The sequence below is a fragment of the Lemur catta genome, chromosome X (genome assembly GCF_020740605.2).
Source record: "Lemur catta isolate mLemCat1 chromosome X, mLemCat1.pri, whole genome shotgun sequence".
Taxonomy (NCBI): domain Eukaryota; kingdom Metazoa; phylum Chordata; class Mammalia; order Primates; family Lemuridae; genus Lemur; species Lemur catta.
The window spans coordinates 7990758-8134936 of NC_059155.1; the positions used below are offsets into that span (position 1 = coordinate 7990758).

Below are 144179 nucleotides of genomic sequence, written 5' to 3' on the forward strand. Positions count from 1 at the left end.
GAGTTTAGGACTGACTGTTTGGCAGGACTTGGTGACTGCTTTGTTTAGTCGTATTTTTATACTATTCATCTTACTCTTTGTTCATTCTGAAGACAATCAGTGAATGCTTACTCTGTGCCAGGATGCTGATCCACTGACTGAGACTGGCAGCATGGGAGGACAGGAAGTTTGGGAGGACATCAGGAATTCAACTTCAAGCCCACTCAGTCTGATGCATCCTCACCTTTCTGTCACTCTCTATATCTAATGAGTGCAAATCTTGTCACTTCTATATCCTGACTATTTTAAGAATTCATCGACTTCTCCTTGCCTCCACTGCTACTCCAAATTGCAAGCCAGCAACATTCTTTTTTAATTGATTTTAAAATTTTTATTTTAAAAGACCAAATCGTTGCTTGACCCTCAGGTCTCGTGGGAAAACCACTATCCTTACCATCACCACCACCACCACACCACCACTGCAACAACCAAAAAGGGCCTAATAATAGCCTATGTATTTTTCATTGATCTGTCTTTCCTTGTGCTGGTACCAGACTGGATAACTGCTTTATAGTTAAGTTTTGAAATCAGGAAGTGAAAATCCTCCCACTTTTTTAAACAATATTTTTTAGTTTTTATTGCATGTTTTGTACTTCTTTTGATAATTTTATTCCTACATGTTTTATTTTTTGATGCTACTATGAATAAAAATGTTTTCCTAACCTCATTTTTGGATTGGTCATGTCAGCATACAGAAATAAAATTGATTTTTACTTTTTATTTTTCTAAAAAAAGAAATTTTTATTTTGGAATAATTTCAGATTTACAGAAAAGTTGCAAAGATAGTACAGAGAGTCCTTGCTGCCTCCTTACCCAGTTTTTCTTATCATTAATAATACCTAATGGGTGCAGTGCACACCGTCTGGGGGATGGGGATGCTTGCAGCTCTTACTCTGGCGGGGCAAAGGCAATATATGTAACCTAAACCTTTGTACCCCTGTAATATTCTGAAATAATAAAAAAATAAAAAATAAATATCTTACATTACTATGGTACAGTTATTAGATCTAAGAGACTCACATTGTTACATTACTATTAACTAAATTTTGGACTTTATTTAGAATTCACCAGTTTTCTACTAATATCCCTTTTATATTCCAAACTCCCTTCCAAGAAATCACATCACATTTAGTTACCATTTCTGTATAGTCTTCTCTCATCTGTGAAAGTTCTTATTCTTTCCTTGTTTCTCATGACATTGGCAGTTTTGATACTGCCAAGTTTAAAATACTTAGCCAAGTATTTTGTAGAATCCCTCTATTTGGGTTCATCTGATATTTTTCTCATGGTTAAACTAGGGGTTATTGATTTAAAGAATACTACTACAATGGTGAAGTTCCTTTCTTATGACATCATATTAAAGGGTACATGCTGTCAACATGACATCACTGGTGATGGAAACCTTCATTATTTGCCCAAGGTGGTGTTAGCTGGGTTTCTCTACATAAAATTACTACTTGCTCCATCCCTTTCCACACTCCATTCTTAGGAAGCAAGTAACTAAGTCTAGCTCACACTTAATATTGGGGAGGGAGATTAAGATTTGCCTTCTGGAGTGGTTTATATGTACAAAAATTATTTGGAATTCTTCTCTAAAATTTGTCTCTGATGGCCCATTTTATTATGTATTAAATTATTTATATTAGTATGGAATCATGTATACATATTTTATACTTTGGGTTGTAATCCACTACTACATTTTTTTATTGCTCAAATTGTTCCAGCTTCTGCCATTGCAAGACATTTCAGTTTGTCTCCTGTATCCCTTAGACATACCCTATCCCTTTACTTATTTCTTTAGCATTTCCTTACTTTCTTGCACTGCAAGATGCTCCTAGTTTATCTTGTATTTTCCTTGTCCCAGGTCATTTCTCCAAAGAGCCCTGGTTACTTTTATAGAGAATGGAATTTAGAAAACAGTATCTGGGTGCTGGGTATGCTCATCACTAAAGGGATGTCACCATTTCTAGGTGTTCCCAGTGGATAGAGTTAGGAAATGTATATACGTGCACTAACCCATATATATATATATACTCATCTACAACTGTTTCTGTATCTATTAATCTGTATAAATATTAAGCTAAACCTAAGTTTATACTAACATTTCCAACTCTAAGCATCACATGATTTATATATCATTTTTGGTTGAGTGTCTGTTCAGATCTTTTGCTAATTATTTTATTGATTTTTTTCTCATTGTTGGGTTTTAAAAGTTTGAAGATACACCTTATATTTATGTATGAGGCCTTTATCAGACATATGATTTGAAAACATTTTCTTCCAATCTGTAGTTTGTCTTTCCATTCCCTGAACAGCATATTTCATAGGACAAAAGTTTTAAATTTTGATACAGTCCAATTTATTAATTTTTGCTTTTATAGATTATAATGTCATGTCTAAGAACTCTAATTCAAGGTAATGAATATTTTTCCTGTATTTTCATTTAGGAGTTTTATAGTTTTATATTTTACATAAAGACCTATGATTCATTTTTAGTTAATTTTGGTGGAAGATGTGAGGTAAATGTTGAGGTTCATTTTTTCGGCATATGAATCTCCAATTGTTATAGCACCATTTGTTGAAATGATGATTCTTTCATCATTGACTTGCCTTTACATCTTTGTCAAAAATATTTAACTATATTTACATAGGTCCATTTTGGGTTCTCTATTCTAATACATTGAGGTATTTGTTTATACTTTACTTTCTTCAATACTATATACTGTCTTGATTATTGTAGCTTTATAGTACATCTGGAAATTGAGTAATTTGAGTCTTCTGACTTTGTTTTTCCTTTTCAGAGTTGTTTTAGCTATTTTAGTACCTTTGCCTTTACATACAAATTTTAAAATCAGCTTGTGAATATCTGAAAAATGATGAATTTTGATTGGGATTTTATTGAATCTGTAGGTCAAATTGGGGAGAATGGACATCTTAAGAATATTGAGTCTTCCAATCCACAAACATTACATATCTCTCAATTTAATTAGACTTCATTTGACCTCTTACATTGGTGTTTTGTAGCTTGTCACATACATACCGTGCACATATTTTGTTATAATTTTACCTAAGTACTTCATTTTTGGGGTGCTATCACAAATTCTGTTTTCTTATTTGAAATTCCAATAATTTATTCCTAGTATGCAGAAGTGAAATTTTTGTGTATATTGACCTTGTATCTTGTGACCTTGCTAAACTTACTTATTATTAATAGTTCCAGGAACTTTATTGTAGATTATTTGGGATTTTCTAAATAAAGAAATTGTTTTCCCTTTCTAATATGTATGCCTTTTATTTATTGTCTTATTGCACTAGCTAGGACTTTCAGTACAATGTTTCATAGTAGTGGTGAGAAAAGATATTTGCCTTGTTCCCAATCTTAGTGGAAAATCACTCAGTTGTTCACTGTAAGTTTTACATATAGATAGCCTTTATTAGGTTAAGGCTAATATTGTATTCCTAAGTTGTTGAGAGTTATCACTAATAAATATTTAATTTTGTTGAATGTTTTTTAGCATTGATTTATATCGTCATTTGGTGGTTCTTATTTAGTCTGACAATATGAGAATTACATTTATTGATTTTTGAATGTTGAACCAGCTTTAAATTCCTGGGATAAACCCCACTTGATCTTGATGTATTATCTTTTTTATATATTGCTAGATTTAATTGGCTAATATCTTACTAAGAATGTTTGTATTTATGTTCATGAGTGATATTGGCCATTAGTGGTTTTTTTTTTTTTTTGGTAACATCTTTTTCTGATTTAGACCTTAGCATGATACTGGCTTCATAAAATGAGTAGGTAGGGTAGTTTCCTCTCTTTTGTTTTCTGAAAGAGACTGAAATTGGTATGTCTTACTTAAATGTTTGGTAAAATTGATGAGTGAAGCCATCTTGCCTGGAGTTTTTTTTTTTGAAAAATTTTTAACTACAAATTTTGTTTCTTAAATGGATGTCAGGCTATTCAAATTATCTGTTTTTCCTTGAGGTAAATTTTTAGCTTGTGTGTTTAAGGAATTGATTCACATAATCTAAGTGTACACGCAACATTGATTACAGTATTTCCCCTACTATTCTTTCAATGTCTGGAGGATCAGCAGTGATGTATTATTCTGTTGTATTCCTCATATTGGTACTTCTCTCTTCCATGTTTTTTCTTTATTAGCCTAGCTACAGGTTTTTCTTTCAATTTTATTGATCTATTCAAATAACCAGAGTTCAGTTTCATTGATTTTCTCTATTGTTTTTCTGTTTTCAATTTTATTGATTTTTGCCCTAATTTAAGATTTTCTCTTCTTTCTCCAGTTTCCTAAGGTAGTAGCTTAGGTTGTTGATTTTATGTCTTTCTTCTTTTCTGATATAGCATTAACTTCTCTAAATTTTACTCTCAGTACTGCTCTTGCTGCACACTCAAATTTTGATATATTGTATTTTCATTTTCACACAGTTCAAAATATCTTTACATTTCCATTAAGATTTACTCTTTGACCCATAGGTTATTTAGAAGTGTATTGTTTTGTTTCTTAATATTTGAGTATTTAAAAATACCTCTATATTATTTATTTCTAGTTTAACCCTGTTATGGTCTGAAAGTATACTTTGCATGATCTCTATTATTTTAAATGTGCTCATGTTTCTTTTATGGCCAAGAATATGGTCTATTTTAGTGAATGTTCCAGGTGCATTTGATGAGAAAGTGTATTGTGCTATTGTTAGGATAGCGTATTTTAAAAATTCAGATCAAGCTGTTTGATTACACTGTTCAAGTTGTCTATATCCTTGCTGATTTTCTTTCTGTGTATTGCATTATTTACTTAGAGAGAGGTGTTGAAGTTTACAGCTATAATTGTGGATTTGTCTATTTCTCTTTTTATTTCTATCAGTTTTTGCATTATATATTTTGAAGCTTTGTTTTTAGGTACATACCTGCATAGGATTGTTTATGTCTTCTTGTAAAATTGATTCTTTTATCATTAAGTATTGTCTCTTTATCCCTTGTAATATTCCTTTTTCTGAAGTCTACTTTGTCTGAAATTAACATAGTTCAACTAGGTTTCTTTTGGTTAATGTTTGATGCTATGTCTTTCTCCAATTCCTTACTTATAAGTCTTTATATTTAAAGTGGGTTTGTTGTAGACACCATATAGTTTGGCCTTACTTTTTTATGCAACCTATCTATTTTTTCTACTGGTGTGTTTAGATTATTTGCTTTAAAATTATTACTAATATTGTTGAATTAAAATTTATCATCTTGCTAGTTGTTTTCTATTTATTACAGGTCTTGTGAATTATTTTCCCTCTTTTTATGGATTCTCTGTTTTTAATTGGGCAATTTATATGATTCTATTTTATCTCCTCTACTGAGGTCACTTAGATCTCTTAAACTATTTCAGTGGTTGCTTTAGAGTTTACAGTATAAATTTTAAAATAATCTGAGGTCACCTTCAAGTAATGTTATACCAGTTTTTGTGTAAACTCTGTATCCATGCCTTGTGCCATTGTTGTCATATATTATTTTTACATATGTTATAAACATCCTATACATTGTTACCATTAATGCTTTAAACTATTATCTTTTATTGCATTTTGAGTACATTTATTCTGTATCCAGAGTTCTTAATCTCTTTTTGTAAATTCATGTTTCTAACCCTTGTTGCATTCCTTCTGCCTTCAGAACTTCCTTTAACATATCTTGCAGGGTAGGTGTGCTGGAAATTCTCTCAGTTTTTGTTCATCTAAAAATCTTTATTTCTTCTTTGCTTTTATGGGATATTTTCAATTGGTATAGAATTCTGGGTTGAATCTTTCAACATTTTAAAGATGTGACTCTGATAACATCAGCAAGGTAGAGGTACCAACACTCATCTCTTCCACAAAAACAACAAATAAACAATTGCATACCAATGAAAATAGCTCTGAGAGAGCTCCAGACTACAACAAAGCAGCAGAAACCTTTTGGAGTGCAAGAACTGAGGATGGTGACATAGGAAAGGGTAAAATGTATTTTACTTACATCACCCCATCCCCTACTCCTGAGCAGCTCAGAACCAAGAGGGATCCCTTTGCCATGGGGAAAAGCAGAGCAGAGAGATCCCAGCAATCTTCCTAACTATCATGGACACCTTCAGCTGCTGAGGACTCTTTCAGTCTTCATCAACGATGAGCCTAGCTGACAGACTTGCCCAGAATGCCCGCTTCAGTGCTTCCCTAGAGAAGGAGCTGTCACTGTGTCCCCTCCCTGGGGCTGAAGCTACTGTTGCACTGAGCCCAGGGAACCAAGTTGCTGTTGCTGTTGTGCCCCACCCTCCAGGATCAAAACACCAAACTCACTTGCCAGCTATGGGACTAGAGCTGTGCTGTCCTGTGCCCTACCACCTGGGGCCTAAATCTCAGCTGTGACATACCATCACCAGAGCTGTGCTACAACTTCTCTGCACCCCACTCTCTGGGTTCTGAGTCATGGCTTAATTTTGGCATCATGGGGGCTGCACTGCCACTGCTCTGCCCCATCCACTGGGCCCTGAGTCACAGCTTTGAACCAATCGCCAGGGCTGCACTGTCACTGCTCTGCATCCCACATCTGGAATTCTGAGTCACAGTTTCATTTTCCCATCACTAGGGCCACACTGCTGCTGTTCTGTGCTCTGCCTCTGGGATCCTAAGTTGTAGGTTTGATCCACCATCATGAGGGCCATGGTGCTCCTGCTTTGCACACCACAATCCCTTAGGGCCTATGTCACATTTATGACCTACAGCACCTACATTTATGATCTCCAGGGACATGCTGCTGTGAAGCCCAGCCCAGGGCTCAGGCCACTGCTGCATCCTGTTATCCATGGGCCTCTGACCCTACTGCATCCTGCTATACCCAGGGACAACTCACTGCAGTGTACCCCAGAGACCCAGACCCTGGCTCTATGGGCAATCTGCACACAGTTGCACCTCAGATACCTGTGACATTGCTGTAGCAAGTGTGCTTATGGCTGAAGTTCCAGGCATCATGGTAGTACCAGGCACCCCTAGGCAGAATCGCAGTTCCACTGCTGCTTTGAGTGCCTGGGCTCCAAACATCAGAGCCACTACTGCAACAGGCACACCTGCTCTCTGGTTTCCAGGCACAGCTGTGTTCATGCCAGCGTGACAGACACAGCACCAAGAAAGGAGTGCGATGCGCACTGTCTGGGGGATGGACACGCTTGAAGCTCTGACTCGGGGACGGGGCAAGGGCAAAACACGTAACCTAAACTTATGTACAGCCATAATATGATGAAATGATAAAAAAGAAAGGATCCCCTCAGCTAGAACTTCCCTCCATGGGACAAGAGGAAAGCAAGAAGACCCCAGCAGCCTTCACCACTGAGGAACCTAAAAGCACTAGCAGTCACCATAGCTGCTGACAACCACAGCTTTTGTTGCTGAGGACCCCCTCAGTCTTCACTGACATTGACCTCAGCTGACAGAATTTCACAGAGACTATGCCACTGTACCTTTCCTGGAACTGTAAATGCTTCACCTGACACAGTATAAATCCTTGTAGCCACCCATCTGTAAATTTATATCTTTCACCAAATTTTGGTCATTATTTCTTCAGATTTCTTTTCTGCCTTATTTTCTCTCTTCTCCTTCTGGGACTCCAATTACACATGGGTCAGAACTTTTGATACTGTCCCACAGGTCCTTGAGGTTCTGTTCATTTTCTTTTCTAAAATTTTTCTCTCTGTTCTTCAGATAGATCAAACAAAATCATCCAGTTTTCAAATTCACGGACTGTTTTATCTGTTGACGTCATTCTGTTGTTAAGCTCACCCAGTACATATTTTTTTAAATCTGTTTTTCTTTGCTGAGGTTTTCTATCCTTTCATTGAAAGCATAGTTTTGTTTACCTCATTGCATGTAGGTATAATAGCTTGTTTAAAATCCTTGTCTGATATTTCCAACACCTGGGACATCTCAGGGTTGGCCTTGATCAATTGACTTTTCCCTTAGTAATCAGTCACATTTTCCTGGTTCTTGTTATATTGAATAATTTTGGATGGCATCATGGACAATGTGAATATTATGTCATTGAGATTTTAGATTCTCTTATGTTTCTCCAAAGGTGTTACTGTTTTTGCTTTTGTTTTAATGGGCAATTAACTTAGCTGTACTCAAAATTCAAACTCTGTTCTTTGGTAGCTCAAAGTTCGGTTCAGTTATTTTATCTTTAGATGGAATTCTGGGAGTCTGCCTTGTATATGGAAAATTCAGGGATCATCTAGATATTTGGGCACAGCTTATACACAGAGTTTAGTTCTCTACTTTTCTGAATCTCTTTATTTCCAGGATTTCCTCTTCATTTTCTGGTTGCAGTGGTTACCCAAACTCTGTCCTCTAGTTCTTCATACCAGAAAGACTGAGGGTTTTCTTTTGGAGTTTTAACTTCCCTATATGGTGCAGGTACAGGCTGTGGCATGCCCTCGGGCTATATGCCATGGAACTGGGAAACTCACTCAATGCAGTTTGTTTCTTCCATGTGTCAACTCTCCTCCAGAATCTGCCTCTACACTACCTTCAGGTAGTTATTATTTATATTTTGCCTAGAGCTATTTAATTGTCACCTGTGAGATGATGGGGTGGATCAAATAGGAGTTTACCCAGCCATTACCAGAGCAGAACCCAGTGCTCAATATTTTTAATAGCATAAAAATATAGCATGCTTTGTATTATATATAAGTGAGGTTTTTCTACAAATGGGATACTGTAACAGTTAAGCATGATGACTATTCACAAACGCATTTTAAAACTTATTAAACATTTTAGAGCAAGGGGTTTTAAAATCTAACTATTTAGATATAATTACTTGCCCATTCTTCAGCCACTATTATTCCAAGCTTAGTCTAACCTTGTCCTCCAACTCTGAGTATAACTAACTCACTGTGAAGATGTTCATGGTTTCTAGGGCTTGTTTTTATGGCTTGAGATAGCTAATCAGTTTTTATTTTAGCTAACATTATTTACCTCCTTTATGTCAAGCACAGTGTCAGTGTGTAATATATAATGCTTTATATAATCCTCATAACAACTGTATAAGGTATTTATTATGAATATCAGTTTTCAGGTGGGGAAACTGAGGCTCAGGAGATAAAATAGCTCCTCCAAGGTCACACATCTGAACTGAGATTGTAATGGTGGTCTACTTGACTTCAGTGCCCATCATCTTTCACTTACTCCACAATCCACTCAATCACTGAGCTCTCTTTACTTGGAAATCTTTCATTGTCTGTCAGTCAACTAATAAGAGGAATAGTTTTGTTAAACTTTCCTAGGTTTTCTTATCAGATAAATGCCTATTTTATTTGGTTTTCCCTACTTCTAGGTCTCTCTTGCTTCGTATCAAAGCCGAGAAAAAAAAAAAAAAAGAAAAATTACACAATAATATGATGACAACACTTTGTGCAAGAGTCCAGAAATAATCTTATTCTAATCAAAAGAACACTGTACAACCATTTTGCTAATTTGTAATAGACTTTTCCTTCTGCTTCCTGCTATTAGCTTTAGAAAACAACATCATCTAATATAAGCAGTGAATACTAGATCCTATGTAACCCTGGGCAAATCACAAGGCCTTGTCGTTATTTTCCTTATCTATAAAGTAAGATAATAATAGCTGTACTACTTACGTCACAGAGTTATCAGATAGAGGGTCAATGAGGTAGTGTGTATGAAAACACTTGCAAACTATAAATCTCTATTTGAGGTCAAGAGATTACAATTAAAATCTGTAAAATGTTGGTTTTATGAACAAGCATACACAGGAATTAAGATCATTTTTCTGCTCTGTAGTATAAACAATGAGTTAAAGTATTAGGGAGACCTGATTTCAAAACCTCTCTGCTACTTATAAACTCTATAGCAGGTTCAACCTATCTAAGTTTCAGGCGCCTTACATGTAAAAGGAGGCTAATAACACCTTCCCTTCAGGGATGATGAAAGTAGTGAATGAAATAATATGTGTGCAAGTGCCTAATATAGCACTGGAGGTTTCTGGAAGCGACAATGGGTGTCGAGACCTTGGTGAAGACTATGCTTCCTCACTCTGTTCTCCCTCCAGGCATGGCTCCTCGAGGAAGGACTACTGCATTCTTTCATTTGATTCTCACAGTAGCCTTGTGAGATCAGCTATGCGGGTGTTTATTATGCTCATGTTATATATGAGAAAAGTAGGAATATTGGCTCTTATTGTGCCATGTACTACCTAACACTAATGAATACCGTCTGATGTCCAAAAAAGGCACCATTGGATATTTGTTTCTCTTTTTAAAAAATTTTAATATTATATTTCATTTAACCCCATATATCCAAAATATTATCATTTCTGTATATATCCAATTTAAGCATTACTGGACTATTTTACAATCTTTTCTTATTCCAAGCCTTCAAAATCCAATGTGAGTTTTACACTTATAGCACATTCCAAATGGAAATGTGCTATAAGTGTATTTCTCTTTGAAAAGAGATATTTCTCTTTGGAAAGAGTATCTTTGGCAGTATTTATTGAAGCTGAGCATACACATACCTTATGACCCAGAAATTCCATGCTTAAGTTTATATCAAACAGAAATGAATATATATGTTCATCAAAGGCATGTAATAGGATGTTCATAGCAGCATTATTTGTAACAGTTCCAAACTGGAAACTACTCAAATGTCCATCAACAGTAGAATAGATAAATAAATTGCAGTGTGGTCACACAATCAAATCCTATATAGCACCAAGGATGAATAAATTACTGCTAGACAATGATGAATCTCCTAAACATAATATTTAATATATATATATATATATTTTTTGAGACAGAGTCTCGCTCTTTTGCCCTGGCTAGAGTGCCGTGGCATCAGCCTAGCTCACAACAACCTCAAACTCTTGGGCTCAAGTGATCCTCCTGCCTCAGCCTCCTGAGTATCTGGGACTACAGGCATGCACCACCATGTCCGGCTAATTTTTTCTTTTCTTTTTTTTTTTGAGACAGAGTCTCACTCTGTTGCCTGGGCTAGAGTGAGTGCCTAGAAAAATTACAATCATAGTTGGAGATTTTAACATTACTCTATTGAAAAACTGAATATATGTTCAACATCTTTAGTCATTAGGTAATTGCAAATTAAAACCACAATGAGATATCACTATACACCCACTAGAAAGGCTATAACTAACAAGATGACACCACCAAATGTTGGCAAGGATATGGAACAACTAGAACCCTCACACATAGTTAGTAGGAGTTTAAAATGGTACAACCACTTTGAAAAATAATTTAGCAGCTTCTTATAAAACTAGAAATACATCTAACCTACTACCTAACACTTCTACTTTTAGGAATTACCCAAGAGAAATGAAAACATATGTGCACACAAAAACTTGCATATGAATGTTTTTCATACTAACAAAAAACTGGAAACAGGCCTGATGTCTATAAACGTGTGTATAAACAAAATATGGTTTATCAATACAGCTAAAACACACTGAGTAATAAAAATGAATGGACCATTGATACATACAACATGGATGAATCTCAAAAACATTATGTTGATTGAAGGAGGCTTCACTGAAAGTATTTACATCTATAATTACATTTATTTGAAGTTTGAGAGCAGGCAAAACGAGTATGTGGTGAAAAAAATAAAAACAGTGGTTGTTTCTGGGAGATGAGGATGAGGCTAATTAGGAAGGGGCATGAGGGAAGTTTTCAAATGATTCAGAAGCCCAACTCCTGGGTATTACTCTAGATAAATGAAAACTTATGGCCATACAAAAACCTATCCATGAATGTTTATATTAATAGTAGCTTCATTCAAAATTGCCAAAACTTGGAATAAACCAAAATGTCCTACAATAAGTGAATGGTTAAACAAACTATACATACAGCGGAATAATACTTGGCAATAAAACAGAATGAAATATTGATAACAATCTAAATAAACCTCAAAGGCAATACGTTAAGTGGTAGAAGCCAGTGTCAAAAGGTGATGTACTGTATGATTCCACTTTCAAGACATTCTGAGAAAGGTAGCACTACAGAGATGAAGACGAGTGGTTGTCAAGATCTGAGACAAAGGGACTATAAAGGGGCAGCAGCATGAGAGAATTTTCTGAGTTGATAGAGCCATTTTGCATCTTGAGTGTGCTGCTGATTTAACACACCTACACGTGTTAATAGAAATGGACACCAAAAGGGGTCAATTTTATCATATAATATAAAAATAAACAATAAAAAGTAATAACACTGTGTGTACTACATCCAGTACTACTCCTAGTATTAAGTTCTTAATATAGAGATATTTTTATAAATTTGAAAATATATGATCTATATTTATATAGTTTAATATATTTTATATATTTATATATAACTTTATATATTTATCTTTAACTCTTCACAATTCTCCAAAGTGCAAGGACAGCGGCTATGCCCTCATTATAATAAAAACAAAAAATTAACATTTGGTAACAGATTAATACCCTGGAAGAGAAGCAGTAGGCATAAAATTTCTTTCTAATCAAATTGAAACTACACAAGACATAGACATACTTTAAAAACCAAATGCCCATCAATCCATGAATGGATTAGTAAACTGTGGTATATGTATACCATGGAGTATTACTCAGCTATAAGAAATAACGGTGATACGACATCTCTTTGGTTCTCCTGGAGAGAGTTGGAACCCATTATATTAAGTGAAGTATCCCAAGAAAGGAAAAACAAGCATCACATGTACTCACCAGAAAATTGGTTTCCCTGATCAGCACCTAAATGCACATTGGGGAATGATACCAACTGGATATCAGACTGAGGCGGGGGTAGGGGGAGGGGATGGGTGTATGCCTGCATGATGAGTGCGTTGCGCACCATCTGGGGAATGGCCATGCTTGAAGGTGCTGACTCAGGGAGGTGGGGGGGTGGGGGGAGGGGATGGAGGTATGACTGCATGGTGAGTGCCAGGCGCACTGTCTGGAGAATGGACACGCTTGAGGCTCTGACTCAGGGGGATGGGCGGGACACGGACAATGTATATAACCTGAGCTTTTGTACCCCCATGAAGAGCTGAAATAAAAAACAAAAACAAAAACAAAAAAAAACTTGGGTCTCACAAACAAGTACAACAATGGCTTTCCAACCTTAGGTGCTGTTTCCCTGGAGATACTGACAAAGATTCTCTGCTTGGCAAACTTTTGTCAGGTTTCTGAACCTTCCCCTACACCCATCTGTACACTTCCTTATAAATCCAATTTTAGAAAAGAACCCTGCTAAGTCAGTTTAGCCAGAACTATCCATTCTCCATATTTGATCAGGATATTCATCCTTCACCATCTCCCAGGTAGTGTTTATCATGGCCTGTATTCAGCAAGAATCCTGTTGGGTCACTTTAGCCACAATGCCCCTCAGCCCTAATGATGTCTCATAGTAACGCTCCAACAACAGACCCCTACCCTGTTCCTTGGCTATAAGTTTCCCTTACACATGCTGTATTCAAGATTGAGCACCATTTCTCTAACCAAATACAAAGTCCCATTGCAGGGGTCCCTGTAACTATAGCTACAATCCTGAATAAAGTGCTTCTTACCCTGTTTTAACAAGTATCTTTTAATAATTTCTTCTTTGACGATATGCAAAGCAAGGGTTCTGAAGAAAAACAAGCCAAGGGACCAAATTCTTCTGCATATGTTGTGAAGAGAAGCCTTGCAGGTAAGTTGCATATGCAAATCAAAGATCCTGGACAGGCAGACTGGAATTGGCTAGGAAAAAGCAGCAGCTAGGTAACAGATTACTTAAGTAACAGATATTTGACTGCCTTTTCCAATCCTTTTATGGTTATTGGTACTCTCATTTGTGTCATGCTCCATAACACCTCGACATTATTGGGCCATAAGAGAATAAGGCAGCTGTAAGGCAGCTGGCCAGGCCTGCAGCCTGGGTTGAGAGGAGTGTACCAGGAAAGGAAAAAAAAAAAAAAAGCCAAAGACTAAAGGAGCATATGCCCTTACCACTTTTGCAGTAAGTTGGCCTAGGCTTTTAGGACTCCGTAGGACCCTTCCTGGCAGCCAAGTGGGAGCAGATGAATGGTGGCTGGATCTGTCACAAATGGGCCGCTCCTGTATTTCCCATCACTTCCACCTCATTGCAGTAGAACTAGAAGCAGAAAAGAATACCCTAAAAGTCCCACCCATTTTGAGGCACTTAACTCACAGTGACCACCCTCCACACCTCTCCCCCACCCTCCAAACAACACCAACAAAAACACAAGACAAAAACATCACCTCCCCCGCCCCCGTGTCCTCAGTAGCCCCAAAGATTACTTATTGTGTACAATTTCAGTCTAAAGGATGCACTTTCCCAAAGTTGAATGTTTGAGAAAGACTTTATTTTCAGAAGGTTCATATCATCACTGTCTAAAGTATAAAAATAACTCAATCGATAAGAAAACACCTAAGTCGGTTTGCATGTAACATTTGGACCAAAAAGCCTTGGAAACTTAGTGTTTTAAAATAGAACGGCCTCCTGCTGTTGGGGAACAAGGAGGACACTGCCTTGCATTCGGGGGATCACACAATACCAAAGAGCCATGCTCTGATTTAAATATTTGAGTTAAATAAAAGCCGCAATGTAGATTCCAGATACCTCCTGGAATAGAGTCAGAACTGTGAATTCCAATGCAAACAGATACACTGGCACTGGCGCTGTTGCACTGGACACACTTGCATTGCAGGGATCTGAGTAAGGACTGCCTCACAGATGGCCGCTGTAGATTCATTGCTCCCCACACTAGGCCCACGTACTAGGCCTACTGTAAATTTCAAATGAACGAAGACATCCTGGACCTGAAAGAGAACTATCTGGTGCTGCCTTTTGCCCCCTGACAAGTAGATGAGATAGTCACATTGTACAGATGGAGTCCATCTAAACCACAGGTGAAGGGTACTAGAAGAGCGTTATCCTGGATTTAGGGCTGCAGCAACAACAAAGTTGGAGGGAATAAAATGACTCCCGCGCGTCGGGATAGTGCGGGTGAGTCAAGGGAGCGATCTGGTGATCACAAAGACACAGAGATGCTAGTGTCTAAGCAGTGAGGGTCACGATGAAATCACATAGCTCAGGAAATTAGACGGAGCCCTGCAAAATGAAATCGTCACTATGAAACAAAGATGGGGGTGGGAGGCGGCGCTGGGTGGGGGAAGAGGAGGAAGGAGATTAAAGGGATTCTCATTTTTACGTTGCAGTTTTTTGGAAGAGAGCCATATCCTCTACTCTGATTCTATCGAAATGTGTTTTTCTCCCACTATTATGAAAATAAGCGTTTGGGATACAGGTAACTTTCAGTCCACTACATTCCTACGGTGGCAACAGGGGTAACATAAAACGTAGAACCAGGAACGATGTCTCTTCTTTCTCCCCAAATGCAAAGGCGGATGTGTGAGGTTTGATAGCAGCAGGCACAAAGTCATTTGGTTACCGTGATTTATCATCAGATCCCCTGTCCCGAGGGGGAGATGGCTTCTTGCAGAACGAGGTGAAGCAGGTGGTTCTGCTCAGCAGTCAACAGTGGCCACATGTCCACCTGCAGCGACTTGATGGCTTCCGTGTCCTTTTCGTGGGTGGCCATGACCAGGGACTGCAGCAGCAGAAAGAGCTCCTCGGGAAGCTGGCCACCGCTTTCCTGCCCGTGGCTGTCAAAAGCCTCCCAGGAGTACTTCTCCAGGGTCTGGGCGTGCTCCGGCAGCAGCTTGCCGGGCGGTGGTTGCAGGAGCAGCAGCAGGAGCACGCGAGACACCTCGCAGCGGACCAGCACGTCGGAGAAGGCGCCCAGGGCTGCGGGAGGAGGAGCCGTGGAGCCGGCGTTCGGAGGGAGCAGCGCGGCCGGCAGGGCGGGTGTCGCGCCGGGGCCCGGCTGGGGCCCCGGCGGCGGCGGCGGCGGCGGCAGTGGCTGCACGGGATGGCCGCCGTGCTCCCGCGCCAGGCGCTGCATGCGCGTGAAGACCGCCAAGGCGCCGTCGTGGTCGCGCGCCAGCAGCTGGCAGGAGGCAGCCTCGCCGAGCGCCTGCAGCGCGGCCAGCGGCAGCTGGGGCAGCTGGAGCTGGGCGGCGCGCTGGAAGTGGCCCGCGGCGGCGGCCGGCTGGCCCAGGTCGCGCAGGGCGGCGGCCAGCTCGAGGCAGAGGGCGGCGGCGGCGGCCGGCTGGCCCAGCTCGAGGTGCAGGCGCACGGCGGCGCCCAGGGCGCTGGCGGCGGCCTGCAGCGGCTCCCCGTAGGCGGCGGGGCAGACCAGGCGCTGGCGCGCGTCGCGCTCCTGCCGCAGGAAGAGGCGCGCGGCCTCGGTGAGGGCCAGCGCCTCCCCGGGCCCGTGGAAAAGCGCCTGCTGGCAGCGCGCCACCGCCAGCTGGCACCAGGCCGCGTACGGCAGGCACTCCTGGGCGCGCAGCTCGCGGCCCAGCTGCCCGAACTGCTCGCCGGCCTCCGCCACGTTTGGCTTCCGCAGGAACCGCTTCTTCAGCTTGTTCGACACCAGCCGGTACCGGGCCAGGAAGTCCCCGGCATCCTGGCCGTGCCCCGTGCCGCCGCCCAGGCCGGCCGCCGCCGCCGCCATGGTCGCCGTCCCAAGGGCTTCTGGGCGCGCTGACGCAGCCAGCGGACGCGGCGGCACCACCGGTTGCGGGGCCGCAACGTGCCCTGCGTCTCCCAGAGGCTGGCCGGCGAAACCGCGCCCGCTCGGGAGCCCGAGCCCGCTCGGGAGCCCGAGCCCGCTCGGGAGCCCGAGCCCGCTCGGGAGCCCGAGCCCGCTCGGGAGCCCGAGCCCGCTCGGGAGCCCGAGCCCGCTCGGGAGCCCGAGCCCGCTCGGGAGGCCTAGGCAGAGCCGTTGCCCTGGTGATATGCAAAGAGCGGGATCGGAGGCGGGGCCTGGCCCAGGTGCCAGCGGCATATGGAAATCAAGGGATTTGGGGCGGAGGCTGCCCGGACGCCTGCTCTGTACGCAAATCAAATCCAGGATCCTGAGCGGCAGGCGGGGCCAGGCCTGGCGCCAAACGTTGCTAGGTTCCGCTCGTCTCTCTGTTGCTAAGGGCGTCCCATAGCGTCTCCATTTGGACACCAACAAAGCTACACTCGTGACCCTGCGTGACCCTCATTCCGTGTTTCTGTATTTCTGGGCTGTTCCCCTCATCACTCCTCTGTTCCCGCCCAAAGTCCCTGCCCCATTGGAGCCCATGCGGACCGCTTCTTTCACCTCTGCACCCCAACACTGGCTGCCTTTAGAAGACACCGCAGTCATGATCTTGAGCTACACCCCAGCGAACCCCATGACTGGGGAATTCACCAGGCAGGCCTTGACTTGCTGAGGGCCTATGGGGGAGTCTCTGTGCCCCCACCCTAGCCAGCACTTCCCACCCAGGGCCAACCTCTGCACTGTCCCAGGGAGAGACTGCTCCTCTGTGCCGTCCCTGACTCCCACCCCACCACAACACCCTGAGACCCCCACCGCCTGCCCTTCCCTCACTGCACTATGCATGTCTCTGCCCCTCTGTGCCATCCTTGACTCCCACCCTACCCCACTCCACCCCGAGACCCCCACCGCCTGTCTTTCCCTCCCTGCATTATGGATATCTGTGCTCCACCTTGTCATCCCTGTTTCCCTCTCCACACGGTCGCATCCTGATACCCCCAAACCTTGCCCTTCCCTCCCTCCGGTTATAGATGTCTCTGCTCCTCAGTCGCATCCCTGACTCCCGCCCAACCCCAGGGCACCCCGAGACCCCCACCCCATGCCCTTCCCTCCCTCCCTCTATGGATGTCTCTGCTCCTATGTGCCATCCCTGACTCCCACCCCACCCCACCTTACCCCGAGACCCCCACGTCCTGCCCTTCCGTCACTGCGCTGTGGATGTCTCTGCTCTTATGTGCCATCCCTGAATCCCACCCCACCACACCCCACTCCACCCCGAGACCCAAACCCCCTGCCTTTGCCTCCTTTCCACTATGGATGTCCCTGCTCCACTGTGCCATCCCCAACTGCCACCCCACCTCACCCTGGGACCCCCCACCCCCTGCCCTTCCCTCCCTCCAGTTATAGATGTCTCTGTTCCTCCGTGGCATCCGTGACTCCCTCCACACCCCAGACCCCGAGTCCCCCAGCGCCTGCCCTTCCCTCCCTCCGGCTATGGATGTCTCACCACCCCCTCCGACGCCAAGTGACTCAAGCAGGCCCCTCGGTTTCTTTAAAGGCTTTATTGACAGAACTTGCTCAATGCGCAGGGCAAGCGGGGTTGCCCTGGCTGGCCAGAGAGAGGGGCGAGTTTGGCTCCTGGTGGGCAGATAAACGGTTGGGGGGAAGGACGGCCGAGGCCCGGGAGCCAGGTGTCAGCAGCTACTCCTGGCCCGGGGCCACCCGGGACACGATGGTCGTCCTGAAGAGGCCACTTAGCAGCGGGTTGTTGTGGATGACCATGTCCACCATCTCCGGGGTGATGCGCCTCCTGTCGCTGTCCTGGGCCTCGTTGCCTGCCAGCTCCAGGACCTTGGCCGTCAGGTACTGGATGACGGCCGCGAGGAAAACGGGGGCACTGCCGCTCAGCCGCGGGCCATAGCGGCCCTCCCGCAGAAGGCGCTCCATGTGGCTCACCGAGAACACCAGCTCAGCTCTGGCTGTGCGACGGCAGGTCCGGCTCTGACGATGGGACGACCCTCCACGGCTCTGCCTGCCCGACATGCTGGACAATGCGTGAGATATCTCCGCCCGGCCTAGCTCGACGCGATGCCTCTCAAGGTGCCAGTCCTCAGTCCAGTACTCTGTACCCTAACGACCTCAGTCCAGTGCTCTGTTCCCTAACGACCTCAGTCCAGTGCTCTGTACCCTAACGACGACGGACCGGTCCCTCATTGGTCGGGGAGCCGGCTGCGTGACACGCACGTCCGGTGACGTCATTGCCTCCCAGGTGGCCCGCGTGCAGCAGGCCTGGGCTTAGAACTGGCAGGCCGTGGGGTGGGAGGATGCTGCTCACCCTCGCCCCTGGACCCTCTCCTTGCGGGAACTGCGGCTTCCTACTGGATGGGAACATGGTGCCAAAGATGGAGGGGTGGGGAAGGGTGGGTGCGACTCAGTGCCATTAAGTACATTCACAGTGTTGTGCAGCCATCACGACCATCTAGCTGCAAAACATTATCACCACCCCTAGAAGAAACCCCTGTACCCATCAAGCAGTCACTCCCCATACCCCGCACCACGTCCCAGGTACACACGCACCCGCACACATGCCACCGCCACCCCACCCCCACTAGCCCCACACTCCCCATAGTCCCTGGCAACTGATAACCTGCTTTCCGTCTGTGGAGGTTTGCATATTGTGGAGATTTCTTGTAGATGGAACCATACAATAAACGCATGGCCTTTTGTGTCTGGCTGCTTTCACTTAGCATAATGTTTTCATTATGTGCGTTCATTATGTCCATTCCGTTGTGTGAACAGACCACATTTTGTTTATCCACTCATCAGCTGATGGGCAGTTAGGTAATTTCCACCTTTTGGCCACTGTGACTAGTGCTGCCATGAACATTCCTGTACGACTTTTTGTTTGAACACCTGTTTTCAATTATTTTGAGTCTACATCTAGGAGTCAAACTGCTGGGCCATATTGTAATTCCATGTTCAACTTATCGAGGAACCAGCAAACTGATTTCCACAGCAGCTGTACCCCTTTGCATTCCCAAGAGCAGTGTATGAGGGTCCAGATTTCTCCACATCCTCCACAAAACTTGTTTTCTGTTTACTTCACTTTCTTTTGTTTATAATAGCCATCCTAGTGGGTGTGAAGTGCTATCTCATGGTGGTTTTGATTTGCATTTCCCAAATGGATAATGGTGTCGGTATGGTTTGAATGTACCCCCCAAATTTTATGTGTTGGAAACTTAATCCCAAAATTCGGATGTTCATTGGAGGTGCGGCCTTTGGGAGACAACTAGGATTAGATAAAGTCATCACGGTGAGACCTCCACAATGGGGCTGGTGGCTTTAGGAAAAGAGGAAGAGAGACCTGAACTGATACACATGCTCTTGCCCTCTCACCATGTGATGCCCTCTGCCACGATATGACACAGCAATAAGGCCCCCCCCAGATGCCAGTGCCCTCCTCTTGGACTTCCTAGCCTCCAGGACTGCAGGAAATAAATTGCTTTTCTTTATAAATTACCCAGTCTCAGGTATTCAGTTACAGTGACAGAAAGTGGGCTAAGACATCTTTTCATGTGCTTCTTGGCCCTTTGTACGTGTGCTTTGGAGGAACATCTATTCAAGTCCTTGGCCCATTGTTTAATTTGGATTGATTGTCTTTTTGCTGTGGACTTCTTTATATATTCTGGAAAATAGACCCTTACCAGATATGTGATTTGCAAATGTTTCTCCCATTCTGTGGCTTGTCCTTTCACTTTCTGGATAGAGGCCTTTGTTGCACAAAAGATTTTAATTTGGATGTAGTCCAATTTGTCAAAAGAAAAATCTTTTTTAGCTGTGTTTTTGGTGTCGTATTGAAGGAACTGCTGCCTAACCCAAGGTCATGGAGATTTACATCTATCTTTTCTTCTGAGAGTTTTATAGTTTCAGCCCTTACATTTAGATCTGTGATCTATTTTGAGATTATTTTTTATAACATGATGTTAGATAGAGATCCAGGTTCATTCTTTTGCATGTGGCTATCCAGTTGTCCCAGCACCATTCGTTGAAGGGATTATTCCTTTCCCCATTGAATGGTATTGGCACCCTTATTGAAAATCAACTATACATAAATATATGAGTTTATTTCTGACTCTGAGTTGTATAACATTGCCCTACTATATCTATCATGATGCCAGTACCATACTTTATGGATTACCGTAGCTTTGTAGTAAGTTTTGAAATTGGGAAGTGTGCGTCCTCCAACTTTGTTCTTATTTCTTTGAGATTGTTTTGGCTATCTGGGTCCCTTGCACTTCCATATGAATTTTAGGATCAGGTTGCAATTCTAACAGGCATTGCCCTGAATCTGTATATTGTCTTAGAAGTTACAGCCATCTTAACAATATTAAGTGTTCCAATCCATTAACACGGAATGCCTTCCCATTTATTTGGTTCTTCTTTGATTTATTCCAGCAATGTCTTGTCATTTTCAGAGCACACGTCTTGCACACCTTTTGTTAAATTTATTCCTCAGTATTTTATTCTTTTTGATGCTATTGTAAAAGCAATCATTTCTTAATCTTATATTCAGGCTGTTAGTGTATTTTCATCGCTAGTGTATAGAAATACAACTGATTGTTGCACATTGATCTTGGATCCTACATCTCTGCTGAGCTCTTTTACTGCATATTCAAATAGGGATGCGTTGGGTATCTAAGAACATGCCATTTATGAATAGCAATGGTTTTACTTGTTCCTTTCCAATCTGGATGCCTTTTCTTTCTTTTCCTTGACTAATTGCCATGAATAGAAATTTGAGTACAATATTGAATTAGAAGCAGCAAAAGAAGACATCCTTGTCTTGTCCCTGATCCTAGAGGGAAATCACCCAGTCTTTCACCATTAAGTGTGATGTTATCTCTGGGTTTTTCACAGATGCTCTTTATCAGGTTGAGGAAGTTCCCTTTCTCTTCCTAGTTTGTTGAATTTATTTTCATGAAAGGATGTTGGGTTTCGTCAAATGCTGCTTTTCTCTGTGCAATTAACATGATCATGAGTGACCCCCCCACATTCTGTTAATATGGTATGTTACATAAATTCATTTTCACACGTTGAACCAACCTCACATTTGTGGGATAAATCCCACTCGTTTATGGTATATAATGAGAGGTCAATAAACATTTTGTCAAAAGAATAGGAGTGAATCAGGCAAGTCTTCTTGGGGGCAATGTGTGTGTGAAGGAATCTGTAGCATGATGAGAAGCCAAGGCATTGGGGAGGGCAATTAGTTCATTAAGGCTGGAGAGTAAGGTGCCGGTGGGGTAGTGGTGGTTGATGTGGCTGGGTAAGAGGTGGGCAGAAGTCAAGACATGGAGGTTCTATTATGCTATGCTCAGGGTTTAGAATACCATGTAGACTAGAGTGAACCCACTGTGATCTTTCAGCTCAAGAGTGACATGACCTGATTTGCTTCTAGAAAGATCATACTGGCAGCTGTGTGGAGAATAGAGCAGAGAGGACTGATGTTGAAGTCAGAAAGCTGCTGCAGTATACCACTCAGGAAATGATAGATATCTCAACTAAGACAATGGCATTGGTAGGTAAGACATGGAGACAGATTCAATGAAAGGTTTAGGTAGTAAAATGGCACATAATAGGCACTAACTATATATTTCTCATAGTGGTGAGCCTACCTAGTGACGCGATAATTCGTTTGCTCATTCCTTCAACAAATATTTATTGAGTGCCTACTATATGCCAGGCCCTGTGTTAGGCATTGAGGCAATACCAGTGATCAATATAGATCAGGTCCCTTCATACAGTCTGGTGGAAGATACAGACAAGGAACCAGACAATTACAACACTATACTTTGATAAGTGCTATGAGAGGTGAAGTTCAAGGTGCTTGCTTTAGTTTGGTTTGTTTGACCCTTCCGAATCTCATGTTGAAATTTGATCCACAGTGTTGGAGGTGGGGCCTATTGGGAGGTGTCTGGGTCATGAGGGTGCATCCACCATGAATGGCTTGGTGCCCTCCTGATGGTGATGAATGAGTTCTCACTCTTAGTTCCTGGGAAGGCTGGTTGTTAAAAAGAGTGTGGCACCCTTCCCCCTTCTCTCTCTTGCTTCCTCTCTCGCCATATGATCTCTGCACATGCCAGCTCCCCTTCGCCTTCCACCATGAGTGGAAGCAGTCTGAGGCCCTCACCAGAAGCTGAGCAGATGCCAGTGCCACGTTTCTTGTACAGCCTGCAGAACCGTGAGCCAAATAGGCCGCTTTTCTTTATAAATTGCCCAGCCTCAGGTATTCCTTTATTGCAACACAAATGGTCCAAGACAGTGCTGTAGGAACACATAGGAGGAGTACCTTACACAGACTTTTGGGGTTGGGAAAACGTTCCTGGACAAATGGTGTCCAAGCTGAAACTTGAAGAATGAGTAGAAGTTAGCCAAGTGGAAAAGTAGAGTGTTGGTTGGCAGGGGAGGAGGTGTTGAGCGGGGAGATAAAGGGCTCTGGCATGACTCCATAAGGGTAGAGTGAGGTGACTACAGACTTTGGAGCCATTACTGGACATATGGGATGAAGGAGACAGTCTAGGTATTGGCAGGAAGATGAGTTCAGTGTGGAGTATGTGAAATTTTAGATGCCTCTGGGATATCCAGATGGAGATGAAGGATATGTGGCTTGGGAGTTCAAGAGCAAAGTCAGTACTGAAACTACAGATTTGGGGGTCACAGCATAGTTCTTGAGGCCATGGATGCAGCTGAGACCATGCAGGGAGAGTACATATAAAGAACATATAAGGGGACCAAGGACAACTTCTTTTAAGGAGCAGGCAAAAGAAAAACATTCTCACAAAGAGACTGGAGGAGGGTCTGCATAGGAAAAAGGAAGATGGGGGTTGTGGGGGGCTGCACTGGGAGAGAATCAAACCAGAAGGAGAAGAGAGCAAAGGTTCAGAAGGAAGCCAGCAGGAGAACTGAACAAGGAGTGACAAACTCAGAAACACTTGCTGAGTTCCAGAATGATAAGCATTAAAGCGTATTAAGCGAATTAGGCAATGCAAGTGTTGCTGGGGGCCTTGGCAAGAGCAATTTCAGTGGAGAGGTTGGAGGCAGAAACCACACCAGACGTGTACTAGGCACTCATGGAGGATTCTGAGACATATCTTCCCAATGTCAGGCAGCATGATAAATGTCCACATCAGAGGAAATTGGTGAGCACGTCATACTCTGCCAAGGTTTTCCATATGCCTAGTGGGTTCTCATATAGAAAACTTCTCTAAGGGTACAGATAAGGGTAGGACTGATGGGCACGAATTCTCTTACTTTTCCTTCAGCTGAGTGTGTTTTGATTTCCCCTGCATTCCTGAAGGATAATTTCACTTTGTAGAGAGGATTCTGGTTCTTTTCTCTCACCACTTAATAAATGCTGTGCCACTTCCTCTGGCCCACAGGGTTTCTAATGAGAAATATACTGTCATTCTAATTGATTTTCCCATATAGGTAAGGTGTCCCTTCTCTCTCCCTGCTTTTTTCTAGGGCTTTAGTTTTCAGAAGTGTGGCTGTGATGTATCTTGGTATAAATTTGGTTACCTGTGGCAGCTTTTAAAGATTCTTGGGGGTGGGAGGTAAATCAAGTTGGTTTTTTGCTTTTACCACTAAGGTCTCAGGATCCTAGTTTGTGGCCTTCTTGGAGCCAATAAGTCAAGTGCTACTCATCCATCAGTTTTTCAGCATCCAAAATTTAGTTGTTGCCTCCTTTCCCATTTTTCTACTCTTTCTTTTTTCCAATTATGTTCTTTCAAAAATCATTTTGTAGTCATTTCAGTGGGGTTTGGGTAGGTGGTGAAGTTAGATGTGGAAGTTTGTGTTCCACCTTAGCTATACATCAAGGACATGGGTGTCTGCTTGCTTGTCTCATTTACCCTTCAAACCTTTGTTACCAAGCCACTCTCCCTAAAACTCTGCTGACTCAGCTTGTCTCATCAGGCTCTCTCACCTGTTCTCTGACAATTTTGCCATTTCAGCTCTCAACCCCTCAACCCAAACCACCAAAATCCAAACCGAACTTCCTATCCATAAACCCTCAGGCCTAGAAGTTCAGACGCCTTGCCAACATATCTGTGCTTCATGACCTGTCTACTCTCTCTGACCTCCAGCATTTTCACATATTTTCCCAATTCTGACAGTCATGACTTTGGTGCTTCTCTCTAAATAGAATGTTGGTTTCTGTTAAAGACACAGGCTAGCCCTTTTTCCCCTTCTTCTCTCAAATAATGATATTGGCAACAATGATAAACAGCTACTATGTACTGAGTGTTTATTATGTGCTGTTCACTATGACAGACACTTTATACACATGACCTCAGTACATTCTTCATCATAGCTTTTTCAGGTAGATGGCATTTATTAGCCACACTTTGCATATGATGAAACAGAGCCCCAAGAAAGGAAAGAGGCTTCCTAAAATTCACCAGGCTAGTAAAAGTCAGAGATGGAATCCACGCCCAGGTCAGTCCAAATTCATGCTCTTCCTATGACACTATGGTGCTTCAGTCAAGGCGTCAGAGAGGGAGCTAGAAAGGAGAAGGTGAGAGGATACGGAGTACCTGAGTTGTAGGGAATGGCTGCCATCAATGGGTAGACCATGGACAAAGATGGGGCTAACAGAAAATCCTTCACTGACTTCACAGGTTTGCACAGCATCAACCCTTGTGATTCTCAGTTGTGCACTGCTCATCTGTCCACACAGAAAGTAAGTTAGAACACTACTATTAATCTATATGATACACACCAACATGGCTTAAAGCAATTGTAAAAGATGCCTGATTTTTTTTTTCCCAAAAAGGGAGCTTGGGATACATTAATCAAGCTAAGGGTTTTATACAGCTTTACAACCTGGCACAAAAACAGACAGTCACAATGATAAGCCTGAATCATCAAGAAACTGTGCAGTCATATTTTGTAAACCCAATTTGGGGAATTATGGAAGAGTAAAATCCACACGGGAAAGATTTCCATTGACTTTCCATTCACGATGGTACAGTGAGCTCATGCTATGGAAAGCCCACTGCTCCAAGCACGTGGCAATGATGGACAGACTATAAAAAGGCAAACTCCAAAAGGCATGAACAAAGCAAAAAAACACAACTGCCTCCATGTTGAACTGGCAGGCTTGCCAGTCTGGAAGCAAACCATAGTAGCCAAAAGAGCCAGAAGCTAAGCTCCTGTGAGGTATAGTGGTCCAAAAGTACCCTGAACAAGATGGAGGGCAAAATCCAGGCTCACTGCTTAAAAGTCAAGGACTAGGATGGAGCTACCCACAAACCCATCACCCCCTGGCTGTAAGTCTGACAAAAAAAGAAGTACCACCAAACTCTGCCAGGGTCTTTGGCTCTGATGAGCTGCAGGCTTAGGGAGGTGAGGACACAGACACAGGCCGGCCTCACAACTAGCAGCTGAGCTCTGGCTCTGTGAGCTGGCTCTGTGAGTGGATCTTCAATATGCCCAAGAGCACCCTGGGGCCAGTGATATGGACATGTCCTATAAAATGGTTTTGATCCTAACAACTGACAGGTATTTTGCAAGAGTCTGGTAAGGGGGAAAAATGCTGAATAGGTTAATTTCCTTCTATCATCAGGCTTCCATCTTTGGAAGAGGCAAAATTAGAAAACATGAAAAAAAAATTTATGCTTGCAAACTATTTGCAAAACTAACCTAGATATTGCCTTGATTCTTTTAAGATCTTGTTGGATGGACTGTGAAAGTGGGAATGATAATTATTGTCTATGGACGGTCAGCGGGACTGTCTAAGTGTTTTCAACAGTGAGGGAATTAACATTTATTGAGCAATGTGGCATACTAGGTAAAAGCATTGTCTCTGAGGACATATTTTCGGGGTCCTAGTCCAAACTCTTGGTTTTTTTTTGTTTTTTTTTTTTTTTAATTTCAGCATATTATGGGTGTACACATGTTTAGGTTACATATATTGCCTTTGCCCCACCTGAGTCAGAGCTTCAAGTGTATCCATCCACCAGATGGTGTGCACCACACCCATTAGGTATGAATATACCCATTCCCTCCTTCCCCCTCCCACCTGTCCAACACCCGATGAATGTTATTACTATATGTGCACATAAGTGTTGAGTGGTTAGTACCAATTTGATGGTGAGTACATGTGGTGCTTGTTTGTGCATTCTTGTGATACTTCACTTAGTAGAAGGGGTTCCAGCTCTATCCAGGAAAACACAAGAGGTGCTATATCACCACTGTTTCTTATAGCTGAATAGAACTCCATGGTATACATATACCACATTTTATTAATCCACTCATGTATTGGTGGGCACTTGGGTTCTTTCCATATCTTTGCAATTGTGAATTGTGCTGCTATAAACATTTGAGTGCAGATGTCTTTTTTATAGAATGTCTTTTGTTCTTTTGGGTAGATGCCCAGTAATGGGATTGCTGGATCACATGGTCATTCTACTTGTATCTCTTTGAGGTATCTCCATATTGCAGAAAGCATTTCTGAAGCTTGAGTAGAAACAGTGAACTTGGTGAGGAGCTTCACTGTAGATAGGCACTTGGGTTGTTTCCACATGTTTGCAATTGTGGCTTGTGGTACTATAAACATTTGAGTGCAGATGTCTTTTCTATAGAATGTCTTTTTTTCCTTTGGGTAGATGCCCAGTAATGGAATTGCTGGGTCCAATGGTAGTTCTACTTGTATCTCTTTGAGGTATCTCCATATTGCTTTCCACAGAGGTTGTACTAGTTTGTATTCCCACCAGCACTGTATGAGTATTCGTGTCTCTCCACATCCATGCCAGCATTCGTTGTTTTGGGACTTTTTGATGAAGGCCATTCTCACTGGAGTTAAGTGATATCTCATTTTGTGTGTGTGTGTGTGTGTGTGTGTGTGTGTGTGTGTGTTTTCCTGTGTGTGTTCATTATCTTTTATTTTTTTTATTTCAGCATATTATGGGGGTACAAATGTTTAGGTTATGTATAATGCCCTTGCCCCCCTGCTTTCCCCCCAAGTCAGAGCTTCAAATGTGTCCATCCTCGAGATGGTGCTCATTGCACTCATTATGTATGTATATACCCATTCCCTCCTCTCCTCTCCTTTTTGCCCATTGCCCAATGAATGTTATTCCTATATGTGCACTTAGGTGTTGATCAGTTAAAACCAATTTGATGGTGAGTACATGTGGTGCTTATTTTTCCATTCTTGGGATACTTCACTTAGTAGAATGGGTTCCAGCTCTATCCAGGAAAATACAGGAGGTGCTATATCACCATTGTTTCTTATAGCTGAATAGTACTCCATGGTATACATATACCATATTTTATTAATCCACTCATGTATTGATGGGCACTTGGGTTGTTTACGCATCTTTGCAATTGTGAATTGTGCTGCTATAAACATTCGAGTGCAGATGTCTTTTTTATACAATGTCTTTTGCTCTTTTGGGTAGATGCCCAGTAATGGGATTGCTGGATCAAATGGTAGATCTACTTGTATCTCTTTGAGGTATCTCCATATTGCTTTCCACAGAGGTTGCACTAGTTTGCAGTCCCACCAGCAGTGTATGAGTGTTCCTATCTCTCCGCATCCGTGCCAAAGTTTATTGTTTTGGGACTTTTTGATAATGGCCATTCTCACTGCAGATAAGTGATATCTCATTGTGGTTTTGATTTGCATTTCCCTGATGATTAGAGATGTTGAGCATTTCTTCATGTGTTTGTTGGCCATTAGTCTGTCTTCTCTTGAAGAGTTTCTGTTCATGTCCTTTGCCCACTTTTTAATGCTGTTGTTTGATTTTTTTATGGCTGATTTTCCTGAGTTCTATATAGATTCTAGTTATCAGCCCTTTATCCAATGTGCAACATGTGAATATTTTCTCCCATTCTGTAGGTTGTCTATTTGCTCTAGTGATAGTTTCCTTGTCATGCAGAAGCTTTTTAATTTGATCAGGTCCCATGTATTTATTTTTGTTGCTGCTGTGATTGCCTTTGGGGTCTTTTTCATAAATTCTTCCCCTAGGTCAATGTCTGTAAGAGTTTTTCCAACATTTTCTTCTAGAATTCTTATAGTTTCATGCCTTAGGTTTAAGTATGTTATTCACCATGAGTTGATTTTTCTGAGAGGTGAGAGGTGCAGATCCTGTTTCAGTCTTCTACATGTGGCTATCCAATTTTTCTCAGCACCATTTATTGAATGGGGATTCTTTTCCGCAGTGTATGTTTTTGTCTGCTTTGTCAAAGATCAGATAGCAATATGAGGATGGTTTTATATCTCAGTTCTGTTCTCAGTTGTGTTCCATTGGTCTATGTCTCTGTTCTTTTGCCACTACTATGCTGTTTTGGTGACTATAACCTTGTCGTATAGCTTGAAGTCTGGTAAATTAATGCCTCCCAATTGGTTCTTTTTGCTTAAGATTGCTTTGGCTATACGGGGTCTTCTCTGGTTCCATACAAATCATATAATTATTTGTTCTAGATCTGCGAAAAATGATGTTGGTATTTTAATAGGGATTGCATTGAATCTGTAGATCACTTTGGGTAGTATAGACACTTTAACAATGTTGATTCTCCTGACCCATGAGCATGATATGGTTTTCCACCTGTTTATGTCCTCTGATTTTTCCTTCCTCAGTGTTTTGTAGTTCTCCCTGTAGAGGTCTTTCACCTCCTTAGTTAAATGTATTCCTAGGTATTTTTTTTCTTTGTTGCTATCGTGAAGGGTGTGGAGTCTTTGATTTGGTTCTCAGGTTGACTGTTGTTGGCGTATGTGGATGGTACTGATTTGTGTACATTGATTTTGTAACCTGAGATTTTGCTGAATTCGTTTATCAATTCCAACAGTCCATGGTAGAATCTTTGGGGTTTTCTAGATATACAATCATATCATCAGCCAAGAGTGAAAGTTTGACCTCTTCTGCCCCCATTTGGATGTCCTTGTTTTGCTTCTCTTGCCTGATTGCTCTGATTAGGACTTCCAGCACTATGTTGAGTACAAGTGGTGATAGAGGGCAACATTGTCTAGTTCCAGTTTTAAGTGGGAATTCTTTCAATTTTTCCCCATTCAGTATGATGTTGGGTGTGGGTTTGTCAAATATGGCTTTTATCATTTTGAAGTCAAGTCCCATCTATGCCTCTTTTGTTAAGTGTTCTTATCATAAAAGGGGGCTGAATTTTTTTCAAAGGCTTTTTCTGCATCTATTGAGAGGATCATATGGTCTTTGTTTTTACTTCTATTTGTGTGGTGGATTACATTTATAGATTTGTGTGTGTTGAACCATCCTTGCATCTCTGGGATGAAGCCAAACTCTGACACTTATTTAGCAGTGTGACCTTGGGCAAGCCACTTAGTCTTTCCTTGCCTCTATTTTTTTTTTAGTTTGCAAAATGGGGATAGGATTGTTGTGGGAATAAAAAGCACTTAGAACAATGTCGAGCACATATAAAGCACTATTTAAGAGTTAGCTATTATTGTTAGTCATCAATATGTGCTGCAAACATCTTATTTAACAATCAGGAAGTTGCTTGAAAACCCTGTGAGGTAGGTATTTCCTTTGCCATACCCGTATGAAGAAACTTAAGCAATGAAAACTCAAACAAAATGACCAAAGTCACACAACTACAGAGTGGCAGAGCCTTTAGATGCTTTCATTTCACAGAAGAGCAAGCTGAAGCTCAAAATAGGAGCAGAAGATGCCTCAAGTCATTTAGTGAGTCAGTGGGCCTAGAAATGGGCCTAGAACTCAGCAACAGGGCTCTTCCTGTCAGTGGTTCTCCAACTTTGGAGTGCATTAGAATCCCCTGGAGCCTTGATGAAGCAAACTGCTGGTTCCCACACCCAGAGTTTCTGATTTAGTAGGTGTGGGATAGGACTTGAAATTTTGGATTTCTGAGAAACTCTCAAATGATGCTGGTCTGGGGACCCTACTGTGGGAACCACCACAGCACACCATGGTTCGTACATCTTTTTTTCCTCTTCTTCATGGACTACACAGTCTGTGATCTACAAACGCTTCGAAAGAAATGGGAACCAGTGATGGCAGCTAAAGAAAAAGACATAGCTAGCAGCAAGATGGCAGGGTGACCAACAAACAGTCCTTGTTTGTGTGGGACTGTCCTAGTTTTAAAATGGAGAGTTCTCCAGCCCTGAAAACCCCTCAGTCCCAGGCACACAGGGATGGTTGTTCACTCTAGATGAAGGTGAACAAAATTCAGTGTCAGTGAACTGCCAAACACAAAAGGACATACTTACAGAGAATGTGGTAATTTCTGGTGAGTTTGTTTGAAAAGGACTCATTCATTTATTCTTCTTCCAACAAATCTCTGTCATGGACTATTTGTAAGACACTGTGTCAGGTGCTGTGGCCTGACCCTATTGATCCCATCCCACCATAGCAAAAGGTAAAAGTGACTCTATAGTGAGCTTGGTAGACACAGACCCATGCTTATATGATCAGGGACACCTGGAAGAGATGTGAAAAAAGAAGCATCTCACATAGAAAATTTTCAATGTACCATAGTCCGCACTAATTCCCTTTTCTCTTTCTTCAATGTACTGAAGGGAGTACACTGTTGAGAAGGATTGATGGAAAATTTAGGAAAAGGAGGGTGAAATAAGTAATGAATCAAGGTTCCAGGAGAGGCAGAAGGTAAAGGGGGAAAGGGGGATGGGGGAAAATTGATTTTATTTATTTATTTATTTATTTTTTGTCCTCATCTTTCCAGGGCCATGAGGATGCCCTTTACTTGTCATAAATAAGTGTTGACCTCAGTTATGGTATAATTTTCAAGGCTAATTTACACAAAATTTCAAGAAAGGTAAATGTCCTCATAAAAACTAATTGTGCATATCATGAGGAGTGCATAATAGTAGAGAGAAAATATTGCATGGTAAAATGTTGTTACTTCTGTTATGATTGCTAAAGGTTATATGCTTTGATAATAAATTTAATTCTCAATCCTTTGACCTAAGAGGAAAACAAATTTCATGGAAGATCCCCCCAAATTCCTATATAGTGCAGATAAAATACAGAAATATTTTGAGAACACATTTTGGAGCACTGGATGGGTCAATAAAATACTGCATAGACTACCAAACGTGACCTAGGGACTCCCTGAAAACGTCAGATTAGGCTCTATTCTCTGTCAGAATACTGAATTTGCTTTGTTTGGTGACTCCTATCATCACTAATAATGCTTTGTTTTTTTTCTATTGTGTGCATCCTAGCCTAGATTCTCTTTCATCATTCTACAGTGGTCAATGTGGTTATTGTACAGCTTCACTTCCAATGAAAGCTGTGGGAAAAGAAGCCTCATACCACCCCTCCCCCATACATAAAAGAAGCCAGTTAAAAAATAAAAAAAGCACGATATTCAATTTGATCCAGTCAATTCTTGGCAAATATCATGTATAATATTTTAAGAGAGAGAGAAAAAAAGACCAGCAGAAGTGGAAGAAAACAGATTACATCCTAAATGCCAGCGAATTGCCAAAATACAAACTTGGATGGTAATTTCCAGTTCTCTGGAGGCACATCATCTACCATGCTGAATTCCCTGAACAATCTTACAAAACAACCCTGTTTACTCTCTCTTGGTGTGTGTGTGTGTGTGTGTGTGTGTGTGTGTGTGTGTACATGCGCACACGCATGCGCACGTGTGTGTGTGTATGTGTACACGGAAACATGGAAACTCACAAGTCTCTAAAAACTTTCTGCAATTATCTCTCACAGAATTACCAAACTGATGAGTCTGTTCAACAGGAGCTGTTGTGACTTCCTAATTTAACTCTTTGAGGGATGATTTGGATGGAGATAACACTTCTCAGAAAATAAAGCACTGTATTTGAACTCAGATCCCACCTTATCGCTGAGCTTGTGCTGCCAAGCAATTCCTACAATGTCTGGAGCTCTATTAGACTATAGAGAAAAATCTAGGGTTTCAAGCTAAACCCTTCAATCCACAGGCCTATGTAAAGGACTGTACTGTTCCGAGGTATCCTCTAGCCCATGGGTTTTTCAAAGTATGGTCTGTAGACATCTGGAGGGGTCCCTGAGGCCCTTTTAGTGGGTCTGTGGGTTAAAAATTATTTTTTATAACACTAAGATGATATTTACTTTTTCATTCTCATTATCTCATGAGTATACAGAGGACTTTTCCAGAGGCTACATGATATGTGATGTTGTCATCTCTCTGGTGGCTGAGGAATGTGTGATTCTGTGTTCTTGAGTTTTAAGCATTTCTCAGTCTTAATATCTGATATAATTAGTATCAATAGAAAGATCCCACACTCAAGAACTCCTTAGGGAACCTCAGTAACTTTTAAGAGTGTTCAGGTGTCCTAAGATCAGAAATTTTGCAAATTGCTGCTTTATCAAGATTTTGTTATTTCTACACTGCATTTCTTTCTAACTGATCTAGTTGAAAAAAATTTTTACCTTGTGACTATTATTGCTTTCCTATTTATATGGAGATTATAATTCTAAAGTAGATTGACCAAAATTATATCAAAAGCTTTAAAAAACATGTGGGCCCATGTTATCACTTGGGGAAGAGAGCTACCACACTTAGATGGGCTGACATCAGATAACTCAGAGCCCCACTCTTTAACAAGTTTCCCCTACTAAAGAAAGAGGTAGCTTCTGTTTTGCGGGATGGGGTAAGGAGACAATCTGAAGTAGGTTTTGACACAATATTATCCTACTGATACGAAATTCTGGTAGCGACGGTGCCAGGTGTATTCATAATCCTGATGCTGTCAGTTTTAAGCCTGAAGCCCCAAGAGACGAGCAGTGTTTAATACATCATCTCTTGTTAAATAGCAGCCACAGAGTTGGCGGTAGCCAGTGAAGCATTCCCTGCCGTGTAGGACACGCCAGTTGTCAATAAATAGGACCTGTGAATGGGCAAAGAGAGAGACAAAAAACATCATCAGAAGAAGGGCAGACCAAAGGAACCTAAATCAGAAGAGATCATTTAAAAGAAAAGCTTTAGGTTGTTCTCTGGTTACATTGAATGAGGCATTTTTCTTTTGAAATTAAACGGACTTTTGGAAACTAAGACGTGTATAGCCCTGTAGTAGGCTAAATGGAAGTTACAAAGGCAATAGTAGGTAATAGGCCCTGCACTCAAGGTGCTTCTGTCTCCTGAGTAAATGTTCTCTTAGCAAAGCAAATCAGGTAGTTGGTTTCTTTCTTTTTCTTTTCTTTCTCTTTACTTCTTATTCTATACTTTCTCAAAGGGTAAACCATTTCATTATGTTTTATGCTAAGCTGAAAATGTTCTTCATCCAGTGGAAATATCAAGATTTAAGAAAATGGATTCCTTAAGCTGGAAGGACCCTTAGGAATCATCTAGTTAAACCCCCTCATCATATAAATAGAGTCACTGATGCCTAGAGATGGGGTGGGGCCTGCTTCCAGGTCATTCAGCGAGTGAGTGGCAGGACCAGGGCCAACACCCAGGACTCTTTTCTCTTTTTCCTGTCCAACATATTGATACTGTGACTCACATATTAAATGAGTACCCGTTCTTCAACTGATTCAGTATAACGAGCTTACTTGACATCTTTAGAGTTTAGGACCCACCCTGCCAGGCTTTAGTTTGACCCAAAACTCATTCTCAGGTCTCCTCAACTCTACTGTTAGAGTCCGATGTGCTATATACCAACGATGGACGACATCATAAGGTACGGTATTGATGATAGCCCGGTCATAGTTGTTGTACCTAACATGGAAAAATGAGAAGAAAGATCTCAAACACAGGTTAAAGACATCTGTTGTTTATTGAACAATTTTATATAAGGCTTTCCCTATATTCACTACTGTTCCCAGAGATGAAGCAACAATAAGTCAATGTTCTCTCAGGAATATAAGATTGGAGAGAGGAACTCCACTGGCTGTTAACCATATTTTGTTTTTCTTTGGAGAATCTGGGGGTCGGGGACAGAAGTTAAGTTCCACTTGGTTTCTCCAAATCTAGGGTGAGATGTTTTATCTAAAGCACTTTGCATAGAGTAAATCCTTATTGGCCAAAGTTCATGGGACCACTGGGGAAAGCTCTGAGCTTTCTCCTCAGCAAGCTGAAGTGGACAAGAGAAGAGAGGTTGTACTAACAAAGCTTTCTTTTTAACAGGATGGCTGATACTTTCTCAAGTGTCTTTCTTTGTGGGAGATATCCCAGCTATAACCTAGAAGGCACCTCGCCCAGGGATCTTCATTCATTCATTCAACCCTAACATTTATATGAGCACCGGCTACGTGCTAGGCAGCGTGTCAGGCATTAAATATAAAATGATGAATAAATATAGCAGACATGATCTCAGTCTTAGTGGAGTTTACATTCTATTGAGGAATATAGACAATGAACAAGTAAAAAATGCATAAAATAAACAAAATAATTTCAGCTAGTTACAGATGCTATGAAAAATAATACTGCTATATGATAAAGAGTCACTGGGAAATCTACTTCAGATGGAGTGTTGAGTGAAGGACTTTTTGAAGAAGCGACATTTGAGCTGGTTCCTACATGATAAGAAACTAACAATGTGACAAGCTGAGGGAAGAGTGTTCCAGGCAGAGGGAACAGCAAGTACAAAGTCTTGGGGTGGAATGGAGTTTTACTGTGTTTGCATAACAGCAAGAAGGCCATGTGGTTGGAGCTGAGTAAGCAAGGGGAATAATGGTGGAAGAAATGATGTAGAGGAGGTATCCGGGGGCCATATCATGTGTGTATAGTCATGCAGGCCATGGTAAAGACTTTGGATTTTATTCTGAGTACTACGGGAAGCCACTGAAAAGCCTTGGCTAAGATAACAGATTTCTGTTTTGCCTGCGGCAAATTAACTTTTTACTGAAGTTAATTTCTCAGATGTGTAGAAAGCAAATATTTTCTCCCATTCTGAAGGTTGTCTATTCGCTCTAATGATAGTTTCCTTGGCTGTGCAGAAGCTTTTTAATTTGTGGTATACGTATACCATGGAATACTACTCAACTACAAAAAACAATCGTGAACTAGCACCTCTTATATTACTCTGGATAGAGATTGAGCTCATCCTTCGAAGTGAGGTATCACAAGGATGGAAAAACATGCACTACATGTACTCACCATCAAATTGGTACTAACTGACCAACACTAAGGTGTTGGTTGACACGGTAGTAATACTCTTGCAGTGCCGGTCAGGTGGGGGCCGTAAACCCACAAGTAACGGAAGTGGAGCACACTGTATGAGGGAAGGACACCCTTGTAGCCCTGCCTTGGGCAAGGCAGATGCATTACATGTAACCAAAATGTTTGTACCCCATAATATCCTGAATTTTAAAAAATTCTATTAATTTACTGAAGGTAATTTTCTGTATGTATAAAGCAAATCATAAGCTTGAAGAATTTTTGTGATGTGATCACATCCATATCGCCAGCACCAGAACCCCAGAACCTGCCCTTGGGCCCCTTTCTAGTCACGCTCTTTCCCCCAAGCTGAGGGTAAATACCATCTTGACTTCTATCACCAAAGATTGGTTTTGCCTGTTTATATAAAACTTTAAATAAATGGAATTACACAGTATGTACTCATTTGTGGCTGGCTTCTTTCATTTAATAATAAATACTATGGGCCAGGCGCGGTGGCTCATGCCTGTAATCCTAGCACTCTGGGAGGCCGAGGCGGGCAGATTGTTTGAGCTCAGGAGTTCGAGACCAGCCTGAGCAAGAGCAAGACCCCGTCTCTACTAAAAATAGAAAAAGAAATTATATGGACAGCTAAAAACATATATATATCTAGAAAAAATTAGCTGGGCATGGTGGCACATGCCTGTAGTCCCAGCTACTCGGGAGGCTGAGGCAGGAGGATCATTCGAGCCCAGGAGTTTGAGGTTGCTGTGAGCTAGGCTGATGCCACGGCACTCACTCTAGCCCGGGCAACAGAGTGAGACTCTGTCTCAAAAAAAAAAAAAAAAGAAAAGAAAAAATTAGCCGGACATGGTGGTGCATGCCTGTAGTTCCAGATACTCAGGAGACTGAGGCAGGAGGATCACTTGAACCCAGGAGTGTGAGGTTGTTGTGAGCTAGGCTGATGCCACAGCACTTTGGCCAGGGCAAAAGAGCGAGACTCTGTCTCAAAAAAAAATATATATATATATAAAATATTATGTTTAGGAGATTCATCATTGTCTAGCAGTAATTTATTCATCCTTGGTGCTATATAGAATTTGATTGTGTGACCACACTGCAATTTATTTATCCATTCTACTGTTGATGGACATTTGAGTAGTTTCCAGTTTGGAACTGTTACAAATAATGCTGCTATGAACATCCTATTACGTGCCTTTGATCAACATATATATTCATTTCTGTTTGATATAAACTTAAGTATGGAATTTCTGGGTCATAAGGTATGTGTATGCTCAGCTTCAATAAATACTGCCAAAGATACTCTTTCCAAGAGAAATATCTCTTTTCCAAGAGAAATATCTCTTTTCAAAGAGAAATACACTTATAGCACATTTCCATTTGGAATGTGCTATAAGTGTAAAACTCACATTGGATTTTGAAGGCTTGGAATAAGAAAAGATTGTAAAATAGTCCAGTAATGCTTAAATTGGATATATACAGAAATGATAATATTTTGGATATATGGGGTTAAATGAAATATAATATTAAAAATTTTTAAAAAGAGAAACAAATATCCAATGGTGCCCTTTTTGGACATCAGACGGTATTCATTAGTGCTAGATAGTACATGGCACAATAAGAACCAATATTCCTACTTTTCTCATATATAACATGAGCATAATAAACACCCGCTTAGCTGATCTCACAAGGCTACTGTGAGAATCAAATGAAAGAATGCAATAGTCCTTCCTCGAGGAGCCATGCCTGGAGGGAGAACAGAGTGAGGAAGCATAGTCTTCACCAAGGTCTCGACACCCATTGTCGCTTCCAGAAACCTCCAGTGCTATATTAGGCACTTGCACACATATTATTTCATTCACTACTTTCATCATCCCTGAAGGGAAGGTGTTATTAGCCTCCTTTTACATGTAAGGCGCCTGAAACTTAGATAGGTTGAACCTGCTATAGAGTTTATAAGTAGCAGAGAGGTTTTGAAATCAGGTCTCCCTAATACTTTAACTCATTGTTTATAACACAGAGCAGAAAAATGATCTTAATTCCTGTGTATGCTTGTTCATAAAACCAACTTTTTACAGAGTAAGAATGAATCAGATCATGCAGAACCTTGTAAGTCATGAAAGGCACTGAGGAGACTTAGAAGGATCTTAACAGAAGAGCAACAAGATAAAACTTGGATTTTAGAAAGATGCTCTAGCTGCACATGGAAAATGAATAGAAGGGGGCTCATGGTGGAAACAAGGACATGAATTAAAGGTTTAGCAATGGTACAGAAGAGAGTGGTCTCACTGAAAGAAGTGGCACTGCAGATAGAAATCCGGGGATGGTTTGAGAAAAATTTAGGAGGTACAGTTGATAGGATTGGTTGTGTAGTGTGAGGGAGAGGGAAAATCGAAAAATGACTTTTGGTTTATGGCTTGGGAAACTTGATGGAAGGTGGTGCCATTCAGTGAAATTAGGGAAACAAGTGGAAGAGCAGGCTTAAAATGAGTGGAGACAATGAGTTTCATGGTATCCAGTAGGCAATTGAATGCACTGGTCAAGAGTTTTGCATAAATCTGAGCTACAGACATAAATGTTGCTGTTATCATGCCTTTGGGTACCCTAGCTGTTTGTTCACTGAGGATAATTTAATAACTGTTTTTCATTTTAATGGTGTTTTCATTTTAAAAATACTACCTCTAATATCTGCCCCCTCCAAAATATAGTATCCTTTGGCTGTTGGCCTATTATTCCATGAGAATTATAAGAAGAATATAAATTATTCTATAATAGAAAACTATACAGTAGCAAGATTAAAATGTGGCATATCTAAGGATCTTAGAGATTTTCATTACATTAGAAGGCTAATATTTGGTAAATACATTACAATGGAGGATAGTTCTTTGGTACTCACCTGATCAAATACAGCTCTTTATTCCATGGGTAGATATTTAAGACTGGGCCAACCCCAATCATGTGGTTGTGACAATCTCCAACATTTTCAATATATTCATGCTTCAAAGGCACTTTGCTAAGGAGTTCAAATTCCTCAGGTGCCTTTTGAAGTACCTGTTCTGCTGCATAGAATCCATCTACTAGCAGTGTCCTGCCACCTGTTCCTTCATGCTTAAGACAGTGAAACACCTGAACACTAAGGAAGGAAAAGAAAACTCTGTTCAGTGGAGAAATTCTAGAAAATTATATATAAAATGATTACTGAATCTACTTGTGTCATTTTCTTTGCATGATGAAATAAATCTTATTTCCTAATTGCTTTTCCCTCATATCCACTTGTACTTTTTTTGTATTGAAATATTAATGTCACTAAAGAATTCTTCTAAACATATCAAACACATATTGAAGCCTGTACATGCTGGGCCCTGGGAATACAGGAATGAATAAGATACAGTCTCTGTTTTAAAGAACCTTATAGTCTAGTAAGAGGAGATGAAACAAATAAGTACTAATAAAATATATAATAGGTACTATAAAGTTGTATATGAGATATAGTGGGGCCACAAATAAAGGAATAATCTGTTCTAGCAGAGTGTTGTATAAAGAAATGTTTTGGAGAATGGAAATGGCTTTGCTAGTCTTAAAGAATCAGCAAGAATTAGACTGGAATGAGATTGAGGTGAGGAAAAGGCATTCCAGGCAGAGAAAAAGCATAACCAAAGATACCAATGTGAAACAACAAAGTATATTTAAGGAAGAGAAGAAGAAGTTCCTACTGGCATAGCACCGAGAAGCACAGAATGATTTTAAACTGTGAAACTCTATGGTCATATTAACATTTTAAAGAGTTGATTATGGTGCTAGTGTGGAAGATGGACTGGTGGGAAGCGAGATGAAAAAAAACACCATGGAGTCCCACTCAGCCACAAAAAACAATGGTGATCTAGCACCTCCTGTATTATCCTGGATAGAGCTGAAACCCATTCTAATAAGTGAAGTATCACAAGAATGGAAAAACAAGCACCACATGTACTCACCATCAAATTGGTATTAACTGATCAACACTTATGTGCATATATAGTAATAACATACATCGGGTATCGGGCAGGTGGGAGGGGGGAGGCGGGGATGGGTATGTTCACACCTAATGGGTGCTGTGCACCTGTCTGGGGGATGGACACATTTGAAGCTCTGACTCAGGTGGGGCAAAGGCAATATACCTAACCTAAACATTTGTACCCCCGTAATATGCTGAAATAAAAGAAAAATGAAAAAAAAAACTTGGAAAACAACTTGGATAACTGTAATAGTAAAAAAACATGTTGAGGGCTTGAGCTTAGAGAAGACCTTTGTAGAAAAGAAAACACACCTGAGAGATACTAGGGAGGTAGAACTGGAAGGATTTTATAACTTATTAAATATAAAGGATGAAGACAGGCAAGAAATTAGAATGACTACAGGTTTCTCACTTGGGCAACCTGAAAGATGATAATGCTGTTTACTAAGACAGAGAATGCAAGCAGATGTTCAATTGGATGATAATGAAGGAGTATCAGGGGATGAGAGGAAGAAGTTCGGGTTAGGGGCATGTTGAAATAGGTGAATTGTATGCATCTGAATAGGTTAACAGGGAAAGGGAAGGTTACAATTAATGGACTGGAAAACTACAGTAGAATATTCAAATTAATGAAGGGAAATAAAATCAGTAGTAATTTAATCAAATAAGCAAAAATAAGGAAAAGTAAACAATGAGTTAAACATAAAGAAAGATGGAAAAGATGAAAGGAATAGAATCAAAGATAACCTAACAAATACAATTAAAATGAGAAATGTCAGTTCTGGCCATGTTGAAATTTTTGTGAAACTTCTAGGTCAGGATTATTTAGTAGCCAGTTAAAGATGTTTAACTCAGAGGAGAGGTAGATTTTATGATTTATAGATGATAGCTAAAGCCAGGAGCATGGAAGAAGTCATTTGGAGAGATCATTTCAAGTAAGAAAAGAGAGACAAGGAGAAAACCTTGAGGAACAGTAATATTTAGGACATGGAGAGGGGAAAATTATCCAGTGAAGGAGGCTGAGAAAAATGGTCAAAGATATAGGAGGAAAATTAGGAAAGAAGGGATATTTAAGAAAAGGTAGTGGTTAATTATATGCCCCAGGGGTCAAGTAAGATGAAGGTACACACTGGATATGGCAATAAGTTAGTTGCTGGTGACGTTGGAGAGAATAATTTTAATTGGGGGGGAGCAGGGTTGGGAAAACTAGCTGCCCTATGGGTTTGGGGAGTGAATGGGAAGTGAGAATGGAAAGATATTGAATGTAGATAATTCTTTTAATAAGATTAGCCATGAAGCGGAGGAGAAAGACATGGCTGTAGCTGGAGGGAGATAGAGTCCAGGGAAGTATAAAACTAGAGAATTAAGATATGAGAAGTTGATAAGAAGGAGTCACTAGGTATGGAAAGGCTGAAGATAGAGGAGACAGAAATCCACAAGGAGGCTGGAAAGGATGAGATCCAGAACAATGATAGATTTAGACAGGGTAAAGCATATAGTAGTGAAGATGATGAGGATGATCATGACAATGAATAAAATGATAACAATAATAGCTAATATTTATTGAACACTTAATATATGTCAGGCAGTATTCCAAGTGCTTTAAACATATCATATAATTTAATCCTTAGAAACACCAATGGGTAGGCTTTATTACTAGTCCCATTTTACACATGAAGAACCTGAGGCACAGAGAAGTTAAGTTACTTGTGTAAGATCACAAATTTATTACATGTTCAGGTTGGGATGCAAATCCAGGTCTGGTTGATGCCATAGCTGGAACTCTTATTCACTATTACTATACTGCTAATCTACTTGGTCCTTGCTATTGATTAGAAAGGGTTAAATTAAAGGCACAGACAATTGTTTTATCTCCTGTATTGGTCATGAAGGGAAGAGCTAATCAGTATTTGAATCTCAGTCCTTGTCCAGCTGCTTCTCATCCCATTTCCTCTTTCTTCCTTTTGCATCCCCTAGAGTGAGGATGCAGGGTTATTGATCTCTTCATATATTGACAACATGGAGCAGGATCTCTAAAAGCTGTTTTGTTCTTCCTCCATTGAACCAAACATTCTTAAATTCTAAACTCTTAAAGGAAATCAATGTAACTATAATCAATTATATATTATCATCTTCTCATACAGTCTTCATAAATCCATATGTGCACTTACTTTACTACTATCTTTGTGTCTCAGGATCATCATGCATATGCAGAAGCAAGATCAACAACAATGACATAACCATGGAGGTGCCTCTAATAAGTAGCAAATATTAATAGTAGGAAAGTTAAGTATGGTATAGATCATCTTTGGCTCAAGAGCTTCTGATTCCATGTGAAAAACGTTATGTTTCAGTCATTCCTCCTCTCCAACTTCTTAAAAATCAGATTCCAATTCCTCTTAGTATCATACCCAAAGTATCTGTGTTTGCATGACTAACCCCTTTGCAACATGTTAATAGCTATATGCAAGAAAACTGTACACATTCCAAAACTAATGATTAGCCAATACATTTTTGGGGGTAATTTAAAATTACTTTAAGAAAAAATATAAATTTAAGAAAGTTAAGACTCCATTTATGTAGTAAGGAGGGTTTTCAATCACTTAAATGTTTTTCATTGTTAGAAAAGTTTATTGAAGGGTGTTATGGTTCATTCTTAATAACAACAAAAAAACCCATATACTCCAAGTAAGAGGGAGGGAAGCAGTAATGAAGATAAAATTTGTTAAGTATCACCTATGCAACCTTTACTCTGCTAGGTGACCTTTGAGTTAGGTTTTATCACCCCATTTTACATATGAAGCAGGTCTCAGAGAAATATTGGTCACCTCATTAAAATTTTTTTATTCCCACAAGTCTAAAAAAGACTAAACTAGGGTATTTCAAAATGATCATGTTTCTAGGGGAAGAGAAGGGAACAGTCATACAAATTTGCAGCAGCAGATATGATCTTGGTTCAAATACAATGAAAAGTGATTAAGAAACTACTCAAGACTATCACATATAAAGATACTACTCTGAAAAAGTCTAGTCCACCTACCCACAGGGCTCTTGAAAATAAGTAGTGTCAGTATGCCGATCCAGAGCTAGCTTGGTGTACGCCGTGTCACCTCTGGAGAAGTCTGAAGTGAAATACCACATCCTCCCATAGATGGTTTCCCTGCCAAATGAAATAAAGGAAGACTTATTAGCTATTTGAAATCTTCATTCTTGTCTTTTGAAACTCTTTCCAATATTTTCTTTAGTTACTCACAAATAACAATAGATTTTTTGGTTATAGATTTTCATCCGCAAGGTGAAAATGACAGTGGAACACACCAGTCTTGAAAATTCTGTCACTGATTAACATTCTAGGAAATCGAGAGGAAAACTGTGGAAATATAATGTATTCTGAAAGTTTAGAGAATCATCCCTCTCTGTTAATGTGCCTGCTTTTCATACGCTTCACATTCAAGGTGCTTTTCTATGCTCACCTTCCTTTCATAGAAAAAGATGATATGACTACTTCTAGAAGTGATTTTTAACTGTATGTAAAAATTTTTATAACTGTTGTCTTTATTAATATTCTTACTTTTTCCAATAATAGTGTTAATTTCCTAATATCTTGGATAATCCAATTTGCAAGAGTGACTGAAGAGTTTCATATTCTTCATGTGACATAGAAGTGATTAATGTAGATCCTCACTTATCTTTTGGATGTGGAGGAATAAGGAAAAGAGAAAAAGATAGTATTTAGTGAGACTTGCTGTACCATTGTTGTTGCATCTCTCTTTCAGGTATACATCATAGATTTTGATTTTGTAATCATTTTCCTTGTGGGTTCAAATCTGACTAAGGCCCATTTTATTTTTTTTAGCTTTCAGAGTTCATCTTATTCTCTGAACCCTTCAAGTCCAAACAGGAAATAGTCTTCCTTTGAAACTATAATCTCTAAGGCCCTCTCAATTTCACTTGAAAGTTTTCAAAGTGTGTTTCAAACTGACTGGCTCACAGATGCTATTGATTATGCTCTTCTAGTACAGGGCAAATGACCCAGCATGATACTTGCTGCACAATGAGCTATATCTCTGGACCTTATTAAGTAAAAGGAAAAGTACTAATTATAGTAAAGTAGGTTTATATCACATTTAACACTATAGAAGATCAATTTATATACCACTTAGAAAAGCAGAATGGTAATAAAAAGAACACTGTGTTTAGGATCAGGAAACCTGGACTATTTGAATTCCAATTCTACTGCTTACTAGCAAAGCAATTCTGGGCAAACCACTTTGTATATCTGAGCGTCAGGTGCCTCATCAGTAGAACAGGAGACAAAACACGCACTGATCAGGATTATTATAATGACCAAAGGAAAATAGTGGGTATGAATGTGCTGGTTAAACGCTATATAACCATATAAATGCTAAGGCAATATTATTAAAAACCAGTCTCTGAATCAAGCCTTAGGAATCATACAAAGTCAAAACTGAGTGATCTTTACATACCACCTTATTCAATCCTCTTTTGAACAGATGGGGAAAATAGAGGACAGTGGGGGGTCAGGGCTGTGTGTATGTGTGTGTGTGTGTGTGTGTGTGTGTGTGTGTGTGTGTGTGTGTAATGGACTTGCCTATTATCACATAAGTGCTTGATGGTAGAGCTCAGACTACTGCCCGGTTCTCTTACTAACAGTCAGCGCTCTTTCTAGTGTACAATAAATTTTCACTTCAAGGATCACTGGGCCAGAAAAATATACCTGTGGGGAGTTAGCTACACTCCCCGCAAAGAGGTTTTTCCTTCCAGTTGGGTCTCTCAGGCAGGGGTAGTTGCAAAGGATGAAAAAATAGTAGGAAACAGAAATAAAAGAATAATAATAATAATACACAGAGCCAAAGATATAGTTTATAAAGTAAAAGTTTATGAAGTTAGACAAAGGAGGAGTCTGGAAGGTATATATTTCTCCCGCGGAAAATAACAAAGACTGAAACTCCACACAGGTACTTTATAGGGTAGATACAGGCTCCCCGTTGCCAAGGGCAACGGGATTTACATACTAACAGGCAGTTTGGTTTAGGGTCAAAGTCTTTTAAAAGGCTACTACAGATCCTTTAACTAACTCTATCTAGGTGAACAATGAGTTACAAAATCTTCTTAGGGCAAACTTCTAAGTTTTATGATAAGGCTATTATTTTAGCAAAAAACAGAGACATCTTGGCTCCGGTAATTGTGTTCTTGGAGACAGAGAGGATCTCAGAAGTCAACATGAGCTGTGCCTTGTGCTAATTACTTGAACCACATGGTTCTGTCTGGGCTGGGCTTGGGCATTAGCATATCTATTTGATCAGCTCTCATCTCCGGTGGTGGCCTTTGATCAGCTCTGGCAACCTATGGCCCTAGGTGAAGCCTGTCTTGTCTTTCAAAACAGGTGAGAACCATAGGCCCAGCTTACAGCTGTCTCTTTGAAATGCAGCTGTTACTGACCAATGAGACACCCTTCTGAGGCCAGGCAGCTTTTGAACTAACACATTTATTTTTTCTTTAAGGCAAAGCCTTATTTGACTTCTGAAATCAGAACTTGTCTTCAAAAACACAGGGGGCATTTCTATAACTCAGTATTCTTAGGCTCAACATACACCAATGACTTTGAAGGCATCATTATATTTATCACATAAGTGTCTTTAGAGATTATAAGTCCAGGCCTTAAGTAAAGCACTGCATGTGGGAGTCCCCTTCCTTATTCAAGCCACAAATATTCTGGATTAAAAACAAGGGTGACCATATCTGTTACATTTATTTATTGTTGCTCATGCTCAAGAAATTATAGTACTGTGGATTTAAGGAAACTAATGGGTTACCTGATCAAGCTGATCCTTTTTGCCAACTTCTCTGTATGGTCTTGAGTGGGAGGGACATTTTCTACAAATGCAATTCCATAAAGCAGAAAGTTTTGCAGAAACTTCTTCAGTCCCTCCTTGGTTTCTAAGAAGCTCTGAAAATCTACAGATGGAACTTGAGCTTGCTGGTAGATTTTAGCATTCCATAATATTCTAGGCTGGATGACCTTTTGTTTCTGCCCTTCATAGCTGTTTTTCACCAGCCAATCCAAATCATATCTAGTCACATGACCATCTGGCCCTTTTAAGGGGAAAAATAAAAGACATTAAAATAATAATTAAAAATATTGCCAATAATTTATGACTAAGTCTTCAAAAGTAAATGTAACAAAACCAAAAACAAACAAATGGAACTTAATTAAACTAAAAAGCTTCTGCACAGCAAAAGAAATAATCAACACAGTAAATAGACAACCTACAGATTGGGAGAAAATATTCATAGACTATGCATCTGACAAAGCACTAATATCCAGAATCTACAAGGACCTCAAACAACTTAGCAAGAAAAAAAACCAAATAACCTCATTTCAAAAGTGGGCAAAAGACATGAACAGACATTTTTTCTAAAGAAGAGATACAAATAGCCAACAAGCATATGAAAAAATGCTCAATATCACTAATCATCAGGGAAATGTAAATTAAAAGCACAATGAGATACTTCCTTACCCCTGTCAGAATGACCATAATTAAAAAGTTAAAAAACTATAGAAGTTGGCACTGATGCAGTGAAAAGGGAATGCTTATACACTGTTGGTGGGAATGGAAATTAGCACAACCTCCATGGAAAACAGTATGGAGATTCCTAAAAGAACTAAAAGTAGACCTACCATTTGATCCAGCAATCCCACTACTGGGTATATACCAAAAGGAAGACATCCCATCAAAAAGATATCTGCACTTTTATTTTTATTGAAGCACAATTCACAATTGCAAAGACATGGAATCAACCTAAGTGCCCATCAGTTAATGAGTGGATAAAGAAAATGTGGCTTATATTATACCATGGTATATATATGATATATGTATATACACCATGGAATGCTACTCAGTCATAAAAAAGAATGAAATAATGACTTTTGCAGCAACTTGGATGGAACTGGAAGCCATTATCCTAAGTGAAATATCTCAGGAATGGAAACACAAATACCACATGTTCTCATATATAAGTCGGAGATAAACAGTGGGTATACATCATTATACAGAGTGGTATCATAGACTTGAGAAACTCAGAATATGGGAAGGTGGGAGGGAGGATGAGGGATCAAAAATTATCTGTCGGGTACAATATACACTCTGCATGACAGGTACACTAAAAGCCCTGACTTCACCACCACACAGTTCATCCATGTAAAAAAAAACTACTTATATTGTCTAAATCTATTCAAATAAAAAAAAAAAGGAAAAAAGAAAAAGAAATTCTGGACCTGAAGTATTCATCAAATGAAATATAAAATACATTTGAATGCTTTGACAACAGACTAGATCAAGCAAAAGAAAGAATTTCAGAACTTGAAGACAGGTCTTTTGAAATAATGTAGTCAGACAAAAATAAAGAAAAAAGAATAAAAAAGAATGAGAAAATTATTTGTGATATATAGGACACCACAGAGTCATAAAATACAGGAATTTTTGGTGTCCTAGAAGTTAAAGAGAAAACAAAAGTGATGGAACACCTTTTTAAGGGAAATACAGATTTTTTAATGTTGAGTTTTATTTTTTATTTTATTTTATTTTATTTTAGCATATTATGTACCGTATGTTGAGTTTTGAAAGTTATTTAGTCCTATTCCTAGTCAGGACCTGAAAATGTTCACCAATGTTCTTTTCTAGAAGTTTTATAGTTTTATGTTTTACATTTAAGTCCACAGTGTATTTTGAGCTAATTTTTGTATAAGGTGTGAGACTTTAGTCGAGGGTCTTTTATTTTTTTGCTATGGATGTCCAATTGCTCCAACACTAATTGTTGAATAGACTATCTATCCTCCATTGAATGGCTGGCACTTTTGCCAAAGCTCAGTTGTCTATATTTCTGTGGAACCGCTTCTGGGTTCTCTATTCTGTTTCATTGATCTATGTGTCTATCCCTCCACCAATATCACTGTCTTAATTACTGAAGTCTTAACATCAGGAAGTCATTCTTCCAACTTCATTCTTTTTCAAAATTGTGTTGGCTATTCTAGGGCCTATGCATTTCCATTTATATTTGAGAACAAGCTTTTTTATGACTATAAAGGAATCTTGCTGAGATTTTGACAGGAATTACATTAAAACTATAGATAGATTTGAAGAAAATTGACATCTTTAGTATGTCAAGTCTTCCAATTCATGAACATGGTTTGTCTCTCCAAGTACTTATGTCTTCTTTCACTTCTTTCAGCAGCATTTTATAATTTTTATCATATAGATCTTTTACATATTTTGTTAGATTTATACCTAAGTACTTAAATTTCTTTGAAGCAATTAAAATGGTCATTTTTCACTGCAGTTGCTGCATATTCATTGTACCTTCATAAAAATGCAATTGATTTTTGTGTATTCATTTTGTATTCTGTGACCTTATTGAATTCACTTATTAGTTGTAGCAGTTTTGTGATAGATTACCTAAAGTAGACTATGTAATCAGTGAGGTATCTGCAAATAAAGAGATATTTCCTTTCTAATATGCATGCATTTTATTTATTTTTCTTGCTTTATTGTGATGACTAGAACTTTCAGTATATTATTTTAAATAAGAGTTGGGAGAACAGACACTCTTGCCATGTTTCTATCTTAGAGGGAAAGCATTTAGTTTCATCATTAAGTATAATGTTAGCTGTGGATTACAATTTTATTTGAAGAGAAAAATAAAAGGTTCCAAAAATGCTTCCAAAACAAGGAAAAAAGAAAAAAGTAGCTAAAAGAATACCCAGTTTTGGAAAGGGGCAAATCATTTTTCACAAAATAATTGTTCTTTAGAAGAATACCCCAAAGAAGACCAAGTCTTCTGTCCACTCACAAGTAAAAAAGAGTGTGGTCTCATCCAGACGAATGGTCTTTGGCTTGATACATAAATCCACACTTGCAGTGTCCAGGTTGCGCTGGTGAGTCTTAGAGTTGTAGCAAGATGCTGAGCGGCAGTGGTCTCGAAGCCAGACATAATCAAAGCGCATCACAGTGTTAGCATATTGCAGTTCTAGGGAAAAGATCACATTCATCAAAAATATTTATTAAGAAACCTTAAAAAAATCAGTAGCCAGAAAATTTTCTTCAAAAAGTCTTCTACCAAGAAAGAAGCAAGAGCACTTGCTCCTTATCAGATATTAGAATGTGCTATAGAGCTGCAGTCCCCAACCCCCAGGCCGTGGACCAGTCAGTACCAGTTTGCAGTCTGTTAGGAACCTGGGTGGCACAGCAGGAGGTGAGCGGCAGATGAGCGAGCAATGCTTCATGTGAATTTACAGCTGCTCCCCATCACTCGCATCACCGCCTGAGCTCTGCCTCCTGTCAGATCAACAGCAGCATTAGATTCTCATAGGAGCACGAGCCCTACTGTAAACCGCACATGCAAGGGATATAGACTGTGTGCTCCTTATGAGACTCTAATGCCCAATGATCTGAGGTGGAGCTGAGGCTGTGATGCTAGAGCTGGGGAGCAGCTGCAAATGCAGATTATCATTAGCAGAGAGGTTTGACTGCACAATAAATGTAATACAATTGAATCATCCCCAAACCATCCCCATCCCTGATCTGTGGACAAACTGTCTTCCATGAAACTGGTCCCTGGTGCCAAAAAGCTTAGGGACTGCTGCTATAGAAATTCTATAATTAAAATGGTGTGATGTTGGTATGGGAATAGACATATAAAACAATGGAAGAGTATAAATGCCCCGAAATATACTTAAATGCATATGGAAATCTGGTATGTAATAAAGTGACAGTGAAAATCACTGAGGAAAAGAATTTTTAAATAAATGGTGTTAGGACAACTAGATAGCTATTTGGAAAAAGATAAATTTGTGTCCATATCTCATGTTTTCACCAGGTCACCAAGATAAACTCAAAATATGTAAGAGTTCTAAATTTGGAACATGAAACTATTCAAGTATTTTTTAAAAAAGGAAATATGGGTGGGGTACAGTATATACAGGAGGTCCTTGTACTATTCTGGCAAATTTTCTGTTAGTTTGAGGTTATACCATAATGAAAAGTTACAAAAAACATCAAAGACTAGGTTAATCATTTAGAAAAGGTAAATAAAACAAGATAGAATTTACCAAAGAAAAGAAAAATAAATTCTGGCTTAATACCATTCAGAAAAGTAAATTTCTGATACAATGAAATATAAAAATTAAAACAATATGTTGACAACCTTGAGGTAGCAAATGCTGTTTTATATGACACAAAAGCATAAAAGATGAATTTATCTACGTGAAAATGAAAACCTTCTGTTTTGTAAACAATATAAAAACAAACTTAAAAGACAAGTAATAGGAAAAATATTCATAACATAAAAGGATTAATACCCAGCATATAGAATAAATCCTTGTCATTAAATATAAAATCCTAACAGAAAAATGGGTGAGTGATGTCAATAGAAAGTTACCTAAAGTGACCAGTAAACACATGAACTGCCCTGCCCCCAGGCTTAGTAGTAATCAAAGGAATGGGTGTTGAAACCAAAATGAGATGCCATTTTATAACAATCAGAACAGGAACATTTTTTTTTATTTCAGCTTATTATGGGGGTACAAAAGTGGGGGGAGGGGATGGGTGTATACCTACTTGATGAGTGCGATGTGCACTGTCTGGGGAATCGACACACTTGAAGGGGAACACTTTTAAAATTTGATTAAAATGAGTGTTTTTAAGGATGTGGGGAAATACATATTCTCAAACATTTAGCAGTAGGAGTATAAATTGTTAAAGCCACACTAGATGGCAATCTGGAAGTTTCTATAAAAATAATAAAAACTGTGTGTATTTATTGTTTGACCAAGAAATTCACCTCTCAGTATTTATTTTATGGAAATTGTTACACACATGGAGGAGCACACAAAGATATTCATAATAGTGTTGTTTATAATAGCAAAAATATTAGAAAATAAGACTATATGTCTATCATTTGGGGAAGTGGAGGAATAGCTGAATAAATTGTGGTTTATCCCATTATAAGATATTAAGCAACAGTTTCCTAAAAATGGTGTACCTATACTCTTCCCATTGACTCCCACTGTCATAATCATTCTAAGGACAAGAAAACTAAGGTTCAGAGATGTTAAGTAACTTTGTAAGATAAAATAATCATTAGGTGGTAGAGCTAGTATATGAACACAAGTTGTACAACCTAATAGCTTACTATACTAATGTTTCCAAAAATGTAGCCTTGGGAATCTGGAGGTGAGACTTCTGGAAAAGCACAGTGAGGATCTTGGCAAATTCTCTCCCCCAAAAGCAATGATAAAACTGAACAAAACTTAAAAATGACCATTGTAGCACTCAGGAAATTTTCTAAAGACATATAATAAATTAAGAAGTATTCATTCTATTTTTAATTTCTTTAGGAACTTCCATACTGTTTTCCATAATGGCTGCATTAATCTACATTCCCACTATCAGTGTACAAGAGTTCCTTTTTCTCCACATCGTTTCTAACACTTGTTATCTCTTGTCTTTTTGATAGTAGGTATCCTAATGGGTGTTAGGTGGTATTTCATAGTTTTGATTTGCAACTGATTATTGGCGATGTTGATATATTTTCATATATCTGTTGGCTATTTTTATGTTCTTTGGAGAAATGTATAATCAGATATATTGCCCATTTTTAATTGGGTTATATGTTTCCTTGCTACTGAGTTTGAGTTCCTTATATATTTTGGATATTAGCTCTTGGTTTGCAAATATTTTCTCCCATTATGTAGGTTCTCTCTTCATTCTGTTGATTGTTTCCTTTGCTATGCAGAAGCTTTTTAGATTGATGTAATCTCATTTGTCTATTTGTGCTTTTGAGGTTATATCCAAAAAATCTTTGTGCAGAACAATGTTATGGGGCTTTCCCCTTAAGTTTTTTTCTAGTAGTTTTAGAAGGTCTTATGTTTCGGGTCTTATGTTTAAGTCTTATCAGAATTGAATTGATTTTTGTATATGGTGTGAGATGAGAGTCTAATTTCATTCTTTTGCCTTCTAGGTATGTATCCAAAGGAACTGAAATCACCACCTTGTAAAGACATCTGCACTCCCATGTTCATTGCAGCATTATTCATAATAGCCAAGATATGAAAACAACCTAGGTATCTGTCAGTGGATGAATATAAGAAACTGTGGTATATGTGTGTACACATATACACACCACAGGGGAATATTATTCATCTTTTAAAAAGGAGGAAATTTTGCCATTTGCCACAATATGGATGAAGCTAGAGGACATTATGCTAAGTGAAATAAGCCAGGCACAGAAAAACAAATACTGCATGATCTCAGTTACATGTGGAATCTAAAAACAAAGAGTCAAATATACACAGACAGAGAATAAAACAGTGGTTATCAGAGGTGTGAGGGGAGAGGAGAAAATGGGAGATGTAGGTCAAAGGATACAAAGTAGTAGATTTGTAGGATGAACAAATCTAGAGATTTAATGGACAATATGATGACTATAGTTAATAAAAGTGCATTGTATTTGGGATTTTTGCTAAATGAGTAGATTGTAGTTGTTCTTGCCACAAAAAATGGGTAACTATATGAGATGATGGATATGTTAATTTGCTTCACTATAGTAACCATTTTAGAATATATATGTATCTCATAACATCATGTTATATACTTTAAACATATATAATAAAATTTATTTTCAAAAAAAAGCTTTTATTCAGGAAAAACTACTGAACTTTGGGTAAGAACAATGGGCATCTGTGATGTGTTTTAGCCTGAGGTGCTCCCACTCACTACCCTCCACCACCCCCACCCCCATCAGCAATAGTTTCATAAGGGTCAGCAAATCAAGAAAACCAGTAGCATTCCTGCTAATGTGAACTAACTTGATTTGTAGCAGAGCATGCATAAAAACTCCACGTCCCTGGGTGTTGTTGAAAACCATCAGGGAAGGCATACTGGTTGGGGCAAGCAACAGATGAGAAGAATAGTCAGAAATCTAACAAGGGGATAAAGGGAATGAGGCAGCTATAATGGGCTTTGAAAAGCTTCCATACATCCCGAATGTTCGGAAGGGTGTGCACATATGCAAGGCTGTGTGCACACTGAAGAGAGACTGGAAATGGCCCTATTATCTACACATCCATAGAAGAAAATGAGGCTTTGTGATGGCACTAAGGAGACAAGAATGACAGAAAGTAAAAACCATGGCAAACTTTTAAATAGCCTGAACTTTGAATGTTTGCCTCAAACCACACAGAGATCTATTGCCAAAGGGAAGAAGCTTTACTGGCTTAGGATTTTAATCATAACCTCTGACCAATAGCTTGCTGGCCAATAAACTATACCAGGGTTTCTCAACCTGATGCCTCAACTAGTTACTATGGATACTGGGGTCAGATAATATTTTGTTGTAGGACACTGTCCTACGCATTATAGGATGCTTAATAGCATCCCCAATCTCTACTCACCAGATGTCAGTAGCATCTTCCTCTCCAGTTGTGTCAAACAAAAATGTCTCCAGACAATGCCAAATGTTCCCTGAGGGTCAAAACAGACCCCCTCTGAGAGCCACTGGGCTATGGTGACCACAGTGCAATGCCTAGGAAGCCATAGATAAAAATAAAAACAAGAAGTAAAAATAAAACCTCAGCAGAGAAATCAGTGGCAACACACAGCAGGAGACACAGACTCCACAGAATTACTCCAGGCAAGTCAGTAAACAAATACGTCAAAAAAAAAATAAAAATAAAAATAAAAATAATGTCCCTGGGGAGGTCAGCCTCAGTTTTTAAAACATATTATCTAAAATGTACAGATTTCAACAAAAAAATGAAGTATGTATAGAAACAGAAGAGGTGACTTATGTATAGAAAAAAAGCAGGCAACAAACTCTCTGAGAATTATATTACACAAAAGCATATTGTCTAAGTCACACATGCAGATAGAAGGCAACCTACTGCCTATAAAAATGTCTTTTCCTTCTAATAGTCAGGCTTTACAGGAGAGAAGCAGAGTGGACCACTGGTTTTCTTTGAGTCACTTTGTCTGTGAGCAACTGTGCCTTCAAGGTATACCCCAATTAGATATTTTGAAATTCAAATATTGTTTTATTAATCTTCCATATAGTTTTTTTGTTATCAAATTCATTTAGTTCTACTCTGATCTTTGTTATTTACTTTCTTCTGCTGGGTTTGGTGTTTGTTTGCTCATCCTTTTCCAGTTCTTTGAGATGATTCATTAGATTGTTTATTTGTGATCTTTCTGTCTTTTGGATGTAGGCATTTTGGATATAAATTTTCCTCTCAGGACTGCTTTAGCTGTGTCCCACAGATTTTGATAACTTGTGTCTCTTTTATCATTTAGTTCAAAGAATCTTTTGATTTCCCTCTTAATTTTTTCCTTAATGCAATAATTGTTTAGCAGAAGGTTGTTTAGTTTCCATGACTTTGCGTAGATATGAGAGTTTCTGTTGGAGTTGATTTCTAATTTTATTCCACTGTGTACTAAGAAGATGCATTGTGTAAGTTCTATTTTTAAAAATTTTCTGAGACATGCTTCGTAGCCTAGGATATGGTCAACCTTAGAGAATGGCCCATGAGCTGATGAGAAAAATGTATATTCAGTGGTTTGGGGGTAGAATGTTCTGTAAATGTCAGTCAGGCCCATTTTTTCTAGAGATCTGTTTAAGTCCATTGTTGTTTTTGTTTATTTTCTCTTTGGAGGATCTATCCTGTTCTGTCAGAGGGGTGTTGAAGTCCCTGGCTATTACAGTGTTGCTGTTTACCATTTTGTTTAGGTCAAATAGGATTTGCTTTATGAATCTGGGTGTAACTGAGTTAGGTGCATAAATATTTAGAATTGTTATGTCTTTTGGGTGAATTGTACCCTTCACCATTATATAGTGATCACCTTTGTCTTTCATTACTTTTGTTGATCTGAAGACTAAGTTATCTGAAATCAGAACTGCCATGCCAGCTTGCTTTTGGCTTCTGTTTTCCTGAAATATTATTTTCCATCCCTTCACCTTGAGTCTGAATGAATCCTTGTGGGTTAGATGTGTTTCCTGAAATCAGAAGATGCTTGGCTTGTGCATATTTATCCATTTGGCTAGCCTATGTCTCTTTAGTGTGCAGTTCAAGCCATTCACATTTATTGAGAGAATTGATAAGTGGGGCTGATTTCTGTTCATCCTGTTGAGTTGAACTTTGTTGCTTTGCTTTCTCTCCTGAGCCACTGTGGTATGTGGCCATTGACCCTTAGTTTTTGAATGATTTTACATTTGTGAGTGTTTATTATGCTGATCCGTGTGTAACACTGTTTTCAGTACTTTCTAGAGGGCAGATCTTGTCTTTATGAATTCCCTCAGTCTTTGCTTGCCTGAGAAGGTCTTTATTTCTCCTTCATATAGGAAACTTAGTTTTTCAGGGTACAAGATTCTAGGCTGAGCATTATTCAGTTTGAGAAGAGTAAGAATGGACCCCCTGTCTCTTCTGGTTTATAAGGCCTCAGTTGAGAAGTCTTCCATTATTCTGATGGGTTTCCTTTGTAGGTTACCTGTTTCTTTTGCCTTACAGCTTGTAGGAAGGCCTCATTCATGGTCATTTTGGCCAGTCTGATGACTATGTGTCATGGTGACTTCCTGTTTGCAATGAATCTCCCAGGAGCCCTTTGAGCTTCTTGTACCTGGATATCTAGGTTTTTAGCAAGGCCTGGGAAATTTTCCTCCATTATATCCTCAAATAGTTTATCCAACCCTTGTGTATTTTCCTCTTCACTCTCAGGGATGCCTATAATTCTAATGTTAGGCCTCTTCACATAATCCCACATTTCTTCTAGGCTTTGCTGTTTTCTCTTATTTCTCTGCTTGGTTCTTTGAAAAAATAAACAAAATTGACATGTGTCTTGCTAGATTAATGAGAAGCAGAAAAGAAAGGACTCTACTAAGCTCCATCAGAAATGAAAAAGGAGAAATTACAACTGATACTATGGAAATACAAAATATTATCTATGAATACTATAAAAACCTCTATGCACATAAATTTGAAAACGTGGAGGAAATGGAAAAATTCTTAGAAATACACAGCCTCTCTAGCCTCAATCAGGAAGAAATAGAAATCCTAAAAAGAAAAGTCCTGGACCAGGTGGTTTCACATCCGAATTTTACCAGACCTACAAAGAAAAACTGGTGCCTATCCTGTAGAAGTAACACCACAACATCAAGTAGGAAGGAATCCTCCCTAACACATTTGTTGAAGGCAACATCACTCTGACACCAAAACCAAGAAAGGATGCAACAAAAAAAGAAAACTACAGACTAATATCCCTTATGAAATAGATGCAAAAAATTCTCAAAAAAAATCCTAGCAAACTGAATTCAGGTGCTTATCAAAAAGTAATTTATCATGACCAAGTGGGCTTCATCCCAGCGATGGAGGGATGGTTCAATATATGTAAATCCATAAATGTAATCCAACACATAAAGAGAAGCAAAAACAAAGACCATATGATCCTCTCAATAGATGCAGAAAAAGCCTTTGAAAAAATTCAGAACCCTTTTATGATAAGAACACTTAACAAAATAGGCATAGACAGGACTTACCTCAAAATAATAAAAGCCATATATGAACAAACCCACAGCCAATATCATACTGAATGGGGAAAAAAATGAAAGTATTCCCACTTAGAACTGGAATCAGACTAGGTTGCCCGCTGTCACCACTACTATTCAACATAGTGCTGGAAGTCCTATCCAGAGCAATCAGACAAGAGATGGAAATCAAAGGCATCCAAATGGAGGCAGAAGAGGTCAAACTATCACTATTTCCTGAAGATATGATCTTATATTTAGAAAACCCCAAAGATTCTGCCATGAGACTATTGGAATTGATAAACAAATTTAGCAAAGTCTCAAGTTACAAAATCAATGTACACAAATCAGTACCATCCACGTACACCAACAACAGTCAAACTGATATCCAAATCAAAGACTCCACACCCTTCACCATAGCAACAAACAAGATAAAATACCTAGGAATATATTTAACTAAGGAGGTGAAAGACCTCTACAGGGAGAATTATGAAAGACTGAGGAAGAAAACAGCAGAGGACATAAACAGGTGGAAAACCATACCATGCTCATGGGTCAGCAGAATCAACATTGTTAAAATTGTTAAACTATTTGTTAAAATACTACCCAAAGTGATCTAGAGATTCAATGCAATCCCTATTAAATACCAACATCATTTTTCTCAGATCTAGAAAAAAAATAATTCTATGCTTCATATGAAACCAGAGAAGACTCCGTATAGCAAAAGTAATCTTAGGCAAAAAGAACAAATTGGGAGGCATCAATTTACCAGACTTCAAACTATACTACAAGGCTATAGTAACTAAAACAGCATGGTAATGGCACAAGAACAAAGACATAGACCAATGGAACAGAACTGAGAACCCAAATATAAAGCCATCCTCATATACCCATCTAATCTTTGACAAAGCAGACAAAAACATACACTGGGGGAAAGAATCCTTATTCAATAAATGGTGCTGGGAAAATTGGATAGTCACATGTAGAAGACTGAAACAGGATCTGCATCTTTCCCCTCTTACAAAAATCAACTCATGGTGGATAACAGACTTAAACCTAAGGCATGAAACTATAAGAATTCTATAAGAAAATGTTGAAAAAACTCTTATGGACATTGGCCTAGGCAAAGAATTTATGAAGAAGACCCCAAAGACAATCACAGCAACAACAAAAGTATATAAGTAGGACCTGATCAAATTAAAAAGCTTCTGCACAGCCAAGAAGACTACCACCAGAGCAAACAGACAACCTACAGAATAGAAGAAAATATTCACATTCTACACATAAAATAAATGGCTAATAACTAGCATCTATATAGAATTCAGGAAAATCAGCAAGAAAAAATCAAACAACACTATTAAAATGTTGTCAAAGACATGAACAGAAACTTTTCAGAAGAAGATAATGGCCAAGAAATCTATGAAAAAATGTCCAACATCTCTAATCATCAGGGAAATGCAAATCGAAGCCATAATGAGATGTCACTTATGTCCAGTGCGAATGGCCTTTATCAAAAAGTCCCAAAACAATAAATGTTGGCATGGATGTGGAGAGATAGGGACACTCATACAACTGCTGGTGTGACTGTAAATTAGTACAACCTCTATGGCATGTAATATGGAGATATCTCAAAGAGCTACAAGTAGAACTACAGTTTTATCCAGTAATCCCATTACTGGGCATCTACCCCTCAAAAACACATTCTGTAATAAAGACATCTGTGCTTGAATATTTAGAGCAGCACAGTTCACAATTGTAAAGATGTGGAAACAACCCAAGCGCCCAGGGTAGAGCCCTCATGATGTTATTAGTTCCCTTATAAGAAGGGACAGGAGATGAAGCTCCCTATCTTTAAGAAGGCAGCCATCTGCAATCCAGGAAGAGGGCTATCACCAGAACCTGATGATGCTGGCACCCTGATTTCAAACTTTCTAGTCTCCATACCTATGAGAAATAAACGTCTATCATTTAAGCCACCCAGTCTATGGTATTTTCTTAAAGCAACCTGAGTTGACTAAGACAACCATGCAATAAAGATTGTATGTGGCTCAAAAAAGCCTAAAATATTTACTATCTGGCTGCTTTAGTCAGTTCAGGCTGCTGTAACAAAAATACCATAGACTGGGTGGCTTAAACAGATATTTATTTCTCACAGTGTGGAGGCTAGGAAGTCCAAGATCAAGGTTCTGGCCAATTTGGTTCCTGGTGAGGGCCCTCATCTTGTTTTGCAGATGGCTGCATCCTTGTTATATCCTTACTTGGTGAAGACAGAGAGAGAGAGATCCCTGTTATTAAGGCACTAATCCCATCATGAGGACTCTACTCTTATGACCTAATTACCTCCCAAATGCCTTATCTCCGAATACCATCACACTGGGGATTAGAGCTACAACATATGCATTTGGGGGAAGCATAAACATTCAGTCCATAGAACTAACTGGCCCTTCGTGAATGGAAGTTTGCTGACCCCTGAGATAATCCATAGCAGAAACTCCCTTTTCACCTTCTTATCCACTTCTAGGGAGTTAGAAACAGTAGCTACTACTAGCACCTTAATGGCATTTAAAACATCCTAACTGCTCTTTCTGCCTCCACCTAAGCTCCACGCATCTGCCAGAATAATCCTTCCAATGAAATTTAGCTTAAAAAACACTTAAGTAGTTCCCCATTCCAACAGGGTAAAGACAAATCAACTTGAAATTGCCTACGAGGCTCTGTACAATGTGGCCTCTGCCAATCTGTCCAGCTTCTTTTATCAACCCTTCTTTGCATTCCATGTAGTAGTCCACATAGGCCAATATGCCATCTTCTCTGTAGCCTTCAAATTCTTGTACGTGCAGTTCTCTCTGACTAGAACATTCCTCCTCACCTCCTCTCTCCTCTTTTACTGCCTAATTCACACTCAGTCAGTATTCATGACTCAGCTCAGTAGTTGTAATCTGTAAGCAGTCATTCATAAATCTCCAATTTGGATTAAGTAACTTTCCCCTGTGTTCTTATGGCACCCCATACATTGTCTGAACACATTTATCACAGTCTTATAATCGTCTGTATTTGTCACAAGAATGTGAGCACCTTGAAGATAGTGAATGTATCTTTTTCATCACTGCATGCTTACCACTTACCACAATGTCTAGCTCTTGGTCAGTGCTCATTAAATGTTGGTTGAGTAAATCAATGGTAAATCAATAGTAAATCAAGCAATGGCCTAGTTACCTTATTGGTAACTCCAACGTAGGCCGTATATCAGAAGTGAAAAGAATTCTCTCATTGAAACTACAAATAATCTTCTCCTGCCCTACTAGAGACCTAGTAATCCTGACTATCTGCTACATCCCATTTTTAGGTTGAGTTGGTAGGTACCTAAGCAGTACAGAAGTGAAATAATCTGTATTATGTGGCTGAACTCACCTTTTAGCAAGCTCCTATATATCCCCTTCATTTTAGTTAAGTTGGTACGCTTACTGTCCTTTCATTGACTGGAGCTTATTCTTATCATTTCATTGGTCATTTTTCTCTAAAGACAGGTTCCTCTAAAGACTATCTTCTTCAAAATCTAGACAAAAATTCATTCATTCAATGCACCTTCCTTGAATAACCTATGTCCTCTTTGACATTAAGTATTTGGTAGGTATCAACTGAATCTGCATTTGTGTATAGCATAACCTATTTATGCTTCTTATATTTATTTATTTATTTTCTTTTGTTTCATGGACTTCTTACACCAAGAAAGGGACTCTGCTTCCATTTTCAGTTCTTTAGTTCTCAGCTCTCTATAAAATCAGCACTCAACAAATGTTTATTAATTAGACCACATCAAAGTTTCAACACAGAAAAGAAACTTGGAACTCAACTTGACTCATCTCTTTCATAACCCACATTGAGTCAATCACCAAAGTCTGTTGATTCTACCTCCTAAATATCTTTGAAATCCATATGATCTCTCCATTCCTATTCCTTTCTTATACACATTCAGGTTTTCACCATCTATAGACAGGGGACTCCATAAAAGATTTTATAAATCAGAGTAGTAAAATCAGATTGTATTTTAGAAAGAGCACTCTAGTTTCTGAGTGGGGAATGGATCATCAGGGGAAAAAGACAAGGGTCTAGTAATGTTGGTAAGATAGCTACCTCCTTGCTCCTCAATGCTGCTTTTGGATCACTTTTTCTTCCTCTTTCCTGTAAAACCAAAGCTCCTTTGAAGCTTATGCCATCCTAAACGATTTTGGACTCCTCTTCATTACCCTAATCAAGTACCTCCTATGTCACTTTCCATTTTTAATGATGACCAATTTACTGTTGTCCACTTTACCACTTTCCTTGTCATCATTCTTGGCAACTTCATCATCATTAATTGCAGCACATTCAAAATTTTCATTTTAAACACCCCATACTCTGACCACTACTTGTCACCATTCCAGTTCAATTATTCTAGCACTCCTCACTCCAATAATCCTTCAACCCCATAGAGAGCTCCAATCCATTTATTCCAAGCTCCTTTCACTATCCAACATCTTGTTTCCTTTAATGTTTTCACTTTCCTCCTTACAGAGCTCAGATTCCATGGTCTATCATTTTAATCAATTCCCTACAAACAGCTTTAACCTCTTTGCCCCTTTTCTCTGTGTGCCATACTTTCCTGACAAAGACACAACCATGGTAAACTCAAGCTCCTACCTCCTCTGTGCCTGCAGCCAAAAAAGTGAACATTGATTTAGAAAATTTTTTTCTTTTTGTTTTCTTTTATATTTTATTTTAATTGATAGATAAGATTACATTTTTATTGTGTACAACACGATGTTTTGAAGTATAAATATACTGTGGAATGGCTAAATCTAGCCAATTAACAAATGCATTACCTCGTATAGTTATTTTTTGTGGTGATAGCACATAACATCAACTCTCTTTATATTTTTCAAGAATACAATATATAGTCACTTCACTGTATAATAGATCTATTGAAATTTATTCCTCCTATCTAACTGTAATTACGTATCCTCTGGTCAACATTTTTCCATCCTTCCCTCCCCACTTAATCACCACCACCTCTGATAACCACAAATATTTTAGATTTCACATATGAGTGATAATCTGTGGCATTTGTCTTTCAGTGATTAATTCACTTAACATAATATTCCAGGTTCATCCATGTTATCACATAACAGGATTTCATTTTCTGTGTGGCTGAGTAATAGTCCCTTGTGTACATATACTATATTTTCTTTATCTATTCATCCACTGATTGACAGTTAGGTTGGAGAAAATTTTAAAAACTGTACTGGCTAAAATGTTAAACTCATCATCAAAAATCTCAAATGATTCCATGACCTATTTGAAGTATAAAAAAATCTCAAATGAGTGCTCAACATTGCCAAACAATCCTTGTATAATTTCCTAGTAAAATTACTTGCTCTCCAAGAAGAGTATTTTTCATATCATCTCCTCTCACCTCAAACTGCCAACACCTCCTCTCACTTCCCACTTTCAACTGATTACCTTGCTTCCTCCTTCAAAAAGAATATGGAAGCAATCAGGAGATAATCTCCACAAACTTATGCCCTATATCCAACCACTTACCTGCATCTGTGCCTATATATTATGCATTAATTAGTTATAATTTTTGAAGTATCTGTGCACTTAATCAAGGCCAATACTTCCATTTATGAATTAGATTCCATCTCTTCTCTCCTACTCAGGGACTACAGTCCTGAGGTTATTCCATCCCTCTCTTTTGCATCATCAAATTTTCCCACCCTACTGGATCATTCTCATCAGGAATTACATGTCGTAATATCTCCCATCTTAAAACTATATTCCAGGAGTGATGTCAGCAAGATAGCAAAACAGAAAACACAAGACCCTCCTTCCCTCATGGAAACAAGGATTTAAGAATTTATGGAACAATTGCATTTATGAGAAATCCAGAAACCAGTTAAGAGGTTCCCACACCCCAGGTGAGCACAAAGCCAACCTCAACAAAACCCAGTAGGACAATTCATGGCATTCATTCACCAGAGCCCCTCCCACCTGGCTTGGTACAGGGCAACAGAAAGGAAACTCCCAACTCCTGACTTCTCCCTGGTGATGAAAAGGAGTGGGATATCCAACATTCGGACATTTCAGGGTGCTACCCAAGAGAATGGTTTCTGTCTTACCTGAATCTAAGCACTGTCAGCAATAAGGTAACCAGTTGGGGGCCCTTTGAAGACAAAGGCAATCAACATGGTTTGGTCTAGCACCAGAGTCTACAGACCACAGGCCGACACTATGTAGAGCTCTAGTATTCCAGCTTACTACAACACCAGGGAAGTGGCAGTATCATAGACAGATTTCAAGGGGAGCTTCTAAGGTCAGGGATTGATCTTTGGGGATCTGAGGAAAGGCCATATCCTGTACCCTCAGGACTCGATTGTGTTGCTTGGGGGCATAGAGGGGAGATTTGTGAGCTAATCTTGGGAGGCTACGGAGCCCACAGGGGCAGAAGAAAAAGATAGTGCAGTGTGAGTCCCAGCCACAGCACACTCACAGAGCATGCCTCACCCCACAGGAAGGCCACTCTCTCAGCCCATGCCAGGATCCTGGACAAGGAAGCTCCTAGCCCACAGTGGCATCATGGGGAAACTCAGCTAGTTTGAGTTATTGCCTGCCAGCAGACACTGGAGGGACACTGTGGAGCAGGGGAGGAAAGAGAAGAGTGAAATGTCCTCCTGACAGCCAGATTGTGTATCTCAGATGGCTCCCACCTCCATAAGCAGTCTTTCTGGCTGGGTGGGGCCACTGCAGCCACTCCATGGTGGCTTTTCCCAGAAGTCTGGGAGCAGACTTTTGATACCTGCCAAAATAGTTACCTTACCAGCTTTCATGGAGCCTGAAGGCAAGATAACCCAACTCAGGCATGACCATCCTCACTCCCCAACCTGCCTTTGCTGTGGTGAAGAATAAGGACTCACCTAGATGTTCCAAGGTCCCACCCAACACCTAGGGCATTGAAGTGCTTCTCCTGAGGGGCTACAGTAGGCCACAGATCCCCCAAACGACATTGCAGCTTGTTTCTTCTGGCAAGCATAACCTACTGACAGGGAGGTCAACTTGCAAAGCCCTTTACAGTATTCACTGACTCAATCATATAGGGTGTGGTTTATTCTTACCCACAAGTATCACCTACAATCTCACAGGTTAAACTGGGCATGCCAGTACAACTCACACTGTTAAGAAGACCACAGGGGTGGGAAGAGAGAAAGGATTTCAAAGACCTTAATCCTCCCTCATCAATGAGAGACAGGGAATCTGCCCATGCAAATAGCTCACCACTACTATGGCCTACAAACAACTAACAACTGAGAAAACCACCACACTAAGGATAACCAAGGCATCCATCCAGAAACTAGACGCCCATCAAAGCACCCACAAACAAAGTCAAACATTCTTACCCAACATATGCAACAACACACTCATAAGAATGAGGCAGGAAGGAAAGAGAGCCCCGTCTAAACAAAAGATAATCTAAAAATAAGAAGTGACAGGTTCCCCACATGAGAAGGAATCAATAAAAGAACTCTCAAAGTATGAAAATTCAGAGAGAAAGGATACACCCAAATGGGAACACCAGCTCTCTAGCAATGGATACCAACAAAAATGAAAATATTGAAATGACAGATAAATAATTCCAAATATGGATTATAAGGAAGCTTAATGAAATCCAAAAGAAAATGGAAAACCAACTCAAACAAACCAGAGAAACAATTCAGAAAATGAATAAAAATTCACTACAGAGATCAATATATTAAAAAAACAAAACAAAACAGAACCTCTGGAAATGAAAAATTCATTTAAGGAAATACAAAGCACAGTGGAAAGTTTTAAGAATAGAATACACCAGGTAGAAGAATGAGTCTCAGAGCTTAAAGACAATTTTTTCAAATTAACTCAATCAAAAATAAAGAAGAGAGAATTAAGAGGAATGAACAAAGCCTACAAGAAATATGGCATTATTTAAAACAGCCAAATAAAAGAATGGTAGGCATCCCTCAGAGTGAAGAAGAAAATGCACAAGGGCTGGAAACCCTATTTAAGAGAATAATTGAAGAAAATGTTCCTGTTTTTGCTGGAGATTTAGACATCCTGGTACAAGAAGCTCAATGAACACCTGGCAGATTCATTGCACAGGGATAATCACCAAGACACAAACTCATCAGGCTGGCCAAAGTCAACATGAAGGAGGAACTCCTGCAAGCTGGGAGGCAACAACATCAAGTAACTTACAAAAGAAAACCCATTAGACTAACTGCATATTTCCCAACTGAGACCTTGCAAGCCAGAAGGGAGTAGGGCCCCATCATCAGTCTTCTTAAACAGAACAGCTGCCAGCCTAGAATTTTTATCCTGTGAAACTAATTTTCATATCTGAAGGAGAAATAAAGACTTATCCTGAGAAGCAAACACTGAGGAAATTTGTCAAGACCAGACCTGCCCTGCAGGAAATACTCAGAACTATATTATACATGGATCAGCACAAGAGTCCACCCATCAGTGTAAAACCACCCAAAAGCTAAAGTTAATAGCTCATATGAAACAATAGCACAAGAGGTAAAACAAAGCAATACTGTACTACTGAACAGCATGAACAGAACTACATCCCACATATCAATTCTATCAATCAAAGTGAATGGTCTGAATGCTCCACTAAAGAGACACAGGCTGGCTGAATGGATGAAAAAATACAACCCAGGTATCTTGTGTCTTCAGGAAACACATCTAACCCATAAGGACTCATACAGACTCAAGTTGAAAGGATGGAAAAAAAATATTTCATGCAAATGGAAATCATAAGAAATCGGGTACAGCCATTCTCATATCAGATAAAATTGACTTTAAATCAATAATAGTAAGGAAATTCAAAGATGGTCATCATAAAATGGTAAAGAAGCAATTCAACAAGAAAGCACAACAATCCTAAATATTTGTGCACCTAATAAGGAGCACCCATATTCATAAAGCAAACCCTACTAGATAGATGTAAACCAAGAGATAAACAGCAGCATCATAATTGCCGGGGACTTCAACAGCCCACTGACAGATCTGGGCAGATCATCCAAGCAGAAAATAAAGAAATACTGGACTTAAAGGGGACTCTAGAACAAATTGGTCTAACAGACATTTACAGAACATTTTACCCCAAAACTACTTGATATACATTCTTCTCATCAGCATATGGAACATTCTCCAAGGTTGATGATATCTTAGACCACAAAAGATGTCTCAACATATTAAAAAAACCCAGAAATCATACCATGTGTCTCCTCCGACCACAGTGGAATAAAACTAGAAATCAACTCCAAGAGAAACACTGAATTCTACATAAAGTCATGGAAATTAAATAACCTGCTGCTGAATGATTGTTAGGTCAATAATGAAATTAAGATGGAAATCAAAAAAATTCCCTGAACTGAACGATAAAGGGTACACAAGCTATCAAAATCTATGGGATTCAGCAAAAACAGTCCTAAGGGAAAGTTGATAGTCTAAAATGTCTACATAAAAAAACCAGAAATATCACAAGTTAACAATCTAATGATACTTCTCAAGGAACTAGATAAGGAAGAGCAAACCAATCTGAAAATCAGCAGAAGAAAAGAAATAACTAAGGTCAGAGCAGAACTAAATGAAATTGGAAATAAGAAAATAATAAAGATCGACGAAACAAAAACTTAGTTCTTTGAAAAGATAAACAACATTGATAGACCTCTTGCTAGACTAAGCAGGAACAGAAGAGAAAGGACCCAAATAAGCTCAATCAAAAATGGAAAAGAAGATATTACAACTACCACAGAAATACAAAATATCATCTGTGAATATTATGAAAATCTCTATACACATAAAATCAGAAATGTCGAGGAAATGGACAAATTTCTGGAAATTCATGACACCCCAAGACTCATTCAGGAAGAAACAGAACTTATGAACAGATCAATAACAAGCAATGAGATGGAATTTTTTTCCATCCTTTCACCTTGAGTCTGCATGTATAATGTAGTTCTGAGTATTTCCTGCAGGGCAGGTCTGGACTGGACAGATTTCCTCAGTGTTTGCTTCTCTGGAAAAGCCTTTATTTCTCCTTCCTGTATGAAACTTAGTTTTTCAGAATACAAAATTCTAGGCTGGCAGTTTTTCTTTTTAAGAAGACTGAAGATGTGGCCACACTCCCTTCTGGCTTGTAAGGTCTCAGTTGAGAAGTCTGTACTTAGCCTGATGGGTTTTCCTTTGTAAGTTACTTGATGTTTTCACCTCCCAGCTTGCAGGAGTTCCTCCTTCATGTTGACTTTGGCCAGTCTGATGACTCTATGTCTTGGAGATTGCCTCTTTTCAATGAATCTGCCAGGTATTCATTGAGCTTCTTGTACCTGGATGTCTAAATCTCTAGCAAAAACAGGGAAGTTTTCCTCAATTATTCCCTCAAATAGGGTTTGAAGCCCTGTGCATTTTCTTCTTCACCCTCAGGAATGTCTATGATTCTTATATTAGGCCATATTACATAATGCTATATTTCCTGTAGGCTTTGTTCATTCCTTTTAATTCTATTTTTGACTGAGTTAATTCAAAAGAGTTATCTTCATGTTCTGAGATTCTTTCTTCTGCCTAGTGTATTCTATTCTTAAAACTTTCCACTGTGTTTTGTATTTCCTTAAATGAATTTTTCATTTCCAGGGGTTCCATTTTGTTTTTAATATGTTGATCTCTTTAGTGAATTTTTCATTCATTTCCTGAATTGTTTTTTCTGGTTTGTTTCAGTTGGTTTTCCATTTTCTCTTGGATTTCATTGAGCTTCCTTACAATCCATATTTGGAATTATTTATCTGTCATTTCAATATTTTCATTTTTGTTGGTATCCATTGCTAGAGAGTTAGTGTTCCCTTTGGGAGGGGGGTGTTCTTTTGCTCTGATTTTTCATACTTCTGGAGTTCTTTTGCTGAATCCTTCTCATTTGGAGCAGGTGTTGCTTCTTATTTTTGGATTACCTTTCGTTTAAATGAGGCTTCTCTCCTTCCTAACTCATTTGAGTATGTTTTTAGCATATGTTTGGGTAAGAACATTTGGCTTTGCTTGTGGGTGCTTTAATGGTGCTCTAGTTTCTGGATGGATGCCTTGGTTGTAGATAACCTTAATGTGGTGGTTTTCTCAGTTGCTAGTTGTTTGTGGGCTGTACCTGTGGTGAGCTGTGTGTGTGGGTAGATTCCCTTTCTGTGATGGGGAGGATGGAGGTCTTTGAACTCCTTTCTCTTTCCCCAGCCCTATGGTCTACTTAACAGTGTGAGTTGTATTCTCATGCCCAGTTTAGTCTCTGAGACAGTAGGTGGTGCTTGTGGGTAAGAATTAACCACACCCTGTATGATTGAGTCAATAGATGCTGTAAAGTGCTGTGCAGACTGACCTCCATGTCAGTAGGTGGCACTTGCCAGAAGGCACAAGCTGAAGTGTTGTTTTTGGGACCTGTAACCACCTGTATTCCCTCAGGAGTGCCCCAGGTGGTGAGTGGGGCCCTGGAACTTCAAGATGAGTCCCTATTCTCTGCCACAGCAGAGGTAGGTTGGGGAGTGGGACTAGGTGGGGCTGGGTAGGACCACTCTGCCTTCAGGCTCCACAAAAGCCAGCAATGTAGCTATTTTGACAGGGGTCATAGGTCAGTTCCCAGCTTCCGGGAAACCCTGCTAGGGAGGGTCTGAAGTGGCCCCACCCAACGTGGAAGCCTCCTTGCAGATACAGGGCCATCTGCGATTCACAATCTGACTGTCAAGAGTGGGTTTCACTCTTCTCCTCACTCCTCTGCTCTGTGTTCTCCTTTGAATGTCTACTGGCAAGCAAGAGCTCAAATTAGCTGAGCTGCTCCATGATTACACTGCAGGCTAAGGATCTTCCCTGCCCAGGATCCTGGTCTGGGCTGAGAGCTCGACCTTCCTGCGGGGGAAGGGGTGCTCCATGAGTATGCCACAGCTGGGACCCACACTGCACTCTCCTCTCAGTTCTACCAATGCAGGCTCCCTCACCTTCTGAGATCAGTTCACAAATTTCCACTCCATGCCACTGAGAAACACAATCAAATCCTGGGGGTATGGGATCTGGCCTGCCACAGGGTCCCCAAAGATAAATCCCTGACCATGGCAGGGAGAAGTGTGCTGGTCCCAAGTTGCCTATGGGGTACTCCAGCAGGTTTGATGTCCCTGCTTCAGTTTTGATGGAGCCACTGTTCATGCAGCACCAGGCAGTGCTAGTGAGCAGGGAGCTCACAGTCTGAGAAATGTCTGCGGTAGGACTTTAAGAGAAAATGATTCGAGTACCACTCTCTGTAGAAGCCTTGGTGTGGTGGCTCAAGTATCTCTCTTGGCAGCCATGGGTGGGGGAGTGGAGTAGGATGAAAAGTGTCTTGGAGGGAGGAAAGCTACCACTCTGGTCATTTTTGTCTCCCTCCCTGCAGGGCAGCCTGCCTGGAATGTACTTGTTCCAGGACCCACTGGATCCCTGTGCCTCCCCTAGCCTGAGCCAAAGTTGGGAAATGTTTGCATGGGAACGAGCAAGCCAAAAACTGAGAGGCTGAAGTCCCCTGGGGAGGATAAAAGCTCACAGTGGGTAGAGAAGCAATATGGTGCCTGCCATTTCAGTTCAGGTCTGTGGTGACTGGAAGTGCCCCAGGGGGGCTAGAAGCCTGGTCATTTGTTCACAAGAAGCTCCCAGTTTTCTTGCAGCAGCAGCTTTTGGGCTTGTGGGAGCAGAAAGTCACTCCAGCAGCTCAGAAGCCCACTGTCAGAGATGTGAAGGTGGGAGAAACAAACTGATCCATCTACCCTTTCTGCTGGACTCCAAGCCTCTTGGGCACTGATCTCTGCCAATATCATCCTCCACCTTGTTCTGCTCTGCAACTTCTTCCCATGGAGCTCCTCCACAACTTCTGGCACCGTTCCCTCAGAATTACTCCTGATCTATGCTTATCTGTTTTTTCTCTTTCATCTAAAACCTTTCCTTTCTACCAAGACACTTTGACAGCTGATGTCTCTACTCAGCCATCTTCCAGGGTCTCCCAGTTGGGGTAATTTCTACTGATCTATCTTTACATTAACCAATTATATCCTTGGATATGTCAATGCTACTGATGAGCCCGTCAAAACCATTCATTTCTGGTAATGTGATTTTGATTTTCAGAATTTCCATTTGATTATTTCTTATATTTTCCATCTTTCTGCTGACATTATCAAACTGGTCTTTTGTCTACGTTTTCCATTAGATTCATTAACATATTAATAATAGTGATTTTAAATTTCCTGCCTATTTCTTTTTAATAGTTTTAATTGGCAAATAATTATTTATATTTATGGGATATAATGTAACATTTTAATGTATGTATGCACTGTGCTATAATTAAGCCAGTGAATTATTAAAATATTCATCACCTTGCATTACTTATTTTTTGTGGTGAGAACATTCGAAATCTACTCTCTTAGCATTTTTGAAATATACAATATATTATTGTTAACTATAGTCATCATGTTGAAAAATAGATCTCTTGCACTTATTCTTCTGGTCTAACTAAAACTTGTATCATTTCATCAACACCTCTCCATGCCCTAGTCCCTAGCCACTGGTAACCACCATTCTACTTTATAGTATGAGTTTGGTTTTTTTTCAGATTCCACATGTAAGTGAGATCATGTAATATTTGTCTTTTTGTGCCCAGCTTATTTCACTTAACATAATGTCTTCTGGGTTCACCCATGTTGTCTAAAATGACAGGATTTCTGTCTTTTTAAAAGCTGAATAGTATTCCACTGTGTGTATATATGTGTGTGTGTATATATATATATATACCACATTTTATGTATTCATTCATGCATTGATGGGCACTAATATAGTTTGGATGTTTGTCCCCTCCAAATGTTATGTTGAAATTTGATCCCCAATATTGAAAGTTTGAAGTGTTTGGGTCATTGGAACAGATCCCTCATGAATGGCTTGGTGACCTCCCTGAGCTGATGAGTGAGTTCTCACTCTATTAGTTCACATGAGACATGACTGTTTAAAACAGCCTGGCTCTTCCTCCTCTCTCTCTTCGGATATAACCCACTGGCTCCTCCTTCACCTTCTGCATTCATTGGAAGCTCCCTGAAGCCCTCACCAGAAGCAGAAGCTGGTGCCATGCTTCTTGTACAGCCTGCAGAAACATGAGCCAAATAAATGTCTTTTCTTTGTAAATTAACTAGCCTCAGGTATTCCTTTAAGCAATGTAAAATGGACTAAGACAGTCACCTAAGTGGATTTCATATCTTGGCTATTATGAATAATGTGCTGTAATAAACATGGGAGTAAAGATATCTCTTCAATTACTGATTTCATCTCCTTTGGATATATATGTGTGTGTGTGTGTGTATATATATGTATACACATATTAAAAATAGAACTACCATACGATCCAGAAATCCCACTACTGTGTGTGTGTGTGTGTGTGTATACATATATATACACACACACACACACACACAGTAGTGGGATTTCTGGATCGTATGGTAGTTCTAGTTTTAATTTTTTGAGGAACCTCCATACTGTTTTCCATAATGCCTCTACTAATTTCCATTTTCACTAATAGTGTACAAAGGTTCCCCCTTCTCCACATCCTTGCCAACACTTGCTATCTTTTGCCTTTTTTGATAATAATTTCCCTGATGATTAGTGATGTTGAGCATTTTGAATATACCTGTTGGCCATTTATATGTGTTCTTTTGAGAAATGTCTGTTCATATCCTTTGCCCATCTTTTAAACATGTTGGTTTCTTGCTATTGTATTGAGTTACTTATATATATTGGGTATTAACCCCTGATCAGATATATGGTTTACAAATATTTTTTCCCAATATGTGGGCTGTCTCTTCATTCTGTTTTTTCCTTTTCTGTGCAGAAGCTTTTTAGTTTGATATACTCCCATTTGTCTATTTTTGCATTCGTTGCCTGTGCTTTTGGGGTTATATAAAAAAATCATTGTCCAGACCAATGTCATGTAGCTTTTCCTCTAAGTTCTCTTCTAGAGTTTTACAGTTTCTTGTCTTAAATTAAGTCTTTAATCCACTTTGAGTTGATTTTTGTACATGGTGTGAGATAAGAGTCCAATTTCATTCTTCTGTATGTGTATATCCACTTGTCCCAACATTATTTACTGAAGAGACTCCTTTCCCCATTGTGTGTTCATAATTGACAAAAATTTTGACCTTTGTCAAAAATCAATTGACCATAAATGCATGATTTATTTCTGGGCTTGTTATTCTGTTCCATTGGTTGATGTGTCTGTATTTATTCTAGTACCATGCTTTTTTATTACTATAGCTTTGTAATATATTTTGAAATCAGGTAGCATGATGCCTCCACCTTTGTTCTTTTTCCTCAAAATTGCTTTTGCTATCAGGATCTTAAGTTGAAAGCTTTCTCTCTAAGATCAGAATAAGACAAGAAAGCCCAGTCTTGCCATTTCTATTCAACATAGTACTAGCCAGAGTGATTAGGCAAGAGAAAGAAATAAAAGGCATCCAAATAGAAAAGGAAGAGATGAATTATCTCTGTTTGCTGATGACATGACCTCATATCTAGAAAATCCTAAAGATATTACCAAAAAACTTGTAGAGCTAATAAACAAATTCAGTAAAATCAACACACAAAAAATCAGTAGCATTTCTATACACTAATATGAGCTATTCGAAAAGGAAATCAAGAAAAAAATTTCATTTACAATAGCGGCAATAAAAATACTTAGGAATAAATTTAATCAAAGAGGTAAAAAATCTCTACATTCAAAACTATAAAACATTGAGGAAAGAAATTGAAGAAAATACAATAAATGGAATGATATTTCATGCTCATGGAGTGGCAAAACTAATGTGAAAATTTCCATACTACTCAAAGTGATCTATAGATTCAATGCATTTTTCATAGAAATAGAAAAAACAATCCTAAAATTCTGACTGATAAATTCAACACCTGTGTCATATGTAAGTCTAGTCCAGATCTTGCTTTATCTCTTCCAATTGTGTTATTTCTTGCTCTAACATGTTTTGTAATATTGTTATTGTTGAAAGACACACATGTTGTATAGAGCGGCAGTTATTGAGGTAAATAGGACTTTACCATGAGTATTTTTATTAATCTGGTCAGGAGTTAGGCTGGGTTTGACATTTGTCATCTCTATGGGTACCAGAGGCTTTAAATCCCTCTAGTGATTATGGTTTTGTCTCCCCTTTTGGCTTTGGTCTTTCCCTTTGTGCTATACCTCAGAGACCCTGTCTCTTGCAGCTCTCCCAGGTATAATCCATTGTTATTTTAACTGGAGGTTTATTAGCTTGTTGTAGTATGTGGGGAAGGAGAGCATTCTATAATCTTCTGATTAAGTCTCAGTCCATAGAGTGCACAGTGGACCTGTGTCTTGGGAGTGTGGCCTTCACAATTGTTTTTGTCTCTTTTCCAGGGTGTAGTGGATTAAAATGTATCCCCCTAAAAGATACATTGAGGTCCTAACACCTGGTACCTGTGAATGTAACCTTATTTGGAGAGTCTGCAGATATAATCAATTTAAAATGAGTTCACAATGGATTAGGGTGGGCCCTAAATCCAATGAATGGTATCCTTATAAGAGAGAGATTTGAAGCCACAGAGATTTGAAGACACAATGAAGAAGGCCATGTGAAGATGGAGGCACAGATTGGAGTGATGCTGTCACAAGCAAAATAATGTCAATGGTTGCAGGCAACCATGAGAAACTAGAAGAGGCAAGGGAAGATTATCTCCTAGAGTCTTGGGAGGGAGTGTGGCCCTGTCAAGACCTGGATCTCAGACGTCTAGCCTCTGGAACTATCAAAGAATAAATTTATGTTGTTTTAAGCCATCTAGTTTGTGTAATTTGTTATGGAAGCCCTAGAAAACTCATACACAGGGGTAAAGTTTCTCCTCCATTAGCCACCTAATATTTTCTATGATTGTAATATTCCTAGTCTATGTCTTTAAAACCCTTTCTCTTGAATATTGAGTCTTTATTTCTTTTTTTTCCTTAGGTAAGGCAGGGAGATGAGTGAGTTGGGCTGGAGCAGGGCAGAGTTGCCTTTCCCTAGTTGGGATGGGATTTCACTGGTGCCCTCCCTATATTTTGTCTTTCTCCCAACTTCTAGAATAATCTAGGAAATAAATGGCTAGAGATCCTCTCAACTTCATAAAAAGTATTTTCAAACCATACAAAACATATTTGTTATTGCATAACCATGTTAATATACTTAACATTACTAAATTGTATACTTAAAATGGTTAAGATGGTAAGTTTTGTGTTTTCTTAACACAATTTTATCATTCTTAACACTTTTTTTTGTATAATTTTTAAAAAGTATCTGTCCCCACACATCTCTTACCAAAATGATCTTCATGTTGCTGCCAAGCACAATTCTGAGCCTTGGAGGTTGTATGGTGCCAACGGATGGCTAAAGGAAATAATCTTCTGAAGCTAGGCTGTTGAATGGCCCAACATATGACTCCTCCCTTCAGCAAGTCCTGAAGCTTGCTTTGTAGGTAGGACAACCTGTGGCACCACATCCTAGAAGACTGGACGATGACAAAAGAAAGTTAGCAACAACATAAAACAACTTTTATGAGGCTATATGAATACTATAGATATAACTATGTAAAATAATAGATTTAATGATCTCCACTGCAGAGGATTAAACAAAGGATAAATTCTGGAAAGCTAAGCATACATGGTCTATAACCATTACTTCCATTTTCTCACCAGCCACTCTTATTTTATGCCTTGCAATCCTGCTTCTGCCCCACTACTTAATTGAGTAGTTCTTTAAAAAATTCACTAATCTTAACCTTGCAAACACATACACTCATACATTGCATAATGATGTCACAATGGATCACATATATGAGGTGGTCTTGTAAGATTATAATGGACCTGAAAAATTCCTAACACCTATTGACATTGTAGTGCTGTAACACAACACAATACATTTTCTATGTTTAGATGTGTTTAGATACACAAATACTTAGCACTATATTACAATTGTCTACAGGATTCAGCACAGTCACATGCTATACAGGTTTGCAGCCCAGGAGCAGTAGGATGTACCATGTAGCCTAGGAGTGTAGTAGGCTATACCACCTAGGTTTGTGTAAGTACACTCTGTGATAGTAACACAGTGATGAAATCGCCTAACAATGCATTTCTCAGAAAGTATTCCTTGTCATTAAGCAATTCATGACTGTACAAGGATCACTCTTCAGGTATCATTCTTCTGGACCTCTCTGCTGGATCATCCTTATCCTGACTACTTGAAACCTTCTTCTATACTGAATATGTGTGACTATGGACAAGCTACTTAAATCCTCAGTAATTCCATTTCCTTTTTTGGAAAAAGAGGTTGATATTTATCTCATGGGTTTATTGTGAGGACTAAACTACTCAGAATTGAGTCTGTCCCATAGTAAGCCCTATACATGTGTCAGCTGCTACTGTTATCACTATAATTATTATGGCTATTGTTAGTAATAAACTCTATCTGTTGGAGAAAGTGCCTTGAAAAATCTGCTTGGAATTGGTGACTCTGAGTGGTATGGTTTTAGAAAAATTAATAAGACAACTCCATTGGCATAAGATCATAAAAGGCATTAATCTGTCTTGTGGGAAAGGAGGGAGAAAGCCATGTAACTGCAGATAGGCTGTGTGGTTCTTGATGTGAACCTTCTCAATTATCCCCCAAATATTCAGTAAAGTAACTAAATCCACAAAATGCTTATTTTGAGGGGGATTGTGTGTGTGTATGTCTGTGCACACACATGTGTATGTATGTGAGGTGTAAGCTGATGAAAGGACTGAAGTTCATGTTGATGTGGGATGAAACTAATCAAATACACAAAGGGCATAGCTGGAGACATAATAAAATTTATTAATGACTTGGGAGCATTCTGAAATAACAGGCTATGAAATTGAGGGCTAAAGTCCCATTTATTGAGATTTTTGTGGCTGAGGGCTAGGAGGAGAGCATAGAAAGGTCTCTGCTGATATGTGGGTTACATTTATTTCTTCACTGTCTCTTGTTTTCCAACCTCTTATCTACAGGTACTGTCTAACGGGCTGACAATCCACAGCCCACAAGCTAAGAATAAATTTTATATTTTTAAAGGATTGTAAGGAAAAACAAAGAAGAGTATGACACCAAAGCCTACAATATTTGCTATCTGGCCCTTCAAAGAAAAATTTTTCCAACCCCTGGTCTAATACTCAATTCTTAATCAAAACACTCTTCTCCCACTGCATTGAATACCCCCAAAATCTACTCTTAATCAAATACATTCATTCATTTCTTCATTATTTTACCCAATAAATATTACTAAGCATGTGTGGAATAGGCACTTTCTTAAGTACTGAGAATACAAACACAGACAACTGAGCAATTCCAGCTACCATTCAAGAGGCTCACAATCTAGTGGAGAAGAAACACAAGTATAGGGTGATAACTACTGCTACCTATAATAGTTTTAAGCACAAAGTACAGTGAAAAAGTGCAAAGGAGAAAGCCGTTAATTATGCCTGGGAAAACTGGCAGAACTCTGCATGAATCGGGTTCTTTGAAGAAGTGTTTCATTTTTTTGTATATACTTTAAAAACAAAACTTGCTCATTGTAAAAAAAAAAGGAGGGGGAATTAAAAACAACCTACACAACCAAAAAATATATAAAATAAAAAGTGAAAGCATCCTTCTCTCATTATTTGCCATTCCCATTCCGTCAAGGAAACTGTTGATGAGGTTTGGCACATACAATTAAAATCTCCATTACTGCCATTCACACATACAAAAATGCATATGTTTTAGTATTCAAACCATAGAGAAGAGTAGAAAACAAAAAGAAAGTCTCTCCTTCCCCACTTTCTCTTATCTTACTACTGAAATGTTACCAGTTTTAATTTTTAAAAATTTAAGATTTTTAAAAATCCAAGCAATTTACAAACTGGGAGTAGGTATTTGAAATTCATACCACTGACAAAATATTAGTATCAAGAATATTTAAAGGCATCCTACAAATCAACAGGAAAAGCAAACAATATGTGAGCAAACAAGATGAACAGACATTTCTAAGAAGAGAAAACACATACGATCAATAAATTTATGAAGACATGTTCAACATCGTTAATGATTAGGGAAATTTAATGAAATTTAATCAAACCATCATGTTTCTTTTATACCCTGTTATCATCTTTCATTTTATTTTTTTCTGTTCTTCAACTTTGATGTTTTCTATTTACTGGTCCCTTTCTATTTCTAGTTTGCAGTTAAGGTGATCCCAAAAGTTTTTTATTTCATATATTTCACTTTTCAGTTTAAGTATTCCCATTTGGTTCTATACTATACATGATTTTCAAACTTGACCTACTGCATTATATCTATACTTGCCACCATTCCATTCCAGGCCCACCATTATTTCTCACTCAAAGTCTCCTAACTGATCTATCCATATCCACTCTTGCCCTGCCTTCTACTACCTGGTCCTAAGCTACCTCTCAGCCTAACTTCCTGCTACTTACCTTTTTGTACTTTATTGCTTACCCCTAGATCCACCAGATTCTTTCCTATTCAGAGAAACTCATGTTCATGCTCTTCATTCCCTCAAACTGGAAGTCCTTCCTACTCTGACTTTTATTCATCTTTTAAGAGTCAGCCTGGATATCATCACATCAAAGAAGTCTCTAAACTTCCAGAATAAACAAGTTGCTTTCTTTTCTTCTCTCATAACACTCTTTTTATATCTCTTTCTTCTTAATACATTATGCTGAAAGGGTATGTTTATATATCTTTCCCCCTAATAATACCGGATGTTCCTCAACAGGAAGAACTATATGTCTCATTCACTTTTATACCCTAATATCTAGCATGGTTCCTAGTACTTACTAGGACTCCATAAATGTTTGTGGGAAGTGGATTGAATTACTCTTCTTCCAGTTTCACAGCCTCTTTAAATCTGATGTCTGTTCTAAATCTTCACTTCAGTAATAAAAATATTGACCAGGTCAAGCCAAAGGTAGAGTTTATAGCAGGTCATCAAAAAATTCTTCCATTGCCTATAATCTATTACTCAGCACTCTTTGAATACAGTAATTTAATCAATATATAATTATATTAATTAGCTAATTCATATTTTATTGTCATAAAAGACTTGTTAAAGTCTTGCTGAAATTTCATTCATTCATCATTCATTCAACGTATATACTATGTTTGCCATAGTTCCATAAACTACCTCTAATAACCTTGTCTCTCCTATTTTTCTGAACTCCTTTGATCACTGAGAATAGTTTAATAATATTGTCTGAGTTATAATTTACCCACGCCAGGACACATGTACTTTTTCTGAGAGCACAGTTAAAATATTGTTCTAGTTGTCTTTCCAAATATGTATTTCCCCATAAGCCTGAGGTAATCTGGGGCCTTATCCTTCCAAATACTAATCCTTTAAGCACATGCCACCTGTTATATTTATCCTTGCTTTTGTATTCTTTATTTCCATCTTTTATATATCATCTTTTAAAAAAAGAAACTATGAGCTCATTGTAAAACTCCTATATGGCCCTATGGTTTTCCTCTTTTCTCCTTTAATGGAATAATTTGCTGTTTCATAGTCAAAATTATGTTTTTGAGAGCTTCCCAACCTTTAGAGTTTAAAGCCATCTTAATGTAAATTAAAATCCAACAAGTATCAATCATAATAACAGAAAATTTTGGAGAACAGCCATAGCTAGAAATTCTAGTCAGAGTAGGCAATTACATAATAGGTCAATCTGAATCGTTTCATGGTTATTACTAAGGAAGAAGCATTACCTCCTGGAAGGCTTAAAGCCAAGAGTCCATTTAGCTCCTGTCAATTTTTCCTTCCAAATGTCTTTCAGATTTGTCCTTCTCTTTCCATTCCTATAGATGCCTTCATCACCTCATACCTGGACTATTGCCATAGACTAGATGGTTTCCTTGCCTCCAGTCCATCCATATTCCAATCTATTTTCCATACTATTGCCAGATTAATCTTTTTAAAACACTTTCATCATGTCACTCTCCTGCCTGAGACCTAGCTCAAATGTCACCTTCTTTGTAAAATATTCACAGCTCTCTTATAAGAGTTAATAGCTACCTACTCAGTGTTTTCACAACTCTCTGTGCATACTCTTATTAGTGCACTTAAATAATTTGTTTAATTATTTTTCTCACCCCATTTGCTGTGAGCTCCTTGAGAGGAGGCAAAAGGTCTGAAAGTCATCTCTTCACAAGGATTTATACATAATTGGCTCCATCTATCTTGACCCACTACCTCAAGGCTATCACATATATTGTCTTCTCTGCCTATTATGCTCTCTCATTTATTCTTTGGGTCTCAGATTAAATATCAATTCATTGAGATACCTTCCTTGACACTCTTATTGACTAATTAATCTATTAGTTGAACATATATTTATTGAGTGCCTATTATGTGACAGACACTGTTTTAGGCACTTCAGATATATCAGTGAACAAAGCAGACAAAAAGTCTGTTTTCATGTAGCTCATCTCCTAGCAGGAAAACGTAGATAATTAAAGACAAACGTAATAATTAAATTATATAGTAAGCTATGAAAAGACAGCAGGATAAAGGGTTGTGTTGGAGGTTGGACTTTTATACATGGTGGTCAGGAGTTCAGTAATCAAGATGGTGGATGAGAAAAACCGCCAGCTAGAGTGTCTCTACAAGAAAGACAGATTTTAGAAGAAAGTAAAAAAAAAATAAATAAACAGGCAGACGAACATAGATCAGATGAGGGTCAGAAGGAAAAATGCCTGAAACTACAGGAGACTCTACATGAAGAAGCTGCAGAGGAGAACTGGAAGGAGAAAGGCCCCCAAGAGGCTTGGAGACCAGCAACAAGGGTAGGTGGAGCAGCTATATTTCCCCTCCTTTGCGTTTTGGACTGAGGGTGGGGTCCAGAGCGGAGAGACCTGCCCACACCAGCCCAGAGCCGGCCACCGCTAGTGAGCCATGAGCCACTTGTGGACAGGGCACCAGGCTCCCATCTCCCTCGGGACACCTTGTGGTCTGCAGACCCAAGCCCATCGGCAGGCACCATATTGCTTCATTCTCCCCTCCCCTTTTGCCTACCGGCCACTGCCGAGAGAGACAATTTAGCCACCACCCGGAGGCATCTGCAGGGAATGGGACGTCTCCTTTTGGGGACCTACAGCAGACTGAGGGGTACTCAGATTGTGAGCTCCCTACCCACCCACCCTCCCAGGTGCTGCTTGCCTGGTGACAACAGGAGAGTGGGGCAAATCCTGAGATGGAGAGACATTGATCCAGCTTGGGCACCCTGTGGGTGACTTGAGACCAGCACTCCTCTCCCTGGAAGGGTCAGGAATTGATCTCCAGGGCCCAGGGGACAGCCCTGCAGACCAGATCCCGTACACCCAGGCCTCAATCGCATTGCCCTGGGGCACAGAAGGGTTATTTGTGAAGGACCCTACTGAGTGTGTGTGCCTTCAGGGGCAGACCAGCGTGCCTGAGGGACAACCCTCCTCTCACAGGAAGGCCACACGCCCAGCCCAGGCTGTGATCCTGGGCACGGAACCTCCTGGCAGGCATGACAGCCAGGGTAGATCCACTGGCTTGAGGTCCTGCTTGTGGACAAAGGCCCCAGAGAAACTGCGGAATAGGGGAGGGTGGAAAGGAGCAAGGCCTGCCCTAGACTGTAGGTCTCAGGCAGCCCCACCCTCTATATGCAGACATTTCTGCTGACAGGGGCCATTCTAGCCCCTCCCTAGCAGCTTTGCCCAGAGGCAAAGAACAGATCTTTGACCCCTGCTAACAGCATTTCTGGAGATTGAGGGCAGGCTCACCAAACCCAGCTCTGCCAAGACTCACTTCCTGACCTGCCCCCACTGAGGTGCAGAATAAGGACACACCTGGAAGTCCCAGGGCCCCACCCACCACGTGAGGCACTAGAGTGTCTCTCCAGAGGAACGAGAGCTGATTACAGGACCCAAAAACAACACTGCAGTCTGCCCCTGCCAGCAAGCGCCACCTACTGACAGGGAGGTCATTCTGAACACCCTTTTACTGCATCTACTGACTCATCGTATAGGGTGTGGTCAAATCTCACCCACCAACACCACCTAGTGGCTCAGAGACTAAACAGGGTGTGTCATCATCTAAACAAAAATCTAAAGGCAAGAAGCAGCAGCTGATCCAGATGGGAAGGAATCAGCGAAAGAACTCCAGAAGTACGAAGAATCAAATGGAAAGCACATCCCCAAAGAGAAACACCAGCTCTCTAGCAATGAACATTAACCAAACTCAGAACACCAAAATGACAGAAGAAGAATTTAAAACATGGATCATCAGAAAACTGAATGTTATGCAAGAAAAAATGGACAACCAACACAAAGAAACCACAAAAAAATCCAGGACTTGGAAGAAAAATTCACTAAAGAAATCCAAATATTAAAGAAAAATCAAACTGAACTCCTGGAAATGAAGAATTTATTCAGGGAACTACAAAACACAGTGGAAAGCCTCAAGAGCAGGGTAGATCAAACAGAAGAAAGAAGCTCAGAGATCGAAGATAACACCCTCCAATTAAATAAGTCAGTCACAGAGATAGAGCAAAGAAATAAGAAAAAAAGACTAGAGTCTGCAAGAAATGTGGGATTATGTGAAGAAGCCTAACGTTAGAGTTATGGGCATTCCTGAGGGTGAAGAAGATAATACGCAAGGGTTGGATAAGCTATTTGAAGATATAATTGAGGACAATTTCCCAGGCCTTGCTAAAAATCTAGATATACAGGTACAAGAAGCCCAAAGGACTCCTGAGAGATACATTGCAAATAGGAAGACACCACATCATGCAGTCATCAGATTGACCAAAATATCCACTAAAGAGGCCGTTCTTCGAGCTGCAAGGCGAAAGAAACAAGTAACATACAAAGGAAAGCCCATCCGAGTAATGCCAGATTTCTCAACTGAAACCTTACAAGCAAGAAGAGACTAGGACCCCATCCTCACTCTTATGAAACAGAATAATGCCCAGCCTAGAATCTTGTACCCAGCAAAGCTAAGTTTTGTATATGAAGGAGAAATTAAGACATTCTCAGGTAAACAAAAACTCAGGGAATTCAACAAGACAAGACCAGCCCTCCAAGAAGTACTCAAAACAGAGTTGCATATGGACCAGCATAAGAAACACTCACGAATGTAAAAGTATTCAAAAACTAAAGATCAAGGGCCAGATACCACAATGGCTCAAGAGAGAAAACATAGCAATGAAGTTCTACCCAATAGGATGAACAGAAATCTGTCCCACTTATCAGTTCTCTCAATAAATGTGAATGGCTTGAACTCCCCACTCAAGAGACATAGGCTGGCTCATGGTGGTAAGGGTAGGCCTCATTGAGAAAGATGACATTTAATTAAATGAAGACTTAGCCATGAGGACATCTGGGGTAAAGTAAGATAGGCAGAGATGATAGCCAGTGCAAAGGCTCTAAATTGTGATTGTATCTGTTTGTGGCCAAAGAACAGCAAAAGAAACCATTGTGACTGGAGCTCAGTAAGCAAGTGGCAGAATAACAGGAGATGAAGTCAGAAAGGTGGGGGTAGGTGGGTCAGATCCTGTGAGGCCTTGTAAGATAATATATAAAAACTTCAGTTTTTACTGATATGAATGATAGACTATAATAGGGTTTTAAAGCAAAGAATTAACATGATGATATGTTATAAATGGATTGTTTTGGCTGCCATATTGAGAATAAACTGTAAATGGGCCAAGGAAAGGAAGAGGGAGGAGACCTGTTAATAGGCTACTGCAGTATTGCAGTTACTGCAGTAATCCAGACAAGAGATGATACTAGATTAGACTAGGGTGGTGGCAATGGAGGTGATGAAAAGGGGCCAGAATTCTATGTATTTTTGAAGGCACAGACAACAGGATTTGCTGATGTATTGGATATGGTGTGTGAAATAAAGAGGAATGAATGATGATCCAAGGTATTTGGACTGAGAAACTGAAAGGATGAAATTGTCATCAATCAAGATGAGGAAGACTGCTGGAGCAGGTTTGTAGGAAAAGATTAGGACTTCAGTTTTGTATCTGTTAAATTTAAAATGTCTATTAAATTTCTAGGTGAAAATATCAGAGAGGCAGCTGGATATATGAGTCTTGAGTTCGGGGGAGAGATATGAGTTGGAGATACAAATTTGGGATTTCAATTGGTATTTAAAGTCATGAGACTGGATGGGACTACCAAGGGAAGAAATGTAGATAGAGAAAAGACAGGGATCACACCCTCATAACTTTCTCATAGATCTCTTTTTTCCTTCAATGAACTTATTACAACTTATAATTGTGTGTTTATTTGTTTTTATTTCTGTGATTGGCTAATGTCTGTTTGCCATATTATGAGAAAAAAGCTCCAAGGGAAACTATCTTCTTTGATGTAGTCAATTTATTTCCAAAGTCCCATCACTACCAGCATCTGGCATAATAACTAGCAAAATAATATACTGGATTACATGAATTAAAAGAATGTTCCTTTACATCAATGTCTCAAAATTAAATGCTGGCAGGGGCTAGGCAAGTAACGTAAATAAGTTGTGTATAAGAGACAATGGGTCATGGAGAAAGGGGTGAACTGAAGTGTCCAAAAATCATAGCCACTACTCAGTTCCAGCTGATTATTGCCAGGTGTCTAGTGTTTCCAGATCTTCAGAATTTTTGAGAGGAGCCAGATATACAGATTATATATGAAATCTCCCAAACTATAGTGCTGAAAACTGCATTAGTCCAGCACTAAAAAAGATACCAAAATTGGAATAGATGTGCAAGTAATTTGTTGGGGAAAACACATGTGAGGGAAAATAGGGCAAGAGTCTAGACTTGGAGGGCTATTATATCATGGTACAGGCCCTATCCCTATAGAGAAGAGAGGGAAGGAAGCAAGGTCTTATACTGCAATGTAGTTCTAAGAAGGTTTCAGCAAGGCTCTTGGGGATTTCCCAAGCAAAAGGTGGCCATAACAGGAGTCTGCATCTACAAGGAATAGACTTTCACTAGTAATCTTAAGAATACTCATTCAGTAGTTAGGAGTTGTCCACGGGCTTTGTGGTCTTGGCAGGAAAACAATGACAGATTATAGAACACAGCAGCTGGCCCTTGGTCATTTATACTCCCTTTAGTAAGAGATTTGAGAGGGACTTTGTGGTGAGCATCACAATGACTGAATTTAACACTGTGGTAGCCAGAACAGTACAGGCCAAAAACACATCTTCAAGTTATATTCAGCCAAATTGGGGACAGTTATCAACCTCTGCTCTAGTCACTAACATATGCTTCACCATCAATGGGCCAGTTATATATAGATTCTGAGATAGGTCCAAATGGATCACCAATAGCATCTAGGTAGTAGGGTTTAAGGTACCAGGAAAAGCATTAGCTAAGGTAGGTTTAAAATGTACCACAATTTATTGAATAAGGATTCTTTTCCCAGTGTACGTTTTTGTCTGCTTTGTCAAAGATTAGATGGCTATATGAGGCTGGTTCTATATCTGGGTTCTCAGTTCTGTTCCATAGGTCTGTGTCTCTGTTCTTGTGCCAGGACCATACTGTTTTAATTACTATAGCCATGTAGCATAGTTTGAAGTCTGGTAAATTGATGCCTCCCATTTTATTCTTTTCTCCTAGGATTGCTTTTGTTATATGGGGTCTTCTCTGGTTCCATATGAAGCGTAAAATTATTTTTTCCATATCTGTGAAAAATGATGTTGGTATTTTAACAGCGATTGCATTAACTCTATAGATCACTTTGGGTAGTATAGACATGCTGGGAAAACTGGATAGCCACATGTAGAAGACTGAAACAGGACCCAGAGCTTTCACCTCTCAAAAAAATCAACTCATGGTGGATAACAGACTTAAACCTAAGGGGTGAAACTATAAGAATCTAGAAGAAAACGTTAGAAATACTCTTCTAGACATTGGCCTAGGCAAAGAATTTATGAAGAAGGCCCCAAAGGCAATCACAGCAACAATAAAAATAAATAAATGGGACCTGGTCAAATTAAAAAGCTTCTGCACAGCCAAAGAAACAGTCACGAAAATAAACAGACAGCCTACAGAATGGGAAAAAATTTTCGCATACTACACATCAGATAAAAGACTGATAACAAGAATCTATTTAGAACTCAGGAAAATCAGCAAGAAAAAATCAAACAATCCTATCAAAAAATGGGCAAATGACATGAATAGAAATTTTTCAAAAGAAGATATGAGAATGGCTAAAAAACGTATGAAAAAATGCTCAACATCCCTAATCATCAGGGAAATGCAAATCAAAACCACAATGAGATACCACTTAACTCCGGTGAGAATGGCCTTTATCAAAAAATCCCAAAACAACACATGTTGGCGTGGATGCGGAGAGACAGGAACACTCATACACTGCTGGTTGGAATGCAAACTAGTGCAACCCCTATGGAAAGCAATATGGAGATATCTTAAACAGATTTAAGTAGACCTACCATTGATCCAGCAATCCCATTATTGGGCATATACCCAGAAGAACAAAAGTCATTCTTTAACAAAGACACCTGTACCCGAATGTTTATAGCAGCACAATTCACAATCACAAAGATGTGGAAACAACCCAAGTGCCCATCAATCCACGAATGGATTAGTAAATTGTGGTATATGTATACCATGGAGTACTACTCAGCTATAAGAAATAACGATGATACGACATCTCTTTGGTTCTCCTGGAGAGAGCTGGAACCCATTATATTAAGTGAAGTATCCAAAGAATGGAAAACCAAGCATCACATGTACTCACCAGAAAACTGGTTTCCCTGATCATCACCTAAATGCACATCGGGGAAGGATACCAATTGGATATCAGACTGAGACGGGGGGTGGGGGGAGGGGATGGGTGTATGCCTACATGATGAGTGCGTTGCGCACCCTCTGGGGAATGGTCATGCTTGAAGGTGCTGACTCGGGGAGGTGGGGGGGGGAGGGGATGGAGGTATGACTACATGGTGAGTGCCAGGCACACTGTCTGGAGAATGGACACGCTTGAGGCTCTGACTCAGGGGGATGGGCGGGACATGGACAATGTATATAACCTGAACTTATGTACCCCCATGATGAGCTGAAATAAAAAAAATAAAATAAAAATAAAAAATAAATAAATATATAAATAATCTAAAAAATATAAATAAATAAAATAGTCAAAAAAAATACCTAGGAATAAATTTAACCAAGGGGGTGAAAGAGCTCTACAAGGAAAATTACAAAATGCTGATGAAAGAAATTGAAGAGGATCCAAACAAATGGAAAGACATTCTATGATGATGGATCAGAAGAATTAATATTGTTCAAATGACCATACTGCCCAAAGCAATCACAGATTCAATGTAATCCCTATCAAAATACAAATGACATTTTTCACAGAAGCAGAAAAAACAATCCTAAAATTTGTATGAAATCAAAAACAGCCCACATAGCCAAAGCAATCCTGAGCAAAAAGAACAAAGCTGTTGAGGTGAAAAGACAGAATCTTAACCACTAGGCCAAGACTGTCTTTGCTAACACTTTCTCTCACCCATAACCTGTCTTGCCACTAAAAACCTATTTGGCTAAAATCCAATCCCCATTCTTTAAAAACCTCTGTACCTCACCTAGAAGTTGAGTGCTTTTTGTTTTGTTTTGTTTTGTTTTGTTTTGTTTTGTTTTGTTTTAAGAGATGGAGTCTTGCTCTTTCACTCAGGCTGGAGTGCAGTGGTGTGATCATATCTCACTGCAACCTCTACCACCTGTGCTAAAGTGATCCTCCCACCTCAGCCTCCCAAAGTAGCAAGGACTATGGGTGCAGGCCACCATGCCCAGCTAAATTTTTTTATAGAGAACGCATCTTGCTATGTTACCCAGGCTGATCTTGAACTCCTGGCCTCAAGCAATCTTCCTACCTCAGTCTCCTATAGTGCTGGGATTACAGGCATGATCTATCATGCTCAGCCAAGTTTTAATTGTGAAGGCTCCTGTGTATACATGTAAAAATTAAAATTTGTATGTGTTTTCTCCAATTAAAAAAAAAAGAACAAAGCTGGAGGCATCACACTACCTGACTCTGAAATATATTACAAAGCTATAATAACCAAAACAGCATGGTATTGGTATAGAAATATACATGCATACCAATGGAACAGAATAGAGAACCCAGAAATATAACTACCTATTTAAAGCCAACTGATGTTTTACAAAGCTGTCAAAAGCATAAGAGTGTGGAAAGTATACCCTCTTCAATAAATGGTGCTGAGAAAACTGGATCACCATATTCAGAAAAATAAAACTGAACACCTATCTCTCACTCTATACAAAATAAACTCAAGAGGGATTAAAGACTTAAACATAAATCCTGAAACTATAAAACTGCTAGAATAAAACACAAGGAAAACTCTTCAGGACATTTGGGTCTAGGCCAATATTTTATGGTTAAGATCTTAAAAACACAGACAATAAAAACAATGTAGTATATTAAACTATAAAGCTTCTGCACAGAAAAGGAAACAATCAACAGAGTGAAGAGACAACCTGTTGAATGGGAGAAAATATCTGCAAACTTTTCATCCAGCAGGGGACTGATATGTAGAATACACAAGGAACTCAAACAACAGCAAAAAAAACCAAATAATTCCATTTTTACATGGGCAAAGTACATGAATAGGCATTTCTCAAAAGAAGACATACAAATGGCCAACAGGTATATGAATGAATGGTTTACATCACAAATCATCAGGGAAATGCAAAAACTACAATTAGCTATCATCTTACTCCAGTTAGAATGGCTATTAATAAAAAGACAAAAATTACAGATGTTGGTGAGAATGTAAAGAAAAGGGAACTCTTATATACTGTTGGTGGGGATGTAAATTAGCACAGCTACTATGGAAACAGTATGGAGATTTCTCAAAATACTAAAAATCGAACTACCATATGATCTAGCAATCCCACTACTGGGTATTTATCCAAAAGAAAGGAAATCAGTATGTTGAAGAGATATCTGCACTCCCACGTTTACTGCAGCACTATTCACAATAGCAAAGATATAGAATCAACCTATGGGTCCATAAATAGATGAATAGATAAAGAAAATGTGGTATATATACACAATGGGATATTATTTGGGCATAAAGAGGAGTGAAATCATGTCATTTGCAGCAATTGATAGAACTGGAGGTCATTATTTTAAGTGAAATAAGCCAGGTGCAGAAAGACAAATACTGAATGTTCTCACTCATAAATGGAAACTAAAAAAGTTGATCATACGGAGGTCGAGAGTGAAGTGACAAATACCAGAGACTGGGATCTATCCCTCCTTATGGGAAGGAGGGATGGCATAAAGAGAGGGAGGTTAATAGGTATAAGGTATACTTAGATATAAAGAATAAGTTCTAATCTCTGATTGGATAGTAGGTTGTATAGTATAGTTAACAACAATGTATTATATTTTTCAAAATAGCTAGAAGAATGGACTTGAAATATACCCAGCGCATAGACAGGATAAATATCAGGTGATGGATACTGTAAATACTCTGGCTCGATCATCATACATTCTATGCATATAACGAAATTTCACATGTAACCCATAAATAAATAAACATTAAAAATTTTTAAAAATAAAAAAACACAAAACTGTCAATGAAGAATTCTATATCCAGCAAAACTATTCTTAAAAATGAAGATAAAATAAAGAAGATTCACAATACACAAAGACTGAGAGAATTCATTGCTAACAGATCTACCTTACAAAAAATACTAAAGGAAGTGTTCAGGCTAAAAGGAAATGGCACTAGATGGTAACTTAAATCCACAGGAAGAAATAATGGGGACTAGTAAAAGTAAATACGTAGGTAAACATAAAAAAGAGTATACTCATTTTTTATTTATTTCTTTTAAAGGGAAACTACATAAAACAATAATTTTAAACCTGTATTTTGGGTCTATAACATATTAAGATGTGTAATATACTACATTAATAGCACAAAGGATGGGAGAGCAAAACTTCCCTGTTACTGAAATTAAATTATTATTTATATAGATTATTTAAAGCTGACATATGTATTGTAATCCTCAGAGCAATCAATAAAAAGCTCCAAAAGTTATAGTAAAAATATAAAAAGGGGTTTAAATGGTTCATGAGAAAAGAGCTATATAATATAAAATAAGGTAATAAAGGCAGTGCAGAGGAATAAAAACGTCAAGAGACATTAAAATAAATAAAGAAATAGAAAACTCAGATGTAAATCCAATTATATCTTTAATTAAGGTAAAAGTGAATGGGTTAAACAGTCCAATCAAAAGATAAAGCATATAAGGTTGGATAAAACAACAGATTACAAAGATATGGCATGTACAATAGTGGAAAGACACAGTTTAACTGTGAATACATAAATATGTTAAATGAATAAAGAACGAAAAAATTTATACAACGCAAAGATAAACCATAAGAGAGCTGGATTAGCTAGACTGATATCTAATATCAGACAAAATAGACTTTAAGAAAAAAATGTTAGTATAAGAGGAAAAAGGGACATTTTATAATCATGAGTCAATTCATCAGGAAGACATAATAATTATAAACACATGCACATCTGACAACAAAATTCTCCCCAACTCATTCTATGAGGCTGGTATTTGACATCAAACACGACAAATACATCATAAGAAAAGAAAACTATAATCTAATATTCCTTATGAATATTAATATATATTCATATATATCAAATATTTATTCATATATTGATAATATAGGTGCAAAAATCCTCAACAAAATGTTAGCAAATCAAACCCACCAATATAAATAAAAGGATTACACAGCATGACCAAGAAGGATCATTTTATTCTTTTTGGTGTTGTTGCAAATTATTCTTATAATACCACTTTCTGATTTTTTCCCGAGTATAGAAACACAAATGACCTTCGTATATTGATTTTGTATGCGAAAAGATGAATTTAGACTCTTACCTCACACCATAAAGAAAAGTAATTCAAAATGAATCAGAGACATAAATGAAAGAGGTAAAACTATAAAACTTTTGGAAGAAAACATAGGAGAAAACTTTCATTATCATGGGTGAGGGAAAGAGTTCTTAGATAAAACACCAAAAAACATAATTCAAAAGAAAAAAATGATAACTTGGACTTTATCAAAATTCAAAATCTTTGCCCTTCAAAAGATGTCATTAATAAAATTAAAAGACAAGCCACATACTGGGGGAAAATATTTGCAAATTATATATCTGATTAGGGTCTAATATTCAAAAGAACTCTTACATCTCAATAATAAGGAAGCAAACAATCCAATTAAAAGTGGGTAAAATATGTGAGTAGACATTTCTCCAAAGATCATATACAAATGTATAAAGCACATGTAAAGATGCTCAGTTAGCCATTAGGGAAATGTAAATCCAAACCACAATGAGATACAACTCCATACTCATGAGGATAGCTATACTTTTCCTAAAAAATGGAAAGTAACAAATGTTGGGGAGGATGTAGAGAAATTAGAATCCTCAGACATTGCTGGTAGTTCATGTAAATGTAATTAATGTAAAATGGTACAGCTTCTTTGGAGAACAGGTTGGCAAAAGAGTAAACATACAGTTATAATATGGCCAAGCATTTCCATTTCTAGGTATCTACCCAAGAGAATTGAAAACCACCCTAAAACTTCACATGAATACTTATAGCAGCCTTATTCACAATAACCAAAAGATGGAAATAATCCAAATGTCCATCAATTTATGAATGGATAAACAAAATGTAGTATATTGATACAATGGAATATTATTCAGCTATAAAAAGGAATGAAGTATCGATATATGCTACAAGATGACTACACCTTGAAAACATTATGGTAAGTGAAATAAATTAGTCACAAAAGACCGTATAGTATATGATTCCATTTATATGAAATGTTCACAATAGGCAAATCCATAGGCACAGAAAGTAGATTAGTGGTTGCTTGATGTTAGAGTTGGTAACTGGGATTGACTGAAAATGGGCAAGAGAGATGTCACTGATGTTAGGGAAATGTCCTAAAATTGGATTGTAGTGATGGTTGCACCACTCAATAAATTTACATAAAAGCACTTTAAATAAGTGAATTTGATGGCATGTAAATTATTCCTAAATACATTTTTAAACACTCTATGAAGCAAGAAAAAAAGAGATAGCTCATCTCTTTACTTTGAAAATTTATTAGAGATCATACATAGGCTATTAGGCCCTTTTTGGTTGTTGCAGTGGTGGTGTGGTGGTGGTGGTGATGGTAAGGATAGTGGTTTTCCCACGAGACCTGAGGGTCAAGCAACGATTTGGTCTTTTAAAATAAAAATTTTAAAATCAATTAAAAAAGAATGTTGCTGGCTTGCAATTTGGAGTAGCAGTGGAGGCAAAGAGAAGTCGATGAATTCTTAAAATAGTCAGGATATAGAAGTGACAAGATTTGCACTCATTAGATATAGAGAGTGACAGAAAGGTGAGGATGCATCAGACTGAGTGGACTTGAAGTTGAATTCCTGATGTCCTCCCAAACTTCCTGTCCTCCCATGCTGCCAGTCTCAGTCAGTGGATCAGCATCCTGGCACAGAGTAAGCATTCACTGATTGTCTTCAGAATGAACAAAGAGTAAGATGAATAGTATAAAAATACGACTAAACAAAGCAGTCACCAAGTCCTGCCAAACAGTCAGTCCTAAACTCACCCTCAAGGTTGGCTCAGCAGATGCCCAGCACAATTTCACTCTCACTTTTCAGACCATCTGGGAAATCATCAGGTCTCTCCCTCACCCAAACAACACCCACCTTCGTATCAGCCACCCCTTGCCTAGAACCTGTAGGTATGGAACAGGCTGAGTTTTTTCCAAGAGCCTCTTAACCCTGTAAATCTTTACACAGGGCAATGGCAGGTGCATGTACAGCCCATGTGGTGAGCGTGGGGGACATTTGGTGCTGTAGAGAGAGGGTCACGGTGGTGCCCAACTGGTGGATCTATGTTTAGTTTTGCTCCAAGCAGGAAGAGACTGTTCCCACCAAAGAGTTTTATTAATCCAGGGGTCCGCAGCCCTAGCCCGGATGGGCAGAAAACACAGCTGTTAGAAACATCATAGACACTGTGTGATCAGTTTGGATACTTTACTGCTGTTCCCAGGGTTGACAAGCAGATACAGAACTACTTGTGGTTCCTGATAACAGATGCCAAAACAAGGAAGTGATCTGTCCCAGTCCACACTTCCAAGAAATAAAGGACTAGATAAGGCACACTGAACAAGCCCCCAGACTCAACCACCCCAGTGAATATTCCCTTCATCATACTGGTTATGTGATAAAGTATTACTTCTTTTAAGTATTATGATAAATAATCATACTTACTTCTCCTGGTTTTTATGAAAATTAGAGTATTTTGCATAACATATGGTTGCCATTATCATTATAACCAGCTCTTTAATGAGAAGGAATTGGAAGTTGACACCATAATGTTGGTCCATAGTGTTTATAATTATTCTTTGCATATATAGTTAAGTTAATGTAAAATAAATTATATGTAATGTTTACTATAGTGTGTCCTGAAAGGGCAATACCCAGCTAAGAAGAAAGTGTAAAAGACTACTGTATGGGAGCAGATTATGGAAGTGCTTCTAAAATATGAGAGCTCAAGTTTTTCTTTCAGCGATTGGGTATACAGTTAAATCACTGAACAACTCTTTTATCATGAGACTTTTGCTAGGCAGTGTACTACTATGTCCATTCGCCACGTAAAATTTTAGGCAATCATCTGGTTAAAATTTGTAATAGTAAAAACATTCACAAAAGCATTCTTCAGAGCTGACAATTAATGCATTGAATGAATGTCATTTCCAGTTTTCAGGCCACACAGAAGTGTTAAAAGGCTTTTCAGGGTGGTTTTCAGAACACAAGGAGAACTTCCTAGCTCCACTCACCTAATGCCCTACTCTGCCACTTCCTAGGCAGCTTTGCTCCAGAGGGGCAGACAAAGGGTAAAATCCGGCAGAGAACATTAGTGGATAATGAGAACCAAAGCAAGCGCTGCAAGGTCTTGCAGACAGCCGAGTTCCACCTTCCACTCTCTCGCAGAGCAAAGTGAGGTAAGGAGAGGGTAGGAACTCGCTGAAAGGTAGACACCAAGTCAGTGACAGATTCAGGGCTGGAAAGTCCAACCGAGTTTGAGACAATGTATACTGGGCGACAGACCCAACGCGAGCTTGCTCCAGTTCTTCCAGCCCTTCCTGAGCGCTAGGCCCATCTGGCCCCACGCTGATCTCCCGGCGGACTCTGTCGCGCAATCGGCACAGACCGTGACGACAACCCTGCCGCAAGGCAGGAGTGGCCTTCTCCTTCGCCAAGACTAAGGTAAGTACCACTGCCCTAGGACCAAGCAACCTGGGTAGGAACGGCCGCCGCCTCCCACCGCGCCAGGCCTGAAAGCAAGCGCCTGGACAAACCCCTCCGTAGCACCCATCCAGGACTCCCCTTCCCAGACCCACAGGACAGGACCCACCTGTGCTGGAGGTCGTGACTCCCGACTGCGCAAAGCGTGCGGAATTCCAAGCAAGGAGGGCCTCGGGAGGCAGGCTTGCAGTCGCCTTTTCCTCCCCCCCCCAACAAAAAACTCTCGGCCCGGAGGTCCCCTCCCCCAGCCCGCTCGGGCCCAGTGGCGAGCCTCGAGGCCCCGCCCCTCTCCTTCCGGCCGTGTGGGGTGGGTGCCTAAGCACGCCTGTAACCTCTGGAGTCTCTGATCCAGAAGGATTGCACTGAGGCGCTGTCGTCAATCGCCATCATTGAATGTATTTGAAGCCATGGCCGCAGGGAGGAGAAAAGACTGACTCATAAAGTTACACTGCGTGTAAAACCTGGGTCGTCTGCCTGCCATTTCAGTGCTCTTTCCGATTGCCCCAGTGTACTTCTATTTACAGTGGCTTATGGAGGTTTGCTAGAACTAAAATTCTTCTACTACCTTTCCACCACTTTCTTGAACTTATGGACGTCATATACCACTCACTGCTGGACTCCCATCAGTGCAGTTGAGCATCCTGAATCCAGGGTCCAGGTACAGTGCTAAATATAGTGAGCACTAGAAGGGAATAAGCCATCAGGAAGGAACATTTTCTGCAGGTAAAAATTTAAGAACAATATATATTACAAAGACGGCAATGGAAATCCAGGGCAGAGAAAAAATTTTGAGAGCAAAAGCAAACAAGAAAATATAATATATATAGATTGAAAGATGGGAAATTTTGCAGTATTATAGTTATTAGAGATTTAAAGTATTAGTCTAATGTCAAAAAGGTAATAAAGGAAATGGTTTGTAAGAACTCAGAATCAACAGAAGAAAAGGCCTCCACACCTTTGCCCTGGAATTCTTTCTGCCATGGGTGCTCTACCTCCGTGGAAAACTGTTAAACTCATCATTTTTGACTCAAGTGAGACATTACTTCCTCTGTGAACCCTTCTTTGTGTTTCCAAGATAAATTTATATTCTTTTCCCTGGGTCTGATATGCCCAAGCATATCAGTTATTCTGGATTATAATTTCTCTCTTTCCATATTTGTGGCCTGTAATGAACAAGTAGCTTCTTGAGAGCAAAACACTTGTATTTTTCATATTTGTTTTCCAAACCCATATCACAGAGCCTAACATCCATATATTTAATAAATATTTGTTGAGAATTGCCTAGAACCAATGAGTAGACAAATAAAAGGCCATAGCCAGAATGTTAACTAATGTGAAGAGAAAAAACTGAATAAGGTGAGATTGTAGATTTACTCAGGCTGGTATTCATTCATGGAACAAACATTAATGAGTATCTACTGTATTCCAAGCACTGTACTGAGCTCTGGGTGTAAAATAATAAAGACCAGATATAGTCCATGCCCTTATGCTCTTATGTTTAAAGACAAAGCAGTTGGCCAGGCAAACAGGAAAAGGAAGAAAAATCCAGACACATGGAACAGCATGATCCAAGCTCCTGCAATAGGAAGAAGCATGACAGTAGCAATTAGAGTGAATAAACTCATTAAAGGTAAGGTGAAGTCAACAGATAGAAGGTATTCAGAAAGAGGCAAGAGGTTGATAGACAAAACCTGTTTGAGTCAGTAAAAGAAGCTAGTTGCCTTAGTAATCGTAACCAACGTTTATTAAATCTGAACTATATGCCTAACACTTGGCTAAGTATTTTATAATAAACATTTAAGGTAGATAATATCATTATTCTTACTTTAAGGATAAGGCAACTGAGACACAGATAGGTTGAGCAATTTTACCAGGATCACATGTCAGTTATAATTGAGAGCTGAGATTCAGACTTAGATAATCTGGCTGTAAACCCTAGGCCAGGACTGTAATAAAAGCACGAGCAAAAATTACAAAGAACTCTTTGACAAAATATTTTCATTGATGCTAGATATTTGGCATTTATAAGAAACCATACTAAGAGCTTCAAGAAACAATATCCTGGACTCAAACATTAATGCTTTAGAGATAAGGCTTTGGCATAGACATTGGTTGATATTAGCAATGGTTGTGGTTTGGTGGGTGATACCATCAAGCAGCAGGGATCTTAACATAAGCCATCAGCAGCAAGCCAGAGCAGAGCAGGAAGAAAATGTTTGATGACCTGAGTGCTACTTTGAGGAGCACATATGAGACCTTGGGCAAAGAACTTCACTTCTCTGACCCTCAGTTTCCTTTTAGTAATCTATTTCACAGAGCTGTGATGATTAAATGAGACAATGCATATACAGCACCTGGCCATGCCCAGCACCTAGTCAGTGCTCAATGAGTACTGGCGGCTATGATGATAGTGATTAATATTACGATGTTGTATTTTAGTAACTGAAGGAGAGGAGGCATGATCAACCAGGGAAGAAGTGGTTCAGGTACAGTTTGAGGAAGGTGACATCGAATGTCAGCTAAATACTGAACAAGTGGTGGAAAGTTTATTCCATCTGCTTTGCATCAATTACACTGTTTTGTCCCTGAATTTTAGTTAGCACTTACTGTTAGTAATTAAGTGTAGTAATTGTTGTACTTGTTGGTTTCCCTTATGATGTGAATGTGTGCATTTCTGTGTTTGCATGTGTAGCAGCTCACACAGTATATGACACAGAGTAGTACTTAAAGAATATTTGTGGAACAAATGAATTAATGGCTGAATAAAAAGCAAGAAGTACAAATGTGCTAGAAAATAAAATAGAAAATAACAACAATAGTATCTGGGTCCCTTTATGTTCCTGCAACACTAGCCTTGCTTCTGTTCCAAGAACACACCAAACTTGTTGCTATTCTGCTTTGAAAATATAATCTGCTCATCCATTTGTCCCTGCCTGAACTGCTAACATTCAAGGCCAAAGTTTGACAATTTTTTTTCTGTAAAGGGTCAAATAGTAAATATTTTAGGCTTATGAGACGTAATCTCTGTCTGCAACTACTCAGTTCTACCTTCATAGAGTGAAAGCAGTCACAGACAATACATAAATGAATGAGTGAATATGTTACGATAAAAGTTTATTTATAGGCCGGGCGTGGTGGCTCACGCCTGTAATCCTACCACTCTGGGAGGCCGAGGCGGGTGGATCGTTTGAGCGCAGGAGTTCGAGACCAGTCTGAGCAAGAGCGAGACCCCGTCTCTACTAAAAATAGAAAGAAATTATCTGGCCAACTAAAATATATATATAGAAAAAATTAGCTGGGCATGGTGGCGCATGCCTGTAGTCCCAGCTACTTGGGAGGCTGAGGCAATAGGATCGCTTGAGCCCAGGAGTCTGAGGTTGCTGTGAGCTAGGCTAATGCCACAGCACTCACTCTAGCCTGGGCAACAGAGTGAGACTCTGTCTCCAAAAAAAAAAAAAAAAGTTTATTTATAAAAACAGGTAGGAGGCAGGATTTGGCCTGTGGGCTATAATTTACCAAGCCCTGCTCTAGACCAAATTACCACCTTCTCTTGCAAGGACTATTGTATTGAATGATGTGTGGGACTTGTCATCGTTCAATAACATCTACATCTTGCTTTTATCAGCATCTTAATGAAGCTTTGTTGCTGTCTAATCCTATGCATAACCTTAATAGTTCTTGAAAAGTGATTAAAACTGTATATTAATTGTGATTTTGAATTGTCAAAAATTGTCTTTAAGGCCGAGCTCAGTGCCTCACGCCTGTAATCCTAGCACTCTCGGAAGCCAAGGCAGAAGGATCGCTTCAAGACCAGCCTGAGCAAGAGCGAGACCTCGTCTCTAATAAAAATAGAAAGAAATTAGCTGGACAACTAAAAATATATAGAAAAAATTAGCCGGGCATGGTGGCACATGCCTGTAGTTCCAGCTACTCGGGAGGCTGAGGCAGAAGGATTGCTTAAACCCAGGAGTTTGAGGTTGCTGTGAGCTATGCTAATGCTGCAGCAATCTAGGCCAGGCAACAGAGCAAGACTCTGTCTCCAAAAAAAAAAATTGTCTTTAAAAGAATCAACTACTAGTAATCTTTGAAAGAGTTCAAAAAAAGGAAAGAAAGAAAAGAATAAAATTTATAGTGACTTTTAGCCAGAAAATAAATACTCTGGACATAGTGCAATGTTGAATTTGGCTGAGGTTTTGGTCTATGACAACAATTCTGCTATGTAGTCTATAGAGAAACAAATGCTAAAACTTTTCAGAAATTATCTAGGCCGTGCAAAATTTTCCTTATCTACTGATGGACAAAAATTTAGTAAAAGCTGAAAAGCATATTAATTTGTGTCTAGGGATTAGAACATTTCTGATTCCCAAGAAAAACATGATTAAGCACAAACTCAGTGGCCTATACAATTAGATTTGCAGTGAAGAGGTATTAGTCAGGACTTATTAGTTGAAGGTAACAAAAACCAACCTGAAATTAACAAGCAAAAGGGAGAAATTTATGGGAAGATAATGGAGTCTCTCACAGAATTCAAGGATTGGAACAACCAAAACTTGAAAAGGGCAAGGTACAGTTAGGCCTCAATAATGGTCAAAACCAAGGATTCAAATGACATCAAGGCTCTCTATCATTCTTTTATCTCTGTTCTTCCCTGCATACTTATGTTTCTCTCTCCCTCTCTCCCCACCTCCCCTCCCCCTTTCCCCCAAGCTCCTTTTGTTTCACAAGTCCATGTAACAGGAAATATGGTTACTGACACCTTCACAGATTTTTGTATCATAGCTTCAGCCACTGGAGAGAGACACCGAGCCAGATCAGGTCCTCTTAAAAGCAGATGCCAATATGGGGTTACAAGGCTAGAGATCTATTGTGGGTAATGACTGGGAAGATAAAGAGAAGAAGAAGCAGGAGTAGGCAGACCACAGTGCAGGTCTGATACTTATAAAAGGAGAGGAAAGAAAGGAAGAATGGATAGGAAGGGCTTCAGATTACAGTGCAGCCCTGTAGAAGTCCCCACCACCCAAACCAGAAGACCTAGAGCAAAGATTGCTGATTAGAGGGATACTGAATTGTGAAGAAACAGCCATAGTATCCCCCTTGTATCCAGAAATTGGATGGAGATGCATGGGAAGGGAATGGCTTTGGATCAAATGATGCAAAAATATCCTAGAAGTGCTCCAGCTGGAGGCTGTTAGCTTACTCCACTCCTCACGGTAGGTTTTCTCTTGAAAGATCTGAAAGGCACTTACGTAGCTGCCACAGACACTATGGTCCCATATCCATAAATCTAGGGAGGGATTCATTGGCCAAGTGTGAGTCTGGTGCCCATCCAAGACCAATCAACTGTAGCCAGGTGAACGAGGTCACCTGATATTAAAGGACAGTTTTCTTAATTTTCCTGGAACAGAAGGATTCCCTTGGATGTAGGTCTTTGCTAAAACTACAACAATCTAGGGCAAACTGGGATGGTTGGTTATTCTAGTGGTGGCCATATTAATGAGAGTTGCAGGGACAGCTAAAACAATCCTATAGGAATCTACTATACAAAAAAAATCATATTTTACTGCATTTTGTGGAGGAAATTCTATGTTATAGTGATTTTATTGGATCAGAAGGATTTATGCAGGTCTCAGGACCATTTCCTTGAAAATTTCAAAGGTTTCATACTTTGTTTTTTGCATGCTGACTGTCTTGTGCATTTATACATGCTTTCTCCATCTACAATGCTTCTCTCACTGAAACTTCTCTCCCCTCATTCTCTTCCTCACCATTGGAGAGAAATTCTTCTTGCCAATTGTTTTGGTTTCCATGAGGAAAGATTTTTCTAATGAAGATTAAGTCAATGAATCCCAAGAACCTATCATAGGGCATGGCATAAACTAGGGGCTTTTATCAGTCAGGGTTCTTAGTTGCATGCAACAGAAGCTGAATCTGGCAGATTTAAGCAGGAAAAAAAAGTTTAATAAATCTATATTGGGGGCGACACTAGACTAGCACTCCTGCTATTACAAAAATCACAAAACTGCATAAAATATGCAAGGAACAGTTTATAGGTATTGAACAATAGTCAGCACATGGTTATGATCCTCAGAAAAAGAGAAACTCTCAAATTAAGCCCCAAGATTGCCCCAGCTCTTTGCCTGTTGACAATTTTCCGACCCTAGGCAGTCTCATCAAGTGGAGGAGGAAAAGGTCAGAGTTCTGGGTAGGTGAAGCAGCTGAAATCTGTGGAGCCAGGCATCAGAGAGGACAAAGCTGTGCAGATGTTGAGGTGGGCAAACATACGTCATGGGATTTCCAGCAAAACTTTGAAAAGAGAAAAAGAGTTATAGAACTTATACTTCTTGGTTTCAAGACTTACTATAAAGCTGTACTTATCAAAACAGTGTGGGATTGGAGTAAGAAATAGGTCAATGGAACAGATCAGAATCCAGTAATAGACCTACACATATATGGTCATTTTTTTTGTTTCAACTTGTTATTTTAAAATAATTATAAATTCACAGGAAGTTGCAAAAAATGCAGGGAGACCTCATGGACCTTTTATGCAGTTTCCCCAATGGTAAAATCTTACATAACTCTAGTAAAATATCAATTCAAGAAATTGACATTGGTACAATTCACAGAGGATATTCAGATTTCACCAGTTACACATACATATGTGTGTATAGTTCTATGAACTATTATCACATGTGTAATCTCATATAATGACCACCACAGTTAAGATACAGAACATTTCCATTACCACCATTTCCCTCATGTCCTTTTATAACCACACTCACTTCCCACCCTCTCTCCTCCTCAACACCCGGCAGCCACTAATCTGTTGTCCATCTCTATAAATTTGTCATTTCAAGAATGTTATATAAATGGAATCCATGTAATATGTAACCTTTGGGGATTGGCTTTTTTCCACTCAGCCTAATTCCCTTGAGATCCATCTAAGTTGTGTATATTAAATAATAGTTCATTCTCCTTTATTGTTGAGTAGCATTCCATGGTATGTATATATCAGAGTTTGTTCAACCATTAACCCACTGAAGAACATTTGAGCTGTTTTCAGTATTTTGCTATTGTGAATGAAGCTTATATGAACATTCATATACAGTTCTTTTGTGGGAACACAAGTTTTAATTTTTCTGGCCTAAATGCCCAGGAATAAAATTGCTGGGTTATATGCTATTTGCATATTTAATATTTTAAGAAACTACCAAATTGTCTTCCAGAGTGGCTGTCCTATTTTACATTCCCATCAACAATATATGAGAAATCCAGTTTTTTTAATGTTCCCAATATTTTTTATCTTAGCTATTTTTAATTTCAGGTATTCTGATAGGTCTCTAATGATATCACATTGTGGTTTTAATTTGCCTTTATTGGGTGACTAATGATATTGAACATATTTTCATGAGCTTATTTGCTATCTGTATATGATCTTCAGTGAAATATCTCTTCATATATTTAAGATGCTTATCCTTTGTTATATGTGTGGTTTACAAATACTTTCTGCCATTCTGTTCCTTGTCTTTTCATCCTCTTAAGAGGGTATTCTACAGAGTAAAAATTTTAGATTTTGATGAAGTCCACTTTATCATTTTTTAACTGATTATGCTTTAGATGTAAAGTCTTATAAACCTCTGCTGAGACCTATATCCCAAAGATTTTCTCATTTTTCTAAAAGTTTTATAGTTTTTCATTTTACATTTAAGTCCATGATCCATTTTAAGTGATATTTTAAAGTGTGAAACAGTTTGAAGTTCGTATTTTTGTGTATGAATGTTCAGTTGCTTCAGGACCATTGTTGAAAGGCTATCCTTACTCCATTGAATTGTTTTTGCATCTTTGTCAAAAATCAGTTGGGCATATTTGTGTACATCTAATTCTGGTTTTTTATTTTGTTCCAACACCACACTGTGTTTATTACTTCAATTAATTTTTTATAAAGTCACCAATGCCATTAAATGGGGAAAGGAAATCTCTTAAACTGCTGATTATTGAAGAAAATGAACCTCAAACCCTACTTCATGCTATACACAAAACTCAATTTAGGATGAATCATAGGCCTAAACATAAATGCTGAAACTATGAAGTATAAGGAAGAAAACATAGGAGAATATCTTCATGATCTTGTGTTAGGCAAACATTTTTCAGAATAGAAAAAAAAATCATTAACCATAAAAGGAAAAAGTGATAAATCAAACTTTGTCAACATTAAAAGCTTCTGCACATCAAACACATGAAAATGAAAGCACAAGCCACAGACTAGAGAGGAAATATTCACAATATACATATCTTAACAAAAGTCAGATTATATATGTATATATATTGCATACAGAACTCTTAAAAATCAAAAATAGAAACACAAAAAAACCCAATGAGAAATGGGCAAAACAGCCTACAGCCATACCACCCTGAACATGTCCGATTTCATCTGATCTTGGAAGCTAAGCAGGGTTGGGCCTGGTTAGTATTTGGATAGGAGAAATGGGAAAAGACTTAAACACGCACTTTACAAAAGAAGATGTATAAATGGCCAATAAACACATGAAAAATGGTCAACATCACTTACTCTTAAACTGAAGGAAAAGTAAAATCACAAAGACAAAGCACTTCACACAAACTAAAATACGTAACATTTAAAAGAAGTGTTGATGAGACTGTGGCTCATTTTGAGCTCTCATACATTGCTGATGGCAAAACAAAATGGCACAAGTGCTTTAGAAAACTGGTTAGCAGAATCTCATAAAGTTGAACATATGACCGGGCATGGTGGCTTACACCTGTAATCCTAGCACTTTGGGAGCCTGAGGCAGGAGGATTGCTTGAGGCCAGTTCAAGACCAGTCTGAGCAACATAGTGAGACCCTGTCTCCACAAAAAGTAAAAAGAAAAAAATTATCCTGGTGTGGTGGCATATGCCTGTGGTCCCAGTTACATGGGAGGCTGAGGCAGGAGGATCATTTGAGCACAAGATTTTGAGGCTGCAGTGAACTATGACACCACTACACTGCAGCCTGGGAAACAGTGCAAGATTCTGTCTAAAAAAAAAAAAAGTTGAACAACAACAAAAAAGTTGAACATACAGTTTCCCCATGATTCAGTAATACCACCACTAGGTATTTACCCAAGAGAAATGGAAATTTACAGCAATTTTATTTGTAATAGCCCCAAACTACAAATAATTCGAAGCAGGCAAGTGGATAAACTGTATATCCATAAAATGGAATACTACTGACCCATATAAAAGAAATGAATTCTTCAAAAGCAACAAACATGAATGAACCTCAAACACCTTATGATCCGCTAAAGAAGCTAGATACAAAAGAATACACATTGTATTACTCAATTTATATGAAATTATAGAAATTACAAAACTAAACTATGCTGATAGAAAGCAAAATAATGATTTCCTGGGGTATAGCAGATATGTATTTACTGAAAAAAGGAATGGAAGAACCCTTTAGAATGATGATATTGCTCTATATCTTGATTGTGATGTTGGTTACACAGTTTATACATTTGTCAAAACTCATTGGTCTGTACAGATAAGATCTATACATTTAACTGTATATAAAATATACCTCAATAAAACTTAATTTAGAAAAAAAGATACTTGGTAGCTATCATAATCACCATGAGGCATGGAGAACCAGGCATAGGACTAGGTTTCCAGGACTAAACACCAAAACCTCACTGTACAACTGGTGTGATGAGGAAACCTTTTTGCTACCATAAAACACTAGATGCCATAATGAGTGTGATGTGCACTGTCTGGAGGATGGACACCCTTGAAACTCTGACTTGGGGACAAGGGGGGTAAGGGCAATACACATAAACTAAACTTTTGTACCCCCATAATAATCTGAAATAAAATTTAAAAAAAAACACTAGATGCTGCTATTCATACCACTGCTATTTCTACAACAGAAATTCAACCTTACTAGCAGCCAGCAATGTCAATTACTACAATTTCTATGGTGGAAACTCAATCTAGCAACTATTGTTGCTGCTCACAGAGAGAACATGAGTGCAAGAACATGCAAGAACAGCTAAGTTTTGTGATCAAATACTGTCACTATCATTATCTTCAGTTCAGTTTTTCTCCCAATGTGAATATACTTTTTGTAATTTTAATTTTTTTATTTCACCATATTATGGGGTACAAATGTTAGGTTACATATATTGCCATTGCCACAGCTGAGTCAGAGCTTCAAGCGTGTCCATCCCCCAGACAGTGTGCACTGCACCCATTAAGTGTGTATATACCTATCACCTCCTCCCCCCTCTCATCTGCCGACACCCGATGAATGTTACTACTATATGTACACTTAAGTGTTGATCAGTTAAAACCAATTTGGTGGTGAGTACATGTGGTGCTTGTTTTTCCATTCTTGTGATACGTCACTTAGCAGAATGGGTTCCAGCTCTATCTGGGATAATACAAGAGGTGCTATATCACCATTGTTTTTTTTCTGGCTGAATAGAACTCCATGGTAAACATATACCACATTTTATTAATCCACTCATGTATTGATGGGCACTTGAGCTGTTTCCACAACTTTGCAATTGTGAATTGTGCTGCTATAAACATTCGAGTGCAGATGTCTTTTGTTCTTTGGGGTAGATGCCCAGTAATGGGATTGCTGGATCAAATGGTAGTTCTACGTGTATCTCTTTGACATATCTCTATACTACTTTCCACGGAGGTTGTACTAGTTTTCAGTCCCACCAGCAGTGTATGAGTGTTCCTATCTCTCCACATCAATGCCAACATTTATTGTTTTGGGACTTTTTGATACAGGCCATTCTCACTGGAGATAAGTGATATCTCATTGTGGTTTTGATTTGCATTTTCCTGATGATTTCAGATGTTGAGCATTTTATCATATGTTTGTTAGACATCAGTTTATCTTCTTTTGAAAAGTGTCTGTTCATGTCCTTTGCCCACATTTTGACAGGTTTGTTTGATTTTTTTCTTGATGATTTTCCTGAGTTCTATATAGATTCTAGTTATCAGCCCTTTAACAGATGTGTAACATGAGAATATTTTCTCCCATTCTGCAGGTTCTCTGTTTTCTCTCATGATAGTTTCCTTGGCTGTGCAGAAGCATATTAATTTGATCAGGTCCCATTTATTTATTTTTTTGTTGCTGTGATTGCCTTTGAGGTCTTCTTCATAAATTCTTTGCCTAGGCTAATGTCTATAAGAGTTTTCCAACATTTTCTTCTAGAATTCTTATAGTTTCATGTCTTAGGTTTATGTCTGTTATCCATTGTGAGTTGACTTTTGCAAGAGGTGCAAGATGCAGATCCTGTTTCAGTCTTCTACATGTGGCTATCCAATTTTCCCAGCACCTTTTATGAAATAGGGATTCTTTTTCCCCGTGTATGTTTTTGTCTGCTTTGTCACAGATCAGATGGCTATATGAGCATGGCTTTATATGAGTTATCTGGTCTGATCCATTGGTCTATGTCTCTGTTCTTGTGCCAGGACCATGCTGTTTTTGTTACTACAGCCTTATAGTATAGCTTGAATTCTGGCAAATTGATGCCTCCTGATTTGTTCTTTTTGCTTAAGATTGCTTTGGCTATACGGGGTCTTCTCTGGTTCCATACAAATCATATAATTATTTGTTCTAGATCTGTGAAAAATGATGTTGGTATTTTAATAGGGATTGCATTGGATCTGTAGATCACTTTGGGTAGTATAGACATTTTAACAATGTTGATTCTGCTGACCCATGAGCATCATATGATTTTCCACATGTTTACATCCTCTGCCATTTCCTTCCTCAGTGTTTTATAGCTTTCCTTGTAGAGGTCTTTTACCTCCTTAGTTAAATACATTCCTAGGTACTTTGTTTTCTTTGTTGCTATTGTGAAGGATATTGAGTCTTTGATTTGGTCTCAGTTTGACTGTATTGGTGTATAGGAATGCTACTGATTTCTGTACATTGATTTTGTAACCTGAGACTTTGCTGAATTTTGTTTATCAATTCCAGTAGTCTCATGGAAGAATCTCTGGGGTTTTCTAGATATAAGATAGTAAGTCAGCAAAGAGATAGTTTGACCTCTTCTGGCCCGATTTGGATGTCCTTGGTTTGTTTCTCTTTTCTGATTGCTCTGGCTGGGACTTCTAGCACTATGTTGAAGAGAAGTAGTGATAGAAGGCAACCATGTCTGGTTCCAGTTCTAAGCGGGAATGCTTTCAAATTTTCCCCATTCAGTATGATGTTGGCTATGGGTTTGTCATTATGGCTTGTATCATTTTTAGGTAAGTCTCATATATGCCTATTTTGTTAAGTGTTCTTATTATAAAAGGGTGTTGAATTTTGTCGAATGCTTTTTCTGTGTCTGTTGTGAGGATCATGTGGTCTTTGTTTTTGCTTCTATGTATGTGGTGAATTACATTTATAGATTTGTGTATGTTGAACCATCCATGCATCTGTGGGATAAAGCCCACTTGTTCATGATGGATTATTTTTTTAATAAGCACCTGAATTCAGTTTACTAACATTTTGTTGAGAATTTTTGCATCTATATTCATAAGGGATATTGGTCTGTAGTTTTCTTTTTTTGTTGCATCCTTTCTTGGTTTTGATATCAGGGTGATGTTGGCATCATAAAATGTGTTGGGGAAGATTCCTTTTTTCTCGATGTTGTGGAATAATTTCTGCAGGATAGGCACCAGTTCTTCTTTGTAGGTCTGGTAAAATTAGGGTGTGAAGCCATCTGGTCTGGGACTTTTATTTTTATGGGGGTTTTATTGCTGTTCCAATTTTGGTACTTGATATTGGTCCATTCAGGAATTCTATTTCTTCCTCATTGTGCCTAGGGCTGCTGTGTGTTTCTAAGAATTTTTCCATTATCTCCATATTTTCTAGTTTATGTGCATAGAAGTTTTTTTAGTATTCATAGATGACATTTTGTATTTCTGTGGCATCAGTTGTAATTTCTCCTTTTTCATCCCTGATGGAGCTTATTAGAGTTCTTTCTTTTCTGCTTATCCTTAATCTAGCTAGAAGCGTGTCAATTTAGTTTATTTTTTCAAAGAACCAACTCTTTGTTTTATTAATCTTCCATATAGTTTTGTTGTTATCAATTTTATTTAGTTCTGCTCTCATCTTTGTTATTTATTTTCTTCTGCTGGGTTTCGATTGGTTTGATCATCCTTTTACAGTTCTTTGAGATGATTCATTAGACTGTTTATTTGTGATCTTTCTGTCTTTTGAATGTAGGCATTTATGGATATAAATTTTCCTCTGAGGACTGCTTTAGCTGTGTCCCACAGATTTTGATAACTTGTGTCTCCTTTATATTTTAACTCAAAGAATATTTTGATTTCCATCTTGATTTCCTCTGTAATGAAGTAATCATTCAGTAGAACATTGTTTAGTTTCCATGACTTTGTGTAGAGATGAGAGTTTCTGTTGGAATTGATTTCTAATTTTATACCACTGTGGTCTGAGAAGATGCATGGTATAATTTGCATTTTTTAAAATTTTTTGAGGTATGCTTTGTGGCCTAGGATATGGTCAATCTTAGAGAATGTCCCATGAGCTTATGAGAAAAACATATATTCAGTGGTTTTGGGGTAGACTGTTCTGTAAATGTCAGTCATAGTTCTGTTTAAGTGCATTGTTTATTTGTTTATTTTCTGTTTGGAGGCTCTGTCCTGTTCTGTCATAGGGGTATTGAAGTCTTTGGCTATTATGGTGTTGCTGTTTATCATTTTGTTTAGATCAAGTAGGATTTTCTGTATGAATCAGAGTTCACTTGAGTTAGGTGCATAAATATGTACAATTATTATGTCTTCTTGTTGAATTGTACCCTTCAACATTATATAGTGACCCTCTTTGTCTTTAATTACTTTTGTTGATCTGAAGACTAAGTTATCTGAAATCAGAACCACCATGCCAGCTTTTTTTGGCTCCAGTTTTCTTAAAATATTGTTTTCCATCCCCTCACCTTGAGTCTGAATGCATCCTTGTGGGTTAGATGTGTTTCCTGAAGACAGAAGATGCTTGGCTTGTGCATGTTTTTCCATTTGGCCAGCCTATGCCTCTTTAGTGTTCAAGCCATTCACATTTATTGAGAGAATTGATAAGTGGGGCAGATTTCTGTTCATCCTGTTGAGTTGAATTTTGTTGGTTTGTTTTCTCTCTTGAGACATTGTGGTATGTGGCCTTTGACCTTTAGCTTTTGGATGATTTTACATTTGTGAGTATTCATTGTGCTGATCTGTGTGTAACACTGTTTTCAGTACTTCCTGGATGGCAGGTCTTATCTTGGTGAATTCCCTCAGTCTTTGCTTGCCTGAGAAGGTCTTTATTTCTCCTTCATATAGGAAACTTAGTTTTTCAGGGTACAAGATTCTAGGCTGGACTTTATTCAGTTTGAGAAGAGTAAGAATGGACCCCCTGTCTCTTCTGGCTTGTAAGGTCTCAGTTGAGAAGTCTGTCGTTATTCTGATGGGTTTTCCTTTGTAGGTTACCTGCTTATTTTGCCTTACAGCTTGTAGGAGGGCCTCTTTCATGGTTATTTTGGCCAGTCTGATGACAATGTGTCATGGTGACTTCCTGTTTGCAATGAATCTCCCAGGAGCCCTTTAAGCTTCTTGTACCTGGATATCTAGATTTTTAGCAAGGCCTGGGAAATTTTCCTCCATTATATCCTCAAGTAGTTTATCCAACTCTTGTGTATTTTCCTCTTCACTCTCAGGGATGCCTATAATTTTCATGTTAGGCCTCTTCACATAATACCACATTTTTTGTAGGCTTTGCTCTTTTCTCTTATTTCTCTGGTCTATCTCTGTGACTGACTTATTTAATTGAAAGGTGTTATGTTCAATCTCTGAGACTCTTTCTTCTGTTTGATGTACCCTGTTCTTGAGGCTTTCCCCTGTGTTTTGTAATTCCTTGAATAAATTCTTTATTTCCAGGAGTTCTGTTTGATTTTTCTTTAATATTTCAATTTCTTTAGTGAATTATTCTTCCAAGTCCTGGAATTATTTTTTGTGGTTTCTTTGTGTTGATTATCCATTTTTTCTTGCATAACATTGAGTTTTCTTACAATCCATGTTCGAAATAATTCTTCTGTCATTTTAGTGTTCTGAATTTGGTTGATATCCATTGCTAGCGACTGGTGTTCCCCTTTGGGGGTGTGCTTTCCATTTGATTCTTCCTACTTCCAGAGTTGTTTTGCTGATTCTTTCCCATCTGGATCATCTGTTGCTTCTTACATTTATATTTTTGTCTGAATAATGACATGCCCTGCTTAGTCTCTGAGCCAGTATGTGATATTTGTGGGTGAGATTGGACCACACCCTGTATTATGAGTCAGTAGATGCAGTAAAAGGGTTTGCAGAATGACCTCCCTGTCAATAGGTGGTGCTTGCTTGGAGGAACAGGCTGTGGAGTTGTTTTTGGGTCCTGTAACCAGCTTTGATCATCTCGAGAGGCACTCTAGTGCCTCAGGTGGTGGGTGAGGCCCTGGGGCTTCCAGGTGTGTCCTTATTCTGCACCTCAGTGGGGGCAGGTCGGGAAGTGAGTCTTGGCAGAGCTGGGTTTGATGAGCCTGCCCTCAAGCTGCACAAGTGCTGTTAGCAGGGGTCAAAGGTCTGATCTCTGCTTCTGGGCAAAGCTGCCAGGGACAGGCTGAAATGGCCCCACTCAGCCAAAAAGTCTGTAGGTGGGGTGGGGCTGTCTGACACCTGCAGTCTGGAGCAGGCCTCACTTCTTTCCACTCTCCCCTATACCGCAGTTCCTCCTGGGCCTCTGCCAGCAGGGAGGACCTCAAGCCAGTGGATCTCCCCTGGTTGTGATGCGGGCCAGAAGGTTCCCTGCCCAGGATTGTAGCCGGGGCTGGGCGCATGGCCTTCCCGTGGGAGGAGGGTTGCCCCTCAAGCATGCTGATCTGCGCCTAAAGGCACACATACCTCAGTAGGCTTGTTCACAGATATCCCTTCTGTGCCCCAGGGCAATGTCATTGAGACCTGGGTGTACAGGATCTGGTCTGCAGGGCTGTCCCCTGGACCCTGGAGATCAATCCCTGACCCTGCCAGGGAGAAGAGTGCTGTTCTGAAGTCACCCACGGAATGCCCAAGCTGGATCAATGTCTCTCCACCTCGGGATTTGCCCTGCTCTCCTGGAGTCACCAGGCAAGCAGCACCTGGGAGGGCTGGCCCATAGGGAGCTCACAGTCTGAGTATTTCTCAGTCTGCTGTAGGGCCCCAAAAGGAAAGGTCGCATTCCCTGCAAATGCCTCTGAGTGGTGGCTAAATTGTCTCTCTTGGCAGCTGTGGGTAGGGAAGGGGAAGGGGAGAATGAAATAATATGGTGTCTGCCGATAGGCTCAGTTCTGCAGGCCGGGAGGTGCCCTGCAGGAGCTAGGAGCCTGGTTCCCTGTCCGCAAGAGGCTCACCACTCACTGGTGGTGGCAATCTCTGGGCTGATGTTGGTAGGTCTCTCCAATGGCTCAGGAGCCCACCAGCAATCTGAGATGCAAGGGAGGGAAAATTTAAACACTCCACCTACCCTTGTTGCTGGTCTCCAAGCCTCTCAGTGGCCTTTGTCCTTCCAGTTCTCCCCGGAAACTTCTTCCATGGAGTCTCCTGTAGTTTCAGGCACCCTTCCTTCCAACCCTCATCTGATCTATGTTTGTCTGCCTGTTTATTGTTTTTTCACTTTCTCCTAAAATCTGTCTTTCTTGCAGAGGCACTCTGGCTGGCAGTTTTTCTCGCCTGACATCTTGCCCCCTATCTGGATATCTTAATCTCTGGTGATACCAGAGAAGTTTTCCTCAAATAGGTTTTCCATGTTTTTGCTTTATTTTCTTCTCCCTCCACATTACCTTTAATTCTCCCCCTGCCCAGGTCCCACAAGAGGCAGTTGCCACAGCACTTCTCAGGTTAGCATCTGTAGCACCTGTTCTGCTGAAATCTCCTGTGGGAGGGAGGTGCTTGGCTTCTAGCCATGGGGCCCATGAAAGCGTCTGCTCTCCCTTCTCCCTCCCCAGCCCAGCTTAAGCACTGCAGAGGTAGCTGCATGAAAGCCGAACCCTGTGTGGACCAGGTGCTCTTGACTTGAGAGTTCAGAGTGGCATCAGTTGCAGCAACCCAGGAACAGAAGGCACTGGTCCCTGCTTTGCCCACTCTCCAGAACAATGTCACTGTCACTGCACAGACTTCAAGCAGCTCCTTGATTAGTCCAGAGGTCTTTGGTGGTGGGGGCGGCCCCCTTATAACTCAAGCCACAGTGTTCATGGGGGAGCATGGAGCCCCGGTGTTCTTTCCCCTTTCTTCCTGATGTATGGATGTCTCCCCCAGGTACCTTCCAATCTTGCTGAGTGGATCACCCCATCAGCTTCTCCTTCACTCTGAGCATCCCCTGTTTCTTCTCCAATGATTCACAGTTTTCTCTCCAAGAAGGCCCATCCATAGGAGGGCATAAACCTGCAACTTTTGATCCTCTCTTGAGAGCAGCATGAGCAGGCTGCTTCTAGTCTGCCTTGTTACCCCTCCTCCCCCTCTGTACCCAAAACTTTTTCAACATCCCCAACACAAACTCTATATCCATTAAACAGTAACTTTCCTTACCCACAGCCCCTAGTAACTTCTACTTTCTGTCTCTATGAATTTTCCTATCCTAGGTACCTCCTGTGAGCAGAATCATACAATATTTGTCTCTCTGTATTTGGCTTATTTCATAAGTACAATGATTTCACGGTCCATCCCTGTTGTATCATATATCAAAATTTAATTCCTTTTTATGATTGAATAGTATTCCATTGTATATATTACCACGTTTTATGTATATATTCATCTATTAATGGACATTTGGGTTTTTAACCATTTTCTGACTTCTGTGAATAGTACTGCTGTGAACATTTGTGTACATGTTTTTTCTTTTGTTACTTGTGCTTTTGGTGCCATATCTAAGAAATCATTTCCTAATCCAGCATCATGAAGATTTAACTTCAAGTTTTCTTCTAATATTTGTATAGTTTTAGTACTTATATTTAGGTCTTTGATCTATTTTGAGTTAATTTTTGTACATGATGTTAAGTAAGGGTCCAAATTCATTCTTTTGCATGTAGATATCTAGTTTTACCAGCACCATTTGTTGAAGGAAGAATGTTCTTTCCCCATTTAATGGTCTTGGCACCTTGTTAAAAATCAGTTACACATAGATGTTTGCATTTCTGGACTCTCCATTCCACTCCATTGATTTATAGATTCCATTGTCTGTCCTTATGCCAGTACCACACTGTTTTGATTACTGTGTTGTAATAAGTTTTGAAATTGAGAAGTGTGACTCCTCCAACTTTTTTCTTCCTTTTCTAAATTGTTTTGACTATTCAAACTCCCTTACAATCTCATATGAATTTCAAGATTGGCCTTTCTATTTCTTCAGAAAGTGTCATTGGGACTTTATATATAATAGAAAAAAAACCAACCTAGTCTCATGCTCAACACAGATCAAAACACTCTGTTCACCAAAACATTTATGATGATTTCTCCCCACCAACAGCCTTTTCTTTTGTAAACACCAACTGGATGCCCTATAATTCAGTTCCAGCATCATCTACCTGGAGATAGTCTTAGATCCTGCAGGTTAAGGGCTCAATCCTGCATGACTGTTCTCACTTCAGATGTCAATCATAGCTAGTAGGTGGTCACCTATACTTCTGACCAACCATCTATAAATCAGGTTCCCACAATCGCCTCCTCAGGTTACATTAACATTTTAGAATGGGTCACAGAACTCATAGAAACACTTATATTTACTGATTTATTATAAAAGATATTTAAAAGGGTACAGATAAACAGCCAGATGGAAGAGATGCATAGGACAAGGAATAGGGGAAGATGTGCAGAGCTTCCATGTCCTCTCCAGGTACATCATCCTCCAGAAACCTGAACATGTGTAGCAACCTGGAAGCTCTCCAAACCTGATAGTACTAGGAATTTTTATGGAGACTTCATTACATAGGCATGATCAATTATTAATTCAATCTCCAATCCCTCTTCCCTTCCTGGAGGATGGAGGTGGAACTGAAAGTTCCAAGCTTCTGGTCATGGTTTGGTCTTTCTGGTGACCAGCCAGAGTCTCCTCATAAGAACAAAATATGCTCCTATCACCTAGAAAATTTCAGGGGATTAAGCTGATAGTTTTGTGTCTGGAACCAGGGTCTCAGATCAAATATTAAAACAAAAGATTCTCCTAGAATCCTTATTACTTGGGAAATTATGAGGGTTTTAGCAGCTCTGTGCCAGAAACCAGGGTCTTGCATTCAATCTATAGATTGCTTTGTGAATTATTGCCATTTTAACAGTATTAAATCTTTCAATCCATGAATACAGGATGTCTTTCCATTTATTTATGTCTTCTTTAATTTCTGCAAAGATAACTTTTGGTTTAATTTGCTCTTCTTTTTTCTAGCTCCATAAGGTGGAAAGCTAGGTAATTTATTTGAGATATTTCTTTTTAAGGTAGGCATTTATAGCTGTAAATTTCCCTCTGAGCACAATTTTTTTACTGCATCCTATAGGTTTTGGTAGATTATATTTTTGTTTTCATTCATCACAAAGTATTTTCTAATTTCCCTTGTGAGTTCTACATTGACCCATTAATTGTTTAAGAGTGTGTTGTTTAATGTTGACATATTTGTGGGGTTTCATCCTGTTATTGCTTTTTAGTTCATTCCATTGTGGACAGAATAGATAATTTGTATGTATTCAATCTTTTAAATTTATTGAGACTTGTTTTGTGGCTTTACATATGATGTATCATGGATAATGTTCTATGTGTACTTGAAAATGTTTATTTTACTTTTGTTGGTTGAAGTGTTCTATATATGTGTGTTAGATTTACTTGGTTTATAGTGTCTTTAAAGTGCTTTATTTTCTTATCGATCTCCTGTCTATTCATTCTATCCATTATTGAAAGTGGAATATTGAAGTCTTCAACTATTATTGCACAATTGTCTGTTTCTCCCTTCAATTTCTGTCAATTTTTTCATCATTTATTTTTTGGACTCTGTTGTTAGGTGCATATATATTTATAATTATTGCACCTTCTTGATGAATTTACCTTTTGTTAATATATCATTTCCTTCTTTGTCTTTTGTAACAATTTTTGACTTAAAGTCTATGCCTCAAATATTTTGATGCTCTGTTGGTTAGGTACAGAAACTAGAAAACAATGTTAGAACTGTCATGTCTTTTGAAGAATTGACCCCTTATCATTATGTAATGCCCCTCTTATCCCTGATAATTTTCTATGTTTCCGAGTCCAGTTATCTGAAATTAATATAGCTATTCTAGCTTTCTTGTGATTAGTGTTTGAATTTTATATCTGTTTTTCCATCACATAATTTTTAACCTGTGCTATATATTTAAAGTGGCTATTTTTTTTTAAAGTTGCTACCGTGTAGGCAACATATAGTTGGATTTTTTTGAAACCCACACTATCTTTATGTATATATATATTATATATGTGTGTATACACACACACACACACACACACATCTTTTCCAAGTTCACATCAGACAGGTAATGTGCCAATGTCATAACAAAGTTTGAGACAGGCACATCCCACACATGAGTGTGAAAACCAAAACCAAATCATCATGCTCATGAACTATAAAAGGATAACATTGACAATATTTCTTTTAATTTGTGCATTTAGGCCATTTATAGTTAAGTGATTATTGATATTTTGGATGAATATCTACTATATTTGGTATCTTTTTCTGTTTATTGCATTTTTCTTTGTTTCAGCCTCCCACTTTCTGCCTTCTCTGGTTTTAATTGAGCACTTTGTATGTTTCCACTTTATCTCCTCTCTTAGCATTTCAGTTATACTTCTTTTTAATTTTTTTGTGGTTGCCTTAGCGTTTGCAATATATATTTTTCAACGAATCCCAGTTCTCCTCCAAATAACACTATACAGCTTCACATGTAGTGCATAAACCTTATAACAGATATTCTTCTCATACCCAAAGATTTTTCTTCCAGTCATTTCACCTCTCCACATGCTATAGTTATCGAATACATTTTTGCTATTACTTTAAATAGTTATATTTTAAAACAATTGAGAATACGAATAAGTTTAAATTTATTTTACCTTCATTTATTCCTTCTCTGTTGTTTTTCCCTTTCTGTATATAGAGCCAAGTTTTTGCCCTATATCATTCTCTTTCTCCCTGAAAAACTTACTTTAAAATTTCTTGCAAGGCAGGTCTACTAGTGACACACTTCTTCAATTTGTGTTTGTCTCAGAAAATAGTTATTTCTCCTTCACTTTTGTGATGATTAATATTAGGTATAAACTTGACTGGATTGAGGGATGCCTAAATGGCTGGTGAAGCATTGTTTCTGGGGGGTGTCTGTAAGGATGTTTCTAGAGAAGATTGACATGTGAGTCAGTGGGCTGGGGGAGAGGAAGATCCATTCTCAATGTGGTCAGGCACCATCTAATCAGCTGCCAACTTTCTGAGCGCTCACTCTCTCTTTCTCACTCTCTCTCTCTCTCTGAGAAAGCATGATTCTTTTTCTCCTCCTGCCCTTGGACATCAGCCTCCCGCTTCTTTGGCTTTTGGACCCTGGGACTTGCACTAGCAGCCTCCTGGGGGCTCTCAGACCTTTGGCCTCAGACTGGGAACTGCACTGTCAGCTTACCTTGTATTGAAGCTTTTGGACTGGGAGTGAACCACACTGCTGGATTTTCTTACCCTCCAGCTTGCAGATGACCTGTCATGGGACTTTGCCTTTGCAATTGTGAGATCCAATGCTCCCTAATGAACTCCCTTTCATATATATATATATCCCATTGGTTCTGTACCTCTGGAGAACCTTGACTACCACAACCTGAAGGATAATTTCACTGTAAATCAAATTCTAGGTTGGTTTTTTTTTTTTCTTTCAACACTTTGAATATTTCATTCCACTGTCTTCTTGCTTTCATGGTGTCTGATGAGAAGTGTTCTGTAATTATTATCCTTGTTCTAAAGGTAAGGTGTTTTTTTCTTCTGGCTTCTTTCAAGATTTTTCTCTTTGTCTTTGGTTTTCTGTTGTTTGAATATGATATGCTTAGGTGTATATTTTTTTTATTCTCCTTGGTGTTCTCTGAGCTTCTGGGATTCCTGAATCTGTGGTTTTGTGTCTGTCAACCATTTTTTTTTAATTTTTCAGCTATTTACCTCAAATATTTCTTCAGATCCTTCCTTTCTTCACCTTCTGCTAACCAACAAAGTGTATGTTACACTTTTTGAAATTGACCCACAGTTCCTAGGTATTTTATTGTATTTTTTTCTCATTCTTTTTTCCGTGAATTTCACTTGGGGAGGATTCTCTTGACCTATCTTTACATTCACTGATTTTTTTGTGTCAATATTCTGTCTACTGATAAGCCCACCCAAGGCATTCTTTATTTTTGTTACAGTGTTTTTGATTTTAGCATTTCCTTTTTACTTTTGTAGAGTTTCCATCTCTCTGCTTACATTACCCATCTGTTCTTGCATGTTGTCTGAAATGCACATTAAACCCATAATGTGCCCACTGTACACCCACAATAATGGTTAAAAATTAAAAAATACACCACAAGTGTTGCCAGGCATTGTTGAACAATTGATATTTTATACATTTTATACATTGCTAGTGGAAGTATCGACTGGAACAACCTTTTAAAAAATATTTGACAATATCAAAGCTGAAAGTATGAATACCCTACAACCTAGCAATTTCACTCCTAAGTAAATAACTAAAAGAAATGAATGTGCATGTTCACCCAAAGACATGTATATTAATGATTTGAAAAGCATCATTTATAATAGCCCTAAACTGGAAACAACCCAAAGGTTCATCAATAGTAGAGTGAATAAAACTTTTTTGAATACCCTTACAAACCACTGACACATACTACGATATGAATAAATCTCAAAAACAGGCTGAGCGAAAGACACACAAAAGACTATGTGCTGTATTGTTCCATTTATATAAATTTCTAGAAAGGGTAAACATATTCTATTAATAATATAGTAAGAAGTCAGAGTAAGAGTTACCTCTTGGGAAGGGATGAATGGGATATAGAATCAGAAAGGGTCAGAGGGAACTTGCTTGGGTCCTGGATGTGTTCTATATCTTTATTTGAATAGGGGTTACACAGGCATATGTCCATATGTGCAATTTCATTTAGCTTTACACTTAAAATTATTGCTCCTTATGCATTTCTATACATGTTATATTTTAATAAAATTTTTAAGCTCCTGAGATAATTCTTATATTCCATCTCTTCTTACTCCTTTGTTTTAAGCCCCTGCTTTAAACCATGAAACTCAATACAATCCTTGCATTCAAAGCAGAAATATGTCTCCTTGTGGCCATATTGCCCTTGTGTCTTCCCTGTTCTATTGATGATCCTCTTTGTTCTTTCTCTTTTGCTTAGGTCAGTCTTATAGAATATTCCAGTCACTGTGTTCCAAGTCTTAACTGTCAGCTCTCAGGATATTCTATTTCTGCCCTCTTCCCTGTACCATGATTTAAGATTGTCCATGTTATAAAGGTCCAAGGGCTCAGGAGTACTTATTGAGGATTTGTTCTTTAAGTGTCTTTCAGATTAAAAAAATAGGCAATCATAGTGAGCTATTGGTAATCCTAATGCAATACTGGCTCCATTCCAATGACTTGGAGATAAACAACCTAGATCAGATAAGAAATAAGGAGATTCTTTCTGGGGCTCTAAGTATCCACTGAATAATTTCTAATGTGTCTCTAAATTGTCATTAACAGCTATTATAAGGTTACCTTTAAGCTTATTCTCCTTTTTCCTCTTTTCTCATCCTTCCTCTATCCTTATGTTCCTATTTCTTCACATTATCCATTTAAAATGCTCATACTATAATATTCCTCAGTCACCTTCACAAAGCCTTTTAAAATTTATCCTTGGGCCTTTCATTACTGACATTTTAAACATTGAACTATTTACAGTGTACAATACTTATAAGTTAAATTATTCTACCACATTATTACCTGGATATCTAAGAAACCGAGTGCAAACTGAAAATCTCACACCTTCCAGAAAGCTAAATCATAAACATATTTATAATCCCTATGCTGATACATGATCTGCTCATCACAACACAGACCATAGTACTGTTTCAATTAATGGCTAGACATGTTTAGCATTGCAAACATTTTTCTAAATAAAAATACACAGAAAATCCCTAAATCTACAGTGATGATATCTAGACATTCCTCAATAATTTCCACTGTAGTGTGAATGCAAATGTGTAAATTTTCATTCAAAATTAATTAGACACTTCATACTTGCATGCTCAGCTTTACACTTCATGATAACTATACCCAATTCACCACAGAGGACATAAAATCCTACAATAATAATGAAATTCATCCATAAGAATTTTCTTCACCCAAACTGATAGTACCATGTAAATGAAGTCCTAAACATGCAAGGTTATCAATGAGAATTATAATACTATATACCACACTTATATTTTTCAAATGTATAATTACTTCCACATTAAAAGTATAACCATTGAAAAGTTATAGGTAAAGAGTCCACAGCATTTACTCAATTTTAAGGAAGCTGGAGGCTGAGACTGCAGAACTAGGAACGATAAAGGAAAGATGGATTGGCTTGGGAAAAGTAAAACAGTCACTTATTCTGAACTTTTTCTTCTAGGCCACTTATGATTTAAACAGTAATCTTTGAGCCTGATAAAGTTTTTGTTAATCACTCTCTCTCCCCTGAGTTATTCTGATCCCTGAGGCAAGGAGCCAGTTTTATTCTGCAGGAAGGTTATTTCTTCTCCCAGTGTCTAGAGAATAGGGATATCTTGAGAATTGGTGTTTGGGCCTGGTGAGGAAGCAGGAACGACCTGCCAAGGGCTAGGAAAAAATCATTTTTTTCTTCTTATGAGTGTCATTCAAAGCCCTACCAATTATCCAACTATTTCATTCAAACATTTCTTTTGAGCAGATATCCATAGTGTCTTCATTATCTAATCTATATATATATATATATCAAACTATCCATGCTGTGCTCTGTTAGGCAACAGGATACAAATACAAAAGCTCAAGACAGATTCTCCCTATAAGGACCTTTTGTCATGAAAGCAACACATGATAACGAACAAAATATACTTTAAAACCACTGTACATATATATATAAGACTGTTTTTTATTTGTTCATTAAATTGAAGTAGATTTGAAAGGCTGATGGAATTGCTCCTGTGAAAATCATTTGGGGGTTGGTTTCAGTAAATTTTGCCTGATACTCTCCAAAGGGGATATTGCAGTGGAAGAGGTTTCTGGCTGAAATTTGTCAGAAATGCTGCCAAAGTATGAAAGCAGCCAAGGTTTTTTTGGTGCCCTTCCAACCTCCCTAACTACTGACTCTCAAATCTTCAATGCCTTCAGACTGTCCTAAGCTTTACAGGCCCTCCTTCTATAGCATTGCACTCACATTTTCCTTACTTGGGCAGCTCCTGCTGGGAGTTTTTCTATTTGGTCTTTTACCAGTCAAATGTATTTATACTCTTTTTCAGAAGGCCTTAGAATTGGAGAGACTAATTCTCTGGAGATAGGCACTGATTCAGGATACACTTAATATAGGGCAGCCATCTTTGTCTCTGATCAATTCTACTATCAATGCATAAAGGACAGGATTTCTCCTCCTTGTACCAGACCTTTTAGAACTGTAGCCTATCCATTTGTCTTCTTTTTCTGACACAAATTCCACAGAAGCTATCTTTATTTTGCTTCAATTCCAGATTCTGTAGATGTTTTACTCTCTATTGTAGCTGTTATAATTTAGAAAGAACCCTAGACTAATTTCTAGTGACAACTATGACATTAACTTGGACAATTCACTAATCATAGTTAAAAGGAACTGAGGGTTCATTTTGAACAGTGGCTCCCAAACTTTTTCACATCACGACGCAAAATAAAAAATTCTATTTGTATGATATATTTCACTGGGACATACAGGTAAGGCTGCTTGCAGCCAAAGGGAACTGGTTTGAAGGTTAGAGCTGCCCAAAGCCCTGTCTAGTCACCATAGGGACTGAAGGGATCAATATCTTACTGTATACCTGTAGTCCATTTGTGGGAAGAAGTATTATAAAGACAACACACCAATTCAGCTCCAAGATTTCATTTTTATTTTTTCACCATCCTCTCATATTCAAGATGAGTTTCCTGTACGATGTCTTTTCAAGTAGATTTCCATTCTCTATTTGAATATCTCTAGTGTTGAGAAACTTACTGCCTCTCAAGGAAGGAAGTCTGTTGGTTATACAGTTCTATTTTTTATCAAACTGAAATTTGCCTCTAAGAACAGAACACATTACTTCAGGTGGGATTTAGTCAGAGAAAATTTAAATAGGATTTTTATACCTTCCTTCCTTTGCATATTATGCCTTAATTAATGAAGATTGAAATTTTATTAGCTTTTTTAGTAACTATGCGCTGTTGACTCAAGCTTACTGTAAACTAAGTTCTCTAAGTCTGTTTTCACATGTCAAGCTCTTAAGCCAAGTCTGCTTTATCCTGTGTATTTGAACAATTTTTCCGTTGATCATTATCACATTTAAAAAATGTGGGTCCATTCTTGGGGTAATTCACTTAGTAGAATGGGTTCCAGCTCTATCCAGGATAATTCAAGAGGTGCTGGATCACCATTGTTTCTTATAGCTGAATAGGCACCACATGTACTCATCATCAAATTGGTTTTAACTGATCAACACCTAAGTGCACATATAGTAATAACACTCATCGGGTGTCGGGTAGATGGGAGGGGGAGGAGGGGATGGGTATATTCACACCTAATAGGTGCGATGCGCACCATCTGAGGGATGGACACTCTTGAAGCTCTGACTCGCAGGGTGGAAGCAAAGGCAATATACATAACTGAAACATCTATACCCCCATAATATGCTGAAATAAAAAAGAAGGAATTAAAAAAGTGGGTCCTTTTCAGCTCTCTTCATCTGTATTCAAATCATCAACAAAAATATTGAACAGACCAAGGACTAAAGCTGTCTCTAAATTTGATACCTTTTATCCTTTCACTTAATATTTCTCAACCACTTTTATTTCATGAACAAAACACCTGCAGTTCATGTCCTCATGGAACTTATGATTTAATCCAATAAGCAGAACTTTTTGGTTATAATTATTCAATTAGTCGTGAGCCTATGTAGTTGTTTTGCCACCTTTCTATTTTTTCATAAATATATAAAACATTGTCAAATGCCTGAATTGTTCAATCCAGATACACTATGTATACAGCATTCACCTTATCTACTAACCCTTGAAGGAAGTGCAACACATCTGCAAACAGGCATGAAACAGCAAGTTGGAAACATAGCTGTAGCTTGCCAATAAGTACACAAAAAGAATTTGTGGGATGTATATATGGCTTATTTGAGAAAAACGGCTCCAAGAGAAGACAGAAGTGTGTCTCTGTATGGAAAGAGAAGAGGAAAATGTTGGGGGTCATGTAATCAGAGGAAGTGTGATATATGAAAGTAATTGAGTGTGACCAGGACATAGCTTGAAGATATGCCAGAAACTCCATAATAAGAAGTAAAGCAGCCAATTGAGGCCCACAATGGTGGGAGGGACAAGATTTTAGGTGTCAAGAGACACACTGAAAAGTGGTGGTTCCCAAACTGGAATATTTTCTACAACTTTTGTCATCATGAGCGAGACAAAGGACATCCAAAAGACTATGAATTAGGCAGTTTGGATAGGTGTAGCTGGCTAGCTGCATATGCCAGCTACTGACAATGTTGTTATATATTGTTTTCTGTTAATTGAACTTCTTAATGTAACTTTGTGCCAAGGGTGCATAATATGCAAAATATTTTGGTTAGGGGAAAAGAAAGCTGCTTGCCTCAGTATAACAGACATTTCTAGCTGTAACACATACCAAAATAGGTTATTCACAGTAACTTAATTTGGGTCTTCTGTTTTAGCAAAATTGAGCATGGAGTTTTCAGCAAGTAATTAGATTATTCTGTCAAAAGTAACTGTTGGCCATGCCTGTTAGTTGCTGGTGATCACCAGTTCTTTTCCTTCTCATTAATATTAATACTTCTTTTTTATATATATTTTTATTCTTTTATTTATAACATACTCATTATTATCCAAAAGGAGAACATATAACTCTTTTTTTTATTTCAGTTTATTATGGGGGTACAAAAGCTCAGGTTATATATATTGCCCATGTCCCGCCCATCCCCCTGAGTCAGAGCCTCAAGCGTGTCCAATCCCCAGACAGTGCGCCTGGTACTCACCATGTAGTCATACCTCCATCCCCTCCCCCCACCCCCAACCTCCCTGAGTCAGCACCTTCAAACATGGCCATTCCCCAGACGGTGCGCAAAGCACTCATCATGTAGGCATACACCCATCCCCTCCCCCCACCCCCCACCTCAGTCTGATATCCAGTTGGTATCATTCCCCAATGTGCATTTAGGTGATGACCAGGGAAACCAATTTTCTGGTGAGTACATGTGATGCTTGTTTTTCCATTCTTGGGATACTTCACTTAATATAATGGGTTCCAACTCTCTCCGGGAGAACCAAAGAGATGTCATATCAACGTTATTTCTTATACCTGAGTAATACTCCATGGTATACATATACCACAATTTACTAATCCATTTGTGAATTGATGGGCATTTGGGTTGTTTCCACATCTTTGCAATTGTGAATTGTGCTGCTATAAACATTCGGGTGCAGGTGTCTTTTTTATAGAATGAGTTTTGTTCTTCTGGGTAGATGCCCAATAATGGGATTGCTGGATCAAATGGTAGGTCTACTTGAATCTGTTTAAGGTATCTCCATATTGTTTTCCATAGGGGTTGCACTAGTTTACAGTCTCACCAGCAGTGTATGAGTGTTCCTGTCTCTCCACATCCACGCCAACATGTATTGTTTTGGGACGTTTTGATAAAGGCCATTCTCACTGGGGTTAAGTGGTATCTCACTGTGGTTTTGATTTGCATTTCCCTGATGATTAGAGATGTTGAACATTTTTTCATATGTTTGTTAGCCATTTTTATATCTTTTGAAAAATTTCTATTCATGTCCTTTGCCCACTTTTTGATAGGGTTGTTCTATTTTTTCTTACTGATTTCCTGAGTTCTAAATAGATTCTTGCTATCAGTCCTTTATCTGATGTGCAGTATGCGAAAATTTTTTCCCATTCTGTAGGTTGTCTGTTTACTCTCATGACTGTTTCTTTGGCCGTGCAGAAGCTTTTTAATTTGATCAGGTCCCATTTATTTATTTTTGTTGTGGCTGTGATTGCCTTAGGGGTCTTCTTCATAAATTCTTTGCCTAGGCCAATGTCTGTAAGAGTCTTTCCTACATTTTCTTCCAGGATTCTAATAGTTTCCCACCTAAGGTTTAAGTCTGTTATCCACCGTGATTTGATTTTTGTGAGAGGTGAAAGCTGTGGGTCCTGTTTTAGTCTTCTACATGTGGCTATCCTGTTTTCCCAGCACCATTTATTAAATAAGGAATCTTTTCCCCAGAGTATGTTTTTGTCTGCTTTGTCAAAGATTAGATGGCTATATGAGGATGGTTTTATATTTGGATTTTCTGTTCTCTTCCACTGGTCTGTGTCCCTGCAATTGTGGCAATACCAAGCAGTTTTAATAATCACAGCTTTGTAGTATAGTTTGAAGTCTGCCAAATTAATATCTCCCATTTTGTTTTTGTGGCTTAAAATTGCTTTTGCTAAACGGGGTCTTCTCTGGTTCCATACAAAGTGTAAAATTATTCTTTCTATATCTGTGAAAAATGATGTTGGTAATTTAATAGGGATTGCATTGAATCTGTAGATAACTTTGGGCAGTATAGACATTTTAACAACGTTGATTCTTCTGATCCACTAGCATGAAGCCTTGACTAAATTTTACATCAAGGTCACATTTAATAAATTCTGGAAATTTCTCCTATTTTTTTGAAACTAAGGACTACATTTCTAGCCCCTCTTTTAGAGTATCTCTCCCATTCTCCATGAGTCTTCAAAGATCACCAAGAAGGATCTAATTCATAATTTTTCTCAGTAGGAATATGATTCATGATCAGAAGACTTGAACCTATTGAGTGAACTACATACCTTATTCTGTTTTATCATCTGTCTGGGGTTATACTTTCTCTTTTAAATGTTCTAGTGTGTCCACTGTAGATATAATTACACTGACAGACAAGATGGTGGCAAAATGGTAGCTGAGTAATTTTGACGTTATGTTTTTTGAAACAGGGTCTCACTTTGTCATCCAAGCTGGAGTGCAGTGGTGAGAACATAGCTCACTGCAGCACCAGACTCCTGGACTCAAGCATTGATCTAATTTTAATCATCTATTAACATAACATATGGCCCAAGCAGTTTCCCTATGTGAATCATCATATGTAAGTGGTTCTCAAAGGATAAATCTTGGTGATATATCTTGTAATGGGAATCAGAAGACCTAAAATTTAATCCCACTTTCCTCCCTGTGCTCATATTTGCTGCTGTGAATTTTGCTAAGTCCCTTTTCCTCTCTGGACAATAGTGTCAAATGAGTTGGGTCAAGTGATACCTAGGATCTTTTATAGATTCTCATTCTAAGAGTATATTAGAATATGAAATTTCTGTAGTAATGAATGCTCACTGTCTCAGTCTATTTTGTGCTGCTATAACAAAATACCTGAGATGGGGTAATTTATAAAAGAAAAACAAAACCTTTTCTGTTTCACAGTTCTAGAGGTTAGTAAGTCCAAGATCCAGCCACTTCCATCTAGTGAGGGCCTTTCTGTTGTGTCCTCACATGGTGGAAGGTGGAGGGCAAGACACCCTTTATGAGGGCTCCCAATCCCATTCACAAGGGAGAAGCCCTCCTGGCCTAATAACCTCTTAAAGTACCCACCTCTTAGTACTATCACAATAGCAACACCTGAATTTTAGAGGGGACAAATTGAAACCATAGTATTCATGCTTTTAACTTATTCATTGTCCCTAAAGATATCTTGAGTCTCTTTTATGTTCTTTCTCTGTTTCCCTTTCATCCTCTCCATTTCTAGATATATTCTTTTAGTCAATTCAGATCAGTGATTATAAATGTTAATTGAATCATGGAATTCATGGAATTGTTTCACAATAGCAACAAATAAAGTAAAATACCTAGCAATATTTAATTATGGAGGTGAATGATCTCTACAGGGAGAACTATAAACACTGAGGAAGGAAACAGCAGAGGACATAAACAGGTGGAAAAACATACCATGGGTCAGCAGAATCAACATTGTTAAAATGTCTGTACTACCCAAAGTGATCTACAGATTCAATGCAATCCCTATTCAAATACCAACATCATTTTTCACAGATCCAGAGAAAATAATTCTATGCTTCATATGGAACCAGAGAAGACCCCATATAGTCAAAGCAACCTTAAGCAAAAAGAACAAATTGGAAGGCATCAATTTGCCAGACTTCAAGCTATACTACAAGGCTATAGTAATGAAAACAGCATGGTACTGGCACAAGAACAGAAATATAAACCAATAGATCAGACCAGAGAACCCAGATATAAAACCATCCTCATATAGCCATCTGATCTTTGACAAAGCAGACAAAAACATACACTGGGGAAAAGAATCCCTATTCAATAAATGGTGCTGGGAAAATTGGATAGCCACATGCAGAAGAATGAAACTGGATCTGCACCTCTCACCTCTCACAAAAATCAACTCACTATGGGTAACAGACTTAAACCTAAGATATGAAACCATAAGAATTCTAGAAGAAAATGTTGGAAAACTCTTATAGACATTGGTCTAGGCAAAGAATTTATGAAGAAGACCCCAAAGGCAATCACAGCAACAACAAAAATAAATAAATGGGACTTGATCAAATTAATATGCTTCTGCACAGCCAAGGAAACTATCACAAGAACAGAGAATCTGCAGAATGGGAGAAAATATTTGCATGCTATACATCTGATAAAGGGCTGATAACTAGAATCTATAAAAAACTCAAGAAAATCAGTAAGAAAAAATCAAACAACCCCATTGAGAAGTGGGAAAAAGACATGAACAGAAACTTAAAAAGAATACACACTAATGGCCAGCAAATATATGAAAAATGCTCAACATCTCTAATTATCAGGGAAATGCAAATCAAAACCACAACGAGATATCACTTAACTTCAGTGAGAATGGCTTTTATCAAAAAGTCCCAAAACAACAAATGTTGGCATGGACGTGGAGAGATAAGAACACTCACACACTGCTGGTGGGACTGCAGACTAGTACAATCTCTATGGAAAGTAGTATGGAGATATCTCAAAGAACTAAAAGTAGAACTACCATTTGATCCAGCAATCCCACTACTGGGTATTTGCCCAAAGGGGAAAAAAAAGGCATTCTTTAAAAGACATCTGCACTCAAATATTTATAGCTACACAATTCACAATTGCCATGATGTGGAAACAACCCAAGTATCCATCAATCCATGAGTAGATTAATAAAATGTGGTATGTGTATATATATATATATATATATATATATATATATATATATATATATATATATATATATATATATGTATATATATATATATACACACACACACACACACCATGGAATACTACTCATGCAGAAAAAATGGTGAACCCCTTGTGCTAACCTGGATCGAGCTAAAGCCCATTTTTCTAAGTGAAGTATCACAGGAATGGAAAAACAAACACCATGTACTCACCATTAAATTGGACCTAACTGATCAAAACTTACATGCACATATGGAAATAAAAGTCATCGGAAATCAAGCGGGTGGGGGGGGGAGGAGAGGATGGGTAAATTCACACCTAATGGGCACAGTGCACACTGTCTGGGGAATGGGCACATGTATAACTTAGACTCAAATGGTACGAAAGCGATTTATGTAACCAAAACATTTGTACCCCTGTAATATTCTGAAATAAAAAAGAATTGATAGAGTGGTTCATTTGCATTTCTCACAGCATGTTCACAGTGAGGAACACCAACAAATCAGTCATTTGAAAAGGTACCATAAATAAAGTTATCATCAGTAATATCAATTTAAAGATAAATGTTCATCAATAAAAAGGTACTGATGCAAAGTTTGGAAATATCTGATTACTTGGAGACATATATTTATAGAATGTTAGATTTTACAGATGAAAACTGATTTTCTGGGAGATAGGGACCAATTTTTCCATTCTCCTCTGGTTTCCATGAGGGAAGATTTTTCTCTACAATCTCCTGTCATCTGTTTCCTTACCTACTAATTCTGGTGACTTAACTTGATTGATGAATTTAAGAGCATGAAATGAGCAAGTGCAACTCAACCTCTTTCTTCTTCTATCCCATTGGGAGCTACCTGCTCATAGCAAAAATGCATTCTTGTCTGTTCCTTCATTCCTTAAGTTTTATAGGGACAGGCTTTCACATGAGGTTACCTGGGGTTGTGTAGCATTACCTGTGTATGAATGGGTAAGTTTGACTAATTATTTGGTGCAATATTAAGAAAGCCACATTTCCCAATATCAGTTTTATCAGTAATAAAGCCAATATTTTGATCTCCATGTGCATCACTTCTCTACCTTTCAAGTGGTTCCAAATTCAAAGGAAGACTGAGTTATATTGTTGTTCCCTAAAATCCATATAACCAGAAAGTAGAACTCCTACAAACCTAGAAAGAACATGCAACCTCTGTAGACTTCAGTCATTCTCCATTGTGGATCTGGGGAGTCATTCCGATAAATGTCTTATCAGAGCAGAAAGTTTGTCTATTTTCCTGGCCAAAACTTTTGGATTTCCTGATAGAATAGTCTTTCATTACCACTATTGACAGACTGAAATCTTTACTGAGTGACTATTTGGTACTAGACACTCTGGTAACCTTGGAAAACTCCCACTAGGAAGGCAACACACCAGATCTGGTTCTTATGGAAAAACTTTAGACTTGTGTTTACCTATACTGGCACTTTCCACATAAGCTTGTAGGCCTTTTGAATAAGACAGTGATATTTCCAGGGGTATCTCAGCACTGCCACATTGAATGAGATGACCTGGGCTAAAATTTGGGGACCCCTATGGATCCTAATGGAGTAGTACTTCTAGATTGAATGGGCTTGTTTTCAAAAGGAATTTCTCCTAGTGTAGCAGAAATTCTTCTCTCCTTACCTTTATTGTTTGTGCTCTAAATTTATGACAAAGTGTTCTACCTCCAATCTCCTAAAATGAAGTTAGGAGACAGTTCCTATACTATTATTTCAGGAGAGAAAAAAACTGTAATGACTGCAGTAGAATGACTCCAGCATCCTTCAGAAGGGACAGAAAAAACCATGCTGAGTAAGATGCTGGCCTGTCTACTTGTGATTCTGTTATGCTAATCTATAAAGTATACAATTCTAATGTCCTATTTTTCTGGCTGGAGAAATCCCTTAGCAAATACTTAGCGAATTAACAATCTATGTTTCTTCGCCAGAGCTCCCAAATTAGCCCTTTCCCTTAGAGCAAAAAAGAGACCAAAAGTGAGAGGGGGAGGAATAACTATACTGTTAAAGAACTGAAAAGACTGGCTTTGGATGGCATTTTTAAATACTTGGTTGAAGCAAGACAAAGAAATATAAAACTGTGATGTCTTGCAAAGTGTGTAAGCCAAGTCAATCTGGGCTAGATTTTATATAAGTGTGAATGACAAACCTGTAATCTATAATCTCGATTATTACGGTGCATTTTATTTTCCCAGCAAAGATTAATTTTGAAAAATTGTATGTTTTTTCAACTAAAATCAGAGTATAGATAGTGAGTTATTTCATACTCTGATCAATGCTGAGAGAGGACAGATTGATTCAACAAATATTCTTGAACTCATACTCTGTGCTAGACTGTTCAGAGGATGTTTTATTTTTATTCTACAGGCATACCTTGTTTTACTGTGCTTCTAATTATCACATTTTCACAGATACTGCCTATTTACAAATTGAAGGTTTGTGGCAATCTTGCATCAAGCAAGGCTATCGCACCATTTTTCCAATAGCATGTGCTCACTTTGTGTCTCTGTGTGACATTTTGGTAATTCATATAATATTTAAAACTTTGTCATCATTATTATGTCCTTTATGGTGACCTGTGACCAGTAATTTTTGATGTTAATATTTTAATTGTTTTGGGGTACCATGAACCATGCCCATGTAAGATGGCAAAGTTAATTGATAAATGTTACATGTGTTCCAATTGCTCCATCAACCAGCCATTCCCCCTTCTCTCTCCCTCTCCTAGGGATTCCCTATTCCCTGAGAGACAACAGTGTTGAACTTAGGCCAGTTAATAACCTTACAATGACTTCTAAGTGTTCAAGTGAAAGGAAGAGTCCCACATCTCTTGCTTTAAGCTTAGTGAGGAAGGCATGTTGAAAGCTGAGATAGGCTGAAAGCTAAGCCTCTTGCATGAAACAGTTAGTCAAAATTGAGAATTCAAAGGAAAAGTTCTTGAAAGAAATTAAAAGTGCTAGGTACTTTAGTGAACTACTTGTTAACACATGAATGATAAGAAAGTGAAACAGCTTTACTGCTGATAGGGAGAAAGTTTTAGTGGTCTTGATAGAATATGAAACCAGCCACAGCATTCCCTTAAATCAAAGCCTAATCCAGAGCAAGGCCCTAACTCTTTAATTTTATGAAGGCTAAGAGAGGTGAGGAAGCTCCAGAAGAAAAGTTTGAAGCTAGCAGAGGTTGGTTCATGGGTTTAAGGAAAGAAGCTATCTCCATAACATAAAGTGCAAGGTGAAGCAGCAAGTGCTGATGTAGAAGCTACAGAAATTTATCCAGAAGTTCTAGCTAACATAGTGGATGAGGGTAACTACACTAAGCAACATATTTTCAGTGTAGATTAAATAGTCGTCTATTGGAAGAAGATGACATCTAGGACTTTCACAGCTAGAGAGAAAAAGTCAATGCTTGGTTTCAAAGCTTCAAAGGACAGGCTGACTCTCTTGTTAGGGGCTAATGTAGCTGGTGACCTTAAATTGAAGCCACTGCTCATTTACCATTCTGAACATCCTAGGGTCCTTAAGAAATATGCTAAAACAATTCTGTGCTCTGAAAATGGAACAACAAAACTGGAAGACTGCATGTCTGTTTACCACATGCTTTAGTGAATATTTTAAGCCCAGTGTTGAGACCTACTGCTCAAAAAAAGAGATTCATTTCAAAATATTATTGCTCATTGTTAATGCACCTGGTCACCCAAGAGCTCTGATGGAGAAATACAAGGATGTTAATGTTGTTTTCATTCCTGCTAACACAACATCAATTCTGCAGCCCATGAATCAAGGAGTAATTTTGAATTTCAAGTCTTATTATTTAAGAAATACATTTTGTAAAGCTATAGGTGATATAGATAATGATTCCTCTGATGGATCTGGGCAAAGTAAATTAAAAACACTCAGGAAAGGCTTCACCATTCTAGATGCCATTAAGAACATTCATGATTCATAGGAAGAGGTCAAAATATCAACATTAAGAGGAGTTTGGAAGAGGTTGGTTACAACTTTCCTGGATGACTTCGAAGGGTTCAAGACTTCAGTGAAGAAAGTAACTGTATATGTGATGGAAATATCAAGGGAACTAAAATTAGAAGTGGAGCCTGAATTTGTGACTGAATTGCTGCAATCTCATGACAAAACTTGAACAGATGAAGTGTTCTTTCTTATAGATGAACAAAGGAAAGTAGTTTCTTGAGATGGGATCTACTCCTGGTGAAGATGCTGTGAACACTGTTGAAATGACAACAAAGTATTTAGAATATTACACAAACTTAGTTGATAAACCAGCAGCAGGGTTTGAGAAGACTGACTCCAATTTTCAAAGAAGTTCTACTGTGGGTAAAATGTTATCAAACAGCATTGCATGCTACAGAGAAATTTTTCATGAAAGGAAGGGTCAGACTTCATTGTTGTCTTAAGAACTTGCCACAGCCACCACCAACCTTCAGCAGCCACCACCCTGATCAGTCACCAGCCATCAACATTTAGGCAAGACCCTCCACCTGCAAAATGATTATGACTCACTGAAGGCTCGCATGATCTTTATTAACATTTTTCTCAATAAAGTATTTTTGAATTAAGGTATGTACATTGTTTTTATACACAATGCTATTGCACACTTAATAGACTACAGCGTAACATAAACTTACCTTTATATGCACTGGGAAACCAAGACATTCATGTGACTAGTGGTCTGGAACTGAACCCACAATATCTCTGAGGTATGCCCATGGTAATGAGGCAGTTGCATATAATGATCAACTCAGGAAAGATGACTGGGCCAGAGATGTTGTACATTTAGGAGTCTTTGACATATGGGTAATAATAGTAATTTTGACCACAGGAATGGATGAGATGATTCAGGGAGAATGTATAAAGGGACATGAGAAGGCAGCCTGAAACAGAAGTCTGGGAAAATCCAGCTTTTAAGGGGAGGTAGAGGAAGGTGATCTAACCAAGGAGAATGAGTATGCAGAGAGGTCAGGTCAGGAGAGTGTGGTATCAGTGGAGAAGTGTGTCTGTCAAGGCATGGGCAGCCCACTGAGAGGTCAAGGAAGATGAAGCCTGACGGTGACCAGGGGCAATGACATCATGAAGATCATCAGTGGCCTTGGCAACATGCTGTGTTCCTGGGGTGGTGGATGCAAGGCCACATTGGAGCATGTTGGGGAAAGATTGGGAGGTGAGATGTTGGAAAGAGCGAGCATAGATGACTTTTGAAGGGTTTGACAGGGAAGAGGAATGTTAGGAGAATGAGGATGGGGATGAGGTTTTGTTTTGTTTTGGTTTGTTTTCTTGGTGGTTGCATTATTTCTTATTGTACAGATAAGGGTTTTGATAAAATGTCTTAAGTATAGACTATTGGTTCAGACTACAAGCTTTAGAGTCAGACCTATGTCTGAAATGGCCCATTGCTACTTACTGATTGTATGATACTGACTCACTGAGTATCTTTCTGTGTTGTTGTATGGATTAAATATGATGTAATTAAGGATGCATATGAAAACAAAGCATTAATTAGCTAATACTGGCCATTTTCTAGTAAAATCTTTTAATGGTGAATTCAGTCAGAACTGTGTATTTGTGAACATAGATGAAAATTTCATTGCTAACCAATATCAGTGTGATTTCAGAGGTATACAAAGGATGTGGTTTTGATGGAGAACTTTTTCTTTGATTTCTTAAGATGGGAGGTGTTGAATATACAAGAGAAAGAGCAAGATAGAGAGGGATCCAGCTCATGGCAGGTGAAGGGACTGGTATTAACAAGGAGTAGGGACCGTTTCTATCGGAACAGGAGGAAAGGAGAGGTGGATGGGGGGCACAAGTATATTGGTAGTCTCAGAGGCAGGAAGTAGAAGGGGTTTCTGGGGAAGGGCTGGAGCCCCTCTGGAGCAGGGGGTTCTGGAAGTCCCCTCTAAACCTGCCAGGGAGAGCCAAACTGGGCAGACTTTGGCTTTGAAGTCAGTTTCCTCCTTCTGCCTGCCCGGGAGCTTGAGTCTCCCTCTCAGGCCTGGTGGATGGCTACATGTCTCCACCTTCCTGTCCTCCAGTCACTTATTCCCAGACCTGGTCATCATAGGCTGTGGGTTCATTCTGAAGTTACCTGGCATCTGAGGTGGGCTTGCCCTGTCTGTCCTGCTTCTAGGCCCCCTCCACATTGTGGCCCTAGTCGTCACTGTGGGTCTCACCTGGATTGTAGTCAGCATCTTCCTGAGTGGGCCTGGCAGTGGCTTTCCTCGCATCCAGCAACTCTTCACCAATGAGTGTGGGACCCTTCCTTGCCCTGCTATGGAGTTCACCACCAGGGTGGCTGCCTGGGCCTGTGGCTGAGGCTTGAGGGGTGGGAGGTGGCTTGGGTTTTCTTTCATCTCCCTGGCAGGCTACCTCCGGCTGTCCCCATTCTGTCTCCTGGCATCAAGTGCAGCCTTCTCCCACCACCCAGTTTCTCCATCAGGGAATGCCAACACTCGATAATTAGAATTCTGTGCCTGATCAAAGTCAGCAGGGTCAGAGTGAGGGGCAAGGAGGCTTCCACTGAATGTTGGGAATGATGCCTTAGTTGCTCCTGCAGGCTTTCTGCTAGACTCTGAGCTGGGGAGGGGATGCTACACTTTGTTACTAGTGAAGTTTCTCCCAAGTACTTTTGTTTTCAATTTTATCAATAAAAAAGTCAGTATTTATTTATATACACATATATACATATATATGACTTAAAATCATAACTATACCTAGAAATATTAATAATTCCTCAATATCATTAAATATACAGTTTTCAAATTTCCAATTGTTTCATGAATGTCGGAAACATTTTATCTATTTTCTTTTTAAATCAGCATCCAAATAAGATTCACTTATTGTGATTGATTATCTTTTTAAACTATATTTTTAAATTTATCACACACTGAAACTGACTTTTTTTCTTTTTGGTGTAAAATTTTACACCCACATAGATTCCTGTAACCACCACCATTATCAGGATTTAGTACAGTTCCATTACTCCAAAAATCTTCTTATTGCTATCCCTTTATAGTTATATCCCCCCTTTCCCCTAACTCTTGGCAAACCCTTATCTGTTCTCCATCCCAACAATTTGTCTTTTATAGACTGCCATATAAATAGAATCAATATATAATATTTTGAGCCTGGCTTCTTTTGCTCAACATTATGCCTTTGAGAATCGGCCAAGTTTTTTCAGGTACCAATAGGTTGTTCTTTTATATTGTTGAGTAATATTCCATTATATGGATGTTTCAACATTTATGAATTCACCCATTGAAGAATATATGAATTGTTTAATTTTTTGTGTACAGCTTATGTTTCTGTCGTGCTTTCTCTTATCCAATCTGACATAATCTCTGTCTTTTGATTGGTGTGTTTAGATCATTTACATTTAATGTACTTATTGATGTATTTGTATTAAGTTTACTGTTTTATTTTTTGTTTGTTTATTTTTGAACATTTTTTAGTATTCCATTAAAATATATTTATTAGTGCTTTTGAGTATTTCTCCTTGTACAATAATTTAGTGGTTGCTCTAGAGACTACCAAATGTATACTTTTCACAATCTATTTAGAATCAATATTTCACCAATTCATTTGGAATGTAGAAATCTTACCACCATATAGGTCTCTTTACTTTTCATATCTATATGCTATAGTTGTCTTATATATTACATCTACATATATTGAAAACCCTATCAGACGTTATATTTTTTAGTTTCAACCATCAAACATTTTATCAGGAACTTAAGAAGAGAAAATTCTATTTTAAATCCGCCCCCCCATATATATATCCAGATATTTATCATTTCTGTTGCTTTTTTCTTCATTCTTGATGATCCAGATTTTCTTCTGGTATCATTCTCTTCTGTCTGAAGAACTTTTAGCAATTCTTTTAAAGCAGATCTGCTAGTCTTGAATTTTTTTAGTTTTTCTTCATTTGAAAATGTATTTATTTCACCTTTATTAAGGATATTTTCGCTGGGTTTAGAATTCTTGGTTGACAGTCTTTCAGCACTTGAAAAATGTGTACTTCCTTCTGGACCCCATAGTTTTGAATGAGAAATGTTTTCCCCTGTAGAATGCATTGTTTTTCTATGGCTGATTTCAAGACTTTTTCTTTCTCACTAATTTTCAGCAATTTGATTATGATGTATCTGGAGTTTATCCTGGATGAGGTTGGTTCATCTTCCTGAATCTGTAGATTTATGTCTCTGCCAAACTTGAGAAATTTTCAGCCATTTTTTCTTCTAATATTTTTTCAACTCATTATTCTTTCTCATCTCCTTCTTGGATTCCAATCATGTGAATTATAGAAGTTTTGTTATTATCCCATAGTTCCCTGAGTCTCTCTTCATTTTTTCAATCTTTTTTTCTCTGTGTTCAGATTGGGTAATATCAAATGATCTATTTTCAAGTTCACTGACTCTTTCTTCTGTCATCTCTATTTTTCCACTGAGTCTATCTAGTAATTTTTTTTATTTCATGGGTTGTTTCAGTTCTAAAATTTCTATTGGGCTCTTTTTTATTTCTTTGTTGATACGTTCTAGTATTTGTCTCAAGATTGTTACCAATTGCTCATTAGAGAATTTTTATTATACCTGCTTTAAAGTCCTCATCAGAAATTCTATTCATAACATATCTGGTATCTGATGCTGGTATCTGTTGTTTTTTCCCATGCAAGCTGAGATTTTCATGCTTATTTGTGTGCCAAGTAGATTTTGGTTTATATCCTGGAAAATTTGAGTATTACAGTTGGAGACGCTGAGTCATGTTTAAATCCTGGGAAAATATTGATATTTTTGTTTTAGTCTTCCATGGGTTGTAGATTCCAATGTAATTTTACTTTTCAAAATTTTTGCCGTGCTATTTGAGTCTGTTTAGCATTTGTGCCATCCAGTGGTCAGCCTATGGTCTGGGTGAAGATCTATTTGTTAGCTCAGTTCTCAAAGTCTTTGATATATTAGTTAGTACCAAATACATGCATAACTGAGTAGAATTCCTTGTTATACATATTCCACATTTGATTAATACACTCATGTATTGATGGGCACTTGAGTTGTTTCCACCTCTTTGCAACTGGGAATTGTGCTGCTATAAACATTCTATTGCAGATGTCTTTTTTATAGAATGTCTTTTGTTCTTTTGGGTAGATGCTCAGTAGTGGGATTCCTGGATCAAATGGTAGTTCTACTTGTATCTCTTTGAGGTATCTCCATATTACTTTCCGCAGAGGTTGTATTAGTTTGCATTCCCACCAGCAGTGTATGAGTGTCCCTATCTCTCTGCATCCACACCAACATTTATTGTTTTGGGACTTTTTGATAAAGGCCATTCTCACTGGGGGTAAGACAATGGTGATATAGCACCTCTTACATTAGCCTGGATAGAGCTGGAACCCATTATACTAAGTGAAGTATCCCAAGAAGGGAAAAACAAGCACTGTATGTACTCACCATCAAATTGGTATTAACCGATCAACCCTTAAATGCATATATAGTAATAACATTTATCAGGTGTTGAGCAGATGGGGGGAGGAGGGGATGAGTATATTCACACCTAATGGGTGTGGTGCACACCCTCTGGGGGATGGACACACTTGAAGCTCTGACTCGGGTGGGGCAAGGGCAATATACGTAACCTAACATTTGTACCCCCATAATATGCTGAAATAAAAAAAATTTAAAAAAGAAAGAAAAAGAAAAAACAAATCCATGCATGAATGAGTTAGGTTCAGCTCAGGAGTTCATCAACAGCTTTTGGGGATCATTTCCCCAAGTTCCTCCCTTTCTGTGATTTTTCAGTTTCCAAATCTATCATTTTTAGTCTTCCAGCACAAAACTGCCCACTTCCATGATTACACCATGTCCAGGTGTCAAGTTTGTCAAAAGGAAGACAAAGAAGGGGAAAAAATCAATGGGATTTTGTCCTGCCCTCATGGAGCCACAACTCCTTCTAATGGAGAGGAATGTTTTCTTCTCTCAGAGTTTTTGGTTTCTGCATGCCTCTGGTGCCAGGCTATATCACTGCCACAGTATTATCTGGAGGCTGGGGCACACAAGAATGGAGGAAAAGGAGAGAAGAAATGGGATATTCTCCCACACCTGAGCTTTAGGTATTACCTTTTCTTCTCCTTAAGCCAAGTTTCTCCTGAATCTTTCTTGGCACTTCAGCGAGTTTTGGGATTTGGGTTGCTTTGAGTTGAAGCTAGGGATACCAGAGGAGAAATACATGGTGCTGGTTTGTTGATACTTCAAATTCTGGTGTTCTTCCATGATATGTCTGCTGCTGTTTACTTTTCAAAGTTCTCAAATAGTTGTCCATGCCTTCTGTCCACATTTTACAGTTGAGTTCAATAGGAGAGTAATGGAGGTATGTGATTACTCCACCTTTCCAAGAACTGAAAGTTTTTCTACCTAAGTCCTTTTAAAATTTCAACTTTCACCCTACCCACAGCAACAAAGTTTGTAAGAAAATGACATTTAGAAATTGATCAAGCAATGTGCCAAACTCAACCTGGCTTAGGCTCTGAGCCTGACTGACCTACCTGCCTTTCTTTTCTCAGTATAGACCAGGCTGACCTGCCGCAGCCCTCAGGATACCTACGTACTAACAGAAAAAATTCTCTGCACCCACAAGACTTGTATTTCAGTTAGGATTCATATTTGTAACTATTAAGAAACTTAATCTAAATTAACTTTACCCAAAGGGAAATTTATTGGCTCATGTAACAGAATAGTACAGGGATAGATCTAGTTTTAGGTAATATGACTGAATCCAGGAACTCAAATAATGTCAAGACATGAATTCTCTCTATTTCTCAGATATACTTTCCTCAGCATTTAATCTATTTTATTATAGGTTCTTCCCTCATTGTGGCAGGACAGTTGCCAATAATTCCTGGCCTATAACTTCATGACTTTAAGGAAAGCAGAATAGAGTGATTTCTGATATTATCTCTGATCATATCAGAATGTTTTACTTGAGTCACATGCCCATGTTTTAATCACATATTGTGGTGGCCTACAAGAGTGATCAGCCAGGTTTGTGTTACATGACTATTCTTAGAACCAGAGGTAGAGTCAACTTTACCCAAATCACATAAAGTGAACGTGGAGGCTAAGCAAATCAGGGTGGCTCTACCAAATAAAGAGGGAATGGATGATAGGAGTCAGAAACAACAAATATATAGTACACCCAGAGAACTCAATAACTTCCAGTAGGTGTGCTTATAATGACCCTCCTTCCCTCTGTACTTTTCATTATCCCAGTGAATCTCTCTTTCCCTGCTGTGTCCTTACACACAAGTTTCTATTATTGTTCATTCTTCAGAAAAGAGGCTTATATATTGTAATTGAAACCATGTATAGGATGAAATTCTCTGGCACAGAGATTAAGCAGTAGTTCTAAAAGTCTTACCTCTCTACCAACAGCATCAGCATAACATGGGAACATGTTAGAAATGCAAGTTCTTGGGTCCCGTACCAGACCTACTGACTCAGAAACTATTGGGAGAGGGTCCAGAAACCATTGTTTTAATAAGTCCTCCAGGTTATTCTTACGTACAATCAGGTTTGAGATAAAAGGGCTAGAGGAAGGAATGAAAAGGAGGACATTATCTGTAATACATGTGGTTGTTACCATGAGAATCTGTTCATGTATTAGTTAGGTAATAAAAGTTCTTTTCAAAGAAAAGACGGGATCTAATGCCTTCAAGAACACTGACATTTAAGGGACAGGCAGGCAAAAGTAAAAAATTCAGAAGAAATTGCAGAGTAACCAGAAAAGTATAAGGAAAGCCAGGAGAGTGGTAATAAGGGAAGTCAAGGGAAAAGAATGTTTTAGGATATGTTTACTTATTTGTTCAATATCTCTCAAATTGTAAGGTAAGGTCTAAGAGAGCAGAGACCTTTTTTTGTCTTGTTCTCTGCTATATCCCTAGCACTAGGAAAAAAAAAACCCTGGCATATAGTACACACTTGTAAAAACTTCTAGTACTCACCAATCTCTAATTTTCCTCTTTTTCTAGGCACAAGGGAAGATTATAGTTCCCTGCTTCCTTGCAGTTAAGTGAGGACATGTGATTAGTTCTTGCCAGTGGGCTGTGAGCAAAAGTGCCATATATCATTTATAGAGGAGAGCTTTAATTATTCATATGAAATCAGCCAGTTATGTCTCCCCTGAGGCAGTGACCAAGACAGCCATATGTTCCACATGGTCCAGACAGATGATGGCAGAGCTATCCTGAGTGACTGACTGTATAAAGACAAGCCCCCGGTCGACCATTTTTGGACATATAGCATGAGTGAAAAACTAACTCTTGTTGAGTTAAGCCAATGTGATTTGAGGGATATTTGTTACTGAAAAACAATCTAGCCTATCCTGATACAACATTGAATAAATGTTTGTTCAATGAATGGATAAGGTGAAGAGGAAGGTTGTCATCCCAAGTATTTGATGAATGAGGAGGAGTGGAAAGTCTGTAGATGAAGTCAAAGAGAAATGTACTAGGGATGAGAATTGGGATGAAGATAATGATTGTGATCCAGGTGCCACAATCTTCAGTGTATAGATGAGAAACACTTGAACTTTTATAGACTACAGGAACAAATACAAGTAGACCTTTATATATAATATCTTAATGACATAATCTTCAACAGATCAGACTTCCAGATTTAATATCACTCCTTCTACCTCATATTAAGGCTATGTATGACAGCCAGAGACAAAAAGAGGATGAATGGAAAACTTTTGTAGAGAAAGGATTAGGTCTGCTTGTTCCTACAGATCATTTACCATTAAAAATAATTGAAAGGCTTAATTAGGATGTCTTTTTCTCAGTTAATTAATCTAGTTATCTACAAACATATTATTTTTCTTTTGTGAGATACACTTTATACTGCACACATTTAAGTTATTCAATTCAAAGAGTTTTGAGTGATGTATACATCTGTTAAATTACCACCAAATTAGGATATTTGACATATTTATCACCCCCTGTTTCTTATGCACATTTGTCATCCATCCCTCCGTGCACCCCATACTTCAGCAATTACAGATTGCTTTATCTTACTATAGATTAGTTGGCATTTACCAGTATTTTATACACATTTAATCACAAGTATGTAATCTTCTGCATGTCACATATTTTACTCAGCATAGCAATTTGAGCTGTATGCGTGTTGATTTATAGATCAGTAATTTGTTTCTTTTTATTCTCAGTAACATTTCATTGTATTTATGCATGACTTTTTTTCCTTTTTTGTTAACATGTAACAATTGTACATATTTATGGGATATAGAGTGATATTTCAATACATGCATATAATGTGTAATGATCAAATAGGGTAATTAGCATATCCATCATCTCAAACATTTATAATTTCTTTGTGCGGAGAACATTCAAAATTTCTTCTTCTAGGATTTTGAAAATATACAATAAATTATAGTTAACTATATTCATCCTACAGTAAATATGGAATTCACTGTAGGGCCACTGTAGGGTGAAATATGATTAACAGTGAACCTCTGCAGAACACCAGAATTCATTCCTCCAATTTAGCTATAATTTTTTATTTGTTAACCAAACTCTCCCTATCTTCCTCTCCTTGCTACACTTCTCAGTCTCTAATACCCACAATTCCACTCTTTACTTCCATGGACTCTTTCTTTTAGCTCCCACATATGAGTGAGAACATGTGGTATTTATCTTTCTGTTCCTGATTTATTTAACTTAACATAATGTCCTCCAGGTTCATCCATATTGCCTCAAATAACAGGATTTTATTCTTTTTATGGCTGAGTAGTATTCCATTGTGTATATGTCTACATTTTCTTTATTAATTCATCTGTTCATTTATGTTTAGGTTGATTATATATTTTAACTTTTGTGAATAGTGCTGCAATAAACATGGGGGCAGAGGTATCCCTTTCATATACTGACTTCCTTTCCTTTGGATAAATATCCAATAGTAGGGTTGCTGTATCGTATGGTAGTTCTGTTTTAATTTATTTGTGTAAACCTCCACACTGTTTTCCACAATGGTTGTATTAATTTACATTCCTACCAACAGTATGTAAGAGTTCCCTTTTCACTGCATCCTCATTAGCATTTATTTTTTTTTTTTTGTCTTTTTGACAATAGCCATTCTAACTGGGGTGAGATGATACCTCATTGTGATTTTGATTTGTATTTACCTGATAATTAGAGATATCGAGCATTTTTCATATATTTCGTGGCCATTTGTATGTTTTCTGTGGAGAAATTTCTATTCAGATCATTTTCCCACTTTTTAATTGGATTGTTTGGTATTTTGTTATTGAGTTGTTTAAACTCCTTGTATATTCCGGATATTTGTCCCTTGTCAGATGAATAGTTTGCAAATATTTTCTCCCATTCTATGGGTTGTGTCTTAACTCTGTTGTTTCCTTTGCTGTACAGAAGCTTTTTAGTTTAATACAGTCCCACTTGTCTATTGTTTTTGTTGCCTGTGCTTTGAGGTCTTAGTCATAAATTCTTTGCTTAGACCAATGTCCTGGAGTGTTTCCCATATATACATGACATTTTATTTATCCACCAGTTAGTGGGTATTTTTGGTGTCCTCATGTTTTTGGCTATTAAAGCTAGATAGCTAAACATTCATATTCAAGTATTGATGTGGAAATATGTTTTCATTTATCTTTAGCCAATACTTAGAAATGGGCTTGCTGGTTCTTATGGTAGGTATATTTTTAATTGCAAAATTGTTCACTGAAGTGTCTGTAACATTTTATATTCCTTTCAGCAGTGTGCAAGATCAAATTCCTCCACAACCTCATCAACATTTGTTACTATTTATTTATTGTTAATTTTTACTGCTATGTAATGATTGTACATATTTATGGGGTACATGTGATAATTTTGATTCATGCATACAATGTGTAGTGATCAAATCAGGATAATTGGGATATCCATCACTTCATATGTTTATCATTTCTTTTTTGGGGGGAAGATTCCAAATCTTCCTTCTAGATATATTGAAACATGCAACATATTATTGTTAACTATAGTCACCCTACTATGCTATCAAACACTAGAACTTATTTCTTATATTTAACTTAAATCCATAAACAGATACCACTACACATCTACTCGTAAGGCTATAATCAAAAAAAGGAGGACACTGTGTTAAGTGAAATTTTTTTGTTATGGTTTTAATTTCCTTTTCCCTGATAACTAGTGATGCTAAGCAACTTTTCATGTGCTTATTAGCCGTTGTTTTATGAATATTCTGTTCAAAGATTTTTTCCTATTTTAAAATTAGGTTGTTTGCCTTCTTATTAAGTTGAAATAGTTCATTATCTAGTCTGGATGCACTTAGATCAATTCTGGATACACATTTATCAATATATGTGTGGTGAAGCTTTCTCCATTGTAGCTTGCTTTTTCATTTTCTTACCAGAGTCTTTGTTTTTTTTTATTTTTATTTTTTTTAATTTCAACATACTATGGGGGTACAAAAGTTTAGATTACATGTATTTCCCTTCCCTTGCCCCCCCACTGAATCAGAGCTGCAAGCATGTCCATCCCCTAGACGCTGCGCATCGCACTCATTATGTATGTATACACCCATCCCCTCCACCCCTCTCATCTGCCCAACACCCAATTAATGTTATTCCTAAAAGTGCTCTTAGGTAATGATCGGTGAAAGCAATTTGATGGTGAGTACATGTGGTGCTTATTTTTACATTCTTGGGATACTTCACTTAGTAGAATGAGTTCCAGCTCTATCCAGGAAAATACAAGAGGTACTATATCACTGTTGTTTCTTACAGCTCAGTAGTACTCCATGGTATACATATACCACATTTTATTAATCCACTCATGTATTGGTGGGAACTTGGGTTGTTTCCACATCTCTGTAATTGTGAATTGTGCTGCTGTAAATATTCGAGTGCAGATGTATTTTTATAGAATGTCTTTTGTTCTTTTGGGTAGATGCCCAATAATGGGATTGCTGGATCAAATGGTAGGTCTAGTTGTATCTGTTTAAGGTATCTCTATATTGCTTTCCACAGAGGTTAAACTAGTTTGTCCAACAGCAGTGTATGAGTGTTCCTGTCTCTCTGCATCCACATCAACATTTATTGTTTTGGGACTTTTTGATAAAGGCCATTCTCACTGGGGTTAAGTGATATCTCATTGTGGTTTTGATTTGCATTTCCCTGATTACTAGAGATGTTGAGCATTTTTTCATATGTTTGTTGGGCATACTTCTGTCTTCTTTTGAAAAATTTCTATTCATGTTCTTTGCCCACTTTTTGATAGGGTTGTCTGATTTTTTCTTGCTGATTTTCCTGAGTTCTAGACAGATTCTAGTTATCAGCTCTTTATCGGATGTGTGGCATGTGAAAATTTTTTCCCATTCTGTAGGTTGTCTGTTTGCTCTCGTGACAGTTTCTTTGGCTGTGCAGAAGCTTTTTAATTTGATCAGATTCCATTTATTTATTTTTGTTGTTGCTGTGATTGCCTTTGGGGTCTTCTTCATAAATTCTTTGCCTAGGTCAATGTCTATAAGAGTTTTTCCCACATTTTCTTCTAGAATTCTAATAGTTTCACACCTTAGGTTTAAGTCTGTTATCCACTGTGATTTGATATTTGTGAGAGGTGAAAGGTGTGGGTCTTGTTTCAGTCTTCTACATGTGGCTATCCAGTTTTCCCAGCACCATTTATTGAATAAGGAATCTTTTCCCAGTGTATGTTTCTGTCTCCTTTGTCAAAGATTAGATTGCTGTATGAGGATGGTTTTATATGTGGATTCTCAGTTCCGTTCCACTGGTCTGTGTCTCTCTTCTTGTGCCAATACCAAGCTGATTTAATAACCACAGCCTTGTAGTATAGTTTGATGTCTGGAAAATTAATACCTCCCATTTTGTTCTTATTGCCTAAAATTGCTGTTGCTAAACAGGGTCTTTTCTGGTTCCATACGAAGTGTAATATTACTTTTTCTATATCTGTGAAAAATGATATTGGTAATTTAATAGGGATTGCATTGAATCTGTAGATCACTTTGGGTAGTATAGACATTTTAACAATGTTGAGTCTTTCGATCCATGAGCATGGTATGGTTCTCCACCTGTTTACCTGCTCTGCTATCTCTTTCCTCAGTGTTTCATAGTGCTCCCTGTAGAGGTGTTTTACCTCCTTAGTTAAATATATTCCTAGGTACTTTATTTTCTTTGTTGCTGTTGTGAAGGGTATTGAGCCTTTGATTTGGTTCTCAGTTTGACTGTTATTGGCATATATGAATGCCTCTGATTTGTGTATATTAATTTTGTATCCTGAGACTTTACTGAATTCATTCATCAATTCCAGGAGTCTCTTGGTTGAATCTTTGGGATTTTCTAGATATAACATCATATCATCAGCAAAGAGTGAGAGTTTGATCTCTTCTGCCCCCATTTGGACACGCTTGGTTCTGCTCTCTTGCCTGATTGCCCTCATAAGGATTTCCAGTACTATGTTGAATAGCAGTGGGGACAGTGGGCAACCTTGTCTGGTTCCAGTTCTAAGTGGGAATGCTTTCATTTTTCCCCCATTCAGTATGATGTTGGCTGTGGGTTTGTCATATATGGCTGGTATCATTTTTAGGTAGGCCCCATCTATGCCTATTTTGTTAAGCGTTCTTACAATAAAAGGGTGTTGGATTTTGTCAAGTGTTTTTTCTGCATCTATTGAGAGGATCATATGGTGTTTGTTTTTGCTTCTATTTTCCAGTGTCTTTGAATGAGCAAAAGTTTTTAATTTTAATAAAGTTATACTTGTGACATTTTTATTTTATGGTATTGATTTGTGTCTATCTAAGGATTATTGTCATCCTACAAAGTTGAAAATGTTTCCTTCTAGAAGTTTTATAGTTTTGTCTTTTACATTTAGCTCTCTGGTCCATTTTGAGTTAATTTTGTGTATGCTGTGAGGTAAAGGTCAATGTTTATTTCAAGTTTTGGCTAAGTTTTTCCAAGGTCATTGATATATTCTGTTTCAGTTTCTGTTCAGTTTTATATATTATATTTTTCAAGGAATTTGTTGATCTAAATTGTTGAATATTTTAGCATAAAATTGTTCACAATATTTACTTATTGCCTTTTCATGTTTGAATGACATGTAATGATGTGACCTTTCCTATCTCTGATATTGTTGATTTGTTTTCTCCTTCTTTTACTTTTTTGATCTGTCTAGCTGGAAGTTTATCAGTTTTATCTTTTGTTTATCAATTTTTTTATATTCAATTGCTTTCTCCTCTTTATTATTTTTTCCTTTCTCATACTTACTTACCTCAGTTGTATTCTCTTCCTAGCTTCTTAATCATTGATTTAAGTACTTTTTCCTTTTCAAAAAGTTTAAAACTTTAATTTTCTAAGTACTGTATTATATTAATCTCACTAATTTTATATGTTGCATTTTCATTATCATCTATCTTAAAATATTTTTTTTCAAAACATTAAGGGGGTAAAGATGTTTTTGATACATCTATAAGTGTGCCCATCACCCAAATAGTGTTCACTGTACCTGTTAGGTAGGTTTTTGCCCTTCCCCTCCTCCCCCTCTCCCCTGATTGA

At 38.6% G+C, this 144179-nt stretch overlaps 3 protein-coding genes and 1 pseudogene across 4 annotated transcripts; all 4 read right to left on the reverse strand.

The window, feature by feature from the left end:
* Positions 1 to 14414: 14414 nt before the first annotated feature.
* Positions 14415 to 16693, reverse strand: LOC123628093 (40-kDa huntingtin-associated protein). The gene has a single exon (XM_045537734.1). It carries the CDS (start codon positions 16651 to 16653, stop codon positions 15538 to 15540), a length of 1116 nt encoding a protein of 371 aa, XP_045393690.1. The 5' UTR covers positions 16654 to 16693; the 3' UTR covers positions 14415 to 15537.
* A 1690-nt stretch (positions 16694 to 18383) lies between these two features.
* Positions 18384 to 18768, reverse strand: LOC123628152 (histone H2A-Bbd type 2/3). The gene has a single exon (XM_045537806.1). The coding sequence runs from the start codon at positions 18766 to 18768 to the stop codon at positions 18427 to 18429; it is 342 nt and encodes a 113-aa protein (XP_045393762.1). The 3' UTR covers positions 18384 to 18426.
* A 13337-nt stretch (positions 18769 to 32105) lies between these two features.
* Positions 32106 to 93244, reverse strand: TMLHE (trimethyllysine hydroxylase, epsilon). Of its 2 annotated transcripts, XM_045537942.1 has the most exons (8): positions 93102 to 93244; positions 73870 to 74059; positions 48725 to 48901; positions 45691 to 45970; positions 42894 to 43013; positions 38756 to 38992; positions 34320 to 34458; positions 32106 to 33628 (listed from the first exon to the last, which is right to left on the reverse strand). In XM_045537942.1, exons 2-8 carry the CDS (start codon positions 74048 to 74050, stop codon positions 33497 to 33499), a joined length of 1266 nt encoding a protein of 421 aa, XP_045393898.1. In that variant the 5' UTR covers positions 74051 to 74059; positions 93102 to 93244; the 3' UTR covers positions 32106 to 33496. The 2 variants fall into 2 exon arrangements, with proteins under 2 accessions (XP_045393898.1, XP_045393899.1); XM_045537943.1 differs by lacking the exons at positions 73870 to 74059; positions 93102 to 93244 and adding an exon at positions 53325 to 53453.
* A 20288-nt stretch (positions 93245 to 113532) lies between these two features.
* Positions 113533 to 113642, reverse strand: LOC123629005 (annotated as a pseudogene).
* Between the last annotated feature and the right edge of the window lie 30537 nt (positions 113643 to 144179).

Coding starts and splice junctions, on each gene's coding strand:
- LOC123628093 (XM_045537734.1), bottom strand. CDS start 16,653: ATGGCGGCGGCGGCGGCCGGCCTGGGCGGCGGCACGGGGCACGGCCAG.
- LOC123628152 (XM_045537806.1), bottom strand. CDS start 18,768: ATGTCGGGCAGGCAGAGCCGTGGAGGGTCGTCCCATCGTCAGAGCCGG.
- TMLHE (XM_045537942.1), bottom strand. CDS start 74,050: ATGTGGTGCCACAGGTTGTCCTACCTACAAAGCAAGCTTCAGGACTTG. Junction 38,993..42,893: donor TATTTTCAAGAGCCCTGTGG/GTAGGTGGACTA, acceptor TTCCTTCCTTAG/TGTTCAGGTGTTTCACTGTC. Junction 34,459..38,755: donor AAAGAGCTGTATTTGATCAG/GTGAGTACCAAA, acceptor TTTCCATGTTAG/GTACAACAACTATGACCGGG.